At 42.4% G+C, this 121,896-nt stretch overlaps 2 protein-coding genes across 2 annotated transcripts; both read right to left on the reverse strand.

Annotated features, from left to right (window-relative positions):
- Positions 1-37,836: 37,836 nt before the first annotated feature.
- CARTPT (CART prepropeptide) lies at positions 37,837-44,160 on the reverse strand. Its single transcript, XM_063456783.1, has 3 exons — positions 44,004-44,160; positions 40,907-40,990; positions 37,837-38,283 (listed from the first exon to the last, which is right to left on the reverse strand). Exons 1-3 carry the CDS (start codon positions 44,157-44,159, stop codon positions 38,176-38,178), a joined length of 348 nt encoding a protein of 115 aa, XP_063312853.1. The 5' UTR covers position 44,160; the 3' UTR covers positions 37,837-38,175.
- A 16,911-nt stretch (positions 44,161-61,071) lies between these two features.
- MCCC2 (methylcrotonyl-CoA carboxylase subunit 2) lies at positions 61,072-121,145 on the reverse strand. The gene is made up of 17 exons (XM_063453779.1): positions 120,923-121,145; positions 115,292-115,358; positions 111,168-111,252; positions 110,758-110,859; positions 109,897-110,024; positions 106,254-106,366; positions 105,523-105,636; positions 103,234-103,298; positions 101,389-101,488; positions 99,051-99,146; positions 97,888-97,960; positions 96,569-96,645; positions 91,856-91,922; positions 78,263-78,419; positions 77,371-77,485; positions 64,222-64,307; positions 61,072-61,251 (listed from the first exon to the last, which is right to left on the reverse strand). Exons 1-17 carry the CDS (start codon positions 121,052-121,054, stop codon positions 61,134-61,136), a joined length of 1,695 nt encoding a protein of 564 aa, XP_063309849.1. The 5' UTR covers positions 121,055-121,145; the 3' UTR covers positions 61,072-61,133.
- Positions 121,146-121,896: the final 751 nt, after the last annotated feature.

Here is a 121,896-nt window from a genome sequence, read left to right on the forward strand (position 1 = left end):
TACCCCAAATACATATGCTACACCTCCAAAACAGGTATCCCCTGATAGCCCTTATTCAGGGGGACAACATATCCAAGAATCAGGTCATTCGGATGAATGGTTCGGGAGATATGAGGTTCCAAAGTATTGACCGACCGCATGGGTAAAGTATCCGAAAACAGTTCCATGCATTTTGGCCCTGCGGTCGGTCACAAACAAGGGAACGCAAACAGACGAATTGCCTGTGTTATAGAGACTAAGGGGGATTCGTATGAATCCCCTAGTTCGTACATTTCTTTCTACCGAACGGCGGGCCGTTCGGTAGTTTCCCCACGAAATCCTGGAAGTCTGGAGGTCTCAGCGGTGTTTGCCTAGTCGAGTGTCCGATTTCAGTTCCAGACACTCGACGGCAAAACACCGCTGTTCGGCAGTTAAAGATGGCCGCCGCCACGTGGTTGTTTCCCGAATGGCGGCCACCCAGAGGACACATAATACATTACATGGATTGCCAATTACCTGTTTGCAACATTGTTGCAAACGGTAATTGGAGGCACACTTAGTCCTGGGTGGTCTGGTTGTTCGGTAGTTTCCTCCATACAATGAATGGAGTGATTCTACCGAACAATCAGATGAATGCTGTACATATATATAACCCAGGTTAACTGCATACAAAAATACATACATGACATGAAAGTATTAAAGGCAGGATTACTGTACTACGCTCCACAGTCTTAAAGGTACAGTAGTCCCAAAAGTTCCAATATGTCCATCGCTGCTTTTAAAGGGCCAGCAGCAGCAATACAAATTATTACATGCCCAAATATAGTTTCTAAAGTGCAACACGTCCAGGGGCCATAGTCAGCGGGCAGGAGGCCAGCAGCCAGGCCTCTCCAGTTCACAGTGGCGAAGCTGGTTTCGCCACAACAAAATAGTGCAATATTGTCTGTGCAATATAGTAAGTGCAAGATATAGGTGGAATATCACTCACAAAATGAGAGCCTATAAGTAAGGCTCAATGTTCCAGCGTTGTGGGATATAGGTTCCCACTACCTTCTTTACACTGCCAGGAGGTGGTAAGAAGTCCAATATCCTCTACAAGGTAAGTATAAATATAAAGTGCTTTATTGAAATAAGTGCACAAACATAATAAATAGAAAATATAAAAAACAAGACCTTATAAATGAAGGTAAGTAGTAGAGATAGTCTCTGATGTAGCAAAATGTGTTTCGCCTCGTTTAGAGGCTTCCTCAGTTGCTGTATGTCTCTTTCTGTAGATGTCCGTTTTTGTAATTCATATTTGGCGCCCTTTTCTCCTGCTTCGGCGAACAGAGAGGTACTTCCGCTTTCGGCATTTGCGTTCCAACAGTGGAACGTATGATTTCGTCCTGGGCGATAAAAGCGTCACTTCCGTTTCCAGTATTTGCGTTCCAACAGTGGAACGCAATGTTCCAATTACGTTTCTCGAGTAGTGGAACCCACTTAGATTCATCCGATATAATAGTTCATATATAATCCAAAACTCATAGGTACAGTCTTTTGCTTGACATATGATATGTAAAATAGGAAGGAATATTGCAGGTATTAGTAAATAGAAGAAATAAAATAAAGCCAATAGTGCTGCATTAAAAAAATCCAATATAGATATCATAACTACAAATACACAAAAAAGGATAAAGCAGAATGGTAATAAATGCATGTAAAAATATTAAATTGGCAGTATATATAATGATATACTAAAAATATACCAAAATATTAAAATAAGAGAAGAAATGAATCCTTTAAATAATATATTAGGAATATGTATATAAAGATTAATAAAAATAATAATAATTAAAATGTGTATATAAAAAAATATATATATTGTTTACTAAAAAAGGAGAAAAATTAGAGATAAAATTGTAAAATTAAAAATGATGAAAAAATGTGATGAAGGGAAAATAAATATTAAAAATGCCAAACCTCAAAATCTGAGTTTAAGCCATATGGAATTAATGTTTTAAAATTATAAATAAAACGCATTTCTTCTTTACCCAATATTTTAAAATAATTACCTCCTCTCCAATCTCGTTTAACTTCCTTGATTGCACAGAAAAACAAGTTTTCTGGATTCTGCTTGTGGATAACTTTAAAATGGAGGGATACGCTGTGAGTTTCTAAACCGTTTCTAATATTGCGAATGTGTTCAGCAATCCTGACCTTTAAGGGTCTAATAGTCCTCCCTACATAAATCAGATTGCAAGGGCATTTTAAAAATATATACAATGCCCTTTGAATGACAAGTAAGGTAATCTTTAATAATATACGGCTTATGGATAATATTTTCTAAATCTTCCAAATGTCTTTTTGTACTTTTTGTAGTTCTACACGGGAGGCATGTACCACAACCATAAAATCCTTTTAAATCTTGAATGAAGTGCTTAGGATTTTTGGAAGTTAAATGACTTTTCACTAAAATATTTTTACATTTTTTTGCTCCTCTGTATGTGATTTTAGGTTTTAAAGGTAAAATTCTATTTAAAATTGGGTCATCTTTTAGTAGGTGCCAATGTTTTTTTATGGTTTTATATATGCGTTTATTTTGTCCATTAAAATTGCAAATAAAAGGAACTTCATTGGTTTCGACTGTTTTTTTCTTTTGTTTATATTAAATAAGATTTTCTCTTTTTAGTTTTCCTACCTCCTCCATTTCTTGATTTAAAAGTACTTCGTTGTATCCCTTTTCCATAAATTGATGTTTAATATAATTCGCCTGTTCTAGGTAATCCCTATCTAGTTTACAGTTACGTCGAATTCTAAGGAATTGGATCTTAGGGGCATTATGGAGCCAAGGTTTGTGATGGCAACTATTTATTTCGATATAACTGTTAGCATCTACTAGTTTGAAATGATTTTTGGTGACTATCATGGAATCCTGAATTTTAATGTCAAGATCTAAAAAGTTGATGTTTGTTTCACTTAACCCCTTAAGGACCAAACTTCTGGAATAAAAGGGAATCATGACATGTCACACATGTCATGTGTCCTTAAGGGGTTAAAGAACTAGTTAAATGAATACCATAGTCGTTAATATTAAGGTATGCAATGAACTCTTGTAAAGCCTCCGTGGTTCCAGTCCATACAAAAAAAATATCGTCGATAAATCGACAGTAGGACACCAAATTCGCCTCCCATTGATGTCCTATAAGCGCAAAGGTTTCTTCCCAAAATGCCATGAAAGGATTAGCATAGCTGGGGGCGAATTTGGTGCCCATAGCTGTACCACAAATCTGTAGGTAAAAGGTATTTTCGAACCAAAAATAATTATGGGTTAAAATTAATAAAATCCCTTCTAAAATATACTGTATTTGTTCTCCTTTAAAATCAGATTTTTCTAAAAAGTATTGTACTGCTGCCATTCCTTTATCATGAGGTATAATACTATATAGTGAAGTTACATCACATGTCACTAATATGTTTCCTTTTGTCCATTTTATTTTTTCTAAAATTTGTAAAACATGAATTGTATCTTTGAGGTAAGTCGGATTTTTTATAACAATTGGTTGCAGTATAGTGTCTATATATTCGGATATTCTAGTGGAAATGGAATCAATACCAGATATAATTGGTCTCCCTGGGGGGGTTCTCTACATTCTTATGAATTTTTGGTAAAAGATAAAAGACCGGTATTTTTGGGTTATCTATCCACAAGTAATCTGCTTCTTTATCATTTAGAATTCCCAACTCTTTTCCTTTCTCCACATACTGTTTAAAAGATTTTATAGTCTCATTTGTATGATTATGTGTCAATTTCTTATAGGTGGAGGAGTCTGAAAGTATTCTGTTGGCTTCTCTAATATATTGATCTTTATTTAGAATTACTATTCCTCCACCTTTATCCGCTGGTTTAATTACTAAATTGTGGTCATTTTTTATATTCTTTAAAGCCTTTCTTCCTTCTATTGATAAAATTTGTTGGTATTTAATTGTTTTTCCAAATTTTTCTACATCTTTCATCACCATGGTTTCAAACGTTTTAATTTCGGTTGAAATCAGGTGTCTTGGAAAGAATTGGGATTTTTCCTTAAGTGATGTATGGAGATATTCATTATTCTGTATTTCCTGCGGGTATTTCTCTTTGTTATAAAAAAAAAATTTTAGACAGAATTTTCTTATAAACAAATTCATATCTACCAAAAAATCAAAAGAATTAAAATCAGCTGTAGGGGCAAATTTAAGGCCCTTTTTGAAAATATCTATCTGTTCTGTAGTTAAGGGTTGTCCTGCTAAATTAAATATTCCTTCTAAATTGAGGTCTTGCCTCTCTTTTCTCTGTGTTGTTTTCCTCTTTCTTCTCTGTCTCCTCCTTCCGTTGATCGTTGCCTTTTCCCCTGTATTTCCCATCTTTGGGTATTGTCTGTCCATTTCCTTCTGTTTTGGATAAGATCCCTCCGAAAAAAAGAAGGTGATGGTGGGGTGTCTGGCAGTGGGGGGGAGGGGGGGTTGGGGGGATACATTATCATTTGTATTTCTTCCTTTATTGTATGGTGAGATTGATCTATCAGTAGTGGTATAATTATTATTATTATTTTTATTAATCTTTATATACATATTCCTAATATATTATTTAAAGGATTCATTTCTTCTCTTATTTTAATATTTTGGTATATTTTTAGTATATCATTATATATACTGCCTATTTAATATACATGCATTTATTACCATTCTGCTTTATCCTTTTTTGGTGTATTTGTAGTTATGATATCTATATTGGATTTTTATTTTTATTTTATTTTTTAATTCTTTATTTTTCTTGTGCATGGAGTAACAACAAGCGTGCAGAGCCACAACAGCAGCTGCAGGCATTTTCTTAGAATATTAAACAGCACTTTTTTTTTTTTTAACATGAAAATATCTGGCTTTGTAACTTCAGTAGATTGGTTTAGTTACGTTTAAGATTATGTTAAATATGTGGCATTGCTTCTCTGAGAAGGGTTAACATTTATACTTATGCCATATGTACAACAGCTTAAATTCTCGCTTAGTTAAGAGTCGAGATGAGCCTGTCAGGCATGAAAAGAAAGGTTATTGGAGAGACACAGAGGGAAAGCATTGCATTTATGGTCATCTTAGCCCTGGGTTGTTACCATTATGAGTCAGACATGTCTGCAGGCAAAGCAAAGTAGTACATTTACAGGCAATATACTTCATACATGAGGGGCACTCTCTACGATGGTTAAGTAAATATGCCGGTATGCAAGTGACCGCTAGCGTCGAGCAGGATCCTGCTCTGTTACCATGCTCTGTTTGAGGTCTGACTTGGTGAACCTTACCAGAACAATTAAAAGAAAAAGCAAGACGGCAGCGGCGTACCACTGGGCATCTTAGATCTGAGACTGCCCGCTAGTTACATATAGTCCACGTGTCTTGGTTCCGCGGGTGTCTGTGCTTACGTGCCAGGTTCGATACCTCAGCTGCACGGCACTTGACAGGTACCAGTTGTATGTTGGAAGTCCGCTTTTCTTAGAACTGATGCCCAGGCGAGTACAGCATTCATCTAGTTTGTAGCCCACTTGGCTCCGCCTGATGGATACCCGCTTCTGCATGGGTCCGTTGCTCGCCTCGTGTGTCCCCCCAGAGAAGGTCTGTTATGGGCAGTGGGTCCTGTGATCTGTCTCCCTCTCTCCCAGCGCTGGAGCCCTCGGGCACCTGGCTTTAAGGTCCTCCGTCGAGGTAGTTGTCTTGCTTGCGGCTCATAAGGTTCCGTGTTGTGGGAGTGGATGGTGAGGAGTCACAAGCCGCCGCCATCTTGCAGGGTAGGCCTCGAACGTTTCTTGCACCCCAGTCACCTCACCCCTCATGCTCTCCCTAGTAGGGACCGGGATGACCCCCCCGGCCCAAGGGGGGGAAGCGGGACCGGCAAACCGCTCTGGCAGTCGGCGTGTGGCAGCCGGGAGGGGAGGCCCGGCAGCGGCCGTCCACCTCGCTCCCCTCCCGAGTTGGCCGCAGCCCTCGAAGCCTCGTTCTTCCCCCGTGGGTTACAAAGCTCCCGATCTCGGGGTCCGCTACCTCTCCCACAGTCGTGGGTGTCTCATCAGCTTGTCTTTCATCGTTTTAATCTGCCGTTTGCAGCCTAAGAGGCCCGGTTTCTCCGGAGCCTCTCCTGCATGCGACCGGTTAGCATGGCGGTCTGGCCCCGCCCCCTATATTGGATTTTTTTAATGCAGCACTATTGGCTTTATTTTATTTCTTCTATTTAATAATACCTGCAATATTCCTTCCTATTTTACATATTATATGTCAAGCAAAAGACTGTACTTATGAGTTTTGGATTATGTATGAACTATTATATCGGATGAATCATAGATGCGTTCCACTACTCGAGAAACGGAATTGGAACATATGCGTTCCACTGTTGGAACGCGAATACCGGAAACGGAAGTGACGCTTTTATCGCCCAGGACGAAATCATGCGTTCCACTGCTGGAACGCAAATGCCGAAAGCGGAAGTACCGCTCTGTTCGCCGAAGCAGGGAAAAGGGCGCCAAATATGAATTATAAAAACGGACATCTACAGAAAGAGATATACAGCAAATGAGGAAGCCTCTAAACGAGGCGAAATGCGTTTTGCTACATCAGAGACTATCTCTACTACTTACCTTCAATTATAAGGTCTTGTTTTTTTATATTTTCTATTTATTATGTTTGTGCACTTATTTCAATAAAGCACTTTATATTTATACTTACCTTGTAGAGGATATTGGACTTCTTACCACCTCCTGGCAGTGTAAAGAAGGTAGTGGGAACCTATATCCCACAACGCTGGAACATTGAGCCTTACTTGTAGGCTCTCATTTTGTGAGTGATATTCCACCTATATCTTGCACTTACTATATTGCACAGACAATATTGCACTATTATGTGTTTTATTCTGTTTTATCTCTAGGATCTTAACCTTATTACTTGATACAATAAGATGACATTGCATATTGCTGCCTAATTTGTTTTCTATAACAATTCCCAAATCCTTCTCATGTGTGGTTATCCCTAATTCACTACCATTTAGGGTGTAAGTTGCTTGTCCAATCTTGACCCCCAAGTGCATAACTTTGCATTTCTCTACATTAAATTTAATCTGCCATTTTAGTGCTCAATCCCCCAATCTATCCAAATCCCTTGGCAGCAAAGCAATATCCTGCTCACATTTTATTACTTTACTTGTCATCTGCAAACACTGAAACATGGCTTTCAATGCCTATTTCAAGATCATTTATAAATATGTTAAATAGAAGCGGTCCCAAAACAGAAGCCCGAGGGACACCACTTACCACTTTTGTCCAGCCTGAAAATGTTCTATGAATGATAAGCCAATGTTCTACATACATCAAAACATATATGCAAAAAAAAAAACCCAAAAAAAACAGTAAGCTATAAATAAAATTAATTAAATAAAATTATGAAAAAAAAAAAAAGATCCTGCATATGTGATAAATTCCTCAACTTTGGCTTTGGCAGTAACCTCTGCCGAGACCACCAAGATACCCAGTTAATAATAATACTCATTTAACCCTCTATAACAGGGGTGTCCAACCCGCGGCCCACGGGCCGCATGCGGCTCTGGACAGCTAGCAGTGCGGACTGGTTGCCGTCAGGGATACTGGGCGAGGCAGGGAGCCCATTACATATTGTGCTCCTCCTGGACAGCTCCCTCGCCACCCGTCCATGAGCCGGCCACCGGGATATAACTTTATAACTTTATATTGTCATCACTGCTGGGTGCGCAAGGGACCTCTGCAGGGAGAGCACAGAGGTCCCAGACCAGCAGCAACTACTGACCACCAGGGACAGAGGATTTAGCCCAGCCTTTCCAGCCTTTCCAGACTAAGGTAGGGAGACTGGGTGGATGTCTTAAGTACTAAGTGTGTGTGTATGTGATTTTTATGTATGTTTTGTCAGTGATTGTCTGTGAGTGGGTGATCTGTGGATACATTTGTGATTATGTGTGTGGGTCTGTAATTATGTGTGTGTGTGCATCTGTGATTGTGTGTTTGTTTGTATGTATGTGATTGTGTGTATAGGTCTGTGATTGTGTGTGTGTGTATGTATGTGATTGTGTGTATAGGTATGTGATTGATTGTATGTATGCAGGGCCGGATTAAGAGCCCAGTGGGCCTGGTGCTGACAATTATGATGGGGCCTAATTACAGAATCTTATCGACGAAAAACACTAAAACAGTTATACCTCCCAAGCATCATGTATCTGATGCAGTTGGTGTTGGAGGGAAACTCAAAGGATGCAGCTATAAAAAACACATACTCTATGCTAATCTCTTTATCTAATTTATGCTTTCATCTTTCAAGTAAATCCATACCAACAGCAGTGTCCAGTGAAGCAGGAACCCAATGGGCGGGGTAAAAGAGTAGGCCACTGATGCGAATCACATGACCAGAACTGCCAGAAGGGCGAACATGCCCAAAAAGGGGGTATGTCTGTCCAAAGAATTGGAAGGCCAGCCTGGCATCAGTATCCCTATGCATCACAGTGTCAGTGTCCCCATGTCGCCCAGTCCCCTAGTCTCCCAGTGTCTGTGTCCCCATGTCCCAGTGTGTCCAGTGTCACTAGGATACATGGGGACACAGAGACACGGGGACACTGAGACACTTGGAGACATGGGGGCACTGAGACACTTGGGGACATTGGGAGACATGGGGGCACTGAGAGACATGGAGACACGGGGACACAGACATTTGGGGACACTGGGAGAAATGGGGTCACAGACACTAGGGACACAGAGACATGGGGACGCAGACACTGGGAGACATGGGGACACAGAGATATGGGGATACAGAGACTGGGAGACATGGGGACACTGAGACACTAGGGGCACTGGCTGGGAGACATAGGGACACTAGGAGACATGGGGACACAGACACTGGCTGTGAGACATGTGTACACTGGGAGACATGGGGACACAGACATATGTGGACACTGGGAGACATGGGGACACAGACATATGGGGACAATAGGAGCAATGGGGACATTGGCTGGGAGGCATGGGGATACTGGGAGCCATGGGGACACTGAGACACTAGGGACACTGGCCTGGAGGCATGGGGACACTGGGAGACATGTGTCCCAATGTGTCTACCTATGTCTCACAGCATCCCCATGTGTCCGTGTCCCCATGTCTCACAGTGTCCCCTAGTGTCTCAGTGTCCCCATGTCTCACAGTGTCCCCTAGTGTCTCAGTGTCCCCATGTGTCTGAACATGCTGTCTGAACTCTCTGTCTGAACTCTCTGTACTGTGTAGCTGCTCCCCTGTGTATCAGTGAGTAGAGAGAGGCAGGGAGGGATATGCTGTAACTTCCTATCCCTGCCTCTCTCCATCCACAGTGACCCCTACTGGCCGGTGCTGGTATTACAGAGTAATCTCAGTTTATACTGAGAAAAATATTTGCATTTGTATTGCCGGTAATACTGCAATACCAGCACGGCCGGGCAACCTCAAATACAGGCTGTGCCTTAAAATACCAGTCAGGAGGAAAACCTAAGAGTATTAAAAACAAAAAATATTTTTTATTTTATTTATTTTTTTATTATTATTTTTTTTAATGGGCTTATTCCATGGGCCTCGGCCTGGAGCTGCAGCTCCATCAGCCCCTATGTTAATCCGGCCCTGTATGTATGTGTGTGTGTCTAATTGTATGTGTATGGGATTTTATGTGCGTGTCTGTGATTGTGTGTGTATATATCTGTGATTATATGTCTATAGGTGTGTGATTTTGTTTGATTGTGTGTGTCTGTTATTGTTTGTGTGTGTGTGTGTGTGTGTGTGTATGGTTTTTAATTGTGTGTATAGGAATGTGATTGCATGTGTGTGTGTGTGTGTGTTTGATTGTGTATGTGTGTATGTATGTGATTGTGTGTGGGTATATCTGTGATTGTGTGTATAGGTCTGTAAATGTATATGTGTGTGTTTGGTTCTATGATTGATTGTTTTTGTATGTGTGTGATTGTATCTGTGTTTTGGTCTGTAATTGTATGTGTGTGTGTACATATGTGATTATGTGGTGTATGTATGTGACTGCGTTTTTAGGTCTGTGATTGTATGGGTTTGTCTGGGTCTGTGATTGTATGTGTGTGTGTGGGGGTCGGCAATTGTGCATATAGGTCTGTGATTGTATGTGTGTGTGTCTGTGATTGTGTGTGTAGATTTGTGATTGTGTATATATGTCTGTGATTGTGTGTGTGTTTGTGAATGTGTGTGTATCTGTGGTTATGTGTGCATGTGAGAAATCACAATGTATCCTTCCTGGTAAAATATTTTATAAATAAATAAATACAGGTGATCCTCGTTTTATGACCGACCTGTTTTACGACGGCTCACACTTACGACCGGGGTGGTAAGTGCGAGCCGTCATGGGAATTTGAGGGATACCCTGCTCTGCTGCGCTCATCTATGTTCGGGGAGATTTCCCCGAACATAGACAAACGCACCAGAGCAGGGAATCCCTTAACTCCTCACTTACCGACCAATTCGTTCTACGACCGGGTCGTGAGAACTGAACCTGGTCGGTAAGTGAGGAGAACCTGTATGTATATACCTGTGTATGCATTTAGTAGATAGCTCCGGAATTTGGTATCCTTAAATATGCCAATCCCACATAAGGATAACAAATAAGGAAGTTATCTACTAAACAATTGAAATATCAAAATTAAGAAAAGGGCTTTTAAAGTTATATTATTTATATACATTATCAATATTTTATATTTGATGTGTATTGAGTGCAGAGGAATTGTCTTGGGCCACACATCAAATATATAATAATGCGTCCCATGCTCTATAATAAGAAGTGCTTTATGCGTACAGCAAGTGTTTGTGGGAGTTGAAGTTCAGTTACCAGCTTTCCATTCGGTAAGTAGTGAGTCATGATTAATCCTTTAATTAGAGGAAAAGTAGAAACAGAGCTGGCAGAAAAACAAATTATTGTTTAAAAACCCACATGACATTTAATTCCTGGTGCAATAAAGGTGTATTCCTTTAATTCTTCCCCTTACAAAATACACCATTAGCTAACAGCTAACCACACGTTGCACAGAGTTTACATATCTGCCTCGAATGTCTCTTTTTAAATTTATACAAAAAAAAACATGACTTTCTGTCATTGTTTTTGATTTTACAAATAATATATTTGGCTTAATATGGTAAAATATTAGGGTATAAGTAAAGAATCCACAGATAATAATGAGAGTAAATCATCGTCTTAATGAGTAACAATTGTGACTGCAGACAGTGTGAGAATTAACGAGTTGAGTTCTATTCCGTTATATGTGATGAGGATATACCTGCTTGATTTATTAATGAGGGTTAAGTTTGAATGTTCTTGGAAGAGACTGAGATTGTTTTCATGAAATCTTGAGATCATGATTAAAGGAACAGAGATGTATTCCTGCCATTAAAGTGCTGGAATGTAGAATTGGGTCCCTGTCCCCTCTCTCTCTAGACATTAAAGGTGAATTCATTCACCTTTGCTCCCATGCCACAGTTGGCTCTGTCTCTGTGGCTGAGATCATCAATTTGGAAGATTTCAGCCAATCCAAAATGCCATGCTGCACCAATTAGCATCTCCTTATAGAGATGCATTGAATCAAGGTTGTAAGGGCATGCAATAGACACCATAACAACTACATTAAGCTGTGTGTGTGGTACTGGCGACTATAATGTCCCTATAAAAAGCAAAACTTACCATGATCTGCAATTTGCGTCATGTGTTTGTCTACTAGGAAATTACTGACATTCCTTGGCCAATTCGTGTCTTACCATAAATTTCTGTAACCGCTTTACATGTTTAAAGTAGGGATTCCGAGACAATGTAAGGAAAATGTGTGCGCAAACAGAACTGTGTGCGCAATAGAACGGAACCCAGTCGGTAAGTGAGGAGTAGCTGTAATGGGAACAAGTGTAAAATAATTAAACAAGCTCTGTCTAGCTCTGAAATTATTGTGTAATTAATTATAGTAAATACGCCAGCTCGGATACATAAAATCAACCAACTGGTGAGGAGTAGAAGGAAGGAAGAGACCGTTTTAATGGTTTATTTAAAAATTAATGTGATCCAGAATTAGATAAGGAGAATAGCAATATGATTCTGTAATATACGCTGCCACCTAGTGGAAGAAAATAAAACTGTGTGATGTTCATGAAAACTGAATTAATTCATTTAAAGCGGTACTGTCATGCCGAACTTGCCTTTCCCCAATCGATTCCTCTTCTCACCCTCTGTCAAGATCTATTCTTCCTTACTTCCTGTCTGCTCTAGATTTCTTTAAAATCATAAGACAAAGTAGGGACTATTCCCCCCCCCCCACACTCTCCTTTTCCCCTCCCCAGTCGTAAATACCTTCATATGACTGTTCCATCCCTATTCCTCAGGCCTTACTTCACAATCAACTCAGTGAAGACTGCATTTTTTTCTCCCCACTTCCCACCCACCCTCCCCTCCTCCCGCCCACCCAGGCTCCCCTTAAAGATATAGCATGCTCCCCCAGCTGCTTGAGATTCTCACCCAATTACCTCTTCATTCCCCTAACATCTTACCAATAGCTTCTCTCTGTTAACTCTTTCAGCCATCACCTCCGAACTTCCCCTGCTACCTCTTGTCTCAAATCCCCATGGTTTCCTTTAGATTGTAAGCTCACGGGCCATCTAGCCAAGCACTTTGTATAAAAGAGCTCCAATGGCTAGATATCAGCTTACAGGCAGGGCTCTCTTACCCCTTGTATTTGTATGTGTATATTGTACGTTTCTCAACTAATTGTACAGCGCTGCGGAATCTGTGTGCGCTTTATAAATAGCAATAATAAATAAATAAATAAATTTGTCTTATGGAGGTTTCCTACGCCTGACCAGCTATAACCAGCGGAGGAGCAAAGTGTGCTTCATTTCCGGTGGTCAGAGCAATTTCGTCAGAATGAGAACACTTTCGCAATTCATGTTAGGATGCATTTCGGGATTTTGTTCGTATCGGAATTTAATTCTAATGGCCCCCATGGCATTTCATTTAGGGCCCCCACCCACAGCTCAGGGGTGGGGGCCGGGGGGGAGGACAATAGGTCTCCACCGCCTTATTGTTATTTAGGGCCCCTACGCGCTGCTCAGGGGTGGGGGCCGGGGGGAAGGACAATAGGTCTCCTCCGATTCTACTTTAGGGCCCCCACGACCGCTCACGGGTGGGGCCAAGGGGTGAGGACAATAGGTCCCCCCCACATTTTCATTTAGGGTCCCCACCCGCCGCTTAGGGGTGGGGGCCAAGGGGGAGGACAATACCCTCCCCTTATTGTTATTTAGGGCCCCCAGTCGCCACTCAGGGGTGGGGGCTTGGGAGGAGGATAATAGTTTACTCCCCTCCTTATTGTTATTTAGGACCTCCACCCGCCGCTCAGCGGTGCGGGCCCGGGGGAGGACAATTGTAATTTAGAACCCACTCCCTACACTCAGAGGTGCCAGAGGGGCAATAGGTCCTCCCCGTTGTCATTTAGGGCCCCCACCCGCTACTCAGAGGTGGGAGCCGGGGTGGGGGGGGGGGCAATAGGTCCCCCATTCAGTTTAATAGCCTCCACTCACACGGCAAGGGTAGGGGCTCGGGAGGGGGAACGCTAGGGTTTTTTTTTGTTTGTTTTTTAACAGTGAGCAGCCACTGGCTGTTTACTGTTTAGTAGACGTACCCTACTCGCGGTGTAGCAAATAGGGGCAGAATTTACTAATACTAAGTAATATTTAGTATTAGTACATTTGGCTGAAAGACCAATTTAGGTCTTTTAGCCTTTTGGTAGATAGATCCCTAATACCGTAAGAATTAGGAAGCTATCTACTAAGTGGCTGTAAGATGCAGCCGCGGCACAAATTGGATCGGAGTTTCATTCATTAGAATTCATTAGAATTAAAGTCCCGAAATGCGTCCTAACATGAATGGAAAAACTGTTCTCATTCTGTTAGGATGAAATTCGGCAGTTTCGCCAACCTTCTAAATGACAGGACGTTCGTGAATACTGACAGGAAGCATCGCGAGATCACAGAGGAAAGGTAATAATTGTGGGGAAATTGTTCTGACCACCGGAAATGAAGCACACTTTGCTCCCCCGCTGGTCATAGCTGGTCAAGCGTAAGAAACCACCATAAGACAAATAGTCCCTACTTTGTCTTGTGATTTTAATGAAAACTAGAGCAGACAGGAAGAAATGAATAACAGATCCTAACAGAGGGAGAGAAGAGTAATCGATTGGGGAAAGATTAGTTCGGCATGACAGTGCCGCTTTAAGATAAGGCCAGGGACTAATGAAAATATTTAGAAAATTGGGCAGACCAAATGGGCCGAATGGTTTTTATCTGCCCTCACATTCTATGTTTCTCTGTTACTTGAAAACACCTGACATTAACTTTTTCCAATACGACTACAAAGGTCATGAAAGAAAAAGTTGTTGGAGAGTTTCAGACTATAAGAGAACATGCAGCTGGACTGATGATTTGTTAAAATCTATGCCTAGAATTGTCAAGCCTGGTATCACTGTAGATGACAACTAACCTAACACATGCATTATTTAGTGGATCATAGTTTTATTATTTTCTACGTAAAGTCTAAGAAAAAAAATGAAGGGAATTGTGTGCTTTGTTAGTCATTGTCTTAGAATAGTGTGTGTCAGTTCTCTGCTCTGTATTGCTGTTCAGTCCAGTCTATGCACTGCCACTTGTCTGGTGTTGAATGATGACAGATTTATTGTAATAGAGGAAATGGCATTTGCCACAACCCATAAGAAGAAATCTGGATGGCAGTGACCAAGCCTTTAGGGTTTTGTGTCAGTGACATCACAAGAAAAACCTAGCCTGAAAATGGGGGCATACAAGTCTGGCATTAATGCATGCCTTGCTGGCTGTCCATGGGTTACTGTGCTTCTTAGGGACTTGGTCTCTGAGGTCCAAAAATAAATAAATAAATAAATAAAATAAACTGGAGAGCAAAAACAGGTCCGTGGGACAAGACTACATGGTCAAATGCAGGACAGTTGGGAGGTATGCCATAGCTCCAACTCCAACCTTGCTGTCACTTGCTTCCAACAAAAACTGCTGATTCAAATAGCAGAGATCATGAAACTGTGTGCTTTTAAAACAAAATTCAAATAGTTAAATCAGTGTGCGACACTCACAATTCACAAAAACATTGATTCCATTCACTTGATTCCATTCACGTTCAATTTTTATAAATTGAATATGAATCCTCTTACCATTGTAGTATTGCCAGCAGCTCGTGTTAATTTGTATGAAGGAATAACCGAGAATAAACTAATGTGACATTGTATGCATCATACAACAAGCACACACTTAGAAAGAGAGAAACAGCATTGCCTTGCATGTCCCAGCACTTCCATGTCAGAGTGGCATGATGTATCGGAGCCTGGAAATCACTCAGGGTCTTCCTGAAAAAAAGACAGAATTTAGGTATCACTATATGATTTTTTTACATATATGTAATTCATTCAAAACAAATTCTGAACTCCACCATTTACACCAACGTGGTCCTTCACCCATGTTCTCAGGAGCATCCAAATGTCCAGGTGTTGTACGAACATAGCTTGCACATACAGAGTTGTACAGCAGGTGGCACTGTTGTTCCTCAATAATATCCTAAACACATTTTGCTATTATTTATTATAAAGCGCTGAACAATGTTTTCATGAAACAGACAAATAAGTTCAACTCACTAGTTCGACTTACAGGAAGAGGTAAGTGACTGCTCTGCTCGAACGAGCATACAGTGAGGGAAAAAAAAGTATTTGATCCCCTGCTGATTTTGAACGTTTGCCCACTGACAAAGAAATGATCAGTCTATAATTTTAAAGGTAGGTGTATTTTAACCCCTCAATGCCGTTACGGCGTTCTATGCCGTCCCGCATTAAAAGGGCTTTAAAGCCGTTGCGGCGGTATAGAACGCCTGACAGCCCAGGCAGCTCTCCCCCGGCAAATGAGGCCCCCGGGGGCCATGTGATCACATGGCCCCCCATAGCTGGCTGTGGATCTGCCAGCAGGGGGACTGTCTAAAATGTCAGACAGTCCCCCTGCTGGTAGGAGGTGTAAAAAAAAAAAATAATATTAGACATGTTTAAAATTAATTCAAAGTATTTTTATATATATAATATATGTATATCTATTATATATATATAATATATATACATATTATATATATGTAAATTCATACAAAGTGTATTTTAATATCAATATAAGTACATATATTAGTATTAAAATACACTTAGAAGGGGCGGGGCCGGACCGCCGAGCTGGACGGTCGCACTCGACACCAGCTCCTGCAAACTAGGCCCAGATTGGCACCAAACCTGCAATTTTGGGCAGAAAACCGTCCAGCACCGGTGGCCCTCAGCGGGCAGAGAGCCCTGGATCTAGGGAGAGGCTGGCCGAACGGGCTTCAGTCCCCAGGAGGAGGGTTCCTCATCGGCACCTCATGGCCTACTCAGGCGGTAGGAGGGGTAGACGGCCGCTGCCCCACTAACTGCCGATCAGCGCTCAGCCATGAGTCGGACCTGCTGGGAACTGGCCCCAAACCCCCCCCCTTGGACCGGGGGGGTGATCCCGGTCCGCACCCTCAGGATCCGAGCACCTCGACGCGGAACTGGCCCCAAACCCCCCCCCTTGGACCGGGGGGGTGATCCCGGTCCACACCCTCAGGATCCGAGCACCTCGACGCACAGTAACTGGGCCGCAAAGACCCGCAACCCAAGCACTGCAATCAAAATGGTGGAGGCCATGTGCGATGGCACAAAGCCTGCATACACCATCGAACCCAAACAAGATACTCACCTCCGCTGTGGCTGGAATCTAGGAGGCCTTCTTCCTCCTCTGGGCACAGTACAGGACGACGCACTGATTCACTGGCTGCCCGCAACCGCTACTACACAGCGGGGCCTGCCGACACGTGGTGAAGCAGCAGTCAAGCACTCACACAAATCCCTGCTGCCGAGAAGCGTATCACATGCTGCAAACACCCTGCAGAGTACCAGCCTAGTGAACAGCACCCAGCGACTGGAGGCAGACCGGGCACCCTGGTACGCCAAACCCGTGGCTGTCAGAGATCTACCCACCACAGGCTCCGAACGGCACCGGCTACACGTGGCACCTCCTGAGCAGAGACTTTCCTTCAGCAGAGGACCTTAAATTGCGAGCAGTACGCATTCACCCCCAAAAAGGCATCGGATGAGTCACCTCAAGAAGGGGACTTAATGTTAGGCAAAGAGCCCAATATTCCCTACCAGATGAACTCCCACGACTGCATTTGCCTCCAGACTGGTCAGATACTGGCAGTACATTGGGGTATTCTTGTACTCATCTGTTTCAACTATTATTTCTATCATAGTCTCTCTTTCCTTGTTTTAATTGTTATTAAGGGACTCATACCTGTGTAGTACGAATCGCCTGGGGGGGCCTCTCATAAGTCCGCACAGTCTCTACTTACAATTCAGTGCTAACATATGTATCACCCATAATCTAACTAAAGGTTAAAGCATGTCATAACTACCCTAGTTTACCTATCTTATAATAGAATGACATTCATTTACCAATCTTGTAATCGCATAGTCAGCCAGTATAGCCTGATTATTACAATCTGTTGTTTTATCGTTCTACTTAATGTAACCAAAAAAAAAAAATGTGCATGTTTTCTCACTGCCTTACTGCTTACAAGCTGTGTATTTTATCCCCTGTCACAAGCTGTTGGGGCGTGACAAGTCGCATGTAATTATCTGCACTTCAAAAATAAAGAATTTTAAAAAATAAATTACAAAAAATACACTTAGAATGACGTTACATATATATAATATGTATATATATTATATATATAATAGATATATACACATATGATATTATATATATGTATAATTACAATAATAAATAAATAAAATAATAAAATAAATAAATAAAATATTGAAACAAAATTTAATATAAATTATATATTCGTATGTAATTTCATTCTAACTGTATTTTGTTATTAAAATATATATATTGGTAACAAAATACACTTAGAATTACATTCTATATATATCTATCTATATATAAAATACAAATAACCGCAAATATATATATATATATATATATATATATATATATATATAGATAAATACATATAATTACATAAAAGATTACATTAGTATACACGTAGAATTTAAATACCTATAAATGCATATATATAAAAATTCTACGTGTATATTTAAGTAATCTTTTAACATAATTATGTGATTTGATTAATTAAAATTTAATTGACATGCCTGACAACACAGGGAGAAAGTGCAGAGAATTTAAAGGAACACTATAGTCACCTAAATTACTTTAGCTAAATAAAGCAGTTTTAGTGTATAGATCATTCCCCTGCAATTTCACTGCTCAATTGACTGTCATTTAGGAGTTAAATCACGTTGTTTCTGTTTATGCAGCCCTAGCCACACCTCCCCTGGCTATGATTGACAGAGCCTGCATGGAAAAAAAAACTGGTTTCACTTTCAAACAGATGTAATTTATCTTAAATAATTGTATCTCAATCTCTAAATTGAACTTTAATCACATGCAGGAGGCTCTTGCAGGGTCTAGCAAGCTATTAACATAGCAGGGGATAAGAAAATCTTAATTAAACAGAACTTGCAATAAAGAAAGCCTAAATAGGGCTCTCTTTACAGGAAGTGTTTATGGAAGGCTGTGCAAGTCACATGCAGGGAGGTGTGACTAGGGTTCATAAACAAAGGGATTTAACTCCTAAATGGCAGAGGATTGAGCAGTGAGGCTGCAGGGGCATGTTCTATACACCAAAACTGCTTCATTAAACTAAAGTTGTTCAGGTGACTATAGTGTCCCTTTAATTCGTAAAGCACTACATTTGACCCTGTAACTCTCCAAGACACAAAACAAATTCCAGTTTTTGTTTACGTTTTGTTTTGATCAGAACATGTACTATTGAAGGGGTCCTGAAGGGGTTAACAGTGCGAGACAGAATAACAAAACAAAAATCTAGAAAAACTCATGTCAAATAAGTTAGATATTGATTTGCATGTCAATGAGTGAAATAAGTATTTGACCCCTTCAACTTAGTACTTGGTTGCAAAACCCTTGTTAGCAATCACAGAGGTCAGACGTTTCTTGTAGTTGGCCACCAGGTTTGCACACATCTCAGGAGGGATTTTGTCCCACCCATCTTTGTCCTCTCCAAGTCATTAAGGTTTCGAGGCTCACGTTTGGCAACTCGAACTTTCAGCTCCCTGCACAGATTTTGAATGGGATTAACATCTGGAGACTGGCTAGGCCATTTCAGGACCTTAATGTGCTTCTTCTTGAGCCACTCCTTTGTTGACTTGGCTGTGTGTTTTGTGTCATTGTCATGCTGGAAAACCCATCCACGACCAATTCTCAATGCCCTGGATGAGGGAAGGAGGTTCTCACCCAATATCTTACAGTACCTGGACCCGTCCATCGTCCCTTTGATATACATACAACACATATAGGAGCCAACACAAATATTATATCCCCGGATAGCCTAGATCTGAGCGTCCAAGTTGTCCAAATAGTGCTCAGATTCCACGAACACAGCTAAATCACAACCAGAGTAAAGTTTTGACCGACCGCACCTGTGGCATCTGCCCAAATTGGTTCCAGAGAAGTAGGGGAAGCAGTCGGTCACTTTCGGGAGTTCCATACAAATAAACTGTTGTTCCCCTGGCTCATAGGTAGCGATTGTTCCTTGTTCAGGCGAACAATCCTACCGAACAGCGCTCTCCTAGCTTGTCGTGGAAAGAAGCAGGCGTTTGTGAGATTTTACTGGTGTTCGCCAGGTTGAGTGTCCGACTTATAGTTCCAGACACTCGACAACCAAGTCCTGCTTGCTGTATTCATGCAACAAGATGGCCGCCGTTTTCTCCAGCACAGGTTGAGCACTTAAGTCTGTGGTTTCTTTGTAGTCAATGAGCCAGGGGGTGGTTGGTGTTTGGTAGATTGTAACTGCCGAACGGGAGAAGTGTCTTGCAAAATGAAGGGAAAATAGTGAGTTGGTCACAATGTATATGGCTCATAATCAGTGGGCAGGAGGCCAGCTTCCACACTCCTCCAGGAGTTCGTGGCACACGTCCAGGGTAAGCGGCGCTTGTCACAATATATTTATATATTTCTGTGTGGCATTACTCCCCAGTTGAATGAATGCCCAGCTGACAGTCTGCCTTTCTTGTTTTTCTCAGGTTTACGTGGTTAGTTAAGATCTTTTGACTGACACTTTGAAACTCTGTGCTTCTTCTGGCGCAGTGGCGACCCTCTGTATCTGGTGCCAGGGGCATATGCTCTTGCAGCCCGCCCTAGTTTCATCGCTGGCAGGATATATTTAGGTATGCGGATGTATGGCTATTCTGGAGTCAGTAACAAGATGGGTACCACTGTAATCGAAGAGAATGGCCATTCCATTCTGGGGAGAATGAGCCCTTATAGATTGAAGTTGTGTAGAAGAAGATTCCTTTTCCAGTCGGACAATGATCCTGCAGATACATTAGAGCTATGCAACCTGTATCTGAAGAGCAAGAAGGAAGAACAAGGGGTACTATTTTGCATATATTCCCCACCACAGTCAGCGGACATCAATACCGTTAAACATTTTCGGAACAGGGGCATGGCCAGCAGCGATACCGAGCGGACGTCTACCCGCAGAGCTCCGCTTGGGCCTTGGAATAAAATCAATAAACAGCCACGAATACCACAGAGAAACAGCCCGAGACACAGACATCCCCCCAACAGAGACAATGGGCTGAAAAAATAAAAAGGCTCAACGCCCAACTGGTCCCCGCCAGTCAGACCACAAAGATGGCGCCTGAGACCCGCTGTACACACGTGGCATCACTAGACGAAGGAGACTCCTTTCCCTCCCCTCGATCAGAAACCCCATCCGGCCCATCAGAGTCGGAGGAGGATGAGACACCCTCTACAAAGGGGGACATTAAAAGACAGGAACTCAGGAAAATCTGGGGAGCCGACCTAAAGAAAGTCCAGACAGAGAAGGGGTTGGTGGTGCACCAGAGAGTCCAGGGCCTCGGAGAACGGGGGGCAGCCAGAGACCACAAACTTCAGACTACGGACTCTCACCTAGAAGGGCTTACCTCTCAGGTGCACCAATTGAGACGCACGGTGACCACGATCGAGGCATGACACCGGAGAAAGAACCTCTGTCTCAGGGGGGTGCCTGAAACAGTGACCAACGAGCAGCTCCTGCCCTATATCCACAGACTCATAACAACCATGGGCATTGGAGGCAGAGAAGACAGGCCACAGGTCTCCTCAGCATTCCGTGTGCAGAAGTCGGTGGCAGCCCCAAGTGAGGCACCTAGAGACATCATCATGATGACCCAAGACATATTAGCAAGGTCTGCTATCATGACACGATCCAGGGAAATGGGGACAATTTCTAACGAAGGCCACAATTTCTAACGAAGGCCTGACATACCATTCATCGTCCTCACAGAGAAAAGAAAACTGGCACCTATAGCCAGGAGAATGCGAGAATCAGGCATAAGATACCGCTGGGGAGAGGAGGGCTCCCTCCTAACAGAAGTAGGGGGAGAGGGCCTGACACTGAATTCAGAAGAAGATCTGGAGCTACTCATGCAGAAAGTGGGCCTATCCACCGGGCCAACACAGAGAGTCTCCTCACCTATCAAAAGATCCAAAGCCACAGGGGGCTCCAACGACAATAACCACACACAGAGCAAGCCATCCAGTCATAAAATTAAGAAACTAACATCAGCACCCAGAGCCACAGAACCACGATCACCTACAGAGAAGAGGGATCGAACAACGACTGGTACCATCAGGGACTTCCTTTGGTAAACCAGACTAACCCATTATCCCACCAAAGTCTGGCTACCGGCTTTTATATATACCATTGAAGCGAATGGAGCATTACGGTTCTTGACAGTCAGTCATTATTCCACCTACTGACACTTAAGCATTGTTTCAATTAATGTCCCCACTGAGACACCAAAGTAAATGCCCCATTGAGAGCCCACCAGGAACTCCCATAGTTTTAATTACAGAGGCCTGACTGCCGACCTTTTTTATGTAAGGATGAGGTATGGGAGGCAATACAGCTACTCCCAATTAACCATTGCTTCACTACCTGTCCCCAGGATGATACCACAGTGACTTCATATGTCTCTACCTATATGTATTGCATATATTGTATACGTTGATAACACCATAGGCGTGCGCACGGGGTGTGCCGGGTGTGCCTGGGCACACCCTAATCCCCGCGGCACGCCTATGCATTGAGACCGGCAGGGGAGATCTCAGGATCTCCCCTGTCGGCTCATGCAGAGCCGGTGCTATCCGAGCGCCGGCTCTGCTCTCAGCCTCCCCTCACCGGCTCACAGGCAGTGAGGGAGGCAGGAGAGGACCCGGGGAGCTATTGCCAGCAGCTCCGCCGGGTTCCTCTCGCGAGATCTGAGCGTTGCCGCGGCAACGCTCAGATCTCGCGTGAGTGAACTCTAGCCCTGCGGGGCTAGAGTTCACTCTCCTCTGGACCACCAGGGATGGCAGCAGCAGCAGGATCCCCCCTCCCAGGCATAAGGTAAGAAGGGAGGGGGGATAACTGATCTGCCTCCACCTCCACTGGACGACCAGGGACAAGGAACAAGAATCCCCCCTCCCCACATAAAGTAAGAAGGGAGGGGGGATATTTAGTAATGTACCCCCACCCCCCACAATCACCCACACACATACACACATACACAGCACACACACACACACATACACAGCACACACACATACACAGCACACACACACACACATACACAGCACCCACACACACATACACAGCACCCACAGACATACACAGCACCCACACACAGCACCCACACACAGCACCCACAGACATACACAGCACCCACAGACATACACAGCACCCACACACAGCACACACAGACATACACAGCACCCACAGACATCCACAGCACCCACAGACATACACAGCACCCACACACATCCACAGCACCCACAGACATACACAGCACCCACACACAGCACCCACAGACATACACAGCACCCACAGACATACACAGCACCCACACACATACACATACACAGCACACCCACAGACATACACAGCACACCCACAGACATACACAGCACACCCACAGACATACACAGCACACCCACAGACATACACAGCACCCACACACAGCACCCACAGACATACACAGCACCCACACACAGCACCCACAGACATACACAGCACCCACAGACATACACAGCACCCACACACAGCACCCACAGACATACACAGCACCCACACACATACACAGCACCCACACACATACACATACACAGCACACCCACAGACATACACAGCACACCCACAGACATACACAGCACACCCACAGACATACACAGCACACCCACAGACATACACAGCACCCACAGACATACACAGCACCCACAGACCTACACAGCACCCACAGACATACACAGCACCTACACACATACAGCACCCACAGACACACAGCACCCACAGACACACAGCACCCACACACATACAGCACCTACACACATACAGCACCCACAGACACACAGCAGCCACAGACACACAGCACCCACAGACACACAGCACCCACACACACATACAGCACCCACACACACATACAGCACCCACACACACATACAGCACCCACACACACATACAGCACGCACACACACAGCACCCTCACAAACACAAACAGGACCCTAACAAACACACGCACATAAAACACTACCAGTACCCTCACACACAAACAGCACCCTGACACACAGTACATTTACAGCACCCTCACAAGTGCACACACACACACACACACACACACAAACAGCACCCTGACACACAGTACATTCACAGCACCCTCACAAGCACGCACACACAAACACCCTCACCCACATAGTACACTACCAGCACACACACATCACACTAACAGCACCCTCACACAGCACACACACAGCTTTGTGTGTGTGTGTATATATGTGTATATATATACATACATATACATATATATATATATATATATATATATATATATATACACGCCGCGTGTGCTTGTGCTTGAGGGTGCACACCCTAATGCAATAGGCTGCGCACGCCTATGGATAACACAGTGACTCAGTATGTCTCTACCTATATGTATAGCATAAATTGTATACGTTGATAACACAGTGACTCCATATGTCTCTACCTATATGTATTGCATAAATTGTATACGTTAATATAAACTTAATAAAAAATAAAAATTGAAAAAAATAAAAAAACATTTTCAGAACATTTGAAAAGAGAAATGAAGAACCACACTGTGACATTTCTGAACACTCTCTAAAATGCTCTAAAAATAACTTGTTTGTAAAATTCGGCACAAACCTGTAAAATCAATGCCAGAAAGAGTTAAAGCGATCACTCATTAACCCCTTAAGGACCAAACTTCTGGAATAAAAGGGAATCATGACATGTCACACGTGGTTAAAGGATATTGTGGGCGTTTTAAAATATTGAGATTGTTTTTTTTTTTTCAATGTGCATATTTTTTTTTCTTTTGTGTAAGGAATATTATGCTTACTTATCCTGTATCTTTAACAAATGTGTTTGTGACATTTGATAACAAAAATTAAAGAGACACTATAGTCATCAGAACAACTACAGCTTATTGTATATGTTCTGGTGAGTAGAATCATTCCCTTTAGGCTTTTTGCTGTAAACACTGTCTTTTCAGAGAAATGCAGTGTTTACATGACAGTCTGGTGATAACTCCACTGGCCACTCCTCAGATAACACCTAGAGGTGCTTCCTGGGGCAGTGCTGCAGATTGACCAGCACTGCCTTCAGTGTCTCCACCCTCTACATGCAGACACTGAACTTTCCTCATAGAGATTAATTGACTCAATTCATCTCTATGAGGAGATGCTGATTGGCCAGGGCTGTGTTTGAATTGTGCTGGCTCTGACCCTGATCTGCCTCTTTGTCAGTCTCTGCCAATCTAATGGGGAAGCATTGTGATTGGATCAGGCTACCACTTCTGCTGATGTCAGCAGGCAGTGGGCAGGTCTAAAGGAAACAGGGACAAAGTAAGCAGCTGCAGACTTGAATACAAGTAAGATTTTACTATATTTATGGAGGCAAGAGGGGGCCAGGGGGACTAGATGGTGGTTTTAACACTGTAGGGTTCCTGACCCTATAAGGCTCCTTTAAATGTAGACATTCATGCTACGGTATTTAACTCTCTCCTGGAATTAAAACGGTTTGTTTACCAAACAATTATTAATTAAAATTTCATATAGTATATTAAGATATAATATTTATGAAATATTCATATTGACTCTGCAGGAAAGATATATCATAAGATAAAGTTGGGACTACTTGTCAGTGCACTCGCCTTATCCCGATGTCATTTTTCCACACAATGTGACGCCGTGCAATATTCTGGCATGAATTTTAATGTGTGCACTCTGTCTTAGCAACACGAACATGACACTGTGCGTCAAACTAAATTAATCTACGAAGAAATAAGTAAAAGTATACATCAGGATGTTGCAGTGGATGTGGTCTTCTTGGATTTTGCCAAGGCATTTGATATGGTTACGCACAATAGGTTAGCGGTCAAACTAAAATAAATTAGTGTAGATGAAAATTCTTGTTTTTGGGAAGAACATTGGCTTAAAGATAGAGTACAGAGAGTTCTCACTAGAGGTAAGTAGGTAAGCGGTAAGTAGTGTCCCTCAGGGTTCTGTGACAGCTTCTATTTAACATATTTATGATTATGGTCTTGAAATAGGCATTGAAAGTCATCATGTTTCAGTGTTTCCAGATGACACAAAACTCTGTAAAGTAATAAAATGTGAGCAAGATATTACTTTGCTGCAGAGGGATTTGGATAGATTGGGGGCTGGGCACTCAAATGGCAGATGAAATTTAACATAGAAAAATGCAAAGTTATGCACTTCGGGAGAAAGAATGCACAACCAACTTACACCCTAATTGGTAGTGCATCAGGGAGAGATAACACACAAGAAGGATTTGGGAATTGTTATAGATAACAAACTAGACAACAATGTGTAATATCAATCAGCAGGCAAGGTATTGTCATGTATAAAAGGGGGCATTGATTCTCGAGATGAAAATATAATTTTGCCTCTTTAGAAATAGCTGGTAAGACCTTGAATATTCTGTGCAATTTTGGGCACCTGTTCTAAAGAAGGATATTATGGCACTAGAAAAAGTGCAGAGGCGGGCTACAAAATTGATAAAAGGAATGGAACATTTTAATTATGAAGACAGTTTAACAAATTTAAACCTCTTTAGTTTAGAAAAATGGGGATATGAAAGTATTATGCAAATATTTACAGGGGCCAATACAAACCACTGTGTGGAAATCTATTCATAAACAGGACTATACATAGGACACAAGGTCATGTGTTCAGACTGGAAGAGAGGAGATTTAGTCTAGACAAAGGAAAGATTTTTCTCTACAGAAATTAAGAATTTAAAGAACAATAAAGATGTAGACTTATCTGCCTGAAGAGGTGGTTTTATGAGAGCGTTTGAAGCATAATTCAGGGATTGGGATATAATTTTCAATTTATTGGGTAATAGTTTCTTGATCCAAGGATAAATCTGACTACCATTCTGGGGTCAAGAAAGTTTTTTTTCCTAGTTTGTTGCAAAATTGGAAGTGCTTCAATCTAGTTTTTTTGTCTTTTTTTGGATCAACAGCAAAAAAAAAAAACAGATATGAGAAATGCAGAACTTGATGGACACATGTCTCTTTTCAGCCTATGTAACTATGTATGTAACTATGTAAAACTGAAACTGAACTCTTCACCCAAACCTCTGTCTTTTGCATTTTTCAGTTGGCATTAAAAGAGCATCGAGAGAGGATGAAACCCAGAAACTGTCACTATGTCTCAAAAGCAATATATGCTCTGGCTGTGCCTGCACTGGACTGGATTGTAATGTTAAGTGCTTTATCTATCATTTGCATTTAAAAACAAAATAAAGCTGCACATGGGAAAAAAAATGTTAACAAACGTTATAGATTATTTTCAACATTTTATTCAACGGTGTCAAATCCAAAAAAAAGTGTTGGTTCCCCTTTAAGACTGGGGTGACAAGTTAGCCATGGCAAGGTTACATTATGACTCTCAACTGAAATTTGTCACTCTATATTTAATAAATCAGGAGCAAAAAGATTTAGGCAGAATAGGCAATGTATTGTAATTTAACTTTGCAAGTGACAATATAAAATATAATTTAGAATCCAGAGCTAGGATGCTAATTTTATTTACTGATTTTAATGTCATTAATGGTTATGCTGTCTCTCTGGCCTGAGGCACAGTAAATGTAAATTATGCTACTGATACTGGAAGTGAGGTTTTCAGCATAAACTAATGATGAGTAATATAAAACGCGCTGGACCTCTGGCTTCCCGTGTCATCACGCAGCTCAGTATTGTCATTATTATCCCTGTTTCAATAAATTATCTCTCATTACACGTCCAGCAAATGACTGGTGCTCAGACGCAGTTACCGCTGAGAGTAAAATGTTCCTAATATCCCCAAGTAATGTATGAATAAAGATAAAATATTAATGATATTTAACCAAAATGGTGCATTTAGCAGTCACTAGGTTCCAAGTGGTCCCCACATATTGTATTATTACATTATTATAATCAAACCTAGGACTGTTTTATACTTGTAATATTGGAGTCATTATTTAAGAGGTAACGTTCTTGATTGATGAAAAGGCATTACGGCTTAATTTTTACTCTGAACTGAACCATATGGTGTAGCGCTAATGTGAAACAAATATCTTAGGTATATACCTGGTGGTATGTGATCTTTTAATAGAGGTCTTATACCTTTACGAGGATAAATATATACAATAGTATAAAACCATACAGTGTACAATGTTACAGTGTGACAAGGAAACACTCACAAATTTCAGAGCTATACACCTAGCTCAAGTATTAAGGGCAAATGGATCCGTCAAAGAGACCCTCCCCTTCTTCTTTTCAGGATCCTCCTGGTGTTGTCCTTCAAGTTTCAGTGGCAAGGTGACCGACTACTTGAATTCTCACTGACCTAGTCAGTAGCATTCACTTCTCTGTAGAATGCAAGTCAACGTATAAACACATAGGCACCACCTTAGGTCCAATATATAGAAAAAAGGTGAACAGTGCTAACAGTATAAAGACTATATATATACGTAATGGGAGAAGTGAATGATGAAGGAATATATAATTCTCACTCACACTTTGGAGAGCTTTATAAGCTCAATTTCAAGGGCCTGGACGGAATAATCCCCGTCTACGGATTTCTTGGTATGCAGTCTTCTAGGTGGACTTATAGATATGGATATTCGTAGTATATAGGACAAAAAATAAAAAGAAACCAATGGTATAGATTGTAAATATCTATACCATTGGTTTCTTTTTATTTTTTGTCCTATATACTACGAATATCGATATCTATAAGTCCACCTAGAAGACTGCATACCAAGAAATCCGTAGACGGGGATTATTCCGTCCAGGCCCTTGAAATTACAATCTATACCATTGGTTTCTTTTTATTTTTTGTCCTATATACTACGAATATCCATATCTATAACTAGAAGTCCTGCGCTTAAGCAGCAAGGACTACAACACACATCAGCCCCAATATATAGTAAAAACCAAAGAAAAGAAAATGTTACTTGCGCTTTCTCCTTAATCCCTATGTATATTTAGACAAATGGAGGTCATTTAGTTGCTCCAATGGCCATTGGAGGGATGCCCGCCTGCCAACGTCAAGGCAGACCCCCCTAAGCGGGTCCTAACACTGACCCTTCAGCCTGCTTCCTTGAGCTTCTGGCAAAGATATCTCTAATGAGACAGAAAGGGGTGTTTTTTATATACACCCCTTTACTTATTAACCCTTAATAGGGAACACATGGGATGGGTAGCAGCATTGTAACCAGGCTGTGTGATACAAAGTAAATACAAATACAAAAATAGAAGTCCTGCGCTTAAGCAGCAAGGACTACAACACACATCAGCCCCAATATATAGTAAAAACCAAAGAAAAGAAAATGTTACTTGCGCTTTCTCCTTAATCCCTATGTATATTTAGACAAATGGAGGTCATTTAGTTGCTCCAATGGCCATTGGAGGGATGCCCGCCTGCCAACGTCAAGGCAGACCCCCCTAAGCGGGTCCTAACACTGACCCTTCAGCCTGCTTCCTTGAGCTTCTGGCAAAGATATCTCTAATGAGACATCTTATCTCATTAGAGATATCTTTGCCAGAAGCTCAAGGAAGCAGGCTGAAGGGTCAGTGTTAGGACCCGCTTAGGGGGGTCTGCCTTGACGTTGGCAGGCGGGCATCCCTCCAATGGCCATTGGAGCAACTAAATGACCTCCATTTGTCTAAATATACATAGGGATTAAGGAGAAAGCGCAAGTAACATTTTCTTTTCTTTGGTTTTTACTATATATTGGGGCTGATGTGTGTTGTAGTCCTTGCTGCTTAAGCGCAGGACTTCTATTTTTGTATTTGTATTTACTTTGTATCACACAGCCTGGTTACAATGCTGCTACCCATCCCATGTGTTCCCTATTAAGGGTTAATAAGTAAAGGGGTGTATATAAAAAACACCCCTTTCTGTCTCATTAGAGATATCTTTGCCAGAAGCTCAAGGAAGCAGGCTGAAGGGTCAGTGTTAGGACCCGCTTAGGGGGGTCTGCCTTGACGTTGGCAGGCGGGCATCCCTCCAATGGCCATTGGAGCAACTAAATGACCTCCATTTGTCTAAATATACATAGGGATTAAGGAGAAAGCGCAAGTAACATTTTCTTTTCTTTGGTTTTTATCCATATCTATAAGCCCACCTAGAAGACTTCATACCAAGAAATCCGTAGACGGGGATTATTCCGTCCAGGCCCTTGAAATTGAGCTTATAAAGCTCTCCAAAGTGTGAGTGAGAATTATATATTCCTTCATCATTCACTTCATCGTCAAAATATATTGCACTATTATTGTATCTTGTTTTTTCTTTTAAGCTATACCACCGAGAAGTGCCTCCCATTACGTATGTAATATATATATTCTTTATACTGTTAGCGCTGTTCACCTTTTTTCTATATATTTGTCTTGTTTTTCACAAGGTTGAGGGAACACCTTGTTGGTGAACTGCAGCTTATTCACAGATAGAGAGCACTTCTTTTTGTATTTTATATCCATCACCACCTTAGGTCCAAGGTGTGACGGTCACCCCTGGATAGTCCGGGTATTTACCGCCTAGATGTCCTTTTCCCCAATCTGGAAGGGCGCTGTGGAGTCCCAATACGACATCCCAGTGTACTGTCATGATAAGCTAATTCCTTAGAGCTCTGAGAAGAGCTAGTGATTACAGCAGGTATACCATTTCCCTACAACACGAGACAAGGCTGCAAGTTGAGGGTAAGAAGATCTGAGAGTTTAATGGTACAGGTTGGATTTTTATAAAATTCCTCAGGCCAGGGTAACACCCCCTGGATCTGATGGTTCACCAAATTACAAGATGTATAGACCAATAAAAACAATGTACAATGTCTGACACTCCCACATACAGCACACAATCCATTCCCTCTGCTTGGGATATAATTGAGCAAGATACTGTAACTCAACTATCCCCAAGTAGAAAAACCTTCTTTCAAAAAGTACAGAAAACACCCCAAAACACCACATATCCCCCTGATAGCCCTGATCTGGGTGACCAACATCCAAAAATCGCCCAGATCAGAACAGGGGTTCAGAAAATTCCTGGAAGTCTCTTTTCAACGACTGCACACATGGCTTCATGCCCAAAATAGTTCCAGAGAATTAAGGTGTGCAGTCGGTCTATTTCCAATTATTAAAATGCACTTCGAATATTCGAACGGGACCGTTCGTGCACAAAGTCAGAGTTGAAGTGTGTTCGGTTGGTTTACAGAACGGCGCTCTGTTCGTATGGATTTAGTCGAACTTAGCTGGATGTGGAAGTTCTAGCGGTGTTTGTGACGTTGAGTGTCCGATTTTAGTTCCATGCACTCGACAACAAAACACCGCTGGCTGTGTTCGACTAAACAAGATGGCCTCCGCCACGTGTTTAGTTATACGAACGGCGACCACCCAGCCGTTCGTCAATTAAGCTGCGGTTAACCACAACTTCTGGGAGGTTAACAAGCAGCACACTTCCAATTATGGGTGGTCCGGTACTTCGGCTGTTCGACGGTTCGAAGTACCACTTCGAATCATTTCGAAAGGTCGAAGTGGTACTGGTAAAAGTCCCAGCAGGCAGAAATAGTGTCTTAGAACTGTTACGGACCGTTTCAGCAGACAAGGGGTCAAAATCGTTTAGGCGATAATCCCCTTTTCACAGACAGGCACAGCTACTGTAGAATCACCAAAACTCACGAATTGGATAAAAGTGAATGCACCAAACTCCCGAACTGCATACAGGGGAATAAGGTAGCACTCCAAACTCCCGAACTGGAACCTCACGAATAGCTGCTAGCAGACGAACAGGAAAAACTCCCAAGCGGCTTACACTCCTGGCAATCAGTCTCTATTAGCATACAGTGAATCCCCCCAAGAACAAGACAAGGCTCCGTGTTGAGGGTCAAGCAGTGGTCTGTTTATTGAGGGCTACCTGCCCCTGTATTTATGCAGGTCTCCCACCTGGTGGACACTCCCCTAGTGGACCAGATGGAAGACTGTAACAACGGACAGACAAGTAGCATTTCAGGACATACAGAAGTAAAATATCCCCCCAATGCATCCTGGCTTCCTCCCCTCTGCCCTGGAGATAATTGAGAAGTAATTCAATTATCTCCCAGGACAAAGGCAAAACTCAATTACACACGTGGGGACACAAAGACAGACTATCACTTTAAAATACATAATGGGACAAATGGTACAGTAAATATATACATTTAACATATCCCCAGATAGCTCAGGTCTGAGTGCACATTATTAGGTGAATAGCACTCAGACCACACGAATACAGTTTAATTGCCATGGAGCCAAAGTCTTTAATTACACGAATAGGCTCCATGGCATAGCTATCTGGGTTAAAGCATTCCTACAACATAAATTACCGAATTTACATGCATTCGTTAAATCAGTACGATTAGAACCAGGGGCTGGAGGTTCAGCGGTGCCTGCACTTAAAAGTGTCCGGTTTGGTGCATGAAAGCCGGGCAGAAAAGCCCTGGCTGCCCGGGGAGCTCCAGAACACCGCCATCGTGTGGCGGCTAGGTGTAACCGCGACCACCCAGTAACAATCAATTAAGCTGCGGTTAACCGCAGCTACTGGGTGGTCAATTGCCGGCACACGCTCGTTAAGCCGCGGTTAACCGCGGCTTCAGGGAGGTAGATGGAGGGCACACGCCAGCTTCTTGGTGACCCATTAACGGCGCCGGCCGGCTTCCCACGGTTCTGGGGAGGCTGAGAAACGTCTATTTGTTCGGTAGATAGTGTGACGAAATGCCTTTTGTCACTGGGTTTATTGGTGACAAGCTGCCCTTTACCCCTGGCTGTTGGAGGAGCCTGATTGCCAGCCTCTTACCTGTTGACTATGGTCCCTGGGAGATTTGGCCCTTCAGGTGCAACCTTTGGGCATATTGGATTTGTATGGTGCTGCTGCTGGCCCTTTAAAAACCATCCGTGGACATATTATGACTTTTAGGAACAATGTCCCTTTAAGACTGTGTAGCAGATTGCATTCAGGCTGTCTTCAATATTATGTATGCTATTATGTGTTAGGTAAATTGTAAATGTGTAGGTTCTATGTGATAAATGTAACAGTATGTATTTTTACGTCTTTTATTGTCCTTTGTCTGCCATGTGGCTAATGGAGTTTTACCTGTCCTTGGAGATAATTGGATTACTTCCCAATTATCTCCAGGATAGAGACTCTGTGGAACTGTTTTGGGAAGAAAAGCCATGCTTCATTTGGTAACAAAGGACTTTCCCTTAACTTTTGAACCACTGGTCTGATTCGCACCATATTTTTTAATATGTTGTTCCCCTGAATGGATTGATTGTGAATATGTATTTTTATAGAGATTGGATGTATGGTTTTAGAGTTATGAAAGTTGGGTAAAAAGTATGTTTTAACTGTATGTATAATTGAGTTTCCTCTCAGGACAAGGGGAGGGGATATGTGGGATGTAACTGTGATATGATTGGTTGTTTTATCCCTCCCTGTGGGCGGTCCTGTATTTGCAACAACTGTAATAAAAGCCAGACTGGGTGTGCTAGCACCTCAGATCATCTTGTACCTTCATGAAGTTTCGGCTCATGTTTGGGGGATTGGAGAACTACACTCTGGGGATTGCTATAATCACTATACTCCCCAAGGTATAATCGCTGAGCTCTGCTAAGAGCTTGTTCCTGTTCCTGCTCTCTGGAATTCGGAGAGGTCCACCTACTGGAAGCTGGGCCCTGGGCTTGGGTCCAGAGTGGGTGGAGTCGGCGAGACCCCAACCAAGCTGCGGCGGTTCGTGGGGTCTGCAGTGGTTATGGTGTCAGACAGAGTGCTTGGAGACCTCGGAAAGCACTAGGAGCATCCGTCAGCGGAGGGTACCCGGTCGGGGTGCCAGCGGTTCCATTACAGATAGCATCTACCGAACGGCAGTGCAGAAAGGGAGAAATAAATCTTTCTGCACAGTAAAATTAACCCTTTAACTGCCGGTCCATAATCCAAAGGCAGCAGGCGGGCAACCAGGCTCCTCCAATGCAATGTGGCGAGATTGGTCTCGTCACAAGAACCAATTAGAAAAAAGGGGCCATAGTCATACAAAAAAGGGAAACAATATAAGCACTGGGAAAACAGAAGGCTCCTGTTACACAAGGGTTGGATAGAGCCAGCAGTAAAGGGAACACAGGGGAGGGGGGCTCATTCAGTTGAGGGAGAGCAGCTGATCTCAACTTTCAGATCTGATTTTTGCCGCGCGTGTTCAATAGCCTCTCAATGCTTTCCTATGGGGAAGCATTGCATCGCTTGAGATCATCAAGTTTTTATTTATTACCCCCAGGTTTTTATTTTTTACTATGATGCAAGGTCCCATGAGCATCAGGAAGCAATGGATTCTAAGTCAGTTACTGCACCCATCTAGCCCCGCTCTTCTCACTCCACAATGCAGGCTACCCTACCTCCAGATGACGGAGGAAGTAACTGCGTCAGCATGTGCTGGTGGCATGGTGTCTCTGTAAACTTGATGGATGGTGTCGGCGTACTGCATAGAGTGTGTCTAAACTGCAAATGGCGCAAAATCTGCTTTAGGAAGTGAGAGTTAATTGTCATGGATATAGGGGAGTCTAACTTGGGGAGGGAGATCTTGTATTTGGATTAAGGTCTTGTGACAGCAGAGTTGACTATACAGTGGGTACATTTTTAAGAAATTAGAGGTTAATTGTCTGGAGCGGTAAGAAGACAAAAAAAAAAATCTTGCATGCAGGGCCCTTTGTTCATTAGTACCACTACTGCTTGGCTGTGTAATAGTATACGTGAGGCTTGGTTAACCTGCTTTAATGTCTATGGCTTCCAACAGGGTTGATTCTAGGGTCCGGGATGCCTGGTTGCAAAAAAAAATTTTGTCACCCCAGGTGGGTGTGGTCATCTTGCTAACTGTTGCCATAGAAACATGCATGTCTGGACTTAGAAAATGTCCGGTCCAGACATGCATGTTTCTATTGCAAAGAATCCATCTCTCCATCTATATGTCCCACCCCTTTTTGTAATCAGACACACTCACTGACAGTTACACACTCTCACTCACTGACACAAACACTCACTCACATTTACTGGCACACTCTCAATGACAGACACACAATCTCACTTATTTGAAACACTTATTGACAGACACACACAGGTCAGGTGCACACACTGACAGGCATTGACCGACAAACACTGACCGACACAAACACACACTGACATACACACAGACACACACTCACTGACAGACACACATACTGTCAGATCCCCTGTACTTACCGTGGCAGACTGCCTGTAACGGATCCACTGGCACCCCGACTGGGTACCTCCGTTAATGGATGCTCCTAGTGCTTCCTGAGGACTCCAAGCACTCTGGCAGACACCACAATCACCGAATCCGAGAAAACCTTTAAATTCTCCCAAGCATATGAATGCTGTAGACCATTGAATAGGAACCATACGAATAGGCTTGTACTCCTAGCAGTCAACTGGAACAGCATACAATAAATCCTTCCCCCAATAATGAGACGACACATCACTTTGAGGGTAAAACAGGAACTCTGGCCTGGCTCATCCAGCCTGGCTTTTATTACACTTGTACACTTACAGGCCACACCCAGGGGGAGGCATAAAATAACCAATCACATACATGGTTCAGCCCACACATCCCCTCCCCTCAGATAACATTAAACCCAATTATCCGGTACACCTTTTCAGCCAAGTTCTGGATGTACCCCAAAACCCGGGGGGTACACCTTTAAATCCAGCATCGCTGGATAGCCCTTATTCAGGGGGACAACATATCCAAAATTCAAGTAATTCGGATGAATGGTTCGGGAGATATGGGGTTCCAAAGATTTGACCGACCGCATGGGTAAAGTATCCGAAAACAGTTCCATGCATTTTGGCCCTGCGGTCGGTCACAAACAAGGGAATGAAAACAGGCGAATTGCCTGTGTTATAGAGCCTGGAGAGGGTTTGAATGAATTCCCTTGTTTGAGGGGTTCTTTCTACCGAACGGCGGGCCATTCGGTAGTTTTTATACGAATTTCTGGAAGTATGGAGGTCTCAGCGGTGTTTGCCTAGTCAAGTGTCCGATTTTAGTTCCAGACACTCGACGGCAAAACACCGCTGTTCGGTAGTTTAAGATGGCCGCCGCCACGTGTTTGTTTCCCGAATGGCGGCCACCCAGAGGACAAAGAATACATTACACTGATTGCCAATTACCCGTTTGCAACATTGTTGCAAACTGTAATTGGAGGCACACTTATTCCTGGGTGGTCTGGTTGTTCGGTAGTTTCACTCAATATAATGAATGGAGTGATTCTACCGAACAATCAGGTGAATGCTGCATACATATCCCAGGTTAAACTCAACACATAAATACATATGTAATATTAAAGGCAGTATACTGGAATATGCTCCACAGTCTTAAAGGGACAGTAGTCCCAAAAGTCCCAATATATCCATTGCTGATTTTAAAGGGCCAGTAGCAGCAATATAAAGTACAATATGCCCCAAATAACCCAGGGGCCATAGTCAGCAGGTAGGAGGCTAGCAAACAGGCTTCTCCAGGGCCCAGTGGCGAGGTTGGTTTCGCCACACTGCCGATCAGCTGTAGCGTGTGTGTGTATCTGTATGTGTACCTGTGTGTCTGTATGTGTATCTCTTGTCTGTGTATTTGTTTGTGTGTCAGTGTGCGCCCCTGTGTATCTGTATGTGTCTGTGTAATCCTATGTGTATCAGTGTTTGTATCAGTATTAGTGTCCTTCTGTGTATCTGTGTGTTGGAGTATATGTATGTGTGTTAATGTGTGTCTGTATATCTGCATGTGTGTGCCACTGTGTGTGTTTGCATCTGTATGTGTGTCCGTGTTTGTATCTGTTTGAGTGTCATTGTGTGTGTCTGTGTATGTGTATTATTGTATGTGTGTTATCATGTGTATCTGTGTGCCTACGTATATGCAAGTACACAGATACAGGCTGTCTTATCCAGTAGGAGATGCAGGAGCTCTGTTTACAGCAAAGCAGGACCAGGTGTATGCCTGTAGGTGCAGGCAGATCTACTAATTGGTGAATCTGTAGTGAATTTATAGGTAAGTAGCTTTTTTATTATTTTACGTTTTTGAATATTATACGCATTGTGTAAATATACTATAGTGTTCCGTTAAACCTCAGCTCAGGTATTTTCTCTACTTGGCCTTTAAGGTTAAAAGTATGCATTTTGTTTTTAATTTATTAGAATGCCCTGATTTGAAAAAAAAATCACTTTTGTTCAAAATTAAGACATTCCCTTTCAAGCTTAATTTTGATGGGTGTCTTAAACATGGCAAATCTTTACAGTCTTAAAATTTCACATCCCCACGTACATCATCAGAGCTGAATCCAGAGCATTTTATTATGTTTAACCCTTTAATGATCAGTCAGAATGTTACTGTCATTATAATCTGATCCCTAAGGAACTCGTGCCTGCCTAGCATCGCTAATAGCTTTGACAACCTTGTATTCGTGAGGGGATGGTTCATCTGTTGGTTTCAGTAGGATTTGTCTCCTCCTGCCTCTACCTGAGTGCAGGCCTGAGACCGTCTTTTAAAAATAAAATAACATCAGAATGTTGTACTAACATAGGCTGTCACTGGTCCTTAAGAGGTTAATACTGCTTTATTCTATAGGGAAGCTATTAAACCCATGGACATTGTATTAGTTTCCCAGGACAAGCTAAGTGGATTGCTTTAGTCATTAGGAAGGTATTAGTGGTAATGTCATTCCAACCAGCAGGAGCAGGGGATCCGTCCCAACAGGTAGACTCCCAAATAACCAACGCAGTGACAGGATTCTATTTATTATTACTCCCAAGGAATGACCACTCACAATTTAACCCCTCGTCTCACAAAATGGACTAGAAAGTGCTCAGAAAATTAATAACAGAATAAAAAAATATTCATTAAAATAAAATCTTTTATTATGTGGACATTAACATGCTTTATGTTATTGTTTGAATGTAAAAAAAAAAAAAACATACAGCACATAAATGTATTGCATAAAAATAACAAAACAGATAAACCAATGAGACGCAAGGACAGACAACTTGCTTTAATTCAGCTGATGGTGGATTACAACTCCTTCAACCCTGTAGTTCTAGTCCAACCATTGCTGGCAGGATGAAAGTGACTGTATGGGTGGACCGTTTGCATGAATTCAGCTGTTATTGGACTGCAACCTTCTTGATCCTCAGCCTTCAATTGATGGCTGGGAGTGATTATGTAGTCCAGCAACAGTTGCCCATCCCTGGAATACAGAATAAAAAAACTATAAACAAAAAATAAAAGAAAGCAAATCACACACGAGCCCTCGTCATTCCTGCTCTCCCATTGAAATCAAACAGCGTTGTGTATTGGTCCATATTATTATTCTGCCTATAAACATTTTAACAGAAACGTGTTGCATGATGTCCGTCGCGGGCAGTCACATAGTCGGCCAATCCTTGCCCCTTTCCTGACAGCGCACTGTTCACCAGCGTCACACTGAAACAGAAACACATGGGTGAACACAGCATCACTAGGACATTCCACTGGGGGGTCAGGGTAGTCAAACAGCTAGCACTTCTAGAACAGAACATACCAGCGTCTACAGAGATTTACTTACAGAAAATGCTGGACAACTGAGCTATTTTCTTTCTTATTTTTATATTCTTTATTGAGCACAAGAATACAACACGCAAATACGTATGACAATGAGAAGCATTATACTTATATATCATATACAGACAGTGTCTATTTTCTAGAAATATATGGAAAATAAAAATCTGAAAAAAAAGGGTTACAGACTGGATATATTTGGCCCTTAATAGATTATAATCTCGTTTAAACAGGGTCTTCACCTCTTGTCTGTTAAATTCCGAATGTAAATTACTTACCGTCAAATATCCCCATTTTATAATTGTAAAGTGCTGTGTAATATGTAGGCGCTATGTAGGCGCTATATAGATGATAATAATAATAATTACCCCGGAGCCCAAGGATGGGGAGGGGAGGAGCATCTGTGAAATGTTGAGAGTTTTTATACCAAAATAGCTGGGATAAAAAAGTAGTTTCATTTAACACAGAATTATAACAATATCTGTCTATAAATGAGTAAACTTACCAGAAGTGATTGCTGAGTTTATTTAGCATTTTTTAATCATTGATTTATGTCCCATCTGGGTTATGTTAGATTTCACAGTTGGTCTGTTGCCGGTGTGTGTATGAAAATCCAACATGTGATTATGTAATTGAAGATGACGTTTCCATAAAATTACAAATAGTGCTATTTCCTATTTCCCCTTATCTATCAGGGATTTCACCAACTAGGGCTATTTACCAAACTGTGAGTTCAAAGTGAATTTAAGGAGAATTTCAAATTTAAAGCCAGAATACCCAAACGGAAAGCATAGTTGACAGATAATTTTTAAGTTTGATTATTTTCACCTTAAATTTGAAATTTACTTCAAATTCACATTGAATTCTCCCTTTAGTGAAAAACCCTGTAAGTGAATTCAAATTTTAGACAAACCGGCTGGACTGAAATCCCTGAGAATTTTTTACAGTTCGGGTGTAAACTAAAATGTTATATTACTTTGAATATCATACAAATCAAATTAGTGGCGTTTTTACACTAAACAGACAATCGCAGTGAATTGTAAACTGAATTGCAAAATATAGCCTAAAATAATCCGTTACTATATCTGAGTTTGAGAGTTTTGGCAATCGGCAATTTTGGACTACATTTGGTTTTCAGCTCACTGCTATTCACTGGTTATTTAAGGGAACAGTATAGGGTCAGGAACACAAACATATATTTCTGACCCTATAGTGTTAAAACCACCATCTAGTCCCCCTGGCTACCTCTTGCCTCCCTAAATATAGTAAAATAGTACTTGTATTCAAGCCTGAAGCTGCTGGTTCTGCCCCTATCTGCCTCCAAATAGCAAGCTGTATGCTGACATCATCAGAAGTGTTGTTCTGAGCCAATCACAATGCTTCCCCATAGGATTGGCTGAGACTGTGAAAGAGGCAGATCAGGGGCAGAGCCAACACAATTCAAACACAGCCTTGGTGAATCATCATCTCCTCATAGAGATTAATTGAACCAATTGAATCAAAAGGAAAGTTCAGTGTCTGCATGCAGAGGGAGGAGACACTGAATGGCAGTCACACTGTGCAGCACTGCCCCAGGAAGCACCTTTAGCAGCCATCTGAAGTTATCACTAGGCTGTAATGTAAACACTGCATTTTCTTTGAAAAGACAGTGTTTACAGCAAAAAGCCTGAAGGGAATGATTCTACTCACCAGAACAAATTCAATAAGCTGGAGTTGTTCTGGTGACTATAGTGTCCCTTTAATAAGTCCCTAAGTATCCCTAAGTATCAAATGTCTTCATGTTTTCTCCATAATCCTATCTACTGCCAGAGGAGCATACCGGACTCTTCTTGTAGTTTGTAGTTTAACCGTAAAATCTAAATTCACTTTGAATTTATTTTTAATTCAAATTTTAAAAATCCTGTGAGTTTCTTTTTTTATTGCCTTGTGATCCATAGTTCTGTTTCACAACTCATTTGAAAACTAAACAAAAAATTAAACAAAAAAATAGTTTTGCACCATAGGCTCTTGCTTGTTCCCCTCTCTTCTAATTTACAGTGTTTGCTCTATCATATCATTATCTTTACATTATATCATCTAGCTGTTCTACAATTGAAGTAGAACTCACAGAAACCCTTGTTGTGACCATAATGCACTGCTTATGGGATAAGCTGAGCAGTGCAATTCATTTTAAATGAGCATTCTGATTGGCTGAGTAACTTCCTGGTTTGGTGAGAGCTCAGTGCAGATTCCACACAGCCTTGGGATTTTGCACCAAATGCAGGGACTTTAAATGTAAGTATCTCTCTTATTTTTAATGTTAAGAATGGCTTAACTCCAGGCCACGGAGTACCTACATGTAAAGTGTTATACGTAGAGGGGAGGAGTAACTGCTGTATTCTTCATAGAACTCTCGTTAAATTACTAATTTTCTTTCTATTCTGTTAATATTGACCGAGAATACCTTGGTGGGGTTAGCCGTTTGTTCATAAAGGATGCTCTCCTGTCTGGAAAGAAAGGGATCACTTACCATGGGTACCTGGCCATATTTTTTCTCAAATGAGGGGAGTCGTTTATTTTTTAGTTTTTCCAACACTTCTTGTAGTGCATCAATCTTAAAGACAAAAACAAGACAGTAATCAAAATACATCAAGCCAGGGAAAGCTGCGCTCCAAGTATCATACTATGTACACTACGGGGCTTTGTCACTATACAGCAAATTGTAGTGAACTGAAAACCGAAACAAAATTATCTAACTCCGCTACAGTCACGGGTTTGCAATTTCAGCCTGAATTTTGCAAATCAGCTCCTATTATTTCTTTCTGATGATGTAAGAATTCTGTTTAAACACTGTAACATCGTCAGTCCGCGTTGTATGGGATTCCACAAGAGACTGACTGCTAGGAACCACAGGTGGCTCTAGTGAACAAATTGCTTGTAATGCATCATGGGAAATGTAGTCAACAGCATCAACAGCGCCAGAATGTTTGTTACCATTTCTCTTATGTAAAAATATATATTTATAGCTAGCGTTTCACTTTATCACGGAGCTTTTAATCAAGGTGGGATATTTTGTAACAATGCGACAAAGTGTTCTCTAACAGCTGGGAATATATTTTGTTACCCACTTGCTTGTTTTTTTGCAATTCAATGTTTTATTTAGGTTTTATTTATTGTACAAAAATACAGAAGTCTAAACACTACCAAGCGTACTGACTAAGAGAATTGTTAGAAATTCTAAGTGAATTCAAACTAAATTGAACATTTCAGATCAAAATAGCCAGAATGGGAGCAGACCTGAATTTTCCCAGTTTACCCATTTGGTATGAAATTTAAAACTGACTTTGACCTCCTGACAGTTTTCACTTTGTTGAATAACCCTGTTAATAAAAGTATAATAACATATCAGAAGGTCACAAAAGTGCATAACAAAATGTTATTGATAAGAATGGTCGAACCCTCAGCCATAGTTTGACTTTTAGTAATAAAGGGGAGATAGTAGAAGAACAAAGGAAGGAAAGGAGAGAGATAGGGCGCAAGACATGGGGAAGTTGAAAGAGAGAAGAATAAAGAAATAAATATACGCCCTTGTCTCAGACTGATTTTATGAAAAGTAAGTCTCGTAATTTTACAGTCCGATTTTAAGGAAAAGCACCAATTTGTTATTTATTAAATTAATATTCCAAATGTTCCACGTCCCATTCCCAAACATCTGGAATCCTCAAGATTAATGTGATAACTAACCCTCGGGTTTAGGAGGAATGCAGCTCTTCTCACTACAGACTGCCAGCTCGTTTGAGCAGGGTCCTCTTCAGCCTATCGTTCCTGTACGTCTTATTTATTGTTAGATCTCCCCCTCTCATAATATTGCAAAGCGCTACGGAATCTGTTGGCGCTATATATATATATATATGTCAATAAAAATAAAATTAAAATCACACTCAGCCAAGCACAGAAACATAAGGGTCTATTTACTAAACGGTGAGTTTACTAAAGCAAATTCAGTAGCTTTCATTGTAACGGTCACTGTAATCACTATCAACCAAATGCTAAGCAATATGAGTCTAATAGATCCCTGCCAGGGCTCGAGTCCTGCAGGAACGCGTGGGAACGGGGTTCCTGCACTTTTTCCCCAGTTCCTTTCCTCAGCCCCTGTCCCGTTCCTCAGCCCCTGTCCCCTTCCTCAGCCCCTGTCCCCTTCCTCAGCCCCTGTCCTTTTCCTCAGCCCCTGCCCCCCCAAGCTCCTGTCCCTCTTCCTCAGCCCTGTGCCCCTCATCCACTGTCACCTTACTGAGCCCCTGTCACCCTCCTCAGCCCCTGTCCACCTTACTCAGCCCCTGTCCCACTTGCATACGAGCATATAATTATTTATTTGAGGAGGGGGGGGGGGAGGTTGGGTGAGTTCCCACACTTTATTACCCAGGACTTGAACCCTGAACCCTGCTATGTTTAATCTCAATTCAATCTTTCAATTCAGATTTGAAAACTGCTCAACTGAATTACAGCTGCAATGGGGCTTAATGTCAGTGCTACAATGACAATGAACACAATACTACAAAGGTAAGTGTTTGGGGGGGGGGGGGAAGAGAGTGATTAGGGGATGTATTGTAATAGGCATGCAAGAGTTTTATGGAGTTTTAGGTTGACCTAGGGGGACCTTGTGGTGATTTGTGGGTGCTATATGTATAAAAAAAAACGATCAAAAAAGTAAAGGGAATTTGGCCGAATTTGCGTCACAATTCGGCTGTTTATTAATAGCTGAATGAGTAACAGGACATTGAATGTAGTCTTATCTCAATTGGACTGAGCCAAACAGAACTGACAATTCAGTTGCAATAACCAAATTTACTTTTTTTATAAATAGCCAACTTGGTTACATTCCGTTAAAACTGTTGAATTTTCACAACCAGATGGCATTCAGCTGCCTTTCTGTGTTCAGTAAATAGACACCAAAATCTCTAACAGGCCCACGTGTTTCTTTTTAATACTGGTATTTATAAAGCGCCAACATATACCGCAGCGCGGATGTAATAGTTACATCATCATCATCAGGTCGCATCATGGTAAAAACATTCGGTATACTGTTGCAAAATTGGAAGCGCTTCAAGCTGGGGTTTTCTTGCATTCTTTTACATCACTCAAGTCTTTTTCCAACCATGTAACTGTGTAATAAGGGTTCTTTTAAGGTTAACTTGGTCATACTGACTAAAGAAAACTTGCTCTGGGAAAAAAACTGAGAAATAATATCCATGGTTTAAATATAAACCCCCTGGCAGCGTTCCCATGACTTTAAATGAACATATAGGGATGATGAGTGCTTGAGGAAGCTTGTCCCATGCATTCAGTAACTGGCAGTCTATGGTGCAATGTGTTCAGATTAAACTTAAAGCAAACAGCCCTTTCCATGAAATTCCCAAATCTGAACAGAAAAAGCTAATAACAGGTGGGAAGCTAAACACCATCACCACTTCACAAGTTAAACAAGAGGACAATAGATATATGGGTACAGGTTATGCACAGATATATAATAAAAGCCATAGTTAAAGCTGGCTATCAGTATATCTGTAGCTTTCTCCATGTGGTGCTAGTAGCTGTGGATCTACCTTTTGTTCAATGCCAGTACTCACCAGCTCCTTCTCATGGTAGGGGTTCTCTACAGGAGAGTAGAAGTCCAGGGCTCTGGTCTCCAGGTAGTCTGAGTCCTCACAGTTGGCTCTGAGCAGTAACACCAGGAAGGTAGAAGCCAGCAGGCTGACTGCCAGGTGCATCCTGGAGGTTTCCATTGAGCTGATCCTCTGTGCCTGAGGTCCCCCAGCAGCACTCACTTTATATAGAGAGAGCCAGAGGAAGGGGGGTATAGCACTGACTGTCATCACCATCTCTTACACAGCAACATAGTGTCACATACACAGATTAGGGAGGCAGAGACCCTGTCATACAGTCTGCTGCAAAATTGAATAGATCACAGCCAGAGATACAGAGTTGCAATCACCCATAGGTTAATAGGGAAATAACTCCTAAATGGCTTTATGTTCTGAGTGGGCAATTGGTGTATACTACCTATATTACTTAGTGTCAGAGATCAGGGGTGAGTGATTTAAAATATATCTTGTGCATGGAAGCTTAACATTCTGGATCCTGTGTATGTTGTAACTGTTACAGTATTCTACATGTCTCATTCATAGAAAGAGTCATTCTGTAATAAAATCTATCAAGGAAACATCTGGTGTGTGAACAACTCCCATCACATAGATCAGTATGATGGGAATTGTAGTCTGGAGGAGACCTAGTATTCAAATCACAATTCTCATGGGATAATAATCACCAGTCATGCAATACTGACCTATACAACACAAAGAATATTGTTGCAATTACATTGAGCTTAAAGTCAAGGATCAGATGAGCAGAGCACTGGCTGAACCCAGCTGGTTCCCTAGACATCTGTGGGTGCATGTTATAAAATGAATACTTGTCTTTACTGTAATACTATAATATATATATATATATATATATATATATACAATGGAGAACACACACAATCCATGAGGCCCCGGTACGAAACTGATCCGTGCCCCTCCCCCCCCCCTCCCATCTTCCCCCCACTCCCTCCCCCGGACAGACACACATACATACATACATATATACATACATACATACACACACACACACACACACATACATACAGACACGACACACATACATACAAACAGACAGGCACACATACATAAAGACAGACACACACATACAGACCGACACAGACAGGCACACACACATACAAAGACATATACATACAAACAGACAGGTACACATAGATACATAGTTACATAACTGAAAAGAGACTTGCGTCCATCAAGTTCAGCCTTCCTCACATTTGTTTTTGCTGTTGATCCAAAAGAAGGCAAAAAAACTAGTCTGTAGCGCTTCCAATTTTGCAACAAACTAGGAAAAAATTCATTCTTGACCCCAAAATAGCAGTCAGATATATCCTTGGATCAAGCAGCTATTACCCCACTAATTAGAAATTATATCCCTGTAAGTTATGTTTTTGCAAGTATTTATCCAATTTCAGTTTAAACATCTGTATGGACTCTGATAAAACCACCTCTTCAGGCAGAGAATTCCATATCCTTATTGCTCTTACTGTAAAAAACATTTTCTTTGCCTTAGATAGATACACACACACACTCACACACACACATATACAAAGACACATACATACATACAGACAGGCACACATACACACAAATACACATACATGCATCCAGACTCTGACACATACAGACAGACACACACATACATACAAACAGACAGGCACACATACACAGACAGGCACACATACACAGACAGGCGCACACAGACACAGACAGACAGGCACACACACAGGCAAACCCACAGAGGTTTACGTACCTGACCCTGTTCCTCGCGGTGCTGCCATCTTTTCCCACCAGGTCCACTTTAGCTCCTGACACTTCATTTACCAGGAGCCGATATCAGTGCTGTGCTCTCTTTAAAAAAAATGCAAGTTTGAGGGGAAATTTGTAGGAATCCAAAGTGAATTTAAAGTGTATTTTACATTTAAGACCAAAATAGCCAAACTGAAAACAGAAATGACCGCTAGAATTAGAATTTTTCTAATTAAACAATTTTGGCCTAAACTTAGAAATTCTCTTTTAGTAAATATCCCTGACATTGTTATAATGTGATTGACACGGATTTATGGTTGCTTATTAGGTGTGGTATACAGTGGCGTATTGGGAGGATCTAAGTCAATATATATGGGATGGACTGGAACATTTGGGCTGTTTGCCAGCTGGTAGCAACTGTGTGTATCAGGTAAGGCCCATGTTAAAAAACACTGCAAAAACCATAACCACTACATCTCACTGGCCACCGCACCCCGCCACCGCTACTGATACAGGAGAGATGGAAGCTCATGACTAGGAATTTCCATTAGCTTTCCTGAGCTAGGCCGTTAGCTAATTATTTGACTCCTGGCACCATCACCACTACAGCACACTTGGCTGTTCCTTTAAGCAATCAGCTTAAACGGTACTAGGGCTGTTCCTTTAAAGAAGCAGAATCCAGAGTCTGATACTGTGGATAAATGACATTCCCTCACAATAGGAAAGCAATGACTGAACAATATGATATATTGATGCTTGCTTGTGTTATCTTGTTATAGAAGCACAAAGGGAAATGCAATCAGTACATAAGTAAAAGTCTCCAAGGATAGAATGTTCCCATTAGAAAACAATATTTCCTCTTGGTAGAGAAATATTATCTCGACCGATAGCTTTATAGGCTATTATGAGCTGGTATGTGACTAACAAACAAACAGATAATATCAACTGCCAATGACCTATTAAATAGCTTTTATTTATACAAAACAGAAACACCATGTGCCGTACGAACCATGTAGGGCAATTAAAAATACATCCGACTGCTGTGGCTCAAACAGCTGGCATCCCAGGGGGATTGGCACACAGCCGGCCTGGGCTCAATTCAATGCATTCTCTGAGTACAAGTCAATAGATCATCGGTTTCACTGGACATTTGCTTCACCCAAGTCAGTAATAGTTATCTTGGCAACCCAGATTTAGATGTATATTTCCAATTAATGAGTAACCAGGCCTTCGTCTGGGATGTCAAGGCTAGCCAAAAAGGATCTAAAAAAAATGGCTACGCATCCTGGGAAATGTAAGTGGTGCATACCTCCTAAATGACCCTATTTAGGATGGACAGTCCCTATTTCGGGGCCAATCCTTCTGTCGCTCTTTTCTGTCCTAATGTCCCTCTTTTCCAGGATCTCCATATTATTGGGGTGTCTGAGTGTATAACAGAGCTCCGCAGCAATAATACTCCCACTAATGTGTCTATAAACTGCAATAAATGTGTTTAGAAACCGGTCTGTGTAAATAAGATCGAAGGAATATCTGAACAACCAGAAAAATTATCAGTCAGCTATGCTCTTTCTCTACTTTGGCCTTAAAGGATAACTATAGGGTGAGGAACACAGACATGTATTCATGACCCTATAGTGTTAAAACTACCATCTAGCCTCCCTGGGCCCCTCATGCCTCCATAAATATAGTAAAACATCTTACTGTACTCAAGCCTGAAGGTGTAACTCTGCATGCTGTTAGACTCAGAAAAACAAGCTGTCTGCTGACATCATCAGAAGTGGTGGCCTGATCCAATCACAATGCTTCCCCATAGGATTGGCTGAGACTGACAAAGAGGCAGATAAGGGGCAGAGCCAGCATGATTCAAACACAGCCCTGGCCAATCAGCATCTCCTCATAGAGATGAATTGAATCAATGAATCTCTATGAGGAAAGTTCAGTGTCTGCATGCAGAGGGAGGAGATACTGAATATTTGGATGCATTTTAGGCAGCCATGACCCAGGAAGGATCTCTAACAGCCATCTGAGGAGTGGCCAGTGAAGTTATCACTAGGCTGTAATGTAAAATCTGCATTTTCTCTGAAAAGACAGTGTTTACAGCAAAAAGCCTGAACGTAATGATTCTACTCACCAGAACACATTCAAAAAGCTGTAGTTGTTCTGGTGACTATAGTGTCCCTTTAAATTTGAAATTTACTTGGATTCCCTGAGATTCTCACGTTGGCGAATAACTGTTAGTGTGTCTATTCTTCTATCCATACAGGACTGCCTATAGTTGGAATTGTACATTTACTTTGTGAGTGTCTAATTGCATAGCATTTAATAATACTATTCACTTTTATAATGTATATATTTCTATCACAGTTTATTTGAACTACATCGTTCTGTTGAAGGGGTGACATCTGTGGCTGCATTTCTGAATATTTTGCAATGTATATATTGACCGATTTGGCAGGGGATGGGGCTTCTCGTTTGTTAAAGGGAGCAGAGGTGAAGCCCTAACCAGCGCCAAGTGACATCGGCAAGTAACAGAAGGGCTTTTAAACAGGTTGGGGGCACTATAGGAAACTTTAGTTTTTAGTTTTTGTTTTCCTAGCATTATATTTTCCATTTAACATTGTCCGCAAATGTTCGCGAACGGGCGAACCGGGCGAACCGCCATAGACTTCAATAGGCAGGCGAATTTTAAACTTTCTGGCCACAATAGTGATGGAAAAGTTGTTTCAAGGGGACTAACACCTGGACTGTGGCATGCCGGAGGGGGATCCATGGCAAAACTCCCATGGAAAATTACATAGTTGATGCAGAGTCTGGTTGTAATCCATAAAGGGCATAAATCACCTAACATTCCTAAATTGTTTGGAATAACGTGCTTTTAAGCACGTAAAATAAGGGGGGGGACCTACTAAATAACAATAAGGGGGGGCCTTCCCCCCGGCCCCCACCCCTGAGCGGTGGGTGGGGGCCCTAAATAAAGAGGAAGGGACCTACTGTCCTCCCGCCGGCCCCCACCCCTGAGCAGTGGGTGGGGGCCCTATATAATAATGGTGGGGGGACCTACCGTCCTCCCCACTGGCCCCCACCCCTGAGCGGTGGGTGGGGGCCCTAAAAAAACAATAAGGGGGGGACCTACTGTCCCCCCCCCCCAGCCCTGAGCGGCGGGTGGGGGCCCTAAATGAAAATACCCCCCCAATCAAGGTGACTAGGGGACCCAATCCCCTAGTCACCCCACCCCCCCACACCCAAATCAAGCTATCCCCTACCTACCCCCCTCACCCTAAAAATAGCGAGGGGGGAATAAAATAACAAACCTGTAAAAAAAAAAATTAAACTTACCATTTGACGTCTTCTTTTTTTCTAAATTCTTCATTTTTCAGCCCCCAAAAAAGGCCTTCTTTAAAGGACTAAAAAGAAAAAACCTGAGCGCAAAAAAATAATCCATCTTCACCCATGGAGGGCTCCGCGCAGACTGAGCTACGCAGGGCAGGGGAAGGCTTATAAAGCCTTGCCCCGCCCTGCAATTAGGATAAGAACACTCTGATTGGTGGGTTTAAGCCAATCAGAGTGCTCTTTGTCATTTTACACAGCGTGGGAAAGTTCTTTGGAATTTTCCCACGCTGTGTAAAATTACACAGAGCACTGTGATTGGATGGATTTAAAGCCACCCAATCAGAGTGCTTTGTGTCATTTTACACAGCGTGGGAAAGTTCTTTGGAATTTTCCCACGCTGTGTAAAATGACAAAGAGCACTCTGATTGGCTTAAACCAGCCAATCAGAGTGTTCTTAGCCTAATTGCAGGGCGTGGCAAGGCTTTATAAGCCTTCCCCGCCCTGCAGAGCTCAGTCTGCGTGGAGCCCTCCATGGGTGAAGATGGATTAATTTTTTTAGCGTCAGGTTTTTTCTTTTTTGTCTGGATTTTTTTTTGCGCTTTTTTTATTTTATTTTAAATTTGACGAGTATGATGGCTTTTTATTTGGACTTTTTGGGGGCTGAAAAATGAAGATTTTAGAAAAAAGAAGACCTCAAATGGTAAGTTTAATTTTTCTTTACAGGTTAGTTATTTTATTCCCCCCTCACTATTGTTTAGGGTGAGGAGGGTAGGTAGGGGGTAACTTTTTTTAGGGTGGGGGGGTGGGTGACTAGGGGCTTGGGGACCCCTAGTCACCTTTGATTGGGGGGATTTTTATTTAGGGGCCCCACCCACCACTCAGGGATGGGGGCCAGGGGGGGACAGTAGGTCCCCCCTTATTGTTTTTTTAGGGCCCCCACCCACCGCTCAGGGGTGGGGGCCAGGGGGGGAGGACAGTAGGTCCGGCCCCTCATTATTTTTATAGCCCCCACCCACCGCGCAGGGGTGGGGGTATGGGGGAGGACAGTAGGTCCCCCCCCATTATTTTTATAGCCCCCACCCACCGCACAGGGGTGGGGGCCAGGGGGAGGACAGTAGGTCCCCCCCTCATTATTGTTATGGCCCCCACCCAATGCTCATGGGTGGGGGGAGGACAGTAAGTCCCCCCATTGTGATTTATGGCCCCCACCCACCGCGCAGGGGTGGGGGCCGGGGGGGAGGACTGTAGGTCCCCCCCTCATTATTTTTATGGCCCCCACCCACCGCGCAGGGGTGGGGGCCGGGGGGGAGGACAGTAGGTCCCCCCCCTCATTATTTTTATGGCCCCCACCCAGCGTGCCGGGGTGGGAGGACAATTGGCATTTAGTGAATATTCCCCTGTATAACAATGTTTGGCATTTAGTGAATATTCCCCTATATATTCCCCTGTATAACAATGTTTGTCATTTAGTGAATATTCCCCTGTATAACAATGTTTGGTATTTAGTGAATATTCCCCTGTATAACAATGTTTGGTATTTAGTGAATATTCCCCTGTATAACAATGTTTGGTACTTAGTGAATATTCCCCTATGTAACAATGTTTGGCATTTAGTGAATATTCCCCTATATAACAATGTTTGGTATTTAGTGAATATTCCCCTGTATAACAATGTTTGGCATTTAGTGAATATTCCCCTGTATAACAATGTTTGGCATTTAGTGAATATTCCCCTGTATAACAATGTTTGGTATTTAGTGAATATTCCCCTATATAACAATGTTTGGTATTTAGTGAATATTCCCCTGTATAACAATGTTTGGCATTTAGTGAATATTCCCCTATATAACAATGTTTGGAATTTAGTGAATATTCCCCTATATAACAATGTTTGGAATTTAGTGAATATTCCCCTATATAACAATGTTTGGAATTTAGTGAATATTCCCCTATATAACAATGTTTGGCATTTAGTGAATATTCCCCTGTATAACAATGTTTGGCATTTAGTGAATATTCTCCTGTATAACAATGTTTGGCATTTAGTGAATATTCTCCTGTATAACAATGTTTGGCATTTAGTGAATATTCCCCTGTATAACAATGTTTGACATTTAGTGAATATTCCCCTGTATAACAATGTTTGGTATTTAGTGAATATTCCCCTATATATTCCCCTGTATAACAATGTTTGGCATTTAGTGAATATTCCCCTATATAACAATGTTTGGAATTTAGTGAATATTCCCCTATATAACAATGTTTGGAATTTAGTGAATATTCCCCTATATAACAATGTTTGGAATTTAGTGAATATTCCCCTATATAACAATGTTTGGCATTTAGTGAATATTCCCCTGTATAACAATGTTTGGCATTTAGTGAATATTCTCCTGTATAACAATGTTTGGCATTTAGTGAATATTCCCCTGTATAACAATGTTTGGCATTTAGTGAATATTCCCCTGTATAACAATGTTTGGTATTTAGTGAATATTCCCCTGTATAACAATGTTTGGTATTTAGTGAATATTCCCCTGTATAACAATGTTTGGCATTTAGTGAATATTCCCCTGTATAACAATGTTTGGTATTTAGTGAATATTCCCCTATATAACAATGTTTGGTATTTAGTGAATATTCCCCTGTATAACAATGTTTGGCATTTAGTGAATATTCCCCTATATAACAATGTCTGGCATTTAGTGAATATTCCCCTATATAACAATGTTTGGTATTTAGTGAATATTTCCCTGTATAACAATGTTTGGTATTTAGTGAATATTCCCCTGTATAACAATGTTTGGTATTTAGTGAATATTCCCCTGTATAACAATGTTTGGTATTTAGTGAATATTCCCCTATATAACAATGTTTGGTATTAAGTGAATATTCCCCTATGTAACCATGTCTGGCATTTAGTGAATATTCCCCTATATAACAATGTTTGGTATTTAGTGAATATTCCCCTGTATAACAATGTTTGGTATTTAGTGAATATTTCCCTGTATAACAATGTTTGGTATTTAGTGAATATTCCCCTATATAACAATGTTTGGCATTTAGTGAATATTCCCCTATATAACAATGTTTGGTATTTAGTGAATATTCCCCTATATAACAATGTTTGGCATTTGGTGAATATTCCCCTATATAACAATGTTTGGAATTTAGTGAATATTCCCCTGTATAACAATGTTTGGCATTTAGTGAATATTCCCCTATATAACAATGTTTGGCATTTGGTGAATATTCCCCTGTATAACAATGTTTGGCATTTAGTGAATATTCCCCTGTATAACAATGTTTGACATTTAGTGAATATTCCCCTGTATAACAATGTTTGGCATTTAGTGAATATTCCCCTGTATAACAATGTTTGGCATTTAGTGAATATTCCCCTGTATAACAATGTTTGGTATTTAGTGAATATTCCCCTATATAACAATGTTTGGTATTTAGTGAATATTCCCCTGTATAACAATGTTTGGCATTTAGTGAATATTCCCCTGTATAACAATGTTTGGCATTTAGTGAATATTCCCCTGTATAACAATGTTTGACATTTAGTGAATATTCCCCTGTATAACAATGTTTGGCATTTAGTGAATATTCCCCTGTATAACAATGTTTGGCATTTAGTGAATATTCCCCTGTATAACAATGTTTGGCATTTAGTGAATGTTCCCCTATATAAAAATGTTTGGTATTTAGTGAATATTCCCCTGTATAACAATGTTTTGCATTTAGAATTAAAAATAAAAATAAAAAATGAATGCAGCTTCCGAATGAATCTACAATGGATGCTGTCCAGGAGGTGGGAGGGTCTGGGAGGGAGAGTCTGCTGCTGATTGGCTGGAATGTGTCTGCTGACTGTGAGGTACAGGGTCAAAGTTTACTCAATGATGACGAATAGGGGGCGGACCGAACATCGCATATGTTCGCCCGCCGTGGCGAACGCGAACAAGCGATGTTCGCCGGGAACTATTCGCCAGCGAACCGTTCGGGACATCACTATCCGCAAGACAAAGTAGTCCAGACTGTTTTATATCTTCTGTGATTAGTTATTTTAGAAAATACTGAAAAGTGAAATAGTGGACGTCATTTGATGGTGTTGTTATTATCTTGATCATATCATAGTAAAATACTGAAAAGTAACAGTGCAGCTTCCCTATGGAAAACATATCAGTTTTAATATTAACCCCGTCACTATTAAGTTTTAAAGGTTCCTACACACTACACGTAGCTGTAAAAGAAAGGACGTTGACGTTCCCCACTGCATTAGAAAAATGTAATTGGGGTGAAGGATGTGTTACTAGGGATTTAACCGGGAAAATCTTATGGTTAATAATATAAAAATATTTATATATATATATATATATATAAAAAAATGAAAAATCGATTTATATCACTTTTACAGGAATTTTTTTTTTTGGGCTTTTTAAATAGAATTTTGGAACAATGCATTTAAAAAAAAAAATAATAAAAAAAATGGATTCCCATCATTTGGCAAATGCGATGGACTGAAGCTTCTTACATGACTGATGTAGTGCAAGTGTAATCTAGGCTGTGTTTGAACAAGCAATGTGACCCACTAAAACCGTCAAAGCAATTTGTAACAGATCATTTATTTATTTTGAAATGTCCCATTATACATTTAAGGAGACACGAGCCACCAAAAGCAATAACAGATTATTTCCATTTCGGTTCCTGTCAAACTGGTTTTGAGTGCTCTCCTGGTACCCAAAACCAGACCTCTCTGCTCCTGTAGAGATAATAAGGTTTTACTTGCAAATGTAAAAGAGGAAGCTGAATAGAGTGCACTAGGACAGTACATCCATGATCAGCTTCTAAACCCTAGATGAGTATGCTCCGTCAGTGTATTGCAAAAAAAGAGGTGTATAGGCTTAAAACTCTGACCGCATCATTTATGCGATCCTATCTGCCGTCCACTCTCGATTTTCCCCTCATACTCTATGACACCTAGCTTGTATCTCGAGACCACTCGGAATATTTGAACTAGGGAGACAGTGTTATTTTCCGACCATTGTGTAAGTTCGATTTACACTGCTCCCTCTAGATTCCTCTACGTTCTCCATAATACACTATCGTCAATGCTGGCAATATCCCCTACACCCCTAATGTTACTTGGGAGTGTATCTATTTAACACTGTGCATGACTCATAGATACTGTATCAATTTATAAGCCGTCTAACAGTTTTAGAACAGCTAACAGTTATCACTTATTAAGCTACTCATGGGAGTTCAGCTTACACGTTCTTACTTACGGACCTATTAGCTTTGGGAAGCTCCCCTGTATAAGCTTCTTTCGGCTCCTTAAGGTTCCTATGGCTTTATAATACTATCTATATTGCGAGTATGTTTCAGTATATTTAGACTAATTTCCTACTCCTCCTATCTCGGCACTGTATATACACTTTTTAATCTTTTCTCTTTAAAGATTTATATCATTGTACATAGTTCGTTCTACGCTCCCATTCACAGCACTTTTTTGCAATACACTGACGGAGCATACTCATCTAGGGTTTAGAAGCTGATCATGGATGTACTGTCCTAGTGCACTCTATTCAGCTTCCTCTTTTGCTATTATTGTTTTGGGTTATGCCCTCATTCCCTTCTTTTTTTTTTTTTTGTAAATCTGTTTATTGAAATATAGCGAGTACATCAAGTCGGCTCGTAGGCCGGAAAAAGGGGTACATTGTTCCATAGGTTAACAAGATAAACATTAAAGTATGCGTTTCAGCAAAGTACAGGCAATCATATCATGTCTAATCGCAATTTAAAGATCTGAGTGTGTGGCTGGTTACATATGTTATGGCATCTATCCCCAGAGAAGAGGTGCAGCGGATACCTCTCGTCCAAGGTTGGTATATTCGCATAGATAGACCTAACCATGTTTGTAAGCACGATAAGCTGCTATACACTTTTGGTCGCATTAGATGATAAAGTTACACACATTGTGAGTAAATAAGAGAAAAGAGAGTTTAACAAACTGTAGATAGGTTCAACAATTATATGTAGGTATGTGTGTTCCCAGCGTACTGCCACTCTTATGTCGGATACTACTTGCGTTCGTAATCTGCTCGTTGTAGGCTAGGTTAACACAACTTATATATAGTATCATCTTCAACTGTACATAGTCAATCATACCCTGTTATGTCATAGGAAAGGGGGGTCAGGTGGCCAGATAAGAAGAGCATGCCAATTCGGGTCAGGAGGGATAGAGCGGAATAGAGTCTAGAAGGGCGGTAGGGCATCAAGGTTAGCGCCTCTTCTGCGTCTTGGGCGTGTGTCAGATATGCTTCTATGTGTGCAATAACGCCTATGTATCTTTCTCTGCTGAGTTTATCATCCCGTTCCCCGTCCCTCCCCAACTCCAAACACTCAGTCCACATCCCACATTCGAGAGTATCATATCCTAGGGCTCGCGTCTAAGGGAAGGGCTCACCCGACCCCCGCGATCGCCACCTGTAGCAGAGCTCGAGAATTAGGTATTAGGCTATGTCAGCCCCAAGCCGTTGTGTCATGTCCATATGTCAGGGTCAAGTCTTAGATGAGTCATGGCAGGAGTTACTAAATCCGTCACTCACGTGTTGGTGGGCACTTTTCAGTCAAGGCGTCAAGGTATAGGGTTTGTCCCGTTCATAAGTCGGCCAGGGCAGTACGTATCCCTGGTGATGGAGCGAGCAGCCTGTATCTGTAGTCCTTTCTCAGATTTTAGTTCAAGAATCACTATCCGTAAATGTCGTTGTCTGTCACAAGTCATACATTGCCAACTTTCCGTCCCGTATATGGTCCTACCAGTCGCCTGACCATTATGGATCCAGAGCATAGTAGAGAGAGAAGGGAGTCGGGGGGGGGGGGGGGGGTGGGCATCGCATTCTGAACATTGTTACCACGAGCAACCGCCTCCTGTCGATATCTGGCAATATATAAGAACCACGGGGTCCACATTTCGACGTGCTTGGTCCCCCGGCCAGTGATGGTGGCGCGGGCTTCCTCTGCCCCCTGAATCTCTTCCACCCTGCGTATCCATTCTTGCTTAGTCGGCACCACATTCGTCTTCCAATGAGCTGGGATGTTTGCTTTGGCGGCGTTAAGTAAGTGTCGTAGGATTGACTTCTTGTATACTGAGATGGACTGAGTGGAGATGTGTAACAGGGCCTGTTCCGCGGTCCAATCAGGTATATCCCCCAAGATGAGTTCCAACGTGGTTTTGATCAAGTCCCAGTAGGGGGCGATTATTCTGCACTCCCACCAGATATGGGATACCGTGCCTCGTTCATCTTGGCATCTCCAGCATACCGAGGGGTGAGATGGATTAATGCGGTGTAAAAATACTGGTGTCCTGTACCATAGGGATATGAGTTTGTAGTTCATCTCTTGGTAATAGGAGCTCATAGAACTCTTGTGTTGCCAAAGTAACGCTAATTCCCACTGTTGGGTAGTGAATGTTTTTCCTAGCTGACCCTCCCATTGTCGTTTAAATGCCATCTGGGTGGATGCGCCACCAGCCAGCAGATGTTGATACAACGTCGAGATAGCGTGATCAAGGGTGGCTCCCCGGTCACATAGTTCTTCGAACCAAGTGAGGTCTCTACTTAAACGTTCATTGTGCGGTATTGAGGCGTGGAAGTGTTTCAGCTGCAGGTACCGAAGATGTAAGAGAGGTGTCCGTGGTCTGTCCGCTAGCAATGAGGGGAAATCTCGTACTCTTCGAGCGGAGAGGACCGTATAAATGGGTATATATTCACACGTGCTCTCACTGGTCCACACTCCCGCTGGGAGAGCTCCACCCAACTCCTCGTTATGCGTGATCGGTAGCATAGGGCTGGGTAGTGGGGATATGTGTTCCTGTCCCCTCAGTGCTTGCCAGCTCCGCAGGGTCTGTAGGGTCAACCCCTCCTCGGTCGCCTGGGCGGCCCGTCCCGTAGGCTTCCCCCAAACCTTTGCCTCCATCGCCCGGCCCATAAGGCCCCTGTCCAGGGTCACCCATTGTTTGGTCGTTGGTGTTATATGCCAATCCATTATGCGTTGAAGTACTGCTGCCTGATAATACCTCCGGAAGTCCGGCAATGCGAGCCCACCTTGTGTCCTAGGCCGACACAGAATGTCATGACGTAACCGAGATCGGCCCCCGTTCCAGACATATTTGATCACACCCGTTTTTAGGGCCGAAAAGAAAGTTGCCGGCATGGCAAGGGGTATGGTCTGCATGAGGTATAAAACCCTCGGGAGGATATTCATCTTAATCACAGCCACCCTGCCATGCCACGAGATGTGTGGGTGGGACCATCTAGCCAGGTCCGTTAAGATCATACATATCCGTAGGTTCCGTGGCCACCCATACGCCTAAGTACTTCATCTTGCTATGGCACCAATGGAACGCGAATTGTGACTCCAGGGAATGGTAGTCCTCTGCAGGAAGCGAGATGTTCAGCGTCTCACATTTGGAAATATTAAGTTTGAAGCCGGACATCCGTCCGAATCTATTGAGTTCCGAGAGGAGGCAAGGTAGAGTGACTCAGGGGTTGTGAACAAAAGCCCTCATTCCCTTCAACCACCTACAACTCCAGTGGAGCGATCACCTGTTGGTCCTTCCACCGCTGTTGTATCATTCATTTACTTGCAAATGATCTATACCAGGCTTCCCCAAACTCTGGCCCTCCAGATGTTGCTGAACTACAACTCCCATGATTCTCGGCCTATTTCATTCATAGAATCATGGGAGTTGTAGTTCAGCAACATCTGGAGGGCCGGAGTTTGGGGAAGCCTGATCTATACAAATCCACTGGTTGGCAATAATAGACTGTGAAAATGAAGGAGATAGAAATTGGAGCGGGGGTGGGAGGTGGTGAGGTTTGGATGCTGGCGGCGTCACTCTTGTGCTTCCCAAAGGCTCCACACACATCCTCTCTAAAAGCACCTTTTTGGCACAAAAATGGGCAAAACCCACCGAGCATCGCAGACCCGCACTCCTCCCTGCGGCAATACCCGATTACTCAGGCGGACCTGGAGTCTCAGGCCTCCAATGAATCCGCGGCCTCGGGCAACCCGCTCTGCTTGCGAGTTGAGAAGACCCAAGCGGACTAACCTGTCACGTCTCCCACTGCGGGGCAACCCGCCTGGGTGGCCCTACTCTGGGACCTGCCAACTAAAGCAGACCTGAAAGTGGCAAACTCTGAACTCCGCACCTTCATCACGGTGGAGCTTCATGCCCTTAGGGAGGATATCTGTGGCCTACACCAAAAAGTATCCCAGCTTGAGCTGGACTGCAACCACATGTCAACGGCGCAGACTGCAAACACGGATGCACTGTGACTTTGAAAAGCCCAGCTCAGGCAAATGGCATACCATATGGAACACCTCGATAACCGGGGCAGAAGAGAGAATATCTTCTGTCCCGGTTATCGATAACGTAACTCCCATACAGGTCACCCCCACGGAACTCTTTAATAAGCTGCAAACCCGGAAGTGTCACTTCTCAACATTCTCAAGGCCATCAAGGACTTCGGAGCACTGTCTAATCTAAAAATGAACTTTTCCAAATCGTTCACTCTGAATGTCGCCATTCCAAATGACAGGGCAGACATAATCCGCCAGAAATACAACTTCCATTGGGCAGAGCATAAAATCAGATATCTGGGCATATGGCCAACACGGAAGGGAAGAGACTTAAAGAAAATTTCTCCCTGATGCTCACTGCATTTCGAACGGAAAAGCAGGAGTGGCCCTACCCACATATCTCCTGGTTGGGCAGGATACAAGTGGCCAAGATGAACTTCCTCCCATGCCTGCTATATGTATTCCAGACTATTCCCATATCTATCCCACACCCCCTTTTTCACTTCACTGCGCACGGCCCTGGGAAATTATGTATGGAATGGCAAGAGACCCCGGCTAAAATATACTCTTCTTATGCAACACAAACATAGGGGTGGTCTGGCAATGCCGGATTTCTATCTTTACTACACAGCCTGCCATCTCCTACGGGTGATGGGGTGGTCCAAACACAGTGTGCACAAATTATGGAAACGAGAGGAGAATGGGGCAGTTAAACCCATTGCTTTGTTGCCCTGGCTACCACCTGGAGAGGCGGGGGGGGGGGGAAGAAGAGGGGGGGGGAAACTGTTCTATATTTACAAGAGCCTTATTACAAGTGTGGCGTCGCGCCATGGGAAGACATGCCCTCTCGTTGACATACAACACGGACTTTCCACTGAGGCTGGACCCCAACGCTTTCAGGGAACTCAAATTATCCCCAGCCTAGATTGACACATATGCTCGGCTGAAGGCATAAAGACACTAACAGACCTTAGGGGTGACGTGATTACCACCACCCTCCTACTCCTAAAATACAAACAACTACAGAGCTATTGAACACTCCCCCAGGGAAGGGCACTGTCATGAGAGCCAACACGGTTTGAAAAGTATTGCCTAGACCCAGAACCTATGACACATGGGATCTCCTTTCTCTACTCCATGCTGCAAACACACCCCTACTGAAAAACCATGCTTTATTGGGAAATGGGAGACTATTCTCAAACACACTTATGGGGATGCGGAGTGGGAGAAGATGTGCTACCTCACACACCACTGCTCTAGCAAAACACAGAAAATGGCATACAAGTTGTTAACCTGGTACCGTACTCCTTCAATGCTACACGCGATCACTATAGATTAATCATACCTTTGCTGGAAATGCTAAAAGGAGAGGAGCACACTATTCCACCTATGGTGGGAGTGCGCGAGTATCGCCCCTTCTGGAAGGGGATACATAACATGCTACAACTGTTCTCAGACTGTCTGTCTCCCCTTGAACCCAGAGAGATGCTGCTACACCACACCAAGGTCCCTAGATCTTTGTAAACAAAAATCTCTCTCATGATCTGTATTCTGAAGCTAAAATGGAAGCAGACAGTGATTCCACCACTGACCTCATGGTTCTCCCAGATGGAGGAACTGCGGACTGTGGAAGACCTACACGTTAAGGCAGCTGACACACATCAATCATACATGTATACATGGACACACTGGCTGCTGACAACAGCCACCGCAGACAAATTACGATATTGAGCGAAACCGACAAGGACAGACGACGGCCCGATGTACATACAATTACCACAGACACAGACGACAACCACGATGACCTGACACCCACCCACTTCCTTGTCCCCTCTTTATACCTGTAATCTCACAGCTTCTAGTAAGATAACATGGGCAAGCCGCCATGACCGGCTCTGAGGCTCATTTTTGAAGATATCTAATTAAAGGGTATAGGTATGAAAAGTAAGGGGTGAGAATACAGAGATCCGAGCAATAAATAGCTATTTTGATCCGATATGGAGCCTGCGAGTGCTCAGATGTCTGGGGCCTGCATGCCTGCATAAAAAGGTTTTACACGACTATTTCACTTCTCTTTCTTTGTTCTAAACGGAACCTGCGAGTTCGGCAATATATCTTTTGCGATAATGAAAACTATATGACGGTTGATGACTAATGTTTAAACTTCCTTTATTGCACAGCCTGTTTTATTTAGAATTCCTTATATCCTGCTCTGTTAATAGTCTGCTACAGCCATTCAAATAACAGAGCAGGAGATTAAACTTCTAAAGTAAACACACTATGCGGTCACATCTGATTTAAAATGAAACAATTTTTCCATGCGGGCTTGGTAAATCACACCCGGGAGGGGGTTGTGGTGGTGGCTATGGCTGCATAAAGAGAATTAAGTGATTTAATTTCTAAATGGAAGATAATTCATAAGTGAGACTGATTTTTCATATTTGAAATTTAACCTTCTGCCTTTCTTCTTCTGAAATGTGAACTGAAAATTCTAATTCAATGCAATACAACCATCAATTTAAGTATTTCCAGAATATCTTTAAAGATCTTTAACCAACACATTTCTAGTAACAACAAAAGATTGAGAATGTTGTAGAAAAGTTTTATTTTACAGAATGTCGTCTGTAGTGTGAATAATTGGCCGTTCACAGGAGTGGATCACATTCTGAAAACGCCAAACTGCGTTTTCTCTGTTGGTGCATTTAATGCTGCGCAGAGGCTTAAAGCTACAACAAGTCTGGTATCAGCTGGATCTATGATTCCGTCATCCCACAACCTGAAAAAGCAACAAAGAGAATAATACAATTTAAAATAACAGTACAGCAATTACAAGCAAGGACTAGTTAAATTATAACCTAAAAAAGACCGGTAACTAGCTTTTCATCCCAAAGGCAAGCTAATTATCTAAAAGTCTTCAACATAATATACTGCATTCACTTAAAAAGGATGGGAAAGAAAATCCTGGCAGACGGAATAATGTGAGGGACAAAAAATATCAAAATAAATATGAATTGTTGATATTAAAACCTTGGAGAGAAAAATCTCTAACACCCTCAATCTACATCATGCAGCGTAACAGGACTGTTATCATAATTTGCCCTGGTGCTGAAGGGTTAAAAATAACTCTTACCTTAATTTTATTATGGTATCGATTTACTCTTACCCAGATTTTACAAAGTATCTCTGGACATGGAGAATTTAGAATAATAAAAAAAAAAAAACTAAACCAAAAACCAAGGTGAACACCACTGGCAGTGGTTCTCCACATTTATAGAAAGTGCAGTTTTATACCCATCTGTACTGCATTTACAGCATTCAAATTATCTTTATAAAAAATCTGACTGAAAGAACAGGGGTTTCAATATACTGTAATTACTGATTTTTAGGAGTCTGCTTCTTTAACATCCAACTGCCGGGTAGCATGGATCCTCAACTCACACCTGACTAAAAGTCATGGGAGCTGTAGTCCACAATAGATGGAAATGGATCTTCTGCTTATCACAAAGCTGTGTGCGCTATCAGTAATATTACAATTAATAATTCTGAAAGATCAGCTTCTTAGAAGACTACATGCTTCCAAAGCATCAATATCCTTTGCTATAACAGTGTTGTGTCTGCTGGGAAAAGCTTCTGAATATTTAATACTTTGGCAGGTCGCAAGCAATGTATTGCAATTTACGAAATGGGAATTTGCAGCAAAGGAATATGTGGATGTAATTTACATAAATGGATCAACTCCCTCTGTCAAAAAACAAACCCAAAAAAAAAACAGGCAGTTTGATAAACACGAATAGAAGACTCTCAGAATGACGCCCATGAATACAAGTGGTTCCATGAATGTTATTCAGGAACCGGATTTATAATTAAAAGGTCTGCAGTTATGCTGAAAACATGTGCTGCACTTGAAAACACCGATGTATCACAGGTAAGTAGCAACAAAGCCAGTCAACATACAAAAATGTAAAAAGTAGTTAAAACTTTACATATAATAAAAAAAAAAATCACCCAAATTAAAGGACCACTCTAGGCACCCAGACGACTTCAGCTTAATGAAGTGGTCTGGGTGCCAGGTACCTCTAGGATTAACCCTTTTTTTTAATAAACATAGCAGTTTCAGAGAAACTGCTATGTTTATAATGAGGGTTAATCCAGCCTCCAAATCCTCTAGTGGCTGTCTCATTGACAGCCGCTAGAGGCGCTTGCGTGCTTCTCACTGTGAAAATCACAGTGAGAGCACGCAAGCGTCCATAGGAAAGCATTGTAAATGCTTTCCTATGCGACCGGCTGAATGCGAGCGCGGCTCCTGCCGCGCATGCGCATTCAGCCGATGACGTCGCGATCAAGATGGAGAGGAGGAGGAAAGCTCCCCGCCCGGCGCTGGAAAAAGAGGTAAGTTTAACCCCTTCCTCTCTCCAGAGCCCGGCGGGAGGGGGTCCCTGAGGGTGGGGGCACCCTCAGGGTACTCTAGTGCCAGGAAAACGAGTATGTTTTCCTGGCACTAGAGTGGTCCTTTAACTGAGAGAAGAGAAGGAACCACCTGATTGCTTTGTGTCGGAAAGCTCTGCAAACTAAAATTCTTAAAGAAACCACGTGTTTGTGCAGATAAGGAGAACCTAAACAAAGTACTAATTAACACGTACAGGATCTACTCTATCTTTCTGTAAGAGAACCTGTATAGAAACCGGTGTATTTGGAAAAACAAACACAAACATCTATCTACATATAGGAATTAAATTACTGGAAGATGCTAAACGTTTCTTTTATAGGAGCAGTTTAAGGGATCTGTTTGGGATTCTTTGGATAACAGTGGAAGGGCCATAATTGTTGGGATTTACAGCAAACATGCATAGCACCCAGTAGCAGCATTTAGGACACAAAACATGAATAAAACTATAGTAATATAAGCCAACAGTGGCCAGCAGTTCTCTAAGGCAGCTACGTTTTCAGTTCGCTATTTTAACCAAATATTTGAAGCTTACTGTGAATTCACGGACACTCATACTTTAATGAGTAATCATGTGTGTCTGATTATTTTAGATTACAAAAGACCAATATAATAGAGCATTCAATAATACATACTTTGAACTAATTGATGAACTAAGATTTATTTTGCAGCAAATTCTCTGACTTTAATCGGCTGTTTACTTTAGCTGCTTCCTATTTATCTACACAAAGTTCAAATCATATCTGGCGTGATTTACAATAGACTGTAAATCATATCTGGCGTGATTTACAATAGACTGTAAATCATATCTGGCGTGATTTACAATAGACTGTAAAATTGGGAATCACCCTGGGTCTGCTACCAACACATCTCAGCTTGTTTCAGAAAAACCCCATATAGCTTCCAGGGAATCTTTGAAAAAGTTTTAAACAATTATTTGTCTTGGGATACAATTATCGTACGCCATTTGCGAGTGAAAATTCAGCCCCAGTGTTAAGTAGAAAATTCACCCCCTAGTGAGTACACCATGGACCCTTCCAGACTGGCAATGAGAAGTAACTTTTAGTAGGCTATTGTAGAACTGGAAATTCTGAATCCTGTTTTATCAGTAAGATTATTTTAAAAGATGGTAGAGTGAACAAATTGACTGAAAGAAACAAAACAGTGCTCTGTAACATTTTAGGTTTAACAGAATTGTAAACATTTACTTAGACAAAGTGTTTGTTATTCACAGCATTAACATCGTATTTCACAGAAGTCTATAGAATTCTCATTGTTACAAGTCTAATGCGATGTCCCCACCTTGCGCTTGCATAGTATGGGTTTCCCTCCTCTTCAAACCGCTTTATAATGGGCTCCTTCAAAGCAGCTTCTTCCATTTCAGAGAACTGAGATAAAATCATTTAAAAGGAACAAAAAAAAGCAAATACGTCAGATAAGGTTTTAAAAATACACAAATATGAAATTAGACATGCCATCTAACAGAGATTACAGAATTATTAATCATGGTTTCTTTTAATATTGCTGCGTGTTTATTGGCTTTCACGGTCAGTGTTTGAGGCTGTATTGCTGCAACACCTTTATTGCATATGCATGATTAGGTGAATGCATCCTTCCTGGCATCATATCTAGATACACTATATGGACATACTTCTTGGGTCGTTCTGAAGAGCTCAGTGAATTCAAGATTGCTACGGTGAAAGGATGTCACCTTGCAATAAGGTCAGTTCATGAAAATTCATCCCTGCTAGATATTCCATGGTCAGCTGTAAGTGGTATTATTAGAAAGTGAAATCGTTTAGGAACTGCAGCAACTTATCCACGAAGCGGAAGACCACAAAGTTACAGGGCAGGGTCATCCAATGCGGAGGCACATGAAGCGTAGAAGTCACCAAGTCTCCTCTGCCATGGAAACCCATTCCATGAAGCTCCTGCTGCACTGGTATGTGCAGCAGAAGCTTCATGGAATGGGTATTGATGGCAGAGCAGCTGCATGCAATCCTCACATCACCAAGTACAATGCCAAACGTCAGAACGAGTGGTGTAATGCACACCGCCACTGGACTCTGGATCAGTGGAAGTGCGTTTGGTGAAGTAGCAAATCACATTGTCTGTTTGGCAGTCGGAGGGCGAGTCTGTGTTTGGTGGATGCACGAAGAAAGGTATCCTACCTGACTGCATTGTGCCAACTGCAAGGTTTGGTGGCAGAGATATTAATTGTATGGTCCAAATTCCCAAATAGACTGCACTGGCAAGGTGGATTCTTAAAAGTACTTAATTTATATGTGCAATAAGGCAAATAAATATATATATATATATATATATATATATATATATATATATATATATATATAAATAAATTGCTAGAAGCCCCTGTACTCAAGTTTTATATTTCTATTATTTCAATTGCATTTCTTTGATTTGTTCATTGCAGACAACTGAAAGTCCCTCCGTTTTTACAATAAACCCAATTGTCAATGGGGCTGAATCATGATTACAACTGTATATGGATATATCTCAGATCCCTGCACCTGTGAAAAGAGGGAGGGGATGGGAAGGCGTTGAAGGCTAGGTACATCACCTAGAAGGGTTCTGGAAGTGTTTTGCATTCACCTCAACGCTTTATCAACATCAGTCTGATGAGCGAGTCTGGGTTTATTGGATGCTGGAGAACGTTACCTTAAGAATACAAGTACAGAGTCTAAGCGTGTTACCCAAATGGATACCAAATCACTCTAAAACACCCGTGTGGTGACCTCTCTATCCACACAAAAAGTCACATAAAAACATATACATACACAATGGGTGGAATGCTTCGGTTCAGGGTAAAAGATGATGGTATAGAAACAAATGGAGTAACTGTAAAGATAAAATAGTGTACAAGCACCTACTGCAATATCATACAGTATAATAATGTATAAGCATAAAATCTATGATTCAGTACTCACAAGGAGGGAGCCAATGGATAATGGCTCAATCTGAACGCCTGTGGGATAATTTCAAGGGATCCCACTCCCTTCCAAGGTGCAAGTGGTCCTTTGTTTGTTCCATAAGAAATGCCCACACCAATTGAATATTACTTCAATAAACTTCTGCAATACACGTTTCGCCTAAGTCCTAGGCAACTGAGGAAGCCTAGGACTTAGGCGAAACGCGTATTGCAGTCTTTTTTATCCCACAGAGGACTTACTTATTTTACCACATCACAGTGGTTTCTGGCTAGGTCTTTGTTTTGTTTTTAATAGTGCATTTCTGTATATTTGTATTTTACATTTCACCATTAAAAGAAGTTTAGTCCCCAATATTTAATTGGTGTTGGCCTTTCTTCTGGAACCAACAAAGGACCACTTGCACCTTGGAAGGGAGTGGGATCCCTTGAACAGGGCCGGTGCTAGGATTTTTGACTACACAGACGAAGATGCATTTTGACGCCCCACCCCACGCCTCCCCCCAAAAAATAAACAATGCATCTTCACCTCTGTGTCTCGTAGCCCCCTTTTGAATTTATTACCCCCATTAGTGTTGCGTATCCAACCTCTTCAATGTCTTACCCCTTTGGCCCCTTTGTGCCCTTTAGTGTGTCTCCTACAACCCCTCTTATGTATTTCTTACTTCCCCGCCAGCCCCTTTCTGTCTCTTTCTTCCCCCAGCCCCTATCTATCTCTCTTTTTCTCACACATAGACATGGATACAGGCAAAAATACATACATGCACAAATACACAAACATACAGACACACATCCATACAAGCACACAGAAATAATTATTCAGGCACACAGTCACAAAGATATACAGACACACAGTCATAAAAGGCACACAATCAAACAAACACAGTTATACAATCTACACATACAGGTACATTGTCGTGCAAACACAGACATACATTCATACACACACAGAAATACAGACACAGACAAAGAAACAGAGGCATATAGAGACATACATACACAATGATACAGACAGACATACACACACACACACACACTGAGAGACAGACATATAAGCACACACACTGACAGACATATAAGCACACACACTGACAGACATATAAACACACACACTGACAGACAGACATATACACACACACACACTGACAGACAGACATATACACACACACACACTGACAGACAGACATATATACACACACACACAGACAGACATATACACACACTGACAGACAGACATATACACACACTGACAGACAGACATATACACACACTGACAGACATACACACACACACAAACACTGACAGACATACACACACAAACACTGACAGACATACACACACAAACACTGACAGACATACACACACACTGACAGACATACACACACACTGACAGACATACACACACACTGACAGACATACACACACACTGACAGACATACACTGACATACAGACAGACACACACACACTGACAGACAGAAATACACACACACAGACAGAAATACACACACACTGACAGACAGACACACACACACTGACAGACAGACAGAAATACACACACACTGACAGACAGAAATACACACACACTGACAGACACACACACACTGACAGACAGACACACACACACTGACAGACAGACAGACAGACAGACACACACACTGACAGACAGACAGACAGACACACACACTGACAGACAGACAGACAGACACACACACTGACAGACAGACAGACACACACACACTGACAGACAGACAGACACACACACACACTGACAGACAGACAGACAGACACACACACACACACACACAGACAGACACACACACACACACTGACAGGCACACACACAGACACACACACTGACAGGCACACACACTGACAGGCACACACACTGACAGGCACACACACACAGGCACACACACACAGGCACACCTCCCATGCTGACTTGCATGGGGCCGGCTGTTGCTCCGCCCCTGCTGGGCGCCAGCCGCGTTGTGTGCTACAGAGGGAGCAGGGATATGACGTGTTCATATCCCCGCCCCCTCCACACAGTCCGCGGCACTGCCGGTTTGCGCTCGGCCACGCTACAAGAAGTGACCGGCAGGAGAGGGGAGCGGTGCGCTTCCCTCCTGCCGGTCACCCGGACTTTTGCGCCCCCGGGCCGGTGCGCCCTAAGGCAGCCGCCTGAGCCGCCTTATGGACGCGCCGGCCCTGCCCTTGAAATTATCCCACAGCCATTATCCATTGGCTCCCTCCTTGTGAGTACTGAATCATAGATTTTATGCTTATACATTATTATACTGTATGATATTGCACTAGGTGCTTGTACACTATTTTATCTTTACAGTTACTCCATTTGTTCCTATACCATCATCTTTTACCCTGAACCGAAGCATTCCACCCATTGTGTATGTATATGTTTTTATGGAAAACTTTACCTGCCTGACTGCATTGAGGGTACTGTAAAGTTCCGTGGAAGAGGGATGATGGTTCGGGGCTGTTTTTCAGGTGTTGGGCTAGGCACCATACTTCCAGTGCATGGAAATCTTAAAGGACCACTCTAGGCACCCAGACCACTTCAGCTTAATGAGGTGGTCTGGGTGCCAGGTCCTTCTAGGGTTAACCCATTTTTTCATAAACATAGCAGTTTCAGAGAAACTGCTATGTTTGTGAATGGGTTAAGCCTTCCCCCTATGTCCTCTAGTGGCTGTCTCATTGACAGCCGCTAGAGGCGCTTGCGTGCTTCTCACTGTGATTTTCACAGTGAGAGCACGCCAGCGTCCATAGGAAAGCATTGAGAATGCTTTCCTATGTGACCGGCTGAATGCGCGCGCAGCTCTTGCCGCGCGTGCGCATTCAGCCGACGGGGAGGAGAAGAGGCGGATCGGAGGAGGAAAGCAGGAGGAGATCTCTCCGCCCAGCGCTGGAAAAAGGTAAGTTTTTACCCCTTTCCCCTTTCCAGAGCCGGGCGGGAGTGGGTCCCTGACGGTGGGGGCACCCTCAGGGCACTCTAGTGCCAGGAAAACGAGTATGTTTTCCTGGCACTAGAGTGGTCCTTTAATGCTTAAGTAAGACATTTTGGACAATGCTATGCTTCCAACATGTGGGAACAGTTTGAGGGAGGCAATTTTTTATTTCAGCATGACTGTGACCCAGTGCACAAAGAAAGGTCCATAAAGACATAATTGAACGAGTTTGGTGTGGAAGAACTTGACAGGCCTGCACACAGCCCTGACCTCAACCCCATCAAACACCTTTGGGATGAAATGGAACAGAGACCAGGCCTTCTCGTCCAACATCACTGCCTGGCCTCACAAACGCTCTGCTGGATGGAACAAAAATTCACACAGAAACACTCCAAAATCTTGTGGAAAGTCTTTGCAAACGAGTGGAAGCTATTATAGCACGTGGGACCCAAGTACATATTAATGACTAAGTATATAGAATGCAAGGTTAGAAGTCCCTGTTGGTATTATGGTCAGGTGTCCCAATACCTTATTCTATATAGTGTATATATAATATAAAGGAATGTACTGAAAGACTTACATAGTTAAACAATCAAATATCCAGGAGGCAGCTGGTGCAAACTAGGCAATTAATTCCAGCTATCGACATAGATGCTAATACAGTACTATTAATGAGATCTGTCCTTTCATAATAGGCAATCATCCTTAAACTTTAAAAAAACAAACAAAAAAAACAACCGCCAGTATGGATGAGTCATGGCCCTAGTTCAAAGTAAGTGCGTAGAAAAATCTGACATTGAGTCAGGCCACATATGTCCAAACTCAGTGATGACAGCTTGGAATATGAATTTTATCACATGACAGGAGGCTTCGTATTTTGCATAACTTTCTTTACTTTATGCCTCCAGCAGCACAAGTCAATCAGAAAACTTTAAACCAATCAGTAACAGGCATCACATCCATATATAAAGCCCTGACAGTCACATGATTCCCTCTTTCTTTGCTGCTTCCAGCCAAGGCACAGGTCAGAGTATTAAGCTCTCAACTGTTTTCTATATATAATGCAAATTTATCTTATGGTCCCTTTAAATTGTTTTGGCATTGTACCTTTTTACTTTCCCCCTGTCTGGGGCCTCCCTTTTTCATCTGCCTCCTCTATTTCCCCCTGCTAGATCCATCCTTCTCCCTGGACTGCTAGATGGTTTGTTTCCCCACTGTTTTTTCCCCTGCTGGGATCTGTTGCTGTCATGTCTGCTTGCCTGTTTGTCCCTCGCGATTCGCGGCATTTTACCGCGATCGCGCGGGACCACCAGGCTTCGATAAGAGTTCCAGGGTACCGAGGGGTGGGTAGGGGGGCGCGAGGGGGTGCCGACCGAGACCGTCGGACCGCAATCAAGGACCGCGGTCGCGGACTGCGCGGCGAATTTGCGCGCGAACGGCGGCCATCTTGGATCTCGCGATACCGCGAGATCCTCGGCGGCCATATTAGTTTCGCCAGTTCGTGATTCCCACGAACTGGCACCGAGTTCCTGCTTCTATAAATGTTTATATTTAGGTTTTATGTGCCATTAAAGTATTACATGAATAATTGGTCCTTCCCACAGGACACCTAACCTAGTTTTAAGGTAAAGTGTTTATATTCTTGATACAGTCGGAAATAAAAGTTTTTACCACATAATATAATGTGTTAACTACACACACTCCTAATCCCTGCAACTCAGTGTTAAAGGGCCACTGCAGATTACTTACCAGTAGGATGGTATTACACCAAACCAGGAGCAACTCCCATCAGGCTAAGCACACTTCTCACTGTAGTTAACCCCTGCAACTCTGTGCTAAAGGGCCACTGCAGATTACTTACCATTAGGATGGTATTACACCAACCAGGAGCAACTCCCATCAGGCTAAGCACACTTCTCACTGTAGTTAACCCCTGCAACTCTGTGCTAAAGGGCCACTGCAGATTACTTACCATTAGGATGGTATTACACCAACCAGGAGCAACTCCCATCAGGCTAAGCACACTTCTCACTGTAGTTAACCCTTACAACTCTGTGCTAAAGGGCCACTGCAGATTACTTACCATTAGGATGGTATTGCACCAAACCAGGAACAACTCCCACCAGGCTAAGCACACTTCTCACTGCAGTTAACCCCTGCAACTCTGTGCTAAAGGACCACTGCAGGTATCTTACCATTGGGATTGTATTACACCAAACCAGGAACAACTCCCATCAGGTTCAGGCTGCACTGCCCAATTGGATGAACACTCACAGGAGGCAATGACAATTTTGTCTTCGTAAGGGTGACCACCACGCCCAATCAAGGGCTTATAACGAAGTACGCACAATCCACAATGGCAAAATTTCCACAAAATTATACACAAGGGTGAAAGCGTACTGAGGTCTTCGATACCTCCCATTACCGGGCTTACGTCCCGACCATTACCGGGCTTACGTCCCGACCATTACCGGGCTCCGTCCCGACCATTACCGGGCTCCGTCCCGACCATTACCGGGCTCTGTCCCGACCATTACCGGGCTCCGTCCCGACCATTACCGGGCTCCGTCCCAACATTAAAGACCGTTCACCCCGGTCGATAAGAGGGTGACCCCTCTTCAGACCACTAGTCAAACTCCTAGTGGTACTGATTACATGGTACCTGGGTGCCCCCCAGTTGTACGTGGAAGCCACTGTGTAGATACATACGCACTGACGTATACTCTGTCTCCCCACAGACGGGAAAAAATCATACTACCATTGTGTCAGACACTCCACAAGACCCTCGTCAGGGGATGAGGATCCATTATCTCCACCATCCTTAGAAATCATAGACGAATGGAGGGCAGAGGACTCGCTCTCAGAGGAGGAGGTCTGGCAAGACATACCTCAGGAAGTCAGAGAACCCAGCCAAGACCCGGAATGGCTAAGGACATATAGATATCGGGGTCTAATCCCCACGCCCTAGGACGGGCTGATAACCACGGAGTACGATCTGTCACTGTATGCCAGACCGGAACACAATGGATACATGTATGTCGACAGCACCATGAAGGAGAGCTCACGGTGCTGCCAAAACTCCACAGTACTATACCCAATAAGGGTGACCCCTTGGGTAATTTGGAGACTACCGTACATCCCCATAAGGGCTTACGTCCCGACATTTCTGACCGTTCAGCCCGGTCTTATTGAGGGCGACCCCCTCCTCAGACCACTCCAGAAAATCTCTAAGTGATACTGATGGAAACAGTTCTGGGTGGACCCCAGCTGTATGTGGAGACCCACTAGTGGCAATAAGTGTATTACCGTACCTGACACCTGTCTCGGTACCCCACAGACCGGAAGAGGGTCCCAACAGGCCATAAGGGACATACATACAGGGGTGACCCCCTAAGCTGGGTGACCCCAGGATAGTCTTACCCCGGTGCTAGTGGCATAGGTACGAAGGGGTGATCCCTGCGCCCTTGTCTAGGGTCTTTTTCTACCTTCAGAGTATGCTCTGGCATTGCATGCACAGACCAGGACTCACTACAGGCATGTGTTCCGACGCCTCTATGTGTCAATTGGAGGACCCGTACACCCTTCCCTTAACCGAGAAGGAGAACTCACTATACCGCCAAACTCTACAACTCTAGGACATATAAGGATGAACCATTAGATTATACATAGGGAGACTTTCACGTTTCCCATACCAGGGTACGTCCCGGTCCTACGGAGGGTGTCCCCATTCTCAGACCACTACCCAGATCCTTCGGAAGTGGTACCGATTCATCGAAATGCTGGGTGACCCCGGTTATACACAGAGACACACTGAGTGGCAATAAGCATACTGTTGTACGATACGGACTCCACAGACCGAAAGGGTGTGAACCAACAGATCGGTTTTCCCTCAATTCACCGACCAATTTCCAGGTGAGGATTAAGCTGCCAGGGCAGCTCCGGGGGAAGAAGCCCTCTCCAAGAGGCTGGCTAACGAGTCGGGCACCTTACCACCTAAACACCATGGTAAGGACCCAACGCGACTTCCCCAAAGGGGAAAGAGAACACTCGACTTAGCGGAACCGTCTCTCAGAACGTCCTGCTCATTGAACATCTCAGACCCTTCATCAGGGGGCGAGGACTCCATTCTCTCCTTTCTCTGGAGATCATAAGAGAATGGAGTCTCCATCGGAAGAGGAAAAGTGACAGAACCCACTGGAAAACTCGCGTACCACCAGACACCCAGGATCATCCGAAAGGGGTTTGCCGAAGCACCGGGCACACCTTGCAAACCTCCGGTTTCGGGGAAAAGAAGTACGAAACAAGCTCAGGATGGAATGCCCACGTCATCTAGGAACGAACAAGATAGTCCTCAACAGGGAGCTCGGTGTCACTACAGTGATATCTATGCCCCGATCAGACCGAGGTCCACGTAAAGTAGTAAAGAAGAAGAAGGAGACTCTCACCGTCATCAACATAGACCAACCCAATGGTTTTGGGACGTACCGACATCTCAAGAAGGAAGGTATACATCTATTAGGAGACCTACTCCTCGAAAAGGTTTTTACAAGATTAGATTTGAAAGGACGCTTACCTATTGGCACACATAGTACCTCAAGAAGTTTTGGAAGCTGGTCAGGACACATTGAAGAGCAAAGGGTATCCGCTGTAACTTACTGACCCTTTGCAAGCCCAATTCCTAACTGCGTAGACAAACGAGATTTATTGTCACAGTTCCTGGAATTGTTGGGATTCATAGTGAACAGAGCGGAGTCGGTTTGATTCCAGTCCTGAGTAACTATGTACCTCTACTTCGGAATAGATTCCACATTGGACGGATTGCACCTTCCCCACATCAACGATAGCGACTTTCGTAAGAAAATTCGACGGATATGATGGAAAGGCTCCATAGTACCTTGACTACTTCCCGGGACCACTCCACTGACGGGCCAGACATCGGCTGAAAGCTCACTGCCTGAGATCCGGGCACACCTACGAAATTGGGATCAGAATGGCAAGGACTTCGATAATACTCGTTACAGAGGTAAAGGAGCTAAGCGTGACTTCTGGAATGATTGTTTTAATTGGGATCATCCTCCGCTTCTTCAGTTTTAACTTGCCTTCGGGCAGATCAAAGGGAGAACATCATCGATTGTTAACGCAGGAGCGGCTAGAGTTGGTGGATTGGTGTCTTCTAAGGGAGACTGGTATGTCAAGGGACTATCGCAACCAACTAGAGTCATGGGACTCATGGACAACAGGTATTCCCCAAAATAATTTATCCACACTTGGAAGTCACTGGGGTATGGAAAGGGACTACGATTTTTTATTACCCCTATCTACCTCGATGTTGAATCTTGCTCATAATTTTTCACGACGAGCCGATCGGAACGATCCGACCGCTCCATTAACGGGATACGTTCCGTTCTTTCTACAGCGTTTAGTACGATTCACGACACTCCGGTCGATCAAGAACCTTTGATAGGCCGTTTTTCCGCGGGGTAACGTACGTTCCCGAACCATGAGTTAAAGTATCACGGTTGTGAGACTTTGATTGGGTTTTTTTCCGAACTAGTCAGATAACACGATCCTATCCCTCCGTCAGTCATATCACGTTAGATTTTTTCGTCGGTTATCAGATATTCTGGAGTTCGACGTATACGATTTTTCGGTATCACCAGAAGGAAGGACCTCTACGGTGTCTCGTAGAACTAAATCCTTTCCGCGTCCGTGTTTTACCCTGTTCCCGGCGGTTTTCCCAGTCTTTGTACAGTTATAGCGGTGTTTGGTTAGATGGAGATCCCGACAACACTTAGATTGACACATTAAGACATCGGCGGGGTTATAACAACCATACAAGACAGTTCCCATGAACACTCCGTCTAGATGGGTTCACGGGTTGTTATCGTTAACGGGGGAGGAGACGTGCTTTAGGTACTCATTCGGTACGAGGCACGGCTGCTTCTCAGGCCTTCACGAGGGGCCTCTATATATTTTACAGGCGGCGAATTGGACACGGCGAGACAACTTCCGTATATTTATTTTCGTCAACCACACACGCATCCTTTCGATCATACCACAGCTTTAAAAATGCAAAATACGAAGCCTCCTGTCATGTGATAAAATTGTAGATTATGCTAACGTAGTGTACCTATAATCTTAATTTTAATAATGACAGGAGGCGAGTATTTTCCCTCCCTGTTTCCCTCCCTATACTCTGGGAAATTCTAATTTTCTGGTTATCATTCTCAGTCTAATTATAAGATTTTGGATATTTCAGTATATTTATGGGATGCTTATTTGGTTGACGGGTGTTACAGCCGTGGCGATTATTTAAGTATACTATGGTTGTTTAATGTTGCAATTTGTTAACGTAATATAAATATAGATGCATATAGTACTGGTTTTTATGTGGACATCAGTTGGGTTCCATCACCTTTCACGTATTTCTGTTCTTTTCAGAGTAACCATCATAAAGATAAAAATCAAGATAAAGCTGGAAGGTTTTTTCAAGTCATGTTCCAAATTATGTTCTACACGTTACTCAAGACTGTTATTCGAATTCCCTGACGCTATAATGGACTGTTTTCACATCAAAGAAAGAGGAAATCATGTGACTGTCAGGGCTTTATATATGGATGTGATGCCTGTTACTGATTGGTTTAAAGTTTTCTGATTGACTTGTGCTGCTGGAGGCATAAAGTAAAGAAAGTTATGCAAAATACTCGCCTCCTGTCATTATTAAAATTAAGATTATAGGTACACTACGTTAGCATAATCTACAATTGTTTGTCACAAGAAAACTAGGGAAGTACAATGAATACATTCTTCAAGTATTTTATTTTATTTTTAATAAGCAAACTTTGAGCATTCAATGACGAAAGTAATTTGTTAGCAAGATCGGGTTAACATCACTCATAATCCATGTATGGTTTACAAATGGTTCTAACAAAATTCAAACAAAAAGTTTAATTATCTGAATAAAATATTAAATAATTACTTAAAGCTCTGTGACCACTTCAGGGATTTGAAGTGGTCATGGTGCCTGGAATCTGTATGTGTGCCTTTCGTTATGGTACGCTGCACATCCTGAATTTATCCTTTTGCTGCTAAATCTGTAACCCCACCTCCATCAACATCATTTGGGCATTATTAGCTAGCTTGGAACAAGAGTACCAGGTTGGCTCATGTCAATTCTTCGAATATTTTTAGGCACGGATGAGAATTAATTGTCTGAAAGCGGTCAGCTGATGCTCTCAGCCAATGAATGGCTTGTAGGTTCAGCATCTAGTTTCTATAGGTGTGTAGAAGCCATATGCATCTTGCTGGTCATAGAGGACCTCGGCGCCCAGCAGAGTCTCAGGTAAGAGGGCAAACTGTTAGAAAATGTTTTTCTATAATATGGAGAAATGGGGCTTGAATACTCCTGGCAGCATAAGGAAGGCTGAACTTGCTGAGCACAAGTCTCTTTTCAGCTATATAACTATGTAACCACTACAGCAGGCTGTAGTGGTTGTGATGCTCGGCATAACCCTGTAACAATAATATGCATACTTTTCATACAAATGACTACTTAATTGAATTTATTGCATGTAATTCAAATATTGCTATCTATTTTGGAACTATATTTGGCATCATCCCCTGACTTGACTTTCATTCTCTCCATAAACCGTTGTTTCACTAGTATTTTGCTTGGGTTTCCTCCGTAAATTGGGGACCTCCATGGGCACCTTGTTTGAACCACCATTGCTAATCAGACTTTCTGAAGGATTGGAGATGGGATTTCAGCAGTACATACAAATTATTTGAGGTATCAAGAGACCCGATTTTAGTATGCATAGGTGATGGGAAGGGTATGGGTGACTTTAGAAATTACAAAAACAACAACATGGACAAAGAGATATTCCAAGTTGGGCTTAAAGGACCACTCTAGTGCCAGGAAAGCATACTCGTTTTCCTGGCACTAGAGTGCCCTGAGGGTGCCCCCACCCTCAGGGACCCCCTCCCGCCTGGCTCTGGAAAGGGGAAAAGGGGTAAAACTTACCTTTTTCCAGCGCTGGGCGGGGAGCTCTCCTCCTCCTCTCCGCCTCCGTTCCTCCCCGTCGGCTGAATGCGCACGCGCGGCAAGAGCTGCGCGCGCATTCAGCCGGTCACATAGGAAAGCATTCATAATGCTTTCCTATGGACGCTTGCGTGCTCTCACTGTGATTTTCACAGTGAGAATCACGCAAGCGCCTCTAGCGGCTGTCAGTGAGACAGCCACTAGAGGAAATAGGGGAAGGCTTAACTAATTGATAAACATAGCAGTTTCTCTGAAACTGCTATGTTTATAAAACAATTAGTTAACCCTAGCTGGACCTGGCACCCAGACCACTTCATTAAGCTGAAGTGGTCTGGGTGCCTAGAGTGGTCCTTTAAGCATACCTTTTAATGAAATATCTCGATAAGTTATATTGAAGATGCTGAGAAAAGTAAGAAAACTTGCAAATACTATTGTAGCTGCATTTACATGGTCAGTGTAATTTTTTCAGTTCTTAAAAGATGAAAAGCAAATTTATATTTACCGTCTTCCCTTCTCTTGCTTTTCGATCCTTGGCAATTGTAGCCAGCACTGTAGCAGCTTGTTCACCACCCATCACTGAGATTCGAGCATTTGGCCACATATAAAGGAACCGTGGGCTGCATGACAAAACATGCAAAAAAATATTGGAAAGATTATTGGGGGGAAAAAAAAAAACAGAAATACAAACCAGCTCTCACCCATATAAAAAGGAAACTGCAGGCTGCAGTTTATCTTCCCTCTTCCTGGAAATATTGGGAGCATCATAGAAAGTTGATGGTTTATTGTAAGCTTACGGCAGAAACAGCAAACCATAGGGGTTTGCAATAGATGCAGGGACTACAAATGTGAGATATTATTTGTTTTGAAATAAATACTTTTTTATTCTTTTGTGTATTTTTATAGGCTTTATCCATACAATGCACTTAACCCCTTAAGGACACATGACATGTGTGACATGTCATTATTCCCTTTTATTCCAGACGTTTGGTCCTTAAGGGGTTAAATATGTCAGATCTACCTTTGTGTATTTAACCTGCGTATGACCCAAATTGTTCGTAATTTTTATTTTTATTAAAACACAATACAAATGGGTGTATTTTTAGCAGGAGTATTTATTTTTAAATGGTTGATGTCGGCTAGTGTAGCTAGGTGTCAGAGTCTGACTGTCTGCTGACTAACTCCTATCATGCAGTATGATGCAGCTGAAGTGGTCGATGTTGTCTGTGTATCGTCACTGCCGACTCTATTACTCCCAACAAACGTATTATTATTTTTAAAACCTTTTAAATGAACTCTAATCAAGAAAAAGCATAACAGTCATAAAATCCATTAAAACAAATGTGATCAATCTATAAAGACAATTCTATTTTTCTATAAAGAATATAAACACTTACCTATACGCTTTGCCACACATTCCATAATTTCCTGCCCCGTACGACCCTCCGATAACTACTGTTATTTTTGGTACATTGGCACAAGCAACGGCTGTTACCATCTTAGCTCCATCTTTTGCTATTCCTCCAGCTTCATATTCTCTGCCAACCATAAAACCTGGAAGCAAAATACACATCTAATCATGAAAAATAGTGTGTTCCGTCTTCATATGAAAAGAAAATGCATCATTAAAAACTAGTGGAGTTCATGCATCATTAACAAAAACAAATATAAGGCCTGTTCTTTGCTATTCCACATTTTGGAACACATCATCAGCAAGAATGACAAGTTTTAAAACTGCCAATAAAATACAGGGAAATTGTAACAGAGACTCAAAGAACCAAAAGTACTTAATCTTATGGTGCATAGACAATGTATACAATCACATCAGAATCAACTTTATTATCACTGTACAAATGTACATACAAGGACAATGAAACACAGTTGGCCTCTGATTAGAAATGCAGCAGCAAATCATAAAAAAAAAAATATCTGTGTCTAGCAGCAATGTTTACATTTGAGTACATGGAAGTTCATCCTGAATGCCTTCCTACAACAAGCGAGGGACAAATGTTCAAGAATCATATTATCTGCTTTGTTGTAAACGTGCTGGAGAACAGAGTCTCAGTGCTCTGCATAAGCATCACCAATGGAACACAGAGGTTTCTTATTTCAGAAAAAGATCCTGTGACGTCTGCATTATCCATCATGCTCTCCAATTTCATAGTAGAATGAAAAGTAACATTTCTACGAAGCTACAAACATCATTATAGAATTACCCATGAATTAGTTAGAAAAAAACATTTATTACATACTGCAGGCATCGGTAATACTGTATCCAAATATGGCAGCAATATGGCATGAGCCTTTTTCAAACTAGACAACACAACAGTACGTTAGTGAAATTCCATGTCAAGAGCCGCCAAACCTTTTTAACCCCTTTTTAAGGACCAAACTTCTGGAATAAAAGGGAATCACGACATGTCACGTGTCCTTAAGGGGTTAAACACCTTTTTTCCCCCCCCCTTTAATTATTATTATAAAACACGCTAAGCTTTGCAATGATTACAGCTTACTGTAGTAGTTTCAGCAACGTAAACACTGCCTTTTCTGAGAAAACACAGTTTTTACATTGCGTCCTAGCCTCACATCTTGTGGTGGTCACTCAGACTGTCAATAGAGGGTCTTCCTGGTGCGGTCCCTGCAGTCTTTGATTGTCCCCTCAATGCTTCCTTGTTTTTACTATTTAGCAGATAACCCCCAAAGGAAACAGTTTTTTTGCATGTATTCTTAGAGGGTGTATGAAAAAAAAAAAAAGGAACTTTAAAAATCTGCAGATGTTGCAAGTCCTCTCCCTTTTACCTTTAGTCTATGCTAGTGAATTGACCAATCAAGGGCTTCTTATTGAGAAGCTTCTGTGGGCGAGCCATGAACACTCGCCCACTTTGCTTTCCATTCATAGGCATCTCCGTGGACTGAGGTACAGATGTGAGCAGTTGGCACGCACACAATAATATTCTTTATTTTTGTGGGTCAGTAGTATGACAACAGTACAGAACGGGAAGACAAAGTAAATAGCAGATCAAAGTATGTTGATAACATGATATTTATTATAAAAAAAATACAAGCAATAATAATAATGTGTGCATAATTAGTGCAGGTTAAGGAAAGTAATTAAAGATAAATTAATTTAATTGTTCTGATTTACAGAATATATAATGAGTCTGGGATTTTAACCCCTTAAGGACACATGACATGTGTGACATGTCATGATTCCCTTTTATTCCAGAAGTTTGGTCCTTAAGGGGTTAAAGGGACACTATAGTCACCTGAACAACTTTAGCTTAATTAAGCAGTTTTGGTGTATAGAACACGCCCCTGCAGCCTCACTGCTCAATCCTCTGCCATTTAGGAGTTAAATCCCTTTGTTTATGAATTCTAGTCACACCTCCCTGCATGTGACTTGTGCAGCCTTCCATAAACACTTCCTGTATAGAGAGCCCTATTTAGGCTTTCTTTATTGCAAGTTCTGTTTAATTAAGATTTTCTTATCCCCTGCTATGTTAATAGCTTGCTAGACACTGCAAGAGCCTCCTGTATGCGATTAAAGTTCAATTTAGAGATTGAGATACAACTATTTAAGGTAAATTACATCTGTTTGAAAGTGAAACCAGGTTTTTTTTCATGCAGGCTCTGTCAATCATAGCCAGGGGAGGTGTGGCTATGGCTGCATAAACAGAAACAAAGTGATTTAACTCCTAAATGGCAGTGAATTGAGCAATGAAATTGCAGGGAAATGATCTATACACTAAAACTGCTTTATTTAGCTAAAGTACTTTAGGTGACTATAGTGTTCCTTTAAGTTTTTTTTGGTAGTTACAGGTCACAAAACACAAGGAGTAAAAAAAACTTTAAAGGGACACTATAGTCACCCAGACCACTTCAGCTCAATTAAATGGTCTGGGTGCAAGGTCCCTCAGGTGTTAACCCTTCAGATGCAAACATAGCAGTTTCAGAGAAACTGCTATATTTACATTTGGGGTTAAGCCAGCCTCTAGTGGCTGTAGGCGCATCTGCAATGATTGAGGCATATTATGCCTCAATCATGCAGAGCGTCCGTAGGAAGGCATTGAAAAATGCTTTCCTTCTGACACTTTGAATGCGCGCGCGGAAGTGCCGTCTGACGAGGATGCTGATGTCGGCGGGGGAGGAGAGGTAAGTGAGCCCGGCGCTGGAATTAGGTGAGCTACTGAAGGGGTTTTAACCCCTTCAGCGCCATGAGAGGGGGACCCTGAGGGTGGGGGCACCCTCAGGGTACTACAGTGTCAGGAAAACCGATTTGTTTTCCTGACACTATAGTGTCCCTTTAATGTGGAGCGATTTTAGAATTTGGGATGTTTGTCTTGTAAGCTTAAAAGCCATCAAAGATAACAAAATTGATACACAAAAGTATATATTTATATAAAGTAGACATCACAGGCTATTTACCAAAGGTTATTTTGACACTTTTTACATCTGCTATATATTGGAGTAAAAGCGTGTTTTTTTGTTTTTTGACACACAAACTTATAACAAAGATCTTCTCATGTGTATTTCGTAAAGTTGGTGTGTGCTATTCCTGTACAAAACAACATTTTGTGTTCAGCTACATCTGCTGAGTACAACAATACCCCCATTGTATGTCTTTGGCACTATTTTGTGAAGCTCCAGTGCCATATAGGAAATCTGGCCATTTCAGTATTTACAGTAGAATTTTGAGAGACTGATTTGAGGGGCCCATGTTTCAATTTGGGGCATTATAACAGTTTGTTCAAAAAAAACACACAAAGTCCTGCCATTTGTAAAAGTAGACACCCCGGAGTATTTCAAATAGCATATTTTAAACCTTAGCATAGGATCATTTTTTTGCTAGTTTGTACCAAGTCTAGTAGCAATTGGCATTTATTCTGCCTTTTTGACACACACTTGGAGATGCTACTGTATATTTTGCAATCCTTATGTGTGCTAAGGCAGTGTAACACCTAATATGTTGCTCAGGTATGATGTCTTAGTACAACAATACCCCCATGTGTACCTTTTTTCAGGGATATGTGGATGTTGAAGGGGCACATTGGAGACCAAGCCATATCCGTTTATTTCAAACTTTGAATTTTGAAGCTGGGTCCATGTACAATTTTAGAGCATCTTATCAGGTTGATAATTCAAACTACCCCACAAAGGCCTACCATTTCTTAAAGAAGACACCCCAGGTTATTTCAAATAGCATATTTTAAACCTTAGCGTAGGATCATTGTTTTACGAGTTTGTACCAAGTCTAGGAGCAATTAGCATTTTGTCTGCCTTTTTGACACACACTTGGAGATGTTACTGTATATTTTGCAATCCTTATGTGTGCTAAGGCAGTATAATAACTAATATGTTGCTCAGCTATGTCATCTTAGTACAACAATACCCCCAAGTGTACCTTTTTGGCGGATATGTAGATGTTGAAGGGGTACATTGGAGACTAAGTCCCATCAGTTTTTTTTCAAACTTTGAATTTTGACGCTGGGTCCATGTCCAATATAGAGAATTTTAGCAGGTTGTTAATAAACTACCCCACAAAGGCCTACCATTTCTTAAAGGACCACTCTAGTGCCAGGAAAACATACTTGTTTTCCTGGCACTAGAGTGCCCTGAGGGTGCCCCCACCCTCAGGGACCCCCTCCCGCCCGGCTCTGGAAAGGGGAAAGGGGTTAAATCTTACCTTTTTCCAGCGCTGGGCGGAGAGCTCTCCTCCTCCGATCCTCCTCTTCTCCTCCCCGTCGGCTGAATGCGCACGAGCGGCAAGAGCTGCGCGCGCATTCAGCCGGTCACATAGGAAAGCATTCATAATGCTTTCCTATGGACGCTGGCGTGCTCTCACTGTGAAAATCACAGTGAGAAGCACGCAAGCGCCTCTAGCGGCTGTCAATGAGACAGCCACTAGAGGACATAGGGGGAAGGCTTAACCCATTCATAAACATAGCAGTTTCTCTGAAACTGCTATGTTTATGAAAAAATGGGTTAACCCTAGAAGGACCTGGCACCCAGACCACCTCATTAAGCTGAAGTGGTCTGGGTGCCTAGAGTGGTCCTTTAAAGAAGATATTAATCACGGTATTAACCTTCATCAAACTCTGAGGCACTGCCTGACAACTCAGTCTGCTGAAATAATTCAGAATCCTCCTTGGCACTGAACTTCCTAAGCATTTTTAACTTTTTACACAAGAACTTTAACTAAATATATTTTTTTCCTATTTTTTATTCTTTTAAAACTTTTCACCCCTAATGTAAAACTAAACTCCCCAATTTCCCATGAAATACCACGCAGCCTAATTAACTAAATAAAATTATAAAAATAAAAATAATAAAATGATCAGAGGTCAGAATTGCAGCAGCATCCTTTGCCCTGCACGTCGTCAGCTTCTAGACATTGTGAAGCTGTAACACTTAATTTCCCAATTTCCACCGACTTCAGCTAACTAAAGAATCAACATAAAATTAATAAAATAACAAATTAAATAAAATTAAGTTAAATACAGTTAAAGATCAAAAGGGCAAAGAAGGGTTAAAACTATTTTTTTTTTGCAGTGCAGAAAAGTTTAACATACAGGCATGTGATGCCCCGACGGCATTTCACGTGCTTATGCAAATAAACAATAATAACAGCAGGGTATCTGATATATCTTGCACATTTTTTAGAGTATAGGGTGCGATTGCATGCAACACTAGCATGGTAAGATAGGTTGTAGGTTTTCAGTAGCTTGTGGTCGACATGCTAGCTAGATGTTCATGATGCTTATAACAACGTTGGTTATATTTACGCTTAATATGTATTATATAGATTACGTGATGGAAAGTCATAACAGTAGAGGAATAGAAACAATAACCTTGGCTCAACAATTAGTATGACTGTTAGCTTGTGGGTCACTGTGGTTCGGAGCTGTGTGTGGTGATGCCTCCTTTTCTCCATGGGTGTCAATCCTGGTCGCACAGTACAACAGGCTTAGGCTGAAGGTGATGAGCCTGGCGCTGACCTGTATGGAGACTTTGTGTAAAGAGTCTCTATTATCCGATTCCATCTCTTGGGAAGCAGTGGACAGTGGTTGAGGTAGTGTCGGAGGCAGGGCCGCCATCAGGGGGTGACAACCGTGACAGTTGTCACGGGCCCGGCGGCCCGGACTGCTCTGGCTGTCCTGGGCCCCACTTTCCCTCCCTGCACACATAGATAGCGAATATCGCTATCTATGTGTGCAGCCGCGGGCCCCCGGCTCCCTGTTACCGCAGAGGGGCCCCAGGCAGCACACAGCCTCTCCTCTTCTCCTCTCTGCTAATAACTCTCGTGAGACCCGGTTGCCATGGCAACGCTCCGCGGGTCTCGCGAGAGTTATTGGAGGAGAGAAGAGGAGAAGCTGTGTGCTGCCTGGGGCCCTCTGCGGTAACAGGAAGCCGGGGGGCCCCACCATGCCACCGGACACCAGGGATGGAATCTCCCCCCTCCCTAGACACAGGTAAGCAGGGAGGGGGGAGAAACAATATAATTAATTAAATTATTATTATTTTTTTTAAATAAATGTTAAAATGCACCCCCTCCCCCTCCTCATTGGACATTTACACACACACACACTACATACACTGACACAACACACACACACTACATACACTGACACAACACACACACACACTACATACACTGACACAACACACACACACACTATATACACTAACACAACACACACACACTACATACACTGACACAATACACACACTATATACACTAACACAACACACACACTACATACACTGACACAACACACACACACACACTACATACACTGACACAACACACACACACACACACACTATATACACACACACAACACACACTACATACACTGACACAACACACACACTACATACACTGACACAACACACACTGCATACACTAACACAACACACACTGCATACACTAACACAACACACACTGCATACACTAACACAACACACACTGCATACACTAACACAACACACACTGCATACACTAACACAACACACACTGCATACACTAACACAACACACACTGCATACACTAACACAACACACACTGCATACACTAACACAACACACACTGCATACACTAACACAACACACACTGCATACACTAACACAACACACACTGCATACACTAACACAACACACTCTGCATACACTAACACAACACACACTGCATACACTGACACAACACACACTGCATACACTAATACAACACACACTGCATACACAAACACACACTGCATACACAAACACACACTGCATACACTAACACACACAGTGCATACAGTAATACAATACACACACTACATACACTAATACAACACACACTGCATACACTAACACACACAGTGCATACACTAATACAATACACACACTGCATTCACTAATACAACATGCACTCTGCATACACTACACACTAACACACTCACTGCATCCACTATACTGACACACTCACTGCATCCACTATACTGACACACTCACTGCATCCACTATACTGACACACTCACTGCATCCACTATACTGACACACTCTGCATTCGCTACACATTACCACACTCTGCATTCACTACACTAACACACTATGCATTCACTACACTAACACACACTCTGCATCCGCTACACACTAACACACTCTCTGCATTCACTACACATTAACACTCTGCATTCACTACACTAACACAGACTCTGCATCCGCTACACACTAACACACTCTCTGCATTCACTACACATTAACACATTCTCTGCATTCACTACACATTAACACATTCTCTGCATTCACTACACATTAACACATTCTCTGCATTCACTACACATTAACACATTCTCTGCATTCACTACACATTAACACACTCTCTGCATTCACTACACATTAACACACTCTCTGCATTCACTACACTAAGACACTCTCTGCATTCACTACACATTAACACACTCTCTGCATTCACTACACATTAACACACACTGCATTCACTACACATTTACACACACACTACATTCATTACAGTGACACACTCTGCATTCACTGCACAAACAGTATCTAATACACACAAACACTACATCCATTACACACATTCTAATTCACTTCCACTATACACACCACATTCAGTCCCGCATCATTGTCAGTGGACTAGGTAGGGCGTGGGCGGGCCCGGGAGGGAGGGGGCCCAGACCTTGTCAGGGGCCTCAAAATTTCTGATGGCAGCCCTGGTCGGAGGCTGCTGCAGCGGTGGGCAGTGTGGGGACATCCTTCCAGCCCCAGGCTGTTGAGTAGGCCTGCATCATGGTGCCACGAGCTCTGCAGCTTCTGGAGCCTGAGTTTCTTCCCCTGACGGGGGCAGTGGAGGGCCTGGTGGTCTTTGGCCTCTTTCGGCAGTGAAGCCGACTTGCGTGTGGACGATGCGTCCGGGCAGGGCCGCCATCAGGGGGTGACAACCATAACGGTTGTCACGGGCCCGGCGGCCCTGGGGGGCCCGGCTGCCCGGGCCCCACGTGGAGCGGCAAAACTGCCGCAGGGGCATCTGCACCAGGGCCCATCAGGTGGCCCAAGTATTTAGGGCCACCCGATGGGCCCTATATCTTCAGGGGCCCGGTCAGCGCTGCGGCCGGGTAATCGCGCGACCGGGCCCCTTTAAAAAAAAAAAAAAAAAAAAGGGCTGCTGGGAGGAAGTGACGGCCGGTCACTTCCTCCCAGCTTACTGCGCGTGGGAGGAGACCGGAGGGAGAGGAATAGGAAAGGAGAGAGGAGAGGCATCTGCTCACTCCCATCATCCCCAGCCACCCTCCTGCAACTTAAAGGTAACAGGAGGGTGGCTGATAAATGAGGTGTGTGTGTGTCTGAATATATGTATGCATCTCTGTGTGTATGTATGTGTATGTGTGTGTGTGTGTGTATGTATGTGTATGTATGTGTATGTGTGTGTATGTGTGTGTGTGTATGTGTGTGTATGTGTATGTGTGTATATGTATGTATATGTATGTGTATGTGTGTGTATATGTATGTGTATGTCTGTGTGTGTATGTCTGTCTGTGTGTCTGTGTGTCTGTGTGTATGTATGTCTGTGTGTCTGTGTGTATGTGTGTGTCTGTCTGTCTGTCTGTCTGTCTGTCTGTCTGTGTGTCTGTGTGTCTGTGTGTATGTCTGTCTGTGTGTCTGTGTGTATGTGTGTATGTATGTCTGTGTGTCTGTGTGTATGTGTGTCTGTATGTGTGTCTGTATGTGTGTATGTGTGTCTGTCTGTGTGTCTGTCTGTGTGTCTGTCTGTGTGTGTCTGTCTGTGTGTGTCTGTCTGTGTGTGTCTGTCTGTGTGTGTCTGTCTGTGTGTGTCTGTCTGTGTGTCTGTGTGTCTGTCTGTGTGTATGTCTGTCTGTGTGTCTGTCTGTGTGTCTGTGTGTCTGTCTGTGTGTCTGTCTGTGTGTCTGTCTGTGTGTCTGTCTGTCTGTGTGTCTGTCTGTGTGTCTGTCTGTGTGTCTGTCTGTGTGTCTGTCTGTGTGTCTGTCTGTGTGTCTGTCTGTGTGTCTGTCTGTGTGTCTGTCTGTGTGTCTGTCTGTGTGTCTGTCTGTGTGTCTGTCTGTGTGTCTGTCTGTGTGTCTGTCTGTCTGTCTGTGTGTCTGTCTGTGTGTCTGTCTGTGTGTCTGTCTGTGTGTCTGTCTGTGTGTCTGTCTGTGTGTGTGTCTGTGTGTCTGTCTGTGTGTCTGTCTGTGTGTCTGTCTGTGTGTCTGTCTGTCTGTGTGTCTGTCTGTGTGTCTGTCTGTCTGTGTGTCTGTCTGTCTGTGTGTCTGTGTGTCTGTCTGTGTGTCTGTCTGTGTGTCTGTCTGTGTGTCTGTCTGTGTGTCTGTCTGTGTGTCTGTCTGTGTGTCTGTCTGTGTGTCTGTCTGTGTGTCTGTCTGTGTGTCTGTCTGTCTGTGTGTCTGTCTGTCTGTGTGTCTGTCTGTGTGTCTGTCTGTCTGTGTGTCTGTCTGTGTGTGTGTCTGTGTGTCTGTGTGTCTGTCTGTGTGTCTGTCTGTGTGTCTGTCTGTGTGTCTGTCTGTCTGTGTGTCTGTCTGTGTGTCTGTCTGTGTGTCTGTCTGTGTGTCTGTCTGTCTGTCTGTCTGTCTGTGTGTCTGTCTGTCTGTCTGTCTGTGTGTCTGTGTGTCTGTCTGTCTGTGTGTCTGTGTGTCTGTGTGTCTGTCTGTCTGTGTGTCTGTGTGTCTGTCTGTCTGTCTGTCTGTGTGTCTGTGTGTCTGTGTGTCTGTGTGTCTGTCTGTCTGTGTGTCTGTCTGTGTGTCTGTCTGTCTGTCTGTGTGTCTGTGTGTCTGTGTGTCTGTGTGTCTGTCTGTATGTGTCTGTATGTCTGTATCTGTGTGTATGTATGTCTGTCTGTATGTCTATATGTCTGTCTGTGTATCTCTCTGTGTGTATGTATGTCTGTGTGTATGTATGTGTATATTTGTATGTGTCTGTGTATGTATGTGTATGTATGTCTGTGTGTATGTCTGTGTGTATATTTGTATGTGTCTGTGTATGTATGTGTATGTATGTCTGTGTGTATGTCTGTGTGTATATTTGTATGTGTGTGTGTATGTATGTATGTGTGTGTATGTCTGTATATATCTGTCAGTATGCATGTATGTCTGTGAGTGTGTATGTCAGTATGTCTGTATGTATCTGTGTATGTATATATCGATCTGTGTGTGTGTATATCTGTATGTATGTATATCAGTATGTATGTGTATGTATGCCATTATGTATGTATGTATGTCTGTTTGTATATCTGTATGTCAGTTTGTATGTATGTCTGTCAGAGTGTGTGTGTGTGTGTGTGTGTGTGTATCTGTATCTGTGTATGTGTATCTTTCTGTGTCTGTGTCCTTTTGTGTCTGTGTGTGTGTATTCCTGTGGGCGGGGCTTGGAGGCAGGCACACAGGGGCCCAGACCTTGAGCTGTGTTCGGGGCCCCACAATTTCTGATGGCAGCCCTGCGTCCGGGACTTCGCCCTTTTGGCCTCCAACCCGGGTGGGCACTGTGGTTTGGGAGTGTGTGGGGCACCTGTCGCTTTGCCCAAGTGTATGCTCTCCTCTCCCCGCCGCTGTCTGCCTCCCCCGCCTGTCATCCGTGCTGGACTTTGAGCGGTTTGTGCTGCTCTCATGCGGTCTCTAAGGTTTGCCCAGAAGCGGCTGAATATTAGCTCCAGGCGCTGTGCGGTGTCTTGGTAGATCAGCGTGTGCTGGGGTTGATTCGGCACGGGTGGCGTGTCACTATCCGCCATCTTAGGGGTGCCTCTTGGGTGCCGACAGTGGTCTTTCTCCACCTCGCTTCTCGGTGTGGCTGGCGGCTCCGAACCCACCGTGCGGACCGGGATGACCCCCGCCGGTCCAGAAGGGGGGGTAGGTGGTGAGTGGTTTGGAGGATCTCTCTGCCGAGTCGCCCGCGAGGAGAGCGTCCGTCTCTCCCCGTCAGGGCCTCGAGTAGGCCTCTTGATGCTGGTGTCGGTTCCCGGTAAGTAATTGGTTAACGGCTGGTATCCATCGATTTGCCCGGGTGTCCCCGGTTGTGCTGTCACCTTCCTGGCGTTGAACATGCTGTTTTATTGGGGTTTTTGCCCCAAATCGTGCCATGATGCTCAGGAGCTCTAATCCTGCACTTCCTTGCAGCCTGGAAGCCAGGCTCCGCCGGGTTAAAACTATTTTAAAAGTCATAAAATTACTTTTATAACACAGCAACTTTTAATTCAGAAGAACAACTAAATAAAAAAAATATATATATAAACAATTTGCAACTTATTCGACCTGGGTGTGAAAAACTTTGAAACAGTTGCCAATATCAAAGGCTGAGAGGGGGCAATTAGGGTAGTAAAAGCTAGTTTCCGTCCTTATGCCCCTCTGGTAGCACCTTTTCTGGGGTGTGTGGTATGCGGAAACAGAAGTGACCTGTCTCAACCCTTCTGCTGCTAGGCCCGGCTGATGGTTCCCCACTGTGGCACTCTGTGAGCAGCTCAGAAATCAGGTGAAACAGAAAATCCAGAAATGTGGATTTAATTTCAGCATTTGCCTTTTTGTATAGAATAAAGGCATTGTGTGTTGCCATTGGCATTAGGTACCATGCCCTGGTCTTTCTCGGTATTAAATATGGCTGCAGCAGTTGGTCGGGCAGGTCAACTCCCCCCATATGCTTGTTGTACTGCCTAATGCAGACTGGCACCAGTCTAGTTTCTGGTCTGCCACGAACTGCGACTCTGAGTGTGCTCAGTATGCATGGATGTTATCTTTAAATTTGAGAGCCAGCAGTTTGTCCTGGCAGAGAGCAGCTGTTTCCCCTCTGTGTTTTTCGAATAGTGCTGCAGGCCACAGTTTTAAAGCAATAAAGCATCCTAAGAAGAGGGATGCGGTTGTAGTGGTTATTTAAATATAAATGATACCCCTCATTTAGCAGTGGGATAATTAGATCACATACAATTTTCCCACTAGTCCCAATGATATCCGGGCAACCTGGGGGATCCAAGTGGCTGTCTTTACCTTTGTCAACACAGCCACCGCACCTTCGCAAAGTTTATATAACTTTATCCAATACTGGATCTTGTGCCCGGGATATATTACTTAAACCCCATTCTGCCCTTGTATTTCATCAAAGACTCATCTATACAAATATTTTTTGTGGGGTGTAAATTGAGCCAAATTGCCTGTTGAAGTGGGAAATTCGGGGGCGAATCTTATAGAGGTTATCGTACTGAGGATTACTTCTTGGGGGGCACTTTGAATTGACACTGAAGTGTAAAAAGCGAAGTATCGCTTCGTATCTGGACCTATTCATGGTCTGGGAGTAAACAGGGGTGTTGCATACAGGATTTTTGGACCAGTACATCATGATGCTGGGCTTTTTAATAATGCCCATTAGCTTAGTCAGTGCTCCGAATATTTTTAATTCTGGCACACTGATGAGGTACCAACTCCCTTTTCTGGCGATGAGACTCTGATCATTAAGTGTCAGATAATGCTCAGCATAAAGATTGGTCTGGGTGACTCTCTCTCCTAAAATATCATCCCCCAAGTATAGCTGCATGAAATCCAGTGCACTGTTAGCCAGGTCCAACTGAATTCCAGGACTGCCAGTAAACTCTGGGATGTCAGGCGTAAAATCATTTGGGGGTTCCCAGTTACCAGCGCCATGTCAGGGGACTCGGCGCTTACAACAGATGGCCCTGCAGTATCTGGCAAAGACTCTCAGAGGCAATGTGGTGTCCGCTAAAATATCATCGGCCTCCTCAGCAGAATACCTTCTAGACATTGTGAAGCTGTAACTTTTTAAAAACTTTCCCAAACTTTTACTCCCTAACTAGCATAACACTTAATTTCCCACCAAAGTTCAGCTAACTAAAGAATCAACGGAAAATTAATAAAATAACAAATTAAATAAAATTAAGTTAAATACAGTTAAAGATCAAAAGGGCAAAGTAGGGTTAAAACTATTTTAAAAGTCATACAATTACTTTTATAACACAGCTACAGTTAAACCAAAAATGGCACACAATGTTGCAGCACCAATACATCTCTCTTCACTTCCTTACACACACACACACACACACACACACACACACACACACACACACACGGAGGGAGGATCGGAAATCCCTGCGGCACTGTAATCGCTGTGACTGGCTGTCACAGCGATCACATGTGCTGGGACATCGCTATTGGCAGTTGTTGGTCTGCCTGTGACACAGAGGCACCCAGCAACAGCGTTAACCCCATGATCGCCGTGATCTAGCGTTAACATTAGTAAATGACGGAAATTTTGCGTCAAGGGTCCTTAAAGCAAGCACAAGCTTGACGGAAAATTTCAGTGTTTGGTCAGGAAGGGGTTAAATTTCTTCCTCCAATCATTTGTGCATATATAGTGTTTCAAACCCATCCCCAGGAATAGGACTTTTTCAAATTACTCTCTGGGTTTTCCCCCCCAGCAGTTTACATCCATTTGTATTAAACATTCTCTGAAGGAAAACCTACCGGTAATGTTTTGTAAGAAGAGGAGGGGTATATTCCTTTGACAACACAGCTGAATGAAATGGGCCGCCTAGAAAACAGAAAAAAAAAAAAAAAAAAAAAAGGAGGGAGGGAGATTAAAAACTGGCAGCAAGCAGCAAAAATACTACGGTGCCATCACTCTAGTTTCTAGAGTTTCTAGAGTTTTGATTCAGATCTTAGCATTCTACTCTATAAAAGGTGACAATGTTTAAGCATACATTCTTAATGCAATTACTTTATAATGCATAAAAAAAGTTTTTTTGTTTTTTTAAAAAAACGGACACGAGGCAGGGCCTAACTCCTAAAATAGCCCGACGTGTAGTCTTGCAGCTCCTGCATATTTAAGCTAAAAATCTCCTTAAACTACATAAAATCTTGCTAAAAGCATCTCAAAGTGAACAGCAGCCTGTCAACTTAGCACTGAAGAGGCCTTGTGAGGCGGAGGCCGCACAGCATGCAGTGTACCTCCTGAAGCCCCTCTCAGTCCTTGCTGGGAAAACCTACATTTCTGCAGTTGCGGACTTGATTTGAAGAACGCGTGGTGAGGCCGCAACACTGTCAGGGTTTCTTTGCTGTTTTAAACAGCAACCCTTCCTTTTTCAGTGTCTGAGTTTTCAGCTGATATTAACTATCAGCTCCTTCACTTTGTTGACACGGTTACTCACCTGATAGTAGTAACCAGCCCTGCTGCTAATCAGTGCAGCCTATTTAAGCAGCAAACCCCGGTACCTCCTTGCCCTTGCGTGGTTTCCTGTTCCCCAGAAGTCTCCTTGTTCCTGTGTTTCCTGTTTGTTCCTGGTTCCTGACTCTGGCTTTGTTCCTGACTCCGCTGCTCTCCGTTCTCCTGATCCTGGCTCGTCTGACTACCTGCTCTGGTGACTGACCCCTGCTTGATTCCTGGACTTTGCTTTTGGTTATTTCTTTATTTGTTATTTATTAATAAAGGTGTTTTTGCATCTAGTTCTGTCTCTGTCTGGTTCCTGGTCCCTGACAAACACAGGCCTAAAGAGCCAGAATTGGAAAGAATGTTTTGAGCAATGTATTCATTGCTGATCTCCCACCCTTATTCATCCACCGTTGACTCAAGAGGCCACTCCAACTCACTGCCCCTTCTCTAGGCTGGGTGCACATTTGGAGCTGTATCTATCCTGCCGCCATACGACCAAGAGGGTCTCCGTGTTCTGGAGCTCCAGCTGGCTTGCGATCCTGCCGTTTAGAAAGAGGATCAATGGACATAAGGCACCTGTTTCCATCAAGGCTTGGGCGCGAGGTGGTAAGTGGATTTGGCCTAACAAACTGGTCAGTCTATGCATTTACAAAGCAGTGCAGGGACCTTTTTATTTTCCATACTTATAGTACCCAGTGGTATTGCAGCTTATTGGTTATAGTTTATTTGATCTAGTGTGATTCAATAAAAAAAACATTGTGCAACTGTTTTACCGCTAGCCTGCCTTCATAGACCCCTATTTACACTTCAGGAGTCATATGTTGGATCTACACTAATTAACCTATAGTTTGCACTTACAAAGTGACAGTATATGCGTTTTGTTAATTGTATGATAATGCATTGCTGCAATAAAAATATATCAAAAATGGACGAGCCCTAACCTGTAAATTCAGGTCATATCTGCCGCTATTCATATTTATTTAACACAAGGCTAAAATTGATTTTTCAGGTGCTCAAAAGAGAATGCAAGAGGCAGAGGAATGTAATTAAAAAAAAAATAAATAAAAAAAAGCAGCAGCAAAATGGAAAATAAAGCAAATGAAAAAAGCACGCACAAAAAATAAATAAAACCTATTAGAAGACCTTCAGCTGGGTGCAGCTGTTCATTAGAGATGCTGTGCAAAGTATAGCAATGAGTGGATGAGACTGTGCTTGACAGTAGTGGATTTGGTATGTTGCCTTGTCCCATGCTACCTATAATCAGAGAATTCACTTTGACAGATTGCAATGCGACTTGTCTCAAAGCCCTTGAGACTTATGCCATGGCAATCGGGGTGGGGGGAGGGGTGGGTTGGGATTTTTCCAGCAACCAAAAGCAAATGACTGTCAACATAAAAAAAAAACATAAAACGAGAGAAAACATTGACCATTCATATCACTTTTTTAATATATATTAAAAAAATAAAATAAAATACTCCAAAAAAAGAGCAAACTCTATACTCCAAAACCAATGTATGATCACCCTGATACTGTATATAAAGCTGAACTCTTTCAAAGTTGATAACAACATACAATCCCCTGTCCACTTCACATACCCGCTCACCACCCTCAAGAAACAACAAGCAATGCTATGGGTGACCAGCATTGGATAGAACATACCAAGGATCCCGACCCACCACCCGCCACCTCGGCCGAGATCCAAGTGGTGTACTCAAATGTTGCCCTTATTTTAGAGTGATAGGAGGAATCTAGATTAGGAATATACCATTTCCATGTGAGGAAGAATTTTTTTACTAAAATGTCCTTGTTGGTTAGGGTGTACAGCCAATCCATTTAAAATAGGAAACAGTTTGGTTAAGGATAATCTATATCTATTTATATCAATATCTCTATAAATCTAAAGAGACAATTTAAAGTGATCTAGCAATTTAGGGTAAAAACAGGTATAGGAAGCATTTGCCGTCACCGTATATGATATCGCCAATAAAACTGGTTCGGAATAATGGAAGCAAGAGCCCTAGTACAAAGTTTCATGATAGAATAGAAATGTGCACTTTTGTAATGTGGCCAAGTTGGTTCTGTAGCTGTAGATCTGCTTCATTCCTCCTGACAATTGTACATGTCTCTGGTTTCATTTACAATGTTTGATATTCCTGACTTTTATAAAAATGTATTTGAGAGCGGAGAAAGGAGAGAATGGACACAGCTAGCTATTGGCAAAGGATATTGGGGTATTGGTTCTGATTTTGAATTTTAGTGTGAGCAAGTACACCTTTAATGATTTAGAAACCTCTGCAGCCAGCTAACTGAGCTTTTTTCAATTGCAGAAGAGTTGTAGTTCACGGTTTTCTGTGGCTCGGCTCATTTTTGGTCCTTAATGCCAATCTGGAATCTCTGGCTCTCCGTTCCAAATTGTGTCATTTGCCACAGCAATACGTAGAACTTAAAGGAAATCCAAACACAGCTGTTGCACTATATTTGTGTGGCCGTTTGCTGCCAGAAAGGCCTTCACTTCGCTGCTCAATGATAGAATTCTCTAGTGCAGCCACGGAGTTATGAACGGTTCTGTTTCCACGAATAGCTCTATTTCCATCTTGCAGTTTTCTAATCCAATTACTATCAGAAGGACTCCATTGGGGACTCTTTATCCTTGGCTCACAACCTAGTTTGATAACTTGATTTCTTCAGCACTGGTCAGCCCCAGTCTTGGCATCACTATTTGGGTTTTTCGGGGTGATTTCCCTATATTATTTCCACAAATTGCGCTAGGCTATCTACTCAACAATATGATATGAACAACCTTGTTATCACTGTTTTAGCTTCTGTGTAAGTTTATGTAATCCTACAGCACAATTCAAATCTGAGTTTGAACTGAGAACTTAGACTGTATAACCATTAAAATGGAGGTTTTCTTAGTTGGGCTGTGTGGGCCACTTGGGAGGGACTGGCAGACATGATTAGGTTTAGTTTTGCTATGATTCCACAGAAAAGAGAATGTCTGTTTACATACTCTGCTGTTTACGATTGCTTATCTGTCTGTATTAGAAATTACTCACTAATATTCAATGTACGCCTTGCATTTCTATCTGTCCGACACTCTCGATAAAAAAGCATTTGGAAAAAAATTAAAAAAAAAATACATATATGTAGGACTGCTGACCAATAGCCTAGACTGGTGGCCTAATCAAAAGTCTTATTCCCTATGCAAAGGTTCACCGTGTGTGATTTTTGTTCCCTCTAGTACCCAGTGTGCACTACGGAATGTTCTCAATGAATTCAGCATTTCATTTTCTCTCTACATTTTCTTCCAAAGTTCATCCTAATCTCATGTTAGAGAATACTTTGAGGTAAAAATTCTCACAAACTCAAATCACAAAACGAATCAGAAGGCAAAGACGGCCCTTTGTAAGAAATAAAACAACAAGCCTTGCTAAATGGTAACCATATATACCTACACTGCTTAAAGCACAATTGGTGATGGGGAAGAGGGGTAAGGCAGATATACTTTTCTCATTGCAGCCATCCTTATTGGCCTGTTTTTTTAGGCCCTGGTAAATTCCCGTAACTGAAACCATGTCACAGAGAAGTTTCCACAAAAAAATGCCAAAATCAAAAAGACTAAGAAGATTCTATCTTTATGAAAAACTCAAAAAATGAAAGTTCCAATTTAGTAGAAACCCCTGTCCTTTATGATTTAATGAAAGAGCCTGTTTACCTCATAATTTAAGCTATTAACTGGTGCCTTCGTTGTAAGGTACCTGAAGCTGTGGCGAACAACAAAACGTTCACTGGACATTTTCATTAACACGGACTAATCTAACAGATTAAAAAAAACAGTAATTAGGAGGGAAGGATTTCTTCATTAAGAACTAGCTCAATACGACACAGACACGCTAAATTAAAGTCTTAAAACCTGGATTTGAATGATGAGCCAGGCCTCACCGAAATCCAAAAGCTTAAATGATGGATTGCCAGCAGATAGAAAACGTCTCAAGAAACAATGGATTGTGAGGTTTGCCCATATTTACCTTTTTGGCTGATTCGGAGAAAAGAACACCGTTGTTTCCAATGATTCCAACTGGATATCCAAATATTCGTGAAAATCCTTAATTACAAAAAATAAATAAAAAATCTGCGATCAATAAGGATATAATTAATAAACATGTAATGCTAACTAAAATATAGCAGCACTAGCAACAGTTTTTAAAGGAGAACAAACACTTTTTAATATCATGCTTACTTATGCCTATATTTAAAGGGACACTATAGTCACCAGAACAACTACAGTTTATTGAATTTGTTCTGGTGAGTAGAATCATTACCTTCAGGCTTTTTGCTATAAACACTGTCTTTTCAGAGAAAATGCAGTGTTTACATTACAGCTTAGTGATAACTCTACTGGTCACTCCTTAGATGGCTGTTAGATATCATTCCTGGGTCATGGCTGCCCAAAATGCATCCAAACATTCAGTATCTCCTCCCTCTGCATGCAGACACTGAACTTTCCTCATAGAGATTCATTGATTCAATTCATCTCTATGAGGAGATGCTGATTGGCCAGGGCTGTGTTTGAATCATGCTGGCTCTGCCCCTTATCTGCCTCTTTGTCAGTCTCAGCCAATCCTATGGAGAAGCACTGTGATTGGATCAGGCTACCACTTCTGCTGATGTCAGCAGACTGCTTGTTTTTTTTTGAGGCAAACAACATGCAGAGTTACAGCTGCTGGCTTAAATACAGTAAGATTTTGCTATATTTATGGAGGCATGAGGGGCCCAAGGGGGCTAGATGGTGGTTTTAACCCGATAGCGTCAGGAATACAGGTTTGTGTTCCTGACCCTATTGTTATCCTTTAAGAAATATGTAATTATTAGATGTGAAAAATAAAATTAAACATAGAAATTAAACGCCTCTTTATCCTGACATTGGGTGCCTCCATCTTGGGTCCCTGTCAATCATTCTTATAAGCTCTGTCCTCTGCATCTACAAGTAAGCATTTGAGAAGGCTTACAGAGAAGCATAAAAATGAAACAATGTTTCTATTTCTTCTCTTCATCTGAAATGTTTGCCTTGCCGTTCTCTGAACTGGATTATAATGCAAATTGTGAAATCTTTAATATAAATGTAAAAAAAATTAAAAAGCATCACATGGGGAATTTTTTTTTCCAAGTTATAGGTAATTTTGTAATTGGTTACGGCTTCCCTTTCCTGCAGTTCAATTTGGGAAACCACTTTGTTGTGTTGAGCTATTTCAATTGCTTTTTGATTTTGTTCATTAATAAACCTGATTTTTAATGGCCGTTGAATAATTTTGATTACAGCTGTAAGTCATAGTTCTATTTACTGTACCTGTTACCAACGTATCGCCATACAATGCCTTAAACTCATCAAATCTGCTACCATCCACAATTCGTGCAATGACCTAAAGGAAAATTAGTATATAAGATAAATAGATAAAAATAAAAGTACACCTCTCCTGCACTCATATAGTAAGACATTAACAAGGGGCACTTACTTTAAATGCTCACTACCACCGTAGATTTCCTAATCTGAGCCATACTATACCCAATAGTTTATAGAGGTCTGACGCACTCTGGGCTGCATACCTTTCCATTAACTTGTTTTTCAGTTTAACATAGATGCACTAGAGCAGAGGTGGGCAACCTTTGGCACTCCAGATGTTGTGGACTACATCCCCCATAATGCTCTTACACCCATAATGCTGACAAAGCATCATGGGAGGTGTAGTTCAAAACATCTGGAGTGCTGAAGGTTGCCTATGCCTGGACTAGAGTGTAGACCGTCTTTTCATTAATTGCCAAAAATAGGCATACATAATCAATCACACCAGTGTTCTACCCTATTCATTTCAGCAATGTTGTGTTTATGCTTGTTCAGACTCGAAACTGCTCAGATCCGAAATTAGCATTGAGAAAGGGCTGCTGCCCGAAACGTTTGCTGCTTCAACTTTGTCCTCAAATAAATTGTGGCAGCACCTGGGTGTGCACACCTATACTGGATGCGCAGGACTCTTGTTTGTTTTTTGGTCAAATTTTTTAAAGAAGTCTTTTTGGCATGAGGGGTGTGGCTAAGGAGAAACACTTATGGAGCAGCATTTTGCAAAACATTTTTAATTGTGCAAAATCTATAAAGATATGAGCATGCATAAAAACCTAATATTATTGGAGTCAAAACCTATCAAATGCAATAAAATTGCATTTGTGCCTAGAGTATCCTTTTAATGTCTGTATCAACCCCCCCCCCCCTCCAACCCCACCAAAAAAAAAACAAAAAAACCTTCTGCTTCACATGAAATATCAAAGACTTAGCGAATGTATCCAGTTTAACTACTTTTGCCTAACATTTGACTATTTGAAATATTGGTGAGGAATGAACTCCTATAGTATTCTAATAGTTCTGGTTTTAATTTAAGGTGAAAGAATATGTATGTACCTCACAGCACACACCAACATGTAAGCATTGTAGGGGAATACAAATATCCAAACACTTACCTCTCGGACATCAAAGTTCTTTTTTAAATTGGTACCAACTATTCCATATAATTCATCAGCAGGAAAAATCGGTTCCTCTGGCTTCTCTATAGTTACCTAGATTAAACACAAATAAAAGTACTGAGTACAAACCATCTGCTAGAGTGTTTTGGGAGCTAAAACAACCTCTCCCACCCTCCCTGGTGGAGTTTAAGGGACTGATTGGAGAGGTCACGAATGGTGAAAATTTACACTGCTCACCTCAACATTAGTATAGCATGTTCTCTCTGCAGCCTGCACCGTAAACCTGTCGACGGTGGGACTGTGCCTCAGGTACCCTGGATAAATTACTCCATGCCCTTCTTACCCCAACCCTTACCCCATCTCCCTTTTCTGTATGTTGTACTTGTAGCGGAGCTCCCTGTACCCCGGCTGGGCAGAAGGATCGCTTTCTAGCTGGAACAGGAGAAAACCTCCGCGCTTCTGCCCAGTTGCAGTGGCTTGACTAGGGTCCTCTTCTGGAGCCTCTCTGTCCTGGAACAGGATAGAGGACAAGCTCTATTCCCTCCCAGGGACTGGACGACACACAGTCCTGGGAGCTCTAGTCCTTACAAGGACTTTCCCCACCGAATCCTCCACAAGCTGGAACCAGGTGCTGAGCAGTAATTATAGCCCTTCCCCTCCCAGTAACTACACGACACATAGTTCTGGGTGTACAACTGATTTTAATGAGCCAAACTTGGCCTTTTATGCACAGACCCCAGCAGGGGTCTCCATTGTATTCAGCACAAGCCCCTCTCAGGAATCTCTGGGCCTGGGAGATAATTGTGTTAAAGACCGGTAAGCTTATTATCTCCCAGGAACAGAGAGCCAAACACAAAAATATAAAACATAAAAATACCCCAAAACATTATAAAAATATTTAATAACCCCACAAATAATACATCCCCCAAATAGCCCTGATCTGAGCGCCCAAGTTCTCTGAATAGCGCTCAGATCCATGCAGTGTAGGGGAAACGCCACCGTGTTAAAGTTCTGACCGGCTGCACACGTAGTCCTATGCCCAAAATTGTTCCAGGACGTTTGGTGCTTTTGCCAGTCAACTTCAGGAGGTCCTGCGGCCGCAATACGGGGTGCTCCGTCAGGCTCTTAGGTAGCGTTTGTTCCCCTTAGTCTCAGGCACCTTCCCTCCAAAATGCGCACTCCTGGCAGATTTCACAGTGGTTCAAAACCACAAACCAAGTTTCCATTACATTTGCGGCTAAGTCCTGCTGAGGTGAACGGAACCAACAAACTCCTCCTGACGAATTTAGTTCCATAGTGGTCATGGTTAAGTACCGCTGAGGACTATTTGTGAGTTTGGTTCATGCGAACGGCCGCCAGGGAGCTAGCGTTCGGTTCCATTCGCATTAAGGGAAAGTGCTGAACCTTGGGCACCCAGGGAAAGCTGCTAATGGTGACTGGGCAGGGTAACTTCTAAACGGTGTCCCAGACCTGGACCATAGTCGGTGGGCAGAAGGCCGGCTTCCACACTCCTCCAGGAATCCGTGGCAAACGTATGTGGGAAGGGGCATTTGTCACAATGCTCTATTTTTTCTTTTCTTTACAGCTTGGTTTAGTTTATAACTATATGAAGTTATGATATATTTAAACAGATATTCTTAACACCAAATTTATTCAGCCAACATGGAAACAGACATGGTTTAATTTTCAAATCAGAACTTAGAGCACAGTGTGTTTACTTTGAAATTCTTATCTTCTACTCTGTAAAGTAAGCGTTATTTACACAGAAGAGGCTCCTGCAATCTATTAACAGAGCATTGGATAAGAAATTCTAAATTAAACAGAATGTGCAATAAAGGAACATTAGTTTAAACATTAGATATCTTTACAGTAATTGTGCATGGAGACTGTATGTTTCATGCAGGGAGTTGTGACTAGGGCCGCATAAACAAAGGGATTTAACTCCTAAATGGCAGAGGATTAAGCAGTGAGACTGCAGGGGCATGATCTATACCAAAAAACCTTCATTAAACTAAAGTCGTTTTGATGTTTAGACTGGCCCATTAACACTGGCAATATCTGCACTCATGATGCAAATTAAGTTAAAAAAAAAAAAAGTTTAATCTCTACATAGACTGATAGATTGATAGGTACAGATACATTAAATTTTATACATATCACATTAAAATGATGTTGCCGCAGACATTTAAGGGTCTTTCTTTAATTAGACCAATGAGAGCGTTGTTGATCACCAGTGCAAATGTTGGTAAACTACACAGCTTCAAGTCTGTAAATTAAAAGAAATTTTGAAACAATTTGCAAGATGCAATATTAACAAGCATTCTGAAAAACTTACATCTAATTTCTTCGTGTAATTTAAATCTCTCACTACTTTTCGTGCCAAATGAAGGGCATGATGGTCATCTATGGCATAATGATCAGTCACGCCAGATTTCCTGATAGAATACAAAAAAGGATAGAAGTCAGACAAACACAGCTTTTAGTTTTTTCCCGACATTTCACAGCCCACATTGCATATATAGACAGCAGAGCCATAAAACTGCAATGTCAAGCAGGTCAGATCTGACATATGTGGTAGTATCCTTTGTACCTCTGCTTGTTGAGTAAACTCTGATCATTTTCTGAATATATTCATTTAACAAGTCATTAACATATACTAAACAAGAGTTGCAGATAAATATGACCTGTGACATAAAGTGGTCTCACTGTGAGTAAAATGGAATAATAGATTGAACCGTGGTAAGTATAATGGCCATGAAAAGAATATCCTTGCATATCCACTATCACTTAATTTAAAGAAAAAAATAAAAATAGAACAAAAATCTCATGACGAAAGTACTTTATTTCATATTGATGTAATCAGAATTCATGCAGGTAATTCTCTTTATAAATCGATGAAAGAAGGGATTTACACATCTCAAGTTTGAAGAGACAATATCTGCCTTTATTACTAAAGTAGGCTAGAACGGTGTCCGTAAATGCACAAAAAAAGCACAACGATCTGTACCTGTAAGCGTCAAGAGACAGAAAATGTGATTTTAATGGCAGCAGCATACACATCTTAAATAGCATTTACTGGGATCTGCATGGTAACACGCATAATATAATAACGTGTGGCTCAAAATAGGAAGACGCCCTAGATGGTTACGTACACTGGAGAAGAAGAAGATGAAATATGGACTTTTATGATGTGGTTACATTAGACTTGCTAAAGAGTTAGCTCTCCATATAATGGGTAATGTCATTTATCAGTGACGTCAACTCATTCACAAGCAGAGAAATCTTGAATGAGTCTTCACGGGACTAATGATTGCATTACTTTGAATAGGAACCTGACAGATGGTTGGAAGCAAAGGTCTCGATTTGATATTTTTGGATTATTTAATATTTTTGGATAAATAAGGTTTTCAGAATATTAAAAGGACCATAAAAGTTACACAAGCGACTTTGTCTCAATGAAGTGGTCTGGGTGCAGTGGCCCTGTCCTTTTAACCCTGCAATGTAAAAAACTGTGTTTTTGCTTTTTGAAACTATTGTTTATATTGCAGGGTTAAAGGCACCTCTAGTGACTGTCAGTAAAGCATTTATTCACTGTTTTCCTATGTGTATCAGTCCCCAATGCTCCTCTATGAGGACCCTTAAACTGGACCAGGTCGGAGGTGACTATGCCATGCTTCTTCGATGATATTGTGGAAGGAGGAGAGGTAAGTAGCACAAAGGAAGCCTTGCCTCGCCTCTGGAAAAAGGGGAGTAAAAATGTTTATTATTTTTATTCACACGTGGGGGGACCTATGTTACTAGGGACCCAAAAACATTAGGTATACAGCTTTATAGTTCCTTTAAAATATATTTATATATATATATATATATATATATATATATATATATATATATATATATATATATTGGACTCTTTTTCATTATATTAAATTATTGTATAACTGAATCTAAAATGATGAAAATGAGGTCAAAATTGGGCATCTACTAAATGCAGATAAACGGCCATCTTAGATCGTTATGTGTTCCCAGGGGACTGAAGTGGAAACTACTGCCCCAGATATTTCAGAACTACATGTCCCATTCAGGTTGGCCGGACATCAGAGGAAATGCAACTGTGTAGCTGCCACCACTGCAGGTGACAGTTCAGTTTGAACGGACGATAAATGTTAATGTGTCTCACCTGCAGTGTAGATCTGCGCCACCCAATTCTTCAGCGGAGACCTCTTCTCCTGTAGCTGCCTTCACCTGCAATACATAATATATTCAGGAACATGGACCTTAAACACCTCTTTTGAGGAAGAGATCTGCCTTCAATTAAGCAACCATGAGACTCTTTGTAAAATTACTGGCTTCAATAATAAGAATTCTACCACAGTCACTAACCCCAAGTCTTTGTCTACCTTGAACCTTCAAAAAAAATAAAATTAAAAAAAGTAAAAAAGCACAATGCGACCCCACAGATGAGCGTTTGAGCAAAATATTTTGTTGTAAAGCCATTTAGCAATTGCAATAAATAAACAGAATAGTGAAATACTACTGAAATGAAGATCGTCTGTAATATAGGGCAAATGATTTTGAGTCTGGTTGGTTTAAATATATTGAGAAGAAAGGATATGTACCATTTTCCCTCAGTGTATTAGACATCAGTAATATGTGCGGCAAAGCTATAGGTATGAGTTAAGAGGAGAAAAAAAAACAAGATATAGGTTATTATGGTACTTGGGAGTAGTAGGAGATTAGTTGCTGCAGAATTCTGTTGTGTATCTGGTATATGTAAATAATGGAATAAAGGTTATATTATTCATATTCCTCCAACAACAATGAACATGGTCGCCCTTGGTACAGACAGACAGTAACACTGCACAGAATCATACGATCAATAAAAAAAGAACTTGCTAATGGAGAATCGGGATGTCCATGTTTTCTACACAGATTCCCTTTAGTTTGCTTTATTTTTATTCAAACAGTTTATGCCGGCACCATTTTCCCCCCACGTGCAAATTCTGATTGAAAAATGTTCGTAAAACAGGAGATAAAATAACAATGTTGGTAAAGAAAGCAAAAAAAAAAAAGTTATGTTGCGGACCGAGGTCAGGACACAAGCCTGCAGTCCACATTGTAAGAATTGTTCTTGAGAGAACAAACTTTTTATCATAAGCAGCCACGACAAATCTAGAATATAGAAAGGGCGATTTCACAGAAAACAGAAGACTCGATATAAAACGACCTATCTTAGAAATGTTGAAATGCCTCCTTGCGCAATGTTTAATTTACACCATTCACCCCTATTCTAATTGATATTACCTCTCTGTAATCTCAGTGAGTTAAAGGGGGGACAGATTCCTTGGGGAGGCCATTAGCTCCCTATCAATAATCTCCTTTCCACACATTTAATTGAACTCAATGCACAAATCGATGTCCACACGGACCTATTGACCTGTAAATACCCCCCGAGCTCTGTCATATGTAAAATACATAAGAGACGCCAGAACACAGAATTCGACTTAATTAACACTTGAAAACAAATCCAGGAAGAAATAAAATGAAATCAATGTGTTTCTGACATATTTATCACCCAACAGAGAGCTATGGATTTTTTTTGCTGTTTTTTTTTTTTTCGATTTTCTGTGCGGAATACTTGCTCATTAGGGTGGTTATGGTATACAGTGAGTGAAAGCAGAAACCACCAAGAATATGTGTCAACATGTTTCCCAAGAGACGTTAGTTTTGTTCAAAGACAAAACAATCATGTTTGAGAAAAGATTTTCTTTTTCATTCAACAGAGAAACAAAGCAGAAATTATCGGTGTACTTTATTATTAATGTTATTTTTTTCCATCTATGTAAGGATTTGATTTTGATTGCTATACATGAAGCATACACATTACATTTGTAGGTAAAACGCCATGGTAATATTAAAACTATTGAAGGGGTGCTCTGAAAGCACCGCATGGATTCTTTGCACAGATTTCAATGGCAGCATTCAATGACCAATAAAATATAAATACTTCCAGTAGGCCCACATTTCGTTTTATATTGTGATAGCAATTTTAGGAAGTAGCATTCACAGGCATACCGCCTATAACTTCAAACAAAGTCAGAAAAGTATACTAGGATATTTAAATTTAATGCGCTTTACGGTCATTCTCAAAGAAGATAAAGACGGTATTTTTGCTACTTTATATGATCAAGGAAAATGTTTTGTTGAAAAAAATATATATAATCAATTAGAATAGGGGTGAATGGTGTAAATTCAACATTGCGCAAGGAGGCATTTCAACATTTCTAAGATAGGTCCTTTTATATTTTGTTGAAAAAATACAATATCACACCACTTGTTAATCTGTAGCCACTCACAGAACAGCGTAAGCACATTTTATTCGTGGCCTCTTACGATCCATCGCAGATTTGAATGTATGCCCTTCACAATGTGAATAGTCATAGTCATTACACACATTTGTTTTACTTACCAGTGGAGGCCCTCCTAGGAAAATGGTTCCTTGCTTCTTTACAATTATGCTTTCATCTGCCAAAGCTGGTACATACGCTCCACCAGCCGTACAAGATCCCATGACCACCGCAATCTGCAGTTGGTTCAAATGCAATAAAAGTGACAGGAGAATATGTTAAGGAAAAAAAATTGAAACAAATCTAACCCAAACTATACTGTTCACCATAAACAGAGAAACCTGCTTACTAACTTGTTTACAAGTTGCCTATATCATGGCTGAGTCTCCATGGTGGCCAGTGTATCTTCAGTTTGTTGTCATTTGGAGGACCACTAAAACGTGTTGGTCTCTGTAAGGGATTGAGGACAGTCCCAACCAACCGCTGCTAGCATACTGTCTGATATGCAGTTTTCCAGTGATTCAGATTGAACTTTGTCATTGTATTAGTTGGCCTCTGAACAGATATACTATTTAAAGAAAACGTACTTCCAGGGTAAGTGTTACAGTTAATACTGGATACCACAATTCCGGAATACTTAAGAATACAATCCTTCTACTTTACTACCAATCTCAAACAAGCCTAGAGATACATCGCCATTATAACTAAAGAAATACATCAGCACCGATCAAAGATTGCTGGCTTTGGATTATCTTTCTTATATCTGCCGTCTTGGGCAAGAATTTCAGGTTTACAACTGTCTGTAGGTATATGTGTGGGGTACGGGAAATCTGTATAAATATATCAACAATACCTGAGAAATTCCCTTTGCAGACATCCTGGCCTGGTTGTAAAAAATACGGCCAAAATGGTCTCTGTCTGGAAACACATCAGCCTGACGCGGTAGATTTGCTCCTCCTGAATCCACTGTAAAAAAATAGTCAATAGATTACAGGACATACTTCCCAGACAATAGAGAAACACGGAATAAGAAATCAGACTGATTATAATAAGCAAATGCTAACAATGTATTATTTATTTATTTTATATGCCTGGTATATTTCACAAAAGTTGGAAAAAAGAAATCCCTAAATATGCAGTGAGATTCTGTTTACAAAACAGTTCTTAATTAAATCGTATTTTGTGGGGAACTCATGCGGGAACTGCAAAGTTGTAGGTACAATAGCCAACTCAGAGAAAAAGTAATAAAATTATAATATAACAAACTTCTATATTCCCAGCTCAGTCATTTTGGGCCATTACTTGCAATTCCCTGGTAAATTCCAGACAATTCATGATTTAGTAACACTGTTCGAATTACACTGTTAGCACCTGCTAATGCTGCGGTCAGAACACGAGCATCTGTATTTACAGAACTCACAAGCGTCCCCATCCTGTGTCCCCCCCTCCTCCCAACCCATACTACAAAGAAAGAAAAAAACTTGACAGCTGAAATATGATAACATTTGTTTGTGTACACACACACACACAGAGTGTGCACGTGTAACACTGTGGTTATGTCTGAGTGAATATGTATGCAGTACAAGATGTATAAGAGTACAGTGTGTAGCTGCATGTGTAGTTATGTGTAGTAGTATGTGTATATATACAGAGTAATAGTGTGTCTGTGTGTAGCAGCAAATGTGCTGTGGGTGGTAGAAGTGTACGTAGTGTGCTGTAGTTCATGAGGGTAGAAGTATGTGTAGCCATGGGTATGTATACAGTTTGTGTGTGACTTCTAAGTTGGCCATTCTGGCCCCAATCCTCTCCCTACAGGAGACCACTTCGTCCAGTCCGAGGTGGGGCGCGCCCATGCACAGAACACTGCTCTGTCTCAGGGGGCAGAGCCATGCACAGAACACTGCTCTGTCTCAGGGGGCAGAGCCATGCACAGAACACTGCTCTGTCTCAGGGGGCAGAGCCATTCACAGATCGCTGTGTTAAGTTTAAGGGGGAGGGCCATGCACAGATAGTGTTCAATCTGAGAGGGTGGGGCCATGCACAGATCGCAGTGTTCAATCTAAGAGGGCAGAGCCATGCACAAACCGCCATGTTCAGTCTAAGAGGGAAGGCCATGCACAGATAGTGTTTAACCTGAGGGGGCAGAGCCATGCACAGATTGCAGTGTTTAATCTGAGGTGGCGGGTCATGCACAGATCATAGCGATGCCAGGCTGCAAAGAGCAGACACAAGTCAGGAGGAGGTGGTGGGGTACTTTTAACAGGCAGAGTAGGTTACCCACATCAGGCATGTAATTGTAGGCCGTTGCCTACTCTGCATAATGGGAAATCTGGCTGTGGCTAATGCCCAACTGCCCCATTGCTTAAATAATTAAGAATCTCGGGGGCGGAGCCTAGCTGCCAAGCAGAGTGGACGTGCCAAATCTCAGCTCCTGCAATATATGCCTGATTTTGGGGAAAATACCCCGTAAACCTGGCACAAACATACTCTAAAGGGGCATAATTGAACGGGGATTCTCGGGGTGCATCTCTGGACACCCTAATCGACGACCTACCCACCCGAGACCCCAAGCTACAGTGACCGAGGCCTACAGAATGGCTGGCAAGGGGGAGAGCGGCCGATCTCCTCGCTCTGCAGCCCACAGCAGGGCCCTACAGTACCCTCCCCCCCCCCCCCTGGACCGGTGGGGGTTATCCCGGTCCCCACTGGGTAAGCCTGTCTCCACAGCACATACCTTCAGCGACAAGCATGCAACTAAGCGAAGTACCCAAAATGGCTGCCGCAGCAGGGCCTCCACACTCCCAAGCAGATCTAGAGAGCCAGAAATGGAGCACTCGTTTCAAGGCCAGATTTGACGCGACCTGTGACCAATTCTGGAACAGAATGGCTAGCCGAACTGCACGACTTCCGACACCAGCGGCTCCCACACTAACAGTGCCAAGTGTCCGTCTGCCCGTTAAGAAGATGGTTAGGGGCCCAGCCCCAAAGCATTGCCCGCGCAGAAGGAGACCACGTTGCCACCTGCAACGGCAGCCAGGCAAGACACTTCACTACCCTTCAAAGGGGAAAACCCGAAGCACCATGGCTACTGGCACCCAGGGGCAGCCCATAGTATACACCAGGAGCTGGAGCAGAAGACTGCCTTACCTCGCTCGGCTGACAGTGAAAATGCCGTATACGCCCGGTGCTCAGTGACCAGACAGCCGAAACAAACAAAGTGCCCGAGCGGTGCGAAGCAATGGAGCCATCTCTCACCCCGCTCAGCCTCCTCAACCATGAAGGGACCTGTCCAGCGGCGAGTTTGTCCCCACAAGCTGCCACCCATGCGGAGATCTGGCTTGACGACACCCAGGGACACGCTATGGCAATCCCCAACGGCACCCTCTAGCACATGGAAGGAATGGGCCGCGAGAGGGGGCATTGGCTGAGTAACTTGCCTTTTTTCCACATCCCCCACTCGGACAGCACTTTTTGGGACTACCACTCCTAGCATCCCCGACCAACTACCTACCGATGGACTCTCCTACCCTGCGAAGAGGTTTAATAGCCAGCGTACAGCTCCATATTGATATGCCTTATTAGCATGTTTCATCTTAGTCTGTGTTTTCTTTTTTAATTTACTTTCTTTTACTCTGTAAACATTTGATATGTGCCGCGCAGTCACAGTCCTCAACCATAGAAATTCCCATGTACAATAATGTTGCTCATATTGCATCAGCCTCCCACCCCCAGACAATGCCTAAGCAACCCTGGGATTAACCCACGGTTCTCTTGAAACAAGGTGGGCTGTATTTACCAAATAGCTTAGCAATACATTTAAGGAAGCACTGTGCAGTGGAGACTATCTCCTTTTCTCTGCTTGTAAGATTTGAGGTTCTCAGTGGTTACTATTATCTCTTGTAAATCTTGTTTAATCATTTTGATTCCTAACTAAAAAGAGAATTTACACAGTTGTAAACATATCAAAAGTGTTAACGTTTGCCATCCTCAGAATTGCAATGCTATAGACATGATATAACATTCAATATAATCTTAAACGTAACTAAACTTGACAATTCATAGGCTTGTATAGCTTAGTGAATCTATATATATCTACTATTGTCATAACGCTAGATATTTGCATGTTTGCTTTAAAAAAAAAAAAGTGCTGTTTAATCTGCCACAATTTAATTTGTAAAAATGTTATGAAAAGCCTGCAGCTGCTATTGTGGCTCTGCTCGCCTATTGTTATTTCATGCACAATGAAAATAAAGAATAAAAAAAATAAAAAAATAAAAATAATTAAGAATCTCTACATGTGCATTGTGAGAAAGAAAGCGTTGGTAAATCAGAGTCTATAATTGTAACTGTGTTCATTATAGATAGGAATTTAAATATTATTTCTATAGAAGAATACACTCAGCATATTGCAGCTCTCATAGCACACGTCCCAGTACTGCATAATGCAGGGCCCAAATCCTTGTGTATCCGACATCCAATCACATGCCGCATCTCACCTAAGTAAACACAAGGTAGGTGATTCTGCATAGCAATTTCTTGTGCTCGAAGATGCTTCTTCACAGTGATAGGGAAATATGTACCACCTTTCACAGTAGCATCGTTGGCGACAATTATACATTCTATCCTGTTGGAAATAAAGACACACTATGAAAAGAAACACGATGCATCTACGGATAATAATGGGTATTGGAATGTAGATAACATGCGATCTTAGCAAGATATTAAAAAAACAGAGCAATGTTTATTAGAAATAATGGGTAATGCCATCTGCATGCACTGGCCAGGATACCGGAAGGGTATTCCGGCAGACGGGTGATGCCACAGGATAACAGAAATTTCAGCTTGTGATTTGTATCAATGCCAGTGAAGTGACAGTTAAATCCCATTAATCAATATAAATCCCTCTTACACGGGTCTACTAAACAGCCTCTCCATTACCCAGTGCACACAAGACACCTGGCGATGGAAGCAGTTAGTAGACCTGTGAAAGAACAACATAAGGAAAGGGATCTGGCAGACAGGTAGAAATATTATCACATGCCTGCCTGGGTATCTTCTTGCAGCTCAGCTCACGAACGTGTGCGTGTATTTGGTTAAGGAGTAAGTGTTTTAAAATAGCGAGGTGTGTCTATAAAGGCAGGCTTACTGTACTTAACTTTAAAAAAAAAAAATTTAAAAAAATGATTTCTTTTTTTTTTTTAAACTGTGCACTAGGAAACTACAGACGCAAAATCAATCAAATGCTTTAGTGTAGGCAGGGCTGTGAAGTCGAACACATTATAATCGCACCAAACCTCCTATAAAAGGCTAACAAGAAACCACAACTAATTTCAGAGAATTCTCTTCTATTTCCTTACCCTGATATGCGTCCTATTCCAGTGATAATGCCTCCCGCTGGCACGTCCTCGTTACCATATAACTGGTAACCGGCCAGTTGTGAAAATTCCAGGAAAGCAGATCTAAAAAAAACAAAAAAATAAACATAAAAAAACCCAAAACAAAGCTTTGCGTTTGAGATCTTATTTCCATACAAGCCATGAGCCATCCATGGTCTAAGAATATCAGTTTGTTAACACTATAGAAATTAGCAAATATACTGAGAAATAGCCAAATACCCAAGACAGGCACATATACAGATTTAATAATATAGTTAAATTGGAACTTCAGGTTATTAGTTATCTTATCTGACCTGCAATCAGTAAAGGTTTATCTCGCTCACTGAGCTATTCTTTATCAAAAAAAAAAAATTATAATTAGTAATTCCTACCCTGGATCTATGAGTCTGTCAATTCTTTCCCTGGGTAAAAGTTTCCCCCGAGACTCATGAAGTATTCTGGCTTTTTCCCCACCACCTGTAAAGGCAACAAATACAAAATATTTACGACCGATATTAAAGCGATATCCTGGGCACCAATAGAACTGTAAATCATTTGATAGGTTTTTTTTTTGTGCAAAATTCAGCCCCATAAGACGGTCCTTGCCGTCAAAACGTCAAGGCTATTTACTATAGTGAGAATTCAAAGTGAATTAGAAATTTAGGGCCAGAGTAGTTGAACTGAAAGCAAAGCGGATTTATAGGTTGTTTTTTGGTTGTTTTTTTCAGTTTGACAATTTTCACTTTAAATTTGAAATTCACCATGAAGTCATCTCGCTTTACTAAAAAATTCTGTGTGGACACAGCTCAACAACTGACCAAAGCAAATTTCAAATTTAAGGCCAGAGTTCGCCAAACTGAGAGCATAGATGGCAGAGAATTTTACGAGTTTGGCTCTTTTGGCCTTGACCTTGAATCCGATGTTCACTTTGAATTCTGACTTTAGTATATAAAAAAAAAAACAAAAACAAAAAAAAAAAAAAAACCTGTCAGCAGTGTTCATTTTGTCGACTAACAATTTTAATTAAGATTTTAGTTGACTACGTTTTTTTGAGATCTAGTCGACTAAAACTAGTCTAAAAGTAAAACAATTCAGATGACTAAAATACGACTAAAACTAAAATGGCTTTTTAGTCAAAAGACTGACTAAAACTAAACTGAAAATTGCTTCCAAAACTGGAAACATGGGGGAGTGAGGATAGGAAATAAGACACATGGGGAACTGGGGATCAAAAAGACACAGAGGGGCTGGGGAAGGGGCAAAAGAGACAGATAGAGGTTTTAACTAAACCTATTAGAATTTAGTTGTGTCGACTAAAATCTACTGGAGATTTAGTCGACTAAAACAATTCAGATGACTAAAATACAACTAAATCTAAAATGGCTTTTTAGTCAAAAGACTATGACAAACTAAACTGAAATTTGCCGCCAATGTTAACACTGCCTGTCAGGGCAAAGCAGTATACATTAGAAAGAAAAGAGCCAATCTGCAGTGTGGTTGTGGATGAAATAAAGCAGCTATATATTTTATATCATATTTTTAGAATATTATAAGCAAAGCAGCCTGCATTAAATGAAGACCTCCAGACAGACATGTGGTGATATATTTATGGTGTCCCTGACTGTTTGCAGTGTGGATTGAATGATGCACTTTTTAGATTACAAGTAAGCAGAGTAAATCACCCATATAGGGCAAACATTTCACCACATGGGTGGCTTCAGGTACACTATAGGCACCCAGATCACATCAGTACATTGAAGTGGCTTGGGTGCACTGTCCCTGTCCCACTTAATTCTGCAATGTAAAATATTGACGTTTTAGAGAAACTCCAATGTTTACATTGCAGTACCAAGATTGCCTCTAGTGGCTGTCTACCAGACAGGAACAAGAGGCACTTCCTAGAGTTTCACGGACTCCATGGACTCTGGACTTCCTCACACATGAGGACATCAAGCGTCAAGGAAAACCGCATAGGTAAGCATTGAGGAAATGCTTTCTTAGGGGGAAGGAGCAAGCAGAAAATTTCAGGAAACTCAAAAGTGAATTCAAACATGGCTGTTCACTAAATTGAAAATAGTTGGGTATTCCAAATATATTTCAAATTTCAGGCCAAAAGTAGCCAAATGGCTGACTTGGGAGAATTTGTCCAGTTTAAAAAAAAAAAAAAAAAACTTGAAATAGTTAAATTCTTTATTTTTATCGTGCTTTGAGTGGATAACAAACAAGCTCATGGAGCCCCAAAAGCATACCCTGAGCATATTTTTCAAGCTTAACATTTTGAACAAGGAACTTATCAGCACATTTTATAATGTTAAAATAATGTCGCTCAGAACAGGATGTTAGCAAAAACATGTTACATTAGCATGGGTTATGATCACAAGAGGTGTAATAACATGTCTATCTTAGGTAGATCAAGCGATATCTGCACTCAAGTGTCGGTTGTGTAAGCTTTGCCCTCCTACCCAGGGTGGGATGGGGGGGGATGATTGCCTTTGTGCATGGTTGACCTCTCAAGAGAGGCTTAGCCCCTAACCAAGGGGGTAGCGGGGGGGTGTGCGCTTCAATGATTGGTCATGTGTGGCTAGATGTAACCGGACTAGGGTCATAGGTGGCGCAGCTTCGTGGGTGTTTGGGTGTAGTGTCGTGAGCCTGGTGTCTTTATGCCCAGTGGGCCCAGGCTGAGTATTGTGTCCTCTAGTGGGTGATTCTACCGCAAGGGACATAGACTTATGGCATGGAAAAAGAAGAAGAAAAAAAAAAAAGAGAAAAACAAAGAAGGTAACCCAAAAACAAGCAGAACTTTACATCTCTACAATTTTGCAGCCTAGGGCTGTCGGATCAGTGAGTCCCTCCGTTAGATTTGGACTAGATTAGGAATCGGGTGGGCAGTCGGCTACAGTTCTTGGGACAAATGGTACCACTCTGGATGGGTCCCATCCATGAGCCCGATTTGAGTCCGTTGGTGCTACCGTTGCCTCTTGCATGTCTAGAGCTGCAAGGAATGCTGGGATATCAGTCCCCGTAGTTAGCCGTTGCGTGGACCCCTTGTACGAGACAAGGAGGGATCGTGGTGTTCCCCACTTGTACGGCACTCCTGCTGCCCGCAGTCGGGTGGTGACAGGGTTCAGGGATTTTCGCCATTGTAGTGTGGCCTTGGATAAGTCCTGGTAGAAGGACAGTTGCGAATCCTCAAAGAGCAGTGGGGTCTTGTCTCTTACCGCTGCCATTATTTGCCCCTTGTCTTGAGGTAGTGTGCAGCGGAGTATGACGTCGCCGGGCGTTTTGGCGGTGGTTAAGGTAGACGTTGGTATTCTATATAGCCCTGCGATGGTTATTTTTTTGCGGTAGCAGGTGGCAGCACTGAAGCCAGCAGCCTTCTGACGTAGTGTGGCAGTTCCTCATGGGGGACCGTTGCCGGGATACCCCGTATTTTCACGTGGTTGCGGCGGTACCTGTCCTCCTGCGCCGCCACCTGCAGTGTAAGGGCCTGTTGGGCTGTTTGTAGTTGGAGTATAGATGCCTGCATGCTGGAGGTGTCTTGGCTTAGCTCCTTAAGATTTGCCTCTGTTGCCTCCATTCTGCCTGTTAGTTGATGCAGGGATGATTTTAGGATAGGCAGGTCTGCAGTGAGGAGGTTTTGAGGTCCTGTTTGGTTGCAGGTTCGGAGTTACCTGCTGTTGCTGTGGGCTGTTGCTGTGAGCCCTCTGTTGTGTTCTGCAGCTGAAGTGTTGCAGATGCGTCCGTGTGGGGAGCCTCTGGTGAGGTCGGGCCTTTCGCGGCCGCCATCTTGGAGGAGGTGTGCCGCTGAAGCATGGCTCCTATGTCCCTCTGTTCTGGAGCGTTACTGGGGGTACTCTTCTGATTTCTACGCCCCATTGCCGTGTCAGCAGGTGATGCAAGGGTCGGCCACCGCTCCGCTGTGTCTCCCGCGGGGACTCCGCCCCAGAGAAACTCGAGGTCGCGGTTGGCGGGTATGTGGTAGGCCCCGGTCCTGCGTCTTGCCTTTAGATGCTTCGGGGAGTATTGGAAGGGCATCTGGGGATTCGGTGTGGTGTCCCCAGGCTGTAGCTTACGGTTTTGTAGTTGGATGGCGGCTAGTCTCCAGGATATCGCCTAGATTGTGTGTGTGATCGACGGAGCTGGGAGAGATGGCGTCCGGTCCGGTTCAGCGCCAGGCTCCGCCCCCTTAACTATTTCAAGTTTAAATTCAAATTTGTGAATTTCAAATTTAATCATGAATTGTTTGAGACAGAAAAAATAAAAAATAGGGCGGATTGTAGAACTTCTCCAAAATCATGGTCTTAGCCTAAACTTTGCAATTCCTCCTTCAACTCACAATTCAGTTTTTAGTGAAGTTACACCTACAAGGAGTCACAGATTCCATTGACCAGTAATAAGCAGGTATCACAATGTAGCATTTTCTGCACGTGACAAGGCAAGAATGAGACTTTCCACCTGATGTATCAAACACACTACTATCCACAATAAATGGCAACATTTTCATTTCCATACTCACCCATACGTATTGTTTCAGCTTTCTCCTTGAGTTCTGTTACTAGAGCTTTCATGTTCTCATAACTTTCCTACGGGAAACATTTACTTTATTATAGCACAATTATGTCAATAAAATAATCCTTACAATGTTATAATGACCTCTCTAACTCCCAGGTGCTCAGAAGAGAATTAAAAAAAATGTTCTATGTAACTGGCCATGATGAAAGTTTGGTTGCCAGCCCTTTCCTTGAAAAAACAATACGGCACCATAACAACTTAATCAGAGTTAAGTTGCTATGGTGTGAGGAGGTACCGGGACTCAGTCTTCCCTGAAGGGGATAAATGGTTTACATTAAAAGTGAAAAAAGGACTTTCCGCACAATGCTGTAGTCTCACACTAGTTGCGTCATATAAACTAAATGGAGCTATGCTGGGCAAGGTGTTTGAAATGATCGTCAATGAAACACACATTCTAGTGGAGTAATGGGGTCGTCAATCCTTCCTTTGGAACATCACATAAAGGCAAACAACTATGGGGACTTCAAATCTCAGAAATAAATATGGCAGTACCAGCTTCTTCAATAAAATCAATAGCATGTATTCACCTCTTTGGTGAACATCAGAGAACATCTCAATAGAATCTGGTCATTGTAAAACTACTGTAGGTGCAGACTTCCACGCACCATTCTTACGAAAGCGTTATTTGATTTGACAAGGTATAACTTTTATACAAAACACACAGATTTGTAGCTGCTATACAAAAGACACACAGTGTTGGTGCCTAGTGGAACATTTGCCAATTTTGAATGCCTTAATTAGTAAATTATGTTATTGATTTCATTGAAGAAGTTGGTATTTTTATATTTATTTCTGAGATTTGGTGTCACCATTCATGTCTACAGTCTGGAGCCCGATCGTTCTGCCCCTTCATTGCTGTCCCAGGCAATAAGAAAGCCTCTGACTGGGTGAAACTTACCAGCGGCCTAGTCTGAGGCTGCCAGACTAAAGCCTTGGACTGGAGCGGAAATGATTGGGGAGAGAGACCAGGTGCCAGACTGAGGGCTTTGACGTTAAACCATTCGTTAATATTTTAACAGCTGCCGGTAAGCCAGCGCAAGGGACCTCCTCACACCATAACAACTTCCTTCCGATGAAGAGGTTATGGTGCCCAGGGTGTCCAAGAGTCCAGGTTTTGTCAGTATTCAAAAAAACAAAAACAAAAAAAAACGAATTTGGAGATGGCTTAATCCTGGACTGGTGTGTCTCAATGAGTTGGAAGGGGGCCACAGTAATGCTTTCTCGAAATGTGAAACTACGTAATTTGCTGTTCAAAGCATCTCCAGTTTTATATAAATTCTGCCCTACAATACCAGTGTTTAAAGAATAGAGCCTACGTTTGATCTTTATTTTTTCTAATAGATATAGGTTTGCTAGTTTTTACGACCTTTACACAATGTGATGAGTAATCCAGTACAATTTAGTAAAAAAAAGAAAAACAATTCAAGAAAACCAATCACCGCACTATACACTAGGCACTTTAAGGCAAATTAGTTACACAGTTATTAGATGATGCATACCAAGCCAGTAAGGGTATACAGTAAATTGTCCATGTGGCATTTGAGTTAGTATAAAGCTCACCTCTGCATATGTTTCAGTCAAAACAATTCAGACATCTTTCCCGAGACTGGCATGGGAATATTCTCACGGCGTGTCAGAACGTTCTGATTGGTTAGCTTACAAGAGCGCTCTACTGACTTTCAAAATGTTTGATATTCTTTATAAAAAGGTTTTTCCCAACCTGAGAGGTCAGTCTCTACCCTCGTAGAGTGAAGATGGAAGGTTTTTTTTTTGTTTTTATTTTTAATCATTTTTAATAGTAGCATTGGTTTAGTCATCTGTGAGCTGAAGAAAATAAGATTTAAAGGGATACTATAATGCCAGGTGTGGCAAACCTAGCCACTTCTGAACTATATGTATTGCAGGTTGTCCATAGGCTGAATGTATACTGTATGTCCTTACCTGTATAAGTGCTGTGTTATGGCCGTTCGCATGCTGGCAGCCATACGCTGCCAGCATACAAAGCATTCGTTCGACGAAACACGGCTATCCCGGCCGTTCGCCGTACGAATGCGGGCTCCCCAGGTAGACCACACATTCACAAGTCGTGTGGCACCAATTAACCGATTGCAACAATGTTGCAATCGGTAATTAAAGGCTCTCCTAGGTGGCCGCCGTTCGGCTACCGACCATGCGGCGGTCGGCCATCTTGGATCCTTTGTCTCTGCAGCGGTGTTCGGTCGTCGAGAGCCTGGAACTGGAAACGGCTACTCAATGATACGAACACCGCTGGACTTCCAGAGCGTTCGGGAGTTCCGCGTTCGGTACATTATGTTCCCCACAATGGTTCGGTACTTTTAAACCGAACTCAATGTTTGAATGTATTCTGTGCGGCGTTCGGTCAATTCAGCTGGGATCGGAGCGGTATTCTCACAAAGTATGCGCTCCGACCCCAGCTATCTGCCGAACGTTCCGCCAGCGCAAAGTACCGAATATTGTGTAAAATATATATTTTAAAGTCAATTGTCGGTTTTGCTGCACGAGGGGATAATCCACTTAATCGTCCATTTTAGTGGGAGTATCCTTCTCGTGCAGCGGTGCCTGTTGGGAAAGTCACAATGCATGTTGGGAGAAATCCCCTGGATTATCTGTGTGGAAACCCCTTGCATGGGGAACTGCTTAAATATGCCAGCTTACGAATAAACTGAGTTAGTTGACTCCCAAACTGTGTTTCGTCCGGTTATTGGGAGGATGGGGAATATTGCCGTGCTTTCTGTTCTGACTGTGGATTTCCTGAGGATACCAACGGATATCGTGGACTAATATACTGCATTCCGTTACACCAGGAATACAAAGCTGTATTTCTGGCACTATAGCTCCCTTTGCCTCCCCCCCTGTCTGGGTGAATTAAGGGTTAAAAACCCTTTATAAACTTACCTTATCCCAGTGCCGATGTCCACCCCCTCCGACATCCCGCGACAAGCGAACACTAATGCGCATCAAATGCCGAGTACGCATTAGACCTCCCCATAGGAAAGCATTGAACATAGGCTTTCCTATGGGGAAAAAAAAAAAATCTTACACTGGACGTAACATGAGAAACGTGAGGATGTCCATTGTCAGATACCGGACGAAGGGTCCATTAGGATCCAGGAAGTGCCTCCAGTTTCTCTGGAACTGCAATGTTTAACATTGAAGCATTAAGTGCAATAGGGACACTGTACCCAGACCACTTCAATGAGCTGAAGTGGTCTGGGTGCCTATAGTGTCCCTTTAAGAAAAGAAAAAAAAATATCTGAAGGCAAGAATTACATATATATATATATATATATATATATATATATATATATATATTTTTTTTTTTTTTATATAGGTTTTAGATTTATTTGGATACCCCTCCCTATTATTACAGTGAGAGTAGTAGGTAGCATGTTTTTTTTATGGGGCAGTGGCTTGGGACTTTAGGAACGTTTGGGACACACACCAAAATCAGCTACTCGAGTGCTAATGGCTGGGATATTTAACTGGTTTCTGCATTGGCCACTTTGACTGTACCGTGAAACGTCCATATGACATATTTTAGTTCGTTATTTCAGACAGATTGAAGACTGCTCAAAATTTATATGAACAATCGAATGCACAGACTTAGTATACAATGCACCCTGATAAGCTCGCCTTCACATATTACAAGAGGGGTGGGAGGGGGAGGGGGGGTAAGGTAGCACCCCAGGTGTTTGGACATACTAAACTCCTTCAAGAGAAATTGTCACTTCCCTGGCAGGAACAGTTCTTCTTCTCTCCTCCCAGAAAACGCTATTGCAGCATTTACCCAGGTGAACAAAGCAGCTCAGGTAAGTGTTTACAGCACTTCCTCATTGAGGTTAACTTTGCTGCCCTCTGATGCCTTCAGTACACTTAGCTATTTAAACAAAAATGCTCTACAAAGCGCGCTTGGACATACATTGAGCAGTATATTGAGCTGTATATACAGCATTGCACAGATTCAACTACTGTAAATGCAATGACCGTCAGGGAATGTAAATTAAAAAAATAAAATATATATTGTAAATGTTGATAGCGCAACCAATAACTAGCTTTTAGTTATCTCTTAATTTGTGCAAAACTCTAACTAGTGTCACAATAAGGCAAAGCATCATGGGAGAAAGCTCCCTATTAGCCACTCCTACTATACACCATACAGCAGGGGTCCTCAAACTCCGGCCCCCCAGATGTTGCTGAACTACAACTCCAATGATTCTTTGAATTACATAGATAGCCAGAGAATCATGGGAGTTGTAGTTCAGCAACATGGGAGGACCCCTGCCATACAGGAATGCAGTGACATTGTATTGGCAGCCGGTGCAGTTATATACACCATACAGGAATGCAGTGACACTGTATTGGCAGCCAGTGCAGTTATATACACCATACAGGAATACAGTGACATTGTATTGGCAGCCGGTGCAGTTATATACATCATACAGGAATGCAGTCACACTGTATTGGCAGCCAGTGCAGTTATATACACCATACAGGAATACAGTGACATTGTATTAGCAGCCAGGGAAGTTATATACACCATACAGGAATGCAGTGACACTGTATTGGCAGCCAGTGCAGTTATATACACCATACAGGAATGCAGTGACATTGTACTGGCAGCCAGTGATGCAGTGACACTGTACTGGCAGCCAGTGATGCAGTGACACTGTACTGGCAGCCAGTGATGCAGTGACAGGTAACTTTTTCTTTTCTTTTTACTATATATTGGGGCTGATGTGTATTGTAGTTCTTGCTGCCGGCCCAGTAGTGATGGGAGTGAGCGCAGGACTTCTTTTTTTGTATTTGTATTTACTTTGTATCACACAGCCTGGTTACAATGCTGCCGCCCATCCCATGTGTTCCCTATTAAGGGTTAATAAAAAATACCCCTCTCTGTCTCATTAGAGATATCTTTGCCAGAAGCAGGCTGAAGGGTCAGTGTTAGGACCTGCTTTAGGGGGGTCTGCCTTGACGTTGGCAGGCGGGCATTCCCTCCAATGGCCATTAGAGCAACTAAATGACCTCCATTTGTCGAAATATACATAGGGATTAAGGAGAGAGCGCAGGTAACTTTTTATTTTCTTTGGTTTTTACTATATCTTGGGGCTCATGTGTATTGTAGTCCTTGCTGCCGGCCCAGTAGTAACCAGGACTTCTTTTTTTGTACCTGTACTGGCAGCCAGTGATGCAGTGACATTGTACTGGCAGCCAGTGATGCAGTGACATTGTACTGGCAGCCAGTGATGCAGTGACATTGTATTGGCAGCCAGTGATGCAGTGACATTGTACTGGCAGCCAGTGATGCAGTGACATTGTATTGGCAGCCAGTGATGCAGTGACATTGTATTGGCAGCCAGTGACATTGTATTGGCAGCCAGTGCAGTGGTGTTTATGCCATTATTATACAATCTATAGACACTGCCTGATGGATGGATATCATTCCAGAACTACAACTCCCATGTTACTCTCCTAACTGGCAGGACATGCTGGGAGTTGTAGTTCTACACGAGCTGGCTGTGATAGTGTGTGTATTGATTGTGTGACCCCGGCCTACCTGATAGACAGGGGAGTTACAGTCCGGCCTGGATCCGATACTGCCCACCTTATCGCCGTGATAGAGGCGGCGGAGAGACCCCGCGATACCGGCTCTCAGGGGGCCCCACCGGGGACACACCGTGTGCAGCATTGTGGGATTCTGGGGGCCACACGAAGTGACAGCTCTCCCTGACCGGACTGGAGGACACACAGCTGGGACACGCCCCCGGGTCACATGGCAGAGCTCTGATTGGCTGCCCAGGGAGGCGCCTTCCTTCTGGCGGAACCAATCACTGCTGCCCGTGCAGCTCAATGCACTGCGAGCGCTCACTGAGCTTAACCTGGATACAGCCTGATCTGATGGTCTCCTAGAGACTGACTGACCGTCTCCTAGCAACAACTACACCGCACGGAGCATCTCCTAGCAACAACCACATCACACGGAGCGTTTCCTAGCAACAACCACATCACACGGAGCGGCTCTTACATACAGGAAACCATGCTGATCGCCGGTTACCTAGCAACAGGAACCAGTTACCTTCTCCTAGAGACAGTCTGAAACCACACTTACCTTCTCCTAGAGACGGTCTGAAACCACACTTACCTTCTCCTAGAGACAGCCTGAAACCACACTTACCTTCTCCTAGAGACAGTCTGAAACCACACTTACCTTCTCCTAGAGACAGTCTGAAACCACACTTACCTTCTCCTAGAGACAGCCTGAAACCACACTTACCTTCTCCTAGAGACAGTCTGAAACCACACTTACCTTCTCCTAGAGACAGTCTGAAACCACACTTACCTTCTCCTAGAGACGGTCTGAAACCACACTTACCTTCTCCTAGAGACGGTCTGAAACCACACTTACCTTCTCCTAGAGACAGTCTGAAACCACACTTACCTTCTCCTAGAGACAGCCTGAAACCACACTTACCTTCTCCTAGAGACAATCTGAAACCACACTTACCTTCTCCTAGAGACAGTCTGAAACCA

The sequence above is a fragment of the Pelobates fuscus genome, chromosome 5 (assembly GCF_036172605.1).
Source record: "Pelobates fuscus isolate aPelFus1 chromosome 5, aPelFus1.pri, whole genome shotgun sequence".
Classification (NCBI taxonomy): Eukaryota; Metazoa; Chordata; class Amphibia; order Anura; family Pelobatidae; genus Pelobates; species Pelobates fuscus.

Excerpts from the sequence above, each read along its gene's own strand:
- CARTPT (XM_063456783.1), bottom strand. The coding sequence starts at position 44,159 with ATGGAAACCTCCAGGATGCACCTGGCAGTCAGCCTGCTGGCTTCTACC. Across the intron at positions 40,991-44,003 it reads CCTACCATGAGAAGGAGCTG|ATTGATGCACTACAAGAAGT; the intron begins GTGAGTACTGGC and ends TTTGTCTTTAAG. Across the intron at positions 38,284-40,906 it reads AATATGGCCAGGTACCCATG|TGTGACGCTGGTGAACAGTG; the intron begins GTAAGTGATCCC and ends TTTCTGTTTCAG.
- MCCC2 (XM_063453779.1), bottom strand. The coding sequence starts at position 121,054 with ATGCTGCACACGGTGTGTCCCCGGTGGGGCCCCCTGAGAGCCGGTATC. Across the intron at positions 99,147-101,388 it reads ATTACACGAAGAAATTAGAT|GTAACTATAGAGAAGCCAGA; the intron begins GTAAGTTTTTCA and ends TGTTTAATCTAG. Across the intron at positions 96,646-97,887 it reads TGGCGATACGTTGGTAACAG|GATTTTCACGAATATTTGGA; the intron begins GTACAGTAAATA and ends TTTGTAATTAAG.